The sequence below is a fragment of the Macaca nemestrina genome, chromosome 6 (assembly GCF_043159975.1).
Source record: "Macaca nemestrina isolate mMacNem1 chromosome 6, mMacNem.hap1, whole genome shotgun sequence".
Lineage (NCBI taxonomy): Eukaryota > Metazoa > Chordata > Mammalia > Primates > Cercopithecidae > Macaca > Macaca nemestrina.
In genome coordinates this window covers 129,632,954-129,777,132 of record NC_092130.1, presented here as the reverse complement: position 1 = coordinate 129,777,132, position 144,179 = coordinate 129,632,954, and positions in this window count along the sequence as shown.

Below are 144,179 nucleotides of genomic sequence, written 5' to 3'. Positions count from 1 at the left end.
TCTCACAGAGTTACATCTGTATTTCGTGGATTTCTTTGCTAGCCTTATTTCTGGGGAATCTGAGAACAGATATATCGGATCCCTTTGAAGACTATAGGGAGAAAGGAAATATCTTCCGATAACAAAGAGAAAGAAGCTTTCTGAGAAACTTCTTTGTATTCTGTGAAATCATCTCACAGAGTTACAGCTTTCCCCTCAAGAAGTCTTTCGCTAAAACAGTTCTTGTGGAATTGGCAAATTGATATTTGGAAGCCCTTAGAGGGCTCTGGTGAAAAAGGAAATATCCTCAGTTGAAATCTGGAAAGAAGCTTTCTGAGAAACTGCTCTGTGATGTGTGACTTCCACTCACAGAGTTACATCTGTATTTCGTGGATCTCTTTGCTAGCCTTATTTCTGTGGAGTCTGAGAACAGATATTTAGGATCCCTTTGAAGACAATAGGGACAAAGGAAATATCCTCCGATAACAAAGAGAAAGAAGCTTTCTGAGAAACTTCTTTGTGTTCTGTGAAATCATCTCACAGAGTTACAGCTTTCCCCTCCAGAAGCCTTTCGCTAAGACAGTTCTTGTGGAATTGGCAAAGTGATATTTGGAAGCCCATAGAGGGCTATGGTGAAAAAGGAAATATCCTCCGATGAAATCTGGAAAGAAGCTTTCTGAGAAACTGCTTAGTGTACTGTTAATTCATCTCACAGAGTTACATCTATATTTCGTGGATCTCTTTGCTAGCCTTATTTCTGTGGAATCTGAGAACAGATATTTCGGATCCCTTTGAAGACTATAGGGCCAAAGGAAATATCCTCCGATAACTAAGAGAAAGTAGCTTACTGAGAAACTTCTTTGTGTTCTGTGAAATCAACTCACATAGTTACAGCTTTCCCCTCAAGAATCCTTTCGCTAAGACAGTTCTTGTGGAATTGGCAAAGTGATATTTGGAAGCCCAAAGAAGGCTATGGTGAAAAAGGAAATATCCTCCGATGAAATCTGGAAAGAAGCTTTCTGAGAAACTGCTTAGTGTTCTGTTAATTCATCTCACAGAGTTACATCTGTATTTCGTAGATCTCTTGGCTAGCCTTATTTCTGTGGAATCTGAGAACAGATATTTCGGATCCCTTTGATGATTATAGGGCCAAAGGAAATATCCTGCGATAACTAAGAGAAAGAAGCTTTCTGAGAAACTTCTTTCTGTTCTGTGAAATCATCTCACAGAGTTACAGCTTTCCCCTCAGGAAGCCTTTCGCTAAGACAGTTCTTTTGGAGTTGGCAAAGTGATATTTGGAAGCCCATAGAGGGCTATGGTGAAAAAGGAAATATCCTCCGATGAAATCTGGAAAGAAGCTTTCTGAGAAAGTGCTTAGTGTTCTCTTAATTCATCTCATAGAGTTACATCTATATTTCTTGGATCTCTTTGCTAGCCTTATTTCTATGAAATCTGAGAACAGATATTTCAGATCCCTTTGAAGACTATAGGGCCAAAGGAAATATCCTCCGATAACTAAGAGAAAGAAGCTTTCTGAGAAACTTCTTTGTGTTCTGTGAAATCATCTCACAGAGTTACAGCTTTCCCCTCAAGAAGCCTTTCGCTAAGACAGTTCTTGTGGAATTGGCAAAGTGATATTTGGAAGCCCATAGAGGGCTATGGTGAAAAAGGAAATATCCTCCGATGAAATCGGGAAAGAAGTTTTATGAGAAACTGCTTAGTGTTCTGTTAATTCATCTCACAGAGTTACATCTGCATTTCGTAGATCTCTTTGCGAGCCTTATTTCTGTGGAATCTGAGAGCAGATATTTCGGATCCCTTTGAAGACTATAGGGCCAAAGGAAATATCCTCCGATAACTAAGAGAAAGAAGCTTTCTGAGAAACTTCTTTGTATTCTGTGAAATCATCTCACAGAGTTACAGCTTTCCCCTCAAGAAGCCTTTCGCTAAGACAGTTCTTGTGGAATTGGCAAAGTGATATTTGGAAGCCCATAGAGGGCTACGGTGAAAAAGGAAATATCCTCAGATGAAATCTGGAAAGAAGCTTTCTGAGAAACTGCTCTGTGATGTGTGACTTCCGCTCACAGAGTTACATCTGTATTTCGTGGATCTCTTTGCTGGCCTTATTTCTGTGGAATCTGAGAACAGATATTTAGTGTCCCTTTGAAGACTATAGGGACAAAGGAAATATCCTCCGATAACTAAGAGAAAGAAGCTTTCTGAGAAACTTCTTTGTATTCTGTGAAATAATCTCACAGAGTTACAGCTTTCCCCTCAAGAAGTCTTTCGCTAAAACAGTTCTTGTGGAATTGGCAAATTGATATTTGGAAGCCCATAGAGGACTCTGGTGAAAAAGGAAATATCCTCACATGAAATCTGGAAAGAAGCTTTCTGAGAAACTGCTCTTTGATGTGTGACTTCCACTCACAGAGTTACATCTGTATTTCGTGGATCTCTTTGCTAGGGTTATTTCTGTGGAATCTGAGAACAGATATTTAGGATCCCTTTGAAGACTATAGGGCCAAAGGAAATATCCTCCGATAACTAAGAGAAAGAAGCTTTCTGAGAAACTTCTTTGTGTTCTGTGAAATCATCTCCCAGAGTTACAGCTTTCCCCTCAATAAGCCTTTCGCTAAGACAGTTCTTGTGGAATTGGCAAAGTGATATTTGGAAGCCCATAGAGGGCTATGGTGAAAAAGGAAATATCCTCCGATGAAATCTGGAAAGAAGCTTTCTGAGAAACTGCTGAGTGTTCTGTTAATTCATCTCACAGAGTTACATCTATATTTCGTGGATCTCTTTGCTAGCCTTATTTCTGTGGAATCTGAGAACAGATATTTCGGATCCCTTTGAAGACTATAGGGCCAAAGGAAATATCCTCCGATAACAAAGAGAAAGAAGCTTTGTGAGAAACTTCTTTGTGTTCTATGAAATCATCTTACAGAGTTTCAGCTTTCCCTTCAAGAAGCCTTTCGCTAAGACAGTTCTTGTGGAATTGGAAAAGTGATATTTGGAAGCCCATAGAGGGCTATGGTGAAAAAGGAAATATCCTCAGATGAAATCTGGAAGGAAGCTTTCTGAGAAACTGCTCTGTGATGTGTGACTTCCACTCACAGAATTACATCTGTATTTCGTGGACCTCTTTGCTAGCCTTATTTCTGTGGAATCTGAGAACAGATATTTCGGATCCCTTAGAAGACTATAGGGCCAAAGGAAATATCCTCCGATAACTAAGAGAAAGAAGGTTTCTAAGAAATTCTTTGAGTTCTGTGAAATCATCTCACAGAGTTACAGCTTTCCCCTCAAGAAGCCTTTCGCTAAGACAGTTCTTGTGGAATTGGCAAAGTGATATTTGGAAGCCCATAGAGGGCTATGGTGAAAAAGGAAATATCCTCTGATGAAATCTAGAAAGAAGCTTTCTGAGAAACTGCTTAGTGTTCTGTTAATTCATCTCACAGAGTTACATCTGTATTTCGTGGATCTCTTTGCTATCCTTATTTCTGGGGAATCTGAGAACAGATATTTCGGATCCCTTTGAAGACTATAGGGAGAAAGGAAATATCTTCCGATAACAAAGAGAAAGAAGCTATCTGAGAAACTTCTTTGTATTCTGTGAAATCATCTCACAGAGTTACAGCTTTCCCCTCAAGAAGTCTTTCGCTAAAACAGTTCTTGTGGAATTGGCAAATTGATATTTGGAAGCCCATAGAGGGCTCTGGTGAAAAAGGAAATATCCTCAGTTGAAATCTGGAAAGAAGCTTTCTGAGAAACTGCTCTGTGATGTGTGACTTCCACTCACAGAGTTACATCTGTATTTCGTGGATCTCTTTGCTAGCCTTATTTCTGTGGAATCTGAGAACAGATATTTAGGATCCCTTTGAAGACAATAGGGACAAAGGAAATATCCTCCGATAACAAAGAGAAAGAAGCTTTCTGAGAAACTTCTTTGTGTTCTGTGAAATCATCTCACAGAGTTACAGCTTTCCCCTCAAGAAGCCTTTCACTAAGACAGTTCTTGTGGAATTGGCAAAGTGATATTTGGAAGCCCATAGAGGGCTATGGTGAAAAAGGAAATATCCTCCGATGAAATCTGGAAAGAAGCTTTCTGAGAAACTGCTTAGTGTTCTGTTAATTCATCTCACAGAGTTACATCTATATTTCGTGGATCTCTTTGCTAGCCTTATTTCTGTGGAATCTGAGAACAGATATTTCGGATCCCTTTGAAGACTATAGGGCCAAAGGAAATATCCTCCGATAACTAAGAGAAAGAAGCTTTCTGAGAAACTTCTTTGTGTTCTGTGAAATCAACTCACAGAGTTACAGCTTTCCCCTCAAGAAGCCTTTCGCTAAGACAGTTCTTGTGGAATTGGCAAAGTGATATTTGGAAGCCCAAAGAAGGCTATGGTGAAAAAGGAAATATCCTCAGATGAAATCTGGAAAGAAGCTTTCTGAGAAACTGCTTAGTGTTCTGTTAATTCATCTCACAGAGTTACATCTGTATTTCGTAGATCTCTTGGCTAGCCTTTTTTCTGTGGAATCTGAGAACAGATATTTCGGATCCCTTTGATGACTATAGGGCCAAAGGAAATATCCTCCGATAACAGAGAGAAAGAAGCTTTCTGAGAAACTTCTTTGGGTTATGTGAAATCATCTCACAGAGTTACAGCTTTCCCCTCAAGAAACCTTTCGCTAAGACAGTTCTTGTGGAATTGGCAAAGTGATATTTGGAACCCCTAGAGGGCTATGGTGCAAAAGGAAATATCCTCAGATGAAATCTGGAAAGAAGCTTTCTGAGAAACTGCTTAGTGTTCTGTTAATTCATCTCACAGAGTTACATCTGTATTTCGTGGATCTCTTGGCTAGCCTTATTTCTGTGGAATCTGAGAACAGATATTTTGGATCCCTTTGAAGACTATAGGGCCAAAGGAAATATCCTCCGATAACAAAGAGAAAGAAGCTTTGTGAGAAACTTCTTTGTGTTCTATGAAATCATCTCACAGAGTTACAGCTTTCCCTTCAAGAAGCCTTTCGCTAAGACAGTTCTTGTGGAATTGGCAAAGTGATATTTGGAAGCCCAAAGAAGGCTATGGTGAAAAAGGAAATATCCTCCGATGAAATCTGGAAAGAAGCTTTCTGAGAAACTGCTTAGTGTTCTGTTAATTCATCTCACAGAGTTACATCTGTATTTCGTAGATCTCTTGGCTAGCCTTATTTCTGTGGAATCTGAGAACAGATATTTCGGATCCCTTTGATGACTATAGGGCCAAAGGAAATATCCTCCGATAACTAAGAGAAAGAAGCTTTCTGAGAAACTTCTTTCTGTTCTGTGAAATCATCTCACAGAGTTACAGCTTTCCCCTCAGGAAGCCTTTCGCTAAGACAGTTCTTTTGGAGTTGGCAAAGTGATATTTGGAAGCCCATAGAGGGCTATGGTGAAAAAGGAAATATCCTCCGATGAAATCTGGAAAGAAGCTTTCTGAGAAAGTGCTTAGTGTTCTCTTAATTCATCTCATAGAGTTACATCTATATTTCTTGGATCTCTTTGCTAGCCTTATTTCTATGAAATCTGAGAACAGATATTTCAGATCCCTTTGAAGACTATAGGGCCAAAGGAAATATCCTCCGATAACTAAGAGAAAGAAGCTTTCTGAGAAACTTCTTTGTGTTCTGTGAAATCATCTCACAGAGTTACAGCTTTCCCCTCAAGAAGCCTTTCGCTAAGACAGTTCTTGTGGAATTGGCAAAGTGATATTTGGAAGCCCATAGAGGGCTATGGTGAAAAAGGAAATATCCTCCGATGAAATCGGGAAAGAAGTTTTATGAGAAACTGCTTAGTGTTCTGTTAATTCATCTCACAGAGTTACATCTGCATTTCGTAGATCTCTTTGCGAGCCTTATTTCTGTGGAATCTGAGAACAGATATTTAGTGTCCCTTTGAAGACTATAGGGACAAAGGAAATATCCTCCGATAACTAAGAGAAAGAAGCTTTCTGAGAAACTTCTTTGTATTCTGTGAAATAATCTCACAGAGTTACAGCTTTCCCCTCAAGAAGTCTTTCGCTAAAACAGTTCTTGTGGAATTGGCAAATTGATATTTGGAAGCCCATAGAGGGCTCTGGTGAAAAAGGAAATATCCTCACATGAAATCTGGAAAGAAGCTTTCTGAGAAACTGCTCTTTGATGTGTGACTTCCACTCACAGAGTTACATCTGTATTTCGTGGATCTCTTTGCTAGCGTTATTTCTGTGGAATCTGAGAACAGATATTTAGGATCCCTTTGAAGACTATAGGGCCAAAGGAAATATCCTCCGATAACTAAGAGAAAGAAGCTTTCTGAGAAACTTCTTTGTGTTCTGTGAAATCATCTCCCAGAGTTACAGCTTTCCCCTCAATAAGCCTTTCGCTAAGACAGTTCTTGTGGAATTGGCAAAGTGATATTTGGAAGCCCATAGAGGGCTATGGTGAAAAAGGAAATATCCTCCGATGAAATCTGGAAAGAAGCTTTCTGAGAAACTGCTGAGTGTTCTGTTAATTCATCTCACAGAGTTACATCTATATTTCGTGGATCTCTTTGCTAGCCTTATTTCTGTGGAATCTGAGAACAGATATTTCGGATCCCTTTGAAGACTATAGGGCCAAAGGAAATATCCTCCGATAACAAAGAGAAAGAAGCTTTGTGAGAAACTTCTTTGTGTTCTATGAAATCATCTTACAGAGTTTCAGCTTTCCCTTCAAGAAGCCTTTCGCTAAGACAGTTCTTGTGGAATTGGAAAAGTGATATTTGGAAGCCCATAGAGGGCTATGGTGAAAAAGGAAATATCCTCAGATGAAATCTGGAAGGAAGCTTTCTGAGAAACTGCTCTGTGATGTGTGACATCCACTCACAGAATTACATCTGTATTTCGTGGACCTCTTTGCTAGCCTTATTTCTGTGGAATCTGAGAACAGATATTTCGGATCCCTTAGAAGACTATAGGGCCAAAGGAAATATCCTCCGATAACTAAGAGAAAGAAGGTTTCTAAGAAATTCTTTGTGTTCTGTGAAATCATCTCACAGAGTTACAGCTTTCCCCTCAAGAAGCCTTTCGCTAAGACAGTTCTTGTGGAATTGGCAAAGTGATATTTGGAAGCCCATAGAGGGCTATGGTGAAAAAGGAAATATCCTCTGATGAAATCTAGAAAGAAGCTTTCTGAGAAACTGCTTAGTGTTCTGTTAATTCATCTCACAGAGTTACATCTGTATTTCGTGGATCTCTTTGCTATCCTTATTTCTGGGGAATCTGAGAACAGATATTTCGGATCCCTTTGAAGACTATAGGGAGAAAGGAAATATCTTCCGATAACAAAGAGAAAGAAGCTTTCTGAGAAACTTCTTTGTATTCTGTGAAATCATCTCACAGAGTTACAGCTTTCCCCTCAAGAAGTCTTTCGCTAAAACAGTTCTTGTGGAATTGGCAAATTGATATTTGGAAGCCCATAGAGGGCTCTGGTGAAAAAGGAAATATCCTCAGTTGAAATCTGGAAAGAAGCTTTCTGAGAAACTGCTCTGTGATGTGTGACTTCCACTCACAGAGTTACATCTGTATTTCGTGGATCTCTTTGCTAGCCTTATTTCTGTGGAATCTGAGAACAGATATTTAGGATCCCTTTGAAGACAATAGGGACAAAGGAAATATCCTCCGATAACAAAGAGAAAGAAGCTTTCTGAGAAACTTCTTTGTGTTCTGTGAAATCATCTCACAGAGTTACAGCTTTCCCCTCAAGAAGCCTTTCACTAAGACAGTTCTTGTGGAATTGGCAAAGTGATATTTGGAAGCCCATAGAGGGCTATGGTGAAAAAGGAAATATCCTCCGATGAAATCTGGAAAGAAGCTTTCTGAGAAACTGCTTAGTGTTCTGTTAATTCATCTCACAGAGTTACATCTATATTTCGTGGATCTCTTTGCTAGCCTTATTTCTGTGGAATCTGAGAACAGATATTTCGGATCCCTTTGAAGACTATAGGGCCAAAGGAAATATCCTCCGATAACTAAGAGAAAGAAGCTTTCTGAGAAACTTCTTTGTGTTCTGTGAAATCAACTCACAGAGTTACAGCTTTCCCCTCAAGAAGCCTTTCGCTAAGACAGTTCTTGTGGAATTGGCAAAGTGATATTTGGAAGCCCAAAGTAGGCTATGGTGAAAAAGGAAATATCCTCAGATGAAATCTGGAAAGAAGCTTTCTGAGAAACTGCTTAGTGTTCTGTTAATTCATCTCACAGAGTTACATCTGTATTTCGTAGATCTCTTGGCTAGCCTTTTTTCTGTGGAATCTGAGAACAGATATTTCGGAACCGTTTGAAGACTATAGGGCCACAGGAAATATCCTACGATAACAAAGAGAAAGAAGCTTTCTGAGAAACTTCATTGTGTTCTGTTAAATCATCTCACAGAGTTACAGGTTTCCCCTCAAGAAGCCCTTCGCTAAGACATTTCTTGTGGAATTGGCAAAGTGATATTTGGAAACCCTTTGAGGGTTATGGTGAAAAAGGAATATCCTCCGATGAAATCTGGAAAGAAGCTTTCTGAGAAACTGTTCTGTGATGTGTGACTTCGACTCACAGAGTTACATCTGTATTTCGTGGATCTCTTTGCTCGCCTTATTTCTGTGGAATCTGAGAACAGATATTTCGGATCCCTTTGAAGACTATAGGTCCAAAGGAAATATCCTCCGATAACTAAGAGAAAGAAGCTTTCTGAGAAACTTCTTTGTGTTCTGTGAAATCATCTCACAGAGTTACAGCTTTCCCCTCAAGAAGCCTTTCGCTAAGACAGTTCTTGTGGAATTGGCAAAGTGATATTTGGAAGCCCATAGAGGGCTATGGTGAAAAAGGAAATATCCTCCGATAAAATCTGGAAAGAAGGTTTCTGAGAAACTGCTCTGTGATGTGTGACTTCCACTCACAGAGTTACATCTGTATTTCGTGGATCTCTTTGCTAGCTTTATTTCTGTGGAATCTGAGAACAGATATTTAGGATCCCTTTGAAGACTCTAGGGCCAAAGGAAATATCTTCCGATAACAAAGAGAAAGAAGCTTTCTGAGAAACTTCTTTGTGTTCTATGAAATCATCTCACAGAGTTACAGCTTTCCCCTCAAGAAGCCTTTCGCTAAGACAGTTCTTTTGGAATTGGCAAAGTGATATTTGGAAGCCCATAGAGGGCTATGGTGAAAAAGGAAATATCCTCCGATGAAATCTGGAAAGAAGCTTTCTGAGAAACTGCTGAGTGTTCTGTTAATTCATCTCACAGAGTTACATCTATATTTCGTGGATCTCTTTGCTAGCCTTATTTCTGTGGAATCTGAGAACAGATATTTCGGATCCCTTTGAAGACTATAGGGCCAAAGGAAATATCCTCCGATAACAAAGAGAAAGAAGCTTTGTGAGAAACTTCTTTGTGTTCTATGAAATCATCTTACAGAGTTTCAGCTTTCCCTTCAAGAAGCCTTTCGCTAAGACAGTTCTTGTGGAATTGGAAAAGTGATATTTGGAAGCCCATAGAGGGCTATGGTGAAAAAGGAAATATCCTCAGATGAAATCTGGAAGGAAGCTTTCTGAGAAACTGCTCTGTGATGTGTGACTTCCACTCACAGAATTACATCTGTATTTCGTGGACCTCTTTGCTAGCCTTATTTCTGTGGAATCTGAGAACAGATATTTCGGATCCCTTAGAAGACTATAGGGCCAAAGGAAATATCCTCCGATAACTAAGAGAAAGAAGGTTTCTAAGAAATTCTTTGTGTTCTGTGAAATCATCTCACAGAGTTACAGCTTTCCCCTCAAGAAGCCTTTCGCTAAGACAGTTCTTGTGGAATTGGCAAAGTGATATTTGGAAGCCCATAGAGGGCTATGGTGAAAAAGGAAATATCCTCTGATGAAATCTAGAAAGAAGCTTTCTGAGAAACTGCTTAGTGTTCTGTTAATTCATCTCACAGAGTTACATCTGTATTTCGTGGATCTCTTTGCTATCCTTATTTCTGGGGAATCTGAGAACAGATATTTCGGATCCCTTTGAAGACTATAGGGAGAAAGATAATATCTTCCGATAACAAAGAGAAAGAAGCTTTCTGAGAAACTTCTTTGTATTCTGTGAAATCATCTCACAGAGTTACAGCTTTCCCCTCAAGAAGTCTTTCGCTAAAACAGTTCTTGTGGAATTGGCAAATTGATATTTGGAAGCCCATAGAGGGCTCTGGTGAAAAAGGAAATATCCTCAGTTGAAATCTGGAAAGAAGCTTTCTGAGAAACTGCTCTGTGATGTGTGACTTCCACTCACAGAGTTACATCTGTATTTCGTGGATCTCTTTGCTAGCCTTATTTCTGTGGAATCTGAGAACAGATATTTAGGATCCCTTTGAAGACAATAGGGACAAAGGAAATATCCTCCGATAACAAAGAGAAAGAAGCTTTCTGAGAAACTTCTTTGTGTTCTGTGAAATCATCTCACAGAGTTACAGCTTTCCCCTCAAGAAGCCTTTCACTAAGACAGTTCTTGTGGAATTGGCAAAGTGATATTTGGAAGCCCATAGAGGGCTATGGTGAAAAAGGAAATATCCTCCGATGAAATCTGGAAAGAAGCTTTCTGAGAAACTGCTTAGTGTTCTGTTAATTCATCTCACAGAGTTACATCTATATTTCGTGGATCTCTTTGCTAGCCTTATTTCTGTGGAATCTGAGAACAGATATTTCGGATCCCTTTGAAGACTATAGGGCCAAAGGAAATATCCTCCGATAACTAAGAGAAAGAAGCTTTCTGAGAAACTTCTTTGTGTTCTGTGAAATCAACTCACAGAGTTACAGCTTTCCCCTCAAGAAGCCTTTCGCTAAGACAGTTCTTGTGGAACTGGCAAAGTGATATTTGGAAGCCCAAAGAAGGCTATGGTGAAAAAGGAAATATCCTCAGATGAAATCTGGAAAGAAGCTTTCTGAGAAACTGCTTAGTGTTCTGTTAATTCATCTCACAGAGTTACATCTGTATTTCGTAGATCTCTTGGCTAGCCTTTTTTCTGTGGAATCTGAGAACAGATATTTCGGATCCCTTTGATGACTATAGGGCCAAAGGAAATATCCTCCGATAACAGAGAGAAAGAAGCTTTCTGAGAAACTTCTTTGGGTTATGTGAAATCATCTCACAGAGTTACAGCTTTCCCCTCAAGAAACCTTTCGCTAAGACAGTTCTTGTGGAATTGGCAAAGTGATATTTGGAACCCCTAGAGGGCTATGGTGCAAAAGGAAATATCCTCAGATGAAATCTGGAAAGAAGCTTTCTGAGAAACTGCTTAGTGTTCTGTTAATTCATCTCACAGAGTTACATCTGTATTTCGTGGATCTCTTGGCTAGCCTTATTTCTGTGGAATCTGAGAACAGATATTTCGGATCCCTTTGAAGACTATAGGGCCAAAGGAAATATCCTCCGATAACAAAGAGAAAGAAGCTTTGTGAGAAACTTCTTTGTGTTCTATGAAATCATCTCACAGAGTTACAGCTTTCCCTTCAAGAAGCCTTTCGCTAAGACAGTTCTTGTGGAATTGGCAAAGTGATATTTGGAAGCCCATAGAGGGCTATGGTGAAAAAGGAAATATCCTCAGATGAAATTTGGAAAGAAGCTTTCAGAGAAACTTCTTAGTGTTCTGTTAATTCATCTCACAGAGTTACATCTATATTTCGTGGATCTCTTTGCTAGCCTTTTTTCTATGGAATCTGAGAACAGATATTTCGGAACCGTTTGAAGACTATAGGGCCACAGGAAATATCCTCCGATAACAAAGAGAAAGAAGCTTTCTGAGAAACTTCATTGTGTTCTGTTAAATCATCTCACAGAGTTACAGGTTTCCCTTCAAGAAGCCCTTCGCTAAGACATTTCTTGTGGAATTGGCAAAGTGATATTTGGAAGCCCTTTGAGGGTTATGGTGAAAAAGGAATATCCTCCGATGAAATCTGGAAAGAAGCTTTCTGAGAAACTGTTCTGTGATGTGTGACTTCGACTCACAGAGTTACATCTGTATTTCGTGGATCTCTTTGCTCGCCTTATTTCTGTGGAATCTGAGAACAGATATTTCGGATCCCTTTGAAGACTATAGGTCCAAAGGAAATATCCTCCGATAACTAAGAGAAAGAAGCTTTCTGAGAAACTTCTTTGTGTTCTGTGAAATCATCTCACAGAGTTACAGCTTTCCCCTCAAGAAGCCTTTCGCTAAGACAGTTCTTGTGGAATTGGCAAAGTGATATTTGGAAGCCCATAGAGGGCTATGGTGAAAAAGGAAATATCCTCCGATAAAATCTGGAAAGAAGGTTTCTGAGAAACTGCTCTGTGATGTGTGACTTCCACTCACAGAGTTACATCTGTATTTCGTGGATCTCTTTGCTAGCTTTATTTCTGTGGAATCTGAGAACAGATATTTAGGATCCCTTTGAAGACTCTAGGGCCAAAGGAAATATCTTCCGATAACAAAGAGAAAGAAGCTTTCTGAGAAACTTCTTTGTGTTCTATGAAATCATCTCACAGAGTTACAGCTTTCCCCTCAAGAAGCCTTTCGCTAAGACAGTTCTTTTGGAATTGGCAAAGTGATATTAGGAAGCCCATAGAGGGCTATGGTGAAAAAGGAAATATCCTCAGATGAAATCTGGAAAGAAGCTTTCTGAGAAACTGCTCTGTGATGTGTGATTTCCACTCACAGAGTTACATCTGTATTTCGTGGATCTCGTTGCTAGCCTTATTTCTGTGGAATCTGAGAACAGATATTTAGGAACCCTTTGAAGACTATAGGGCCAAAGGAAATATCCTCCGATAATTAAGAGAAAGAAGCTTTCTGAGAAACTTCTTTCTGTTCTGTGAAAACATCTCACCGAGTTACAGCTTTCCCCTCAAGAAGCGTTTCGCTAAGACAGTTCTTCTGGAATTGGCAAAGTGATATTTGGAAGCCCATAAAGGGCTATGGTGAAAAAGGAAATATCCTCCGATGAAATCTGGAAAGAAGCTTTCTGAGAAACTGCTTAGTGTTCTGTTAATTCATCTCACAGAGTTACATCTATATTTCGTGGATCTCTTTGATAGACTTATTTCTGTGGAATCTGAGAACAGATATTTCGGATCCCTTTTAAGACTATAGGGCCAAAGGAAATATCCTCCGATAAGAAAGAGAAAGAAGCTTTCTGAGAAACTTCTTTGTGTTCTGTGAAATCATCTCACAGAGTTACAGCTTTCCCCTCAAGAAGTCTTTCGCTAAGACAGTTCTTGTGGAATTGGCAAAGTGATATTTGGAAGCCCATAGAGGGCTCTGGTGAAAAAGGAAATATCCTCAGATGAAATCTGGAAAGAAGCTTTCTGAGAAACTGTTCTGTGATGTGTGACTTCCACTCACAGAGTTACATCCGTATTTCGTGGATGTCTTTGCTAGCGTTATTTCTGTGGAATCTGAGAACAGATATTTAGGATCCCTTTGAAGACTATAGGGCCAAAGGAAATATCCTCCGATAACTAAGAGAAAGAAGCTTTCTCAGAAACTTCTTTGTGTTCTGTGAAATCATCTCACAGAGTTACAGCTTCCCCTCAAGAAGCCTTTCGCTAAGACAGTTCTTTTGGAATTGGCAAAGTGATATTTGGAAGCCCATTGAGGGCTATGGTAAAAAAGGAAATATCCTCACATGAAATCTGGAAAGAATCTTTCTGAAAAACTGCTTAGTGTTCTGTTAATTCATCTCACAGAGTTACATCTATATTTCCTGGATCTCTTTGGTAGCCTTATTTCTTTTGGATCTGAGAACAGATATTTAGGATCCCTTTGAAGACTATAGGGCCAAAGGAAATATCCTCCGATAACAAAGAGAAAGAAGCTTTCTGAGAAACTTCTTTGTGTTCTGTGAAATCATCTCACAGAGATACAGCTTTCCCTTCAAGAAGCCTTTCGCTAAGACAGTTCTTGTGGAATTGGCAAAATGATATTTGGAAGCCCATAGAGGGCTACGGTGAAAAAGGAAATATCCTCAGATGAAATCTGGAAAGAAGCTTTCTGAGAATCTTCTTAGTGTTCTGTTAATTCATCTCACAGAGTTACATCTGTATTTCGTGGATCTCTTGGCTAGCCTTATTTCTGGGGAATCTGAGAACAGATATTTCGGATCCCTTTGAAGACTATAGGGCCAAAGGAAATATCCTCCGATAACAAAGAGAAAGAAGCTTTGTGAAAAACTTCTTTGTGTTCTATGAAATCATCTCACAGGGTTACAGCTTTCCCCTCAAGAAGCCTTTCGCTAAGACAGTTCTTGTGGAATTGGCAAAGTGATATTTGGAAGCCCATAGAGGGCTACGGTGAAAAAGGAAATATCCTCCGATGAAATCTGGAAAGAAGCTTTCTGAGAAACTGCTTAGTGTTCTGTTAATTCATCTCACAGAGTTACATCTGTATTTCGTGGATCTCTTTGATAGCCTTATTTCTGTGGAATATGAGAACAGATATTTCGGATCCCTTTGAAGACTATAGGGCCAAAGGAAATATCTTCCGATAACAAAGAGAAAGAAGCTTTCTGAGAAACTTCTTTGTGTTCTGTGAAATCATCTCACAGAGTTTCAGCTTTCCCCTCAAGAAACCTTTCGCTAAGACAGTTCTTGTGGAATTGTCAAAGTGATATTTGGAAGCCCATAGAGGGCTCTGGTGAAAAAGGAAATATCCTCAGATGAAATCTGGAAAGAAGCTTTCTGAGAAACTGCTCTGTGATGTGTGACTTCCACTCACAGAGTTACATCTGTATTTCGTGGAACTCTTTGCTAGCCTTATTTCTGTGGAATCTAAGAACAGATATTTCGGATCCCTTTGAAGACTAAAGGGCCAAAGGAAATATCCTCCGATAACTAAGAGAAAGAAGCTTTCTGAGAAACTTCTTTCTGTTCTGTGAAATCATCTCACAGAGTTACAGCTTTCCCCTCAGGAAGCCTTTCCCTAAGACAGTTCTTTTGGAGTTGGTAAAGTGATATTTGGAAGCCCATAGAGGGCTATTGTGAAAAAGGAAATATCCTCCGATGAAATCTGGAAAGAAGCTTTCTGAGAAACTGCTTAGTGTTCTCTTAATTCATCTCATAGAGTTACATCTATATTTCTTGGATCTCTTTGCTAGCCTTATTTCTATGAAATCTGAGAACAGATATTTCAGATCCCTTTGAAGACTATAGGGCCAAAGGAAATATCCTCCGATAACTAAGAGAAAGAAGCTTTCTGAGAAACTTCTTTGTGTTCTGTGAAATCATCTCACAGAGTTACAGCTTTCCCCTCAAGAAGCCTTTCGCTAAGACAGTTCTTGTGGAATTGGCAAAGTGATATTTTGAAGCCCATAGAGGGCTATGGTGAAAAAGGAAATATCCTCAGATGAAATCTGGAAGGAAGCTTTCTGAGAAACTGCTCTGTGATGTGTGACTTCCACTCACAGAGTTACATCTATATTTCGTGGATCTCTCTGCTAGCCTTATTTCTGTGGAATCTGAGAACAAATATTTCGGATCCCTTTGAAGACTATAGGGCCAAAGGAAATATCCTCCGATAACAAAGAGAAAGAAGATTTCTGAGAAACTTCTTTGGGTTATGTGAAATCATCTCACAGAGTTACAGCTTTCCCCTCAAGAAACCTTTCGCTAAGACAGTTCTTGTGGAATTGGCAAAGTGATATTTGGAAGCCCATAGAGGGCTATGGTGAAAAAGGAAATATCCTCAGATGAAATCTGGAAAGAAGCTTTCTGAGAAACTGCTTAGTGTTCTGTTAATTCGTCTCACAGAGTTACATCTGTATTTCGTGGATCTCTTGGGTGGCCTTATTTCTGTGGAATCTGAGAACAGATATTTCGGATCCCTTTGAAGACTATAGGGCCAAAGGAAATATCCTCCGATAACAAAGAGAAAGAAGCTTTGTGAGAAACTTCTTTGTGTTCTATGAAATCATCTCACAGTGTTACAGCTTTCCCTTCAAGAAGCCTTTCGCTAAGACAGTTCTTGTGGAATTGGCAAAGTGATATTTGGAAGCCCATAGAGGGCTATGGTGAAAAAGGAAATATCCTCAGATGAAATTTGGAAAGAAGCTTTCTGAGAAACTTCTTAGTGTTCTGTTAATTCATCTCACAGAGTTACATCTATATTTCGTGGATCTCTTTGCTAGCCTTTTTTCTATGGAATCTGAGAACAGATATTTCGGAACCGTTTGAAGACTATAGGGCCACAGGAAATATCCTCCGATAACAAAGAGAAAGAAGCTTTCTGAGAAACTTCATTGTGTTCTGTTAAATCATCTCACAGAGTTACAGGTTTCCCCTCAAGAAGCCTTTCGCTAAGACATTTCTTGTGGAATTGGCAAAGTGATATTTGGAAGCCCTTTGAGGGTTATGGTGAAAAAGGAATATCCTCCGATGAAATCTGGAAAGAAGCTTTCTGAGAAACTGTTCTGTGATGTGTGACTTCCACTCACAGAGTTACATCTGTATTTCGTGGATCTCTTTGCTCGCCATATATCTGTGGAATCTGAGAACAGATATTTCGGATCCCTTTGAAGACTATAGGTCCAAAGGAAATATCCTCCGATAACTAAGAGAAAGAAGCTTTCTGAGAAACTTCTTTGTGTTCTGTGAAATCATCTCACAGAGTTACAGCTTTCCCCTCAAGAAGCCTTTCGCTAAGACAGTTCTTGTGGAATTGGCAAAGTGATATTTGGAAGCCCATAGAGGGCTATGGTGAAAAAGGAAATATCCTCCGATAAAATCTGGAAAGAAGGTTTCTGAGAAACTGCTCTGTGATGTGTGACTTCCACTCACAGAGTTACATCTGTATTTCGTGGATCTCTTTGCTAGCTTTATTTCTGTGGAATCTGAGAACAGATATTTAGGATCCCTTTGAAGACTCTAAGGCCAAAGGAAATATCTTCCGATAACAAAGAGAAAGAAGCTTTCTGAGAAACTTCTTTGTGTTCTATGAAATCATCTCACAGAGTTACAGCTTTCCCCTCAAGAAGCCTTTCGCTAAGACAGTTCTTTTGGAATTGGCAAAGTGATATTTGGAAGCCCATAGAGGGCTATGGTGAAAAAGGAAATATCCTCAGATGAAATCTGGAAAGAAGCTTTCTGAGAAACTGCTCTGTGATGTGTGATTTCCACTCACAGAGTTACATCTGTATTTCGTGGATCTCGTTGCTAGCGTTATTTCTGTGGAATCTGAGAACAGATATTTAGGATCCCTTTGAAGACTATAGGGCCAAAGGAAATATCCTCCGATAATTAAGAGAAAGAAGCTTTCTGAGAAACTTCTTTCTGTTCTGTGAAAACATCTCACCGAGTTACAGCTTTCCCCTCAAGAAGCCTTTCGCTAAGACAGTTCTTCTGGAATTGGCAAAGTGATATTTGGAAGCCCATAAAGGGCTATGGTGAAAAAGGAAATATCCGCCGATGAAATCTGGAAAGAAGCTTTCTGAGAAACTGCTTAGTGTTCTGTTAATTCACCTCACAGAGTTACATCTATATTTCGTGGATCTCTTTGCTAGCCTTATTTCTGTGGAATCTGAGAACAGATATTTCGGATCCCTTTTAAGACTATAGGGCCAAAGGAAATATCCTCCGATAAGAAAGAGAAAGAAGCTTTCTGAGAAACTTCTTTGTGTTCTGTGAAATCATCTCACAGAGTTACAGCTTTTCCCTCAAGAAGCCTTTCGCTAAGACAGTTCTTGTGGAATTGGCAAAGTGATATTTGGAAGCCCATAGAGGGCTCTGGTGAAAAAGGAAATATCCTCAGATGAAATCTGGAAAGAAGCTTTCTGAGAAACTGTTCTGTGATGTGTGACTTCCACTCACAGAGTTACATCCGTATTTCGTGGATCTCTTTGCTAGCCTTATTTCTGTGGAATCTGAGAACAGATATTTAGGATCCCTTTGAAGACTATAGGGCCAAAGGAAATATCCTCCGATAACTAAGAGAAAGAAGCTTTCTGAGAAATTTCTTTGTGTTCTGTGAAATTATCTCACAGAGTTACAGCTTCCCCTCAAGAAGCCTTTCGCTAAGACAGTTCTTGTGGAATTGGCAAAGTGATATTTGGAAGCCCATTGAGGGCTATGGTAAAAAAGGAAATATCCTCCGATGAAATCTGGAAAGAAGCTTTCTGAGAAACTGCTTAGTGTTCTGTTAATTCATCTCACAGAGTTACATCTATATTTCGTGGATCTCTTTGCTAGCCTTATTTCTGTTGGATCTGAGAACAGATATTTAGGATCCCTTTGAAGACTATAGGGCCAAAGGAAATATCCTCCGATAACAAAGAGAAAGAAGGTTTCTGAGAAACTTCTTTGTGTTCTGTGAAATCATCTCCAGAGTTACAGGTTTGCCCTCAAGAAGCCTTTCGCTAAGACAGTTCTTGTGGAATTTGCAAAGTGATACTTGGAAGCCCATAGTGGGCTATGGTGAAAAAGGAAATATCCTCAGATGAAATCTGGAAAGAAGCTTTCTGAGAAACTGCTTAGTGTTCTGTTAATTCATCTCACAGAGTTATATCTGTATTTCGTGGATCTCTTGGCTAGCCTTATTTCTGTGGAATCTGAGAACAGATATTTCGGATCCCTTTGAAGACTCTAGGGCCAAAGGAAATATCCTCCGATAATAAAGAGAAAGAAGCTTTCTGAGAAACTTCTTTGTGTTCTGTGAAATCACCTCAGAGAGTTACAGCTTTCCCCTCAAGAAGCCTTTCGCTAAGACAGTTCTTGTGGAATTGGCAAAGTGATACTTGGAAGCCCATAGAGGGCTGTGGTGAAAAAGGAAATATCCTCACATGAAATCTGGAAAGAAGCTTTCTGAAAAACTGCTTAGTGTTCTGTTAATTCATCTCACAGAGTTACATCTATATTTCGTGGATCTCTTTGCTAGCCTTATTTCTTTTGGATCTGAGAACAGATATTTAGGATCCCTTTGAAGACTATAGGGCCAAAGGAAATATTCTCCGATAACAAAGAGAAAGAAGCTTTCTGAGAAACTTCTTTCTGTTCTGTGAAAACATCTCACCGAGTTACAGCTTTCCCCTCAAGAAGCCTTTCGCTAAGACAGTTCTTGTGGAATTGGCAAAGTGATATTTGGAAGCCCATAAAGGGCTATGGTGAAAAAGGAAATATCCGCCGATGAAATCTGGAAAGAAGCTTTCTGAGAAACTGCTTAGTGTTCTGTTAATTCATCTCACAGAGTTACATCTATATTTCGTGGATCTCTTTGCTAGCCTTATTTCTGTGGAATCTGAGAACAGATATTTCGGATCCCTTTTAAGACTATAGGGCCAAAGGAAATATACTCCGATAAGAAAGAGAAAGAAGCTTTCTGAGAAACTTCTTTGTGTTCTGTGAAATCATCTCACAGAGTTACAGCTTTTCCCTCAAGAAGCCTTTCGCTAAGACAGTTCTTGTGGAATTGGCAAAGTGATATTTGGAAGCCCATAGAGGGCTCTGGTGAAAAAGGAAATATCCTCAGATGAAATCTGGAAAGAAGCTTTCTGAGAAACTGTTCTGTGATGTGTGACTTCCACTCACAGAGTTACATCCGTATTTCGTGGATCTCTTTGCTAGCCTTATTTCTGTGGAATCTGAGAACAGATATTTAGGATCCCTTTGAAGACTATAGGGCCAAAGGAAATATCCTCCGATAACTAAGAGAAAGAAGCTTTCTGAGAAATTTCTTTGTGTTCTGTGAAATTATCTCACAGAGTTACAGCTTCCCCTCAAGAAGCCTTTCGCTAAGACAGTTCTTGTGGAATTGGCAAAGTGATATTTGGAAGCCCATTGAGGGCTATGGTAAAAAAGGAAATATCCTCCGATGAAATCTGGAAAGAAGCTTTCTGAGAAACTGCTTAGTGTTCTGTTAATTCATCTCACAGAGTTACATCTATATTTCGTGGATCTCTTTGCTAGCCTTATTTCTGTTGGATCTGAGAACAGATATTTAGGATCCCTTTGAAGACTATAGGGCCAAAGGAAATATCCTCCGATAACAAAGAGAAAGAAGGTTTCTGAGAAACTTCTTTGTGTTCTGTGAAATCATCTCCAGAGTTACAGGTTTGCCCTCAAGAAGCCTTTCGCTAAGACAGTTCTTGTGGAATTTGCAAAGTGATACTTGGAAGCCCATAGAGGGCTATGGTGAAAAAGGAAATATCCTCAGATGAAATCTGGAAAGAAGCTTTCTGAGAAACTGCTTAGTGTTCTGTTAATTCATCTCACAGAGTTATATCTGTATTTCGTGGATCTCTTGGCTAGCCTTATTTCTGTGGAATCTGAGAACAGATATTTCGGATCCCTTTGAAGACTCTAGGGCCAAAGGAAATATCCTCCGATATTAAAGAGAAAGAAGCTTTCTGAGAAACTTCTTTGTGTTCTGTGAAATCACCTCAGAGAGTTACAGCTTTCCCCTCAAGAAGCCTTTCGCTAAGACAGTTCTTCTGGAATTGGCAAAGTGATATTTGGAAGCCCATAGAGGGCTGTGGTGAAAAAGGAAATATCCTCACATGAAATCTGGAAAGAAGCTTTCTGAAAAACTGCTTAGTGTTCTGTTAATTCATCTCACAGAGTAACATCTATATTTCGTGGATCTCTTTGCTAGCCTTATTTCTTTTGGATCTGAGAACAGATATTTAGGATCCCTTTGAAGACTATAGGGCCAAAGGAAATATCCTCCGATAACAAAGAGAAAGAAGCTTTCTGAGAAACTTCTTTGTGTTCTGTGAAATCATCTCACAGAGTTACAGCTTTCCCCTCAAGAAGCCTTTCGCTAAGACAGTTCTTGTGGAATTTGCAAAATGATATTTGGAAGCCCATAGAGGGCTACGGTGAAAAAGGAAATATCCTCAGATGAAATCTGGAAAGAAGCTTTCTGAGAATCTTCTTAGTGTTCTGTTAATTCATCTCACAGAGTTACATCTATATTTCGTGGATCTCTTTGCTAGCCTTATTTCTTTTGGATCTGAGAACAGATATTTAGGATCCCTTTGAAGACTATAGGGCCAAAGGAAATATCCTCCGATAACAAAGAGAAAGAAGCTTTCTGAGAAACTTCTTTGTGTTCTGTGAAATCATCTCACAGAGTTACAGCTTTCCCCTCAAGAAGCCTTTCGCTAAGACAGTTCTTGTGGAATTGGCAAAGTGATATTTGGAAGCCCATAGAGGGCTATGGTGAAAAAGGAAATATCCTCCGATGAAATCTGGAAAGAAGCTTTCTGAGAAACTGCTTAGTGTTCTGTTAATTCATCTCACAGAGTTACATCTGTATTTCGTGGATCTCTTTGATAGCCTTATTTCTGTGGAATATGAGAACAGATATTTCGGATCCCTTTGAAGACTATAGGGCCAAAGGAAATATCTTCCGATAACAAAGAGAAAGAAGCTTTCTGAGAAACTTCTTTGTGTTCTGTGAAATCATCTCACAGAGTTTCAGCTTTCCCCTCAAGAAACCTTTCGCTAAGACAGTTCTTGTGGAATTGGCAAAGTGATATTTGGAAGCCCATAGAGGGCTCTGGTGAAAAAGGAAATATCCTCAGATGAAATCTGGAAAGAAGCTTTCTGAGAAACTGCTCTGTGATGTGTGACTTCCACTCACAGAGTTACATCTGTATTTCGTGGAACTCTTTGCTAGCCTTATTTCTGTGGAATCTAAGAACAGATATTTCGGATCCCTTTGAAGACTAAAGGGCCAAAGGAAATATCCTCCGATAACTAAGAGAAAGAAGCTTTCTGAGAAACTTCTTTGTGTTCTGTGAAATCATCTCACAGAGTTACAGCTTTCCCCTCAGGAAGCCTTTCGCTAAGACAGTTCTTTTGGAGTTGGCAAAGTGATATTTGGAAGCCCATAGAGGGCTATTGTGAAAAAGGAAATATCCTCCGATGAAATCTGGAAAGAAGCTTTCTGAGAAACTGCTTAGTGTTCTCTTAATTCATCTCATAGAGTTACATCTATATTTCTTGGATCTCTTTGCTAGCCTTATTTCTATGAAATCTGAGAACAGATATTTCAGATTCCTTTGAAGACTATAGGGCCAAAGGAAATATCCTCCGATAACTAAGAGAAAGAAGCTTTCTGAGAAACTTCTTTGTGTTCTGTGAAATCATCTCACAGAGTTACAGCTTTCCCCTCAAGAAGCCTTTCGCTAAGACAGTTCTTGTGGAATTGGCAAAGTGATATTTTGAAGCCCATAGAGGGCTATGGTGAAAAAGGAAATATCCTCCGATGAAATCGGGAAAGAAGTTTTATGAGAAACTGCTTAGTGTTCTGTTAATTCATCTCACAGAGTTACATCTGCATTTCGTAGATCTCTTGGCTAGCCTTATTTCTGTGGAATCTGAGAACAGATATTTCGGATCCCTTTGAAGACTATAGGGCCAAAGGAAATATCCTCCGATAACAAAGAGAAAGAAGCTTTGTGAGAAACTTCTTTGTGTTCTATGAAATCATCTCACAGAGTTACAGCTTTCCCTTCAAGAAGCCTTTCGCTAAGACAGTTCTTGTGGAATTGGCAAAGTGATATTTGGAAGCCCATAGAGGGCTATGGTGAAAAAGGAAATATCCTCAGATGAAATTTGGAAAGAAGCTTTCTGAGAAACTTCTTAGTGTTCTGTTAATTCATCTCACAGAGTTACATCTATATTTCGTGGATCTCTTTGCTAGCCTTTTTTCTATGGAATCTGAGAACAGATATTTCGGAACCGTTTGAAGACTATAGGGCCACAGGAAATATCCTCCGATAACAAAGAGAAAGAAGCTTTCTGAGAAATTTCATTGTGTTCTGTTAAATCATCTCACAGAGTTACAGGTTTCCCCTCAAGATGCCCTTCGCTAAGACATTTCTTGTGGAATTGGCAAAGTGATATTTGGAAGCCCTTTGAGGGTTATGGTGAAAAAGGAATTTCCTCCGATGAAATCTGGAAAGAAGCTTTCTGAGAAACTGTTCTGTGATGTGTGACTTCGACTCACAGAGTTACATCTGTATTTCGTGGATCTCTTTGCTCGCCTTATTTCTGTGGAATCTGAGAACAGATATTTCGGATCCCTTTGAAGACTATAGGTCCAAAGGAAATATCCTCCGATAACTAAGAGAAAGAAGCTTTCTGAGAAACTTCTTTGTGTTCTGTGAAATCATCTCACAGAGTTACAGCTTTCCCCTCAAGAAGCCTTTCGCTAAGACAGTTCTTGTGGAATTGGCAAAGTGATATTTGGAAGCCCATAGAGGGCTATGGTGAAAAAGGAAATATCCTCTGATGAAATCTAGAAAGAAGCTTTCTGAGAAACTGCTTAGTGTTCTGTTAATTCATCTCACAGAGTTACATCTGTATTTCGTGGATCTCTTTGCTATCCTTATTTCTGGGGAATCTGAGAACAGATATTTCGGATCCCTTTGAAGACTATAGGGAGAAAGATAATATCTTCCGATAACAAAGAGAAAGAAGCTTTCTGAGAAACTTCTTTGTATTCTGTGAAATCATCTCACAGAGTTACAGCTTTCCCCTCAAGAAGTCTTTCGCTAAAACAGTTCTTGTGGAATTGGCAAATTGATATTTGGAAGCCCATAGAGGGCTCTGGTGAAAAAGGAAATATCCTCAGTTGAAATCTGGAAAGAAGCTTTCTGAGAAACTGCTCTGTGATGTGTGACTTCCACTCACAGAGTTACATCTGTATTTCGTGGATCTCTTTGCTAGCCTTATTTCTGTGGAATCTGAGAACAGATATTTAGGATCCCTTTGAAGACAATAGGGACAAAGGAAATATCCTCCGATAACAAAGAGAAAGAAGCTTTCTGAGAAACTTCTTTGTGTTCTGTGAAATCATCTCACAGAGTTACAGCTTTCCCCTCAAGAAGCCTTTCACTAAGACAGTTCTTGTGGAATTGGCAAAGTGATATTTGGAAGCCCATAGAGGGCTATGGTGAAAAAGGAAATATCCTCCGATGAAATCTGGAAAGAAGCTTTCTGAGAAACTGCTTAGTGTTCTGTTAATTCATCTCACAGAGTTACATCTATATTTCGTGGATCTCTTTGCTAGCCTTATTTCTGTGGAATCTGAGAACAGATATTTCGGATCCCTTTGAAGACTATAGGGCCAAAGGAAATATCCTCCGATAACTAAGAGAAAGAAGCTTTCTGAGAAACTTCTTTGTGTTCTGTGAAATCAACTCACAGAGTTACAGCTTTCCCCTCAAGAAGCCTTTCGCTAAGACAGTTCTTGTGGAATTGGCAAAGTGATATTTGGAAGCCCAAAGAAGGCTATGGTGAAAAAGGAAATATCCTCAGATGAAATTTGGAAAGAAGCTTTCTGAGAAACTGCTTAGTGTTCTGTTAATTCATCTCACAGAGTTACATCTGTATTTCGTAGATCTCTTGGCTAGCCTTTTTTCTGTGGAATCTGAGAACAGATATTTCGGATCCCTTTGATGACTATAGGGCCAAAGGAAATATCCTCCGATAACAGAGAGAAAGAAGCTTTCTGAGAAACTTCTTTGGGTTATGTGAAATCATCTCACAGAGTTACAGCTTTCCCCTCAAGAAACCTTTCGCTAAGACAGTTCTTGTGGAATTGGCAAAGTGATATTTGGAACCCCTAGAGGGCTATGGTGCAAAAGGAAATATCCTCAGATGAAATCTGGAAAGAAGCTTTCTGAGAAACTGCTTAGTGTTCTGTTAATTCATCTCACAGAGTTACATCTGTATTTCGTGGATCTCTTGGCTAGCCTTATTTCTGTGGAATCTGAGAACAGATATTTCGGATCCCTTTGAAGACTATAGGGCCAAAGGAAATATCCTCCGATAACAAAGAGAAAGAAGCTTTGTGAGAAACTTCTTTGTGTTCTATGAAATCATCTCACAGAGTTACAGCTTTCCCTTCAAGAAGCCTTTCGCTAAGACAGTTCTTGTGGAATTGGCAAAGTGATATTTGGAAGCCCATAGAGGGCTATGGTGAAAAAGGAAATATCCTCAGATGAAATTTGGAAAGAAGCTTTCTGAGAAACTTCTTAGTGTTCTGTTAATTCATCTCACAGAGTTACATCTATATTTCGTGGATCTCTTTGCTAGCCTTTTTTCTATGGAATCTGAGAACAGATATTTCGGAACCGTTTGAAGACTATAGGGCCACAGGAAATATCCTCCGATAACAAAGAGAAAGAAGCTTTCTGAGAAACTTCATTGTGTTCTGTTAAATCATCTCACAGAGTTACAGGTTTCCCCTCAAGAAGCCCTTCGCTAAGACATTTCTTGTGGAATTGGCAAAGTGATATTTGGAAGCCCTTTGAGGGTTATGGTGAAAAAGGAATATCCTCCGATGAAATCTGGAAAGAAGCTTTCTGAGAAACTGTTCTGTGATGTGTGACTTCGACTCACAGAGTTACATCTGTATTTCGTGGATCTCTTTGCTCGCCTTATTTCTGTGGAATCTGAGAACAGATATTTCGGATCCCTTTGAAGACTATAGGTCCAAAGGAAATATCCTCCGATAACTAAGAGAAAGAAGCTTTCTGAGAAACTTCTTTGTGTTCTGTGAAATCATCTCACAGAGTTACAGCTTTCCCCTCAAGAAGCCTTTCGCTAAGACAGTTCTTGTGGAATTGGCAAAGTGATATTTGGAAGCCCATAGAGGGCTATGGTGAAAAAGGAAATATCCTCCGATAAAATCTGGAAAGAAAGTTTCTGAGAAACTGCTCTGTGATGTGTGACTTCCACTCACAGAGTTACATCTGTATTTCGTGGATCTCTTTGCTAGCTTTATTTCTGTGGAATCTGAGAACAGATATTTAGGATCCCTTTGAAGACTCTAGGGCCAAAGGAAATATCTTCCGATAACAAAGAGAAAGAAGCTTTCTGAGAAACTTCTTTGTGTTCTATGAAATCATCTCACAGAGTTACAGCTTTCCCCTCAAGAAGCCTTTCGCTAAGACAGTTCTTTTGGAATTGGCAAAGTGATATTAGGAAGCCCATAGAGTGCTATGGTGAAAAAGGAAATATCCTCAGATGAAATCTGGAAAGAAGCTTTCTGAGAAACTGCTCTGTGATGTGTGATTTCCACTCACAGAGTTACATCTGTATTTCGTGGATCTCGTTGCTAGCCTTATTTCTGTGGAATCTGAGAACAGATATTTAGGATCCCTTTGAAGACTATAGGGCCAAAGGAAATATCCTCCGATAATTAAGAGAAAGAAGCTTTCTGAGAAACTTCTTTCTGTTCTGTGAAAACATCTCACCGAGTTACAGCTTTCCCCTCAAGAAGCGTTTCGCTAAGACAGTTCTTCTGGAATTGGCAAAGTGATATTTGGAAGCCCATAAAGGGCTATGGTGAAAAAGGAAATATCCTCCGATGAAATCTGGAAAGAAGCTTTCTGAGAAACTGCTTAGTGTTCTGTTAATTCATCTCACAGAGTTACATCTATATTTCGTGGATCTCTTTGATAGACTTATTTCTGTGGAATCTGAGAACAGATATTTCGGATCCCTTTTAAGACTATAGGGCCAAAGGAAATATCCTCCGATAAGAAAGAGAAAGAAGCTTTCTGAGAAACTTCTTTGTGTTCTGTGAAATCATCTCACAGAGTTACAGCTTTCCCCTCAAGAAGTCTTTCGCTAAGACAGTTCTTGTGGAATTGGCAAAGTGATATTTGGAAGCCCATAGAGGGCTCTGGTGAAAAAGGAAATATCCTCAGATGAAATCTGGAAAGAAGCTTTCTGAGAAACTGTTCTGTGATGTGTGACTTCCACTCACAGAGTTACATCCGTATTTCGTGGATGTCTTTGCTAGCGTTATTTCTGTGGAATCTGAGAACAGATATTTAGGATCCCTTTGAAGACTATAGGGCCAAAGGAAATATCCTCCGATAACTAAGAGAAAGAAGCTTTCTCAGAAACTTCTTTGTGTTCTGTGAAATCATCTCACAGAGTTACAGCTTCCCCTCAAGAAGCCTTTCGCTAAGACAGTTCTTTTGGAATTGGCAAAGTGATATTTGGAAGCCCATTGAGGGCTATGGTAAAAAAGGAAATATCCTCCGATGAAATCTGGAAAGAAGCTTTCTGAGAAACTGCTTAGTGTTCTGTTAATTCATCTCACAGAGTTACATCTATATTTCGTGGATCTCTTTGCTAGCCTTATTTCTGTTGGATCTGAGAACAGATATTTAGGATCCCTTTGAAGACTATAGGGCCAAAGGAAATATCCTCCGATAACAAAGAGAAAGAAGGTTTCTGAGAAACTTCTTTGTGTTCTGTGAAATCATCTCCAGAGTTACAGGTTTGCCCTCAAGAAGCCTTTCGCTAAGACAGTTCTTGTGGAATTTGCAAAGTGATACTTCGAAGCCCATAGAGGGCTATGGTGAAAAAGGAAACATCCTCAGATGAAATCTGGAAAGAAGCTTTCTGAGAAACTGCTTAGTGTTCTGTTAATTCATCTCACAGAGTTATATCTGTATTTCGTGGATCTCTTGGCTAGCCTTATTTCTGTGGAATCTGAGAACAGATATTTCGGATCCCTTTGAAGACTCTAGGGCCAAAGGAAATATCCTCCGATAATAAAGAGAAAGAAGCTTTCTGGGAAACTTCTTTGTGTTCTGTGAAATCACCTCAGAGAGTTACAGCTTTCCCCTCAAGAAGCCTTTCGCTAAGACAGTTCTTGTGGAATTGGCAAAGTGATATTTGGAAGCCCATAGAGGGCTGTGGTGAAAAAGGAAATATCCTCACATGAAATCTGGAAAGAATCTTTCTGAAAAACTGCTTAGTGTTCTGTTAATTCATCTCACAGAGTTACATCTATATTTCCTGGATCTCTTTGGTAGCCTTATTTCTTTTGGATCTGAGAACAGATATTTAGGATCCCTTTGAAGACTATAGGGCCAAAGGAAATATCCTCCGATAACAAAGAGACAGAAGCTTTCTGAGAAACTTCTTTGTGTTCTGTGAAATCATCTCACAGAGTTACAGCTTTCCCTTCAAGAAGCCTTTCGCTAAGACAGTTCTTGTGGAATTGGCAAAATGATATTTGGAAGCCCATAGAGGGCTACGGTGAAAAAGGAAATATCCTCAGATGAAATCTGGAAAGAAGCTTTCTGAGAATCTTCTTAGTGTTCTGTTAATTCATCTCACAGAGTTACATCTGTATTTCGTGGATCTCTTGGCTAGCCTTATTTCTGGGGAATCTGAGAACAGATATTTCGGATCCCTTTGAAGACTATAGGGCCAAAGGAAATATCCTCCGATAACAAAGAGAAAGAAGCTTTGTGAAAAACTTCTTTGTGTTCTATGAAATCATCTCACAGGGTTACAGCTTTCCCCTCAAGAAGCCTTTCGCTAAGACAGTTCTTGTGGAATTGGCAAAGTGATATTTGGAAGCCCATAGAGGGCTACGGTGAAAAAGGAAATATCCTCCGATGAAATCTGGAAAGAAGCTTTCTGAGAAACTGCTTAGTGTTCTGTTAATTCATCTCACAGAGTTACATCTGTATTTCGTGGATCTCTTTGATAGCCTTATTTCTGTGGAATATGAGAACAGATATTTCGGATCCCTTTGAAGACTATAGGGCCAAAGGAAATATCTTCCGATAACAAAGAGAAAGAAGCTTTCTGAGAAACTTCTTTGTGTTCTGTGAAATCATCTCACAGAGTTTCAGCTTTCCCTTCAAGAAACCTTTCGCTAAGACAGTTCTTGTGGAATTGTCAAAGTGATATTTGGAAGCCCATAGAGGGCTCTGGTGAAAAAGGAAATATCCTCAGATGAAATCTGGAAAGAAGCTTTCTGAGAAACTGCTCTGTGATGTGTGACTTCCACTCACAGAGTTACATCTGTATTTCGTGGAACTCTTTGCTAGCCTTATTTCTGTGGAATCTAAGAACAGATATTTCGGATCCCTTTGAAGACTAAAGGGCCAAAGGAAATATCCTCCGATAACTAAGAGAAAGAAGCTTTCTGAGAAACTTCTTTCTGTTCTGTGAAATCATCTCACAGAGTTACAGCTTTCCCCTCAGGAAGCCTTTCGCTAAGACAGTTCTTTTGGAGTTGGCAAAGTGATATTTGGAAGCCCATAGAGGGCTATTGTGAAAAAGGAAATATCCTCCGATGAAATCTGGAAAGAAGCTTTCTGAGAAACTGCTTAGTGTTCTCTTAATTCATCTCATAGAGTTACATCTATATTTCTTGGATCTCTTTGCTAGCCTTATTTCTATGAAATCTGAGAACAGATATTTCAGATCCCTTTGAAGACTATAGGGCCAAAGGAAATATCCTCCGATAACTAAGAGAAAGAAGCTTTCTGAGAAACTTCTTTGTGTTCTGTGAAATCATCTCACAGAGTTACAGCTTTCCCCTCAAGAAGCCTTTCGCTAAGACAGTTCTTGTGGAATTGGCAAAGTGATATTTTGAAGCCCATAGAGGGCTATGGTGAAAAAGGAAATATCCTCAGATGAAATCTGGAAGGAAGCTTTCTGAGAAACTGCTCTGTGATGTGTGACTTCCACTCACAGAGTTACATCTATATTTCGTGGATCTCTCTGCTAGCCTTATTTCTGTGGAATCTGAGAACAAATATTTCGGATCCCTTTGAAGACTATAGGGCCAAAGGAAATATCCTCCGATAACAAAGAGAAAGAAGATTTCTGAGAAACTTCTTTGGGTTATGTGAAATCATCTCACAGAGTTACAGCTTTCCCCTCAAGAAACCTTTCGCTAAGACAGTTCTTGTGGAATTGGCAAAGTGATATTTGGAAGCCCATAGAGGGCTATGGTGAAAAAGGAAATATCCTCAGATGAAATCTGGAAAGAAGCTTTCTGAGAAACTGCTTAGTGTTCTGTTAATTCGTCTCACAGAGTTACATCTGTATTTCGTGGATCTCTTGGCTAGCCTTATTTCTGTGGAATCTGAGAACAGATATTTCGGATCCCTTTGAAGACTATAGGGCCAAAGGAAATATCCTCCGATAACAAAGAGAAAGAAGCTTTGTGAGAAACTTCTTTGTGTTCTATGAAATCATCTCACAGTGTTACAGCTTTCCCTTCAAGAAGCCTTTCGCTAAGACAGTTCTTGTGGAATTGGCAAAGTGATATTTGGAAGCCCATAGAGGGCTATGGTGAAAAAGGAAATATCCTCAGATGAAATTTGGAAAGAAGCTTTCTGAGAAACTTCTTAGTGTTCTGTTAATTCATCTCACAGAGTTACATCTATATTTCGTGGATCTCTTTGCTAGCCTTTTTTCTATGGAATCTGAGAACAGATATTTCGGAACCGTTTGAAGACTATAGGGCCACAGGAAATATCCTCCGATAACAAAGAGAAAGAAGCTTTCTGAGAAACTTCATTGTGTTCTGTTAAATCATCTCACAGAGTTACAGGTTTCCCCTCAAGAAGCCTTTCGCTAAGACATTTCTTGTGGAATTGGCAAAGTGATATTTGGAAGCCCTTTGAGGGTTATGGTGAAAAAGGAATATCCTCCGATGAAATCTGGAAAGAAGCTTTCTGAGAAACTGTTCTGTGATGTGTGACTTCCACTCACAGAGATACATCTGTATTTCGTGGATCTCTTTGCTCGCCTTATATCTGTGGAATCTGAGAACAGATATTTCGGATCCCTTTGAAGACTATAGGTCCAAAGGAAATATCCTCCGATAACTAAGAGAAAGAAGCTTTCTGAGAAACTTCTTTGTGTTCTGTGAAATCATCTCACAGAGTTACAGCTTTCCCCTCAAGAAGCCTTTCGCTAAGACAGTTCTTGTGGAATTGGCAAAGTGATATTTGGAAGCCCATAGAGGGCTATGGTGAAAAAGGAAATATCCTCCGATAAAATCTGGAAAGAAGGTTTCTGAGAAACTGCTCTGTGATGTGTGACTTCCACTCACAGAGTTACATCTGTATTTCGTGGATCTCTTTGCTAGCTTTATTTCTGTGGAATCTGAGAACAGATATTTAGGATCCCTTTGAAGACTCTAAGGCCAAAGGAAATATCTTCCGATAACAAAGAGAAAGAAGCTTTCTGAGAAACTTCTTTGTGTTCTATGAAATCATCTCACAGAGTTACAGCTTTCCCCTCAAGAAGCCTTTCGCTAAGACAGTTCTTTTGGAATTGGCAAAGTGATATTTGGAAGCCCATAGAGGGCTCTGGTGAAAAAGGAAATATCCTCAGATGAAATCTGGAAAGAAGCTTTCTGAGAAACTGCTCTGTGATGTGTGATTTCCACTCACAGAGTTACATCTGTATTTCGTGGATCTCGTTGCTAGCGTTATTTCTGTGGAATCTGAGAACAGATATTTAGGATCCCTTTGAAGACTATAGGGCCAAAGGAAATATCCTCCGATAATTAAGAGAAAGAAGCTTTCTGAGAAACTTCTTTCTGTTCTGTGAAAACATCTCACCGAGTTACAGCTTTCCCCTCAAGAAGCCTTTCGCTAAGACAGTTCTTCTGGAATTGGCAAAGTGATATTTGGAAGCCCATAAAGGGCTATGGTGAAAAAGGAAATATCCGCCGATGAAATCTGGAAAGAAGCTTTCTGAGAAACTGCTTAGTGTTCTGTTAATTCACCTCACAGAGTTACATCTATATTTCGTGGATCTCTTTGCTAGCCTTATTTCTGTGGAATCTGAGAACAGATATTTCGGATCCCTTTTAAGACTATAGGGCCAAAGGAAATATCCTCCGATAAGAAAGAGAAAGAAGCTTTCTGAGAAACTTCTTTGTGTTCTGTGAAATCATCTCACAGAGTTACAGCTTTTCCCTCAAGAAGCCTTTCGCTAAGACAGTTCTTGTGGAATTGGCAAAGTGATATTTGGAAGCCCATAGAGGGCTCTGGTGAAAAAGGAAATATCCTCAGATGAAATCTGGAAAGAAGCTTTCTGAGAAACTGTTCTGTGATGTGTGACTTCCACTCACAGAGTTACATCCGTATTTCGTGGATCTCTTTGCTAGCCTTATTTCTGTGGAATCTGAGAACAGATATTTAGGATCCCTTTGAAGACTATAGGGCCAAAGGAAATATCCTCCGATAACTAAGAGAAAGAAGCTTTCTGAGAAATTTCTTTGTGTTCTGTGAAATTATCTCACAGAGTTACAGCTTCCCCTCAAGAAGCCTTTCGCTAAGACAGTTCTTGTGGAATTGGCAAAGTGATATTTGGAAGCCCATTGAGGGCTATGGTAAAAAAGGAAATATCCTCCGATGAAATCTGGAAAGAAGCTTTCTGAGAAACTGCTTAGTGTTCTGTTAATTCATCTCACAGAGTTACATCTATATTTCGTGGATCTCTTTGCTAGCCTTATTTCTGTTGGATCTGAGAACAGATATTTAGGATCCCTTTGAAGACTATAGGGCCAAAGGAAATATCCTCCGATAACAAAGAGAAAGAAGGTTTCTGAGAAACTTCTTTGTGTTCTGTGAAATCATCTCCAGAGTTACAGGTTTGCCCTCAAGAAGCCTTTCGCTAAGACAGTTCTTGTGGAATTTGCAAAGTGATACTTGGAAGCCCATAGAGGGCTATGGTGAAAAAGGAAATATCCTCAGATGAAATCTGGAAAGAAGCTTTCTGAGAAACTGCTTAGTGTTCTGTTAATTCATCTCACAGAGTTATATCTGTATTTCGTGGATCTCTTGGCTAGCCTTATTTCTGTGGAATCTGAGAACAGATATTTCGGATCCCTTTGAAGACTCTAGGGCCAAAGGAAATATCCTCCGATAATAAAGAGAAAGAAGCTTTCTGAGAAACTTCTTTGTGTTCTGTGAAATCACCTCAGAGAGTTACAGCTTTCCCCTCAAGAAGCCTTTCGCTAAGACAGTTCTTGTGGAATTGGCAAAGTGATACTTGGAAGCCCATAGAGGGCTGTGGTGAAAAAGGAAATATCCTCACATGAAATCTGGAAAGAAGCTTTCTGAAAAACTGCTTAGTGTTCTGTTAATTCATCTCACAGAGTTACATCTATATTTCGTGGATCTCTTTGCTAGCCTTATTTCTTTTGGATCTGAGAACAGATATTTAGGATCCCTTTGAAGACTATAGGGCCAAAGGAAATATTCTCCGATAACAAAGAGAAAGAAGCTTTCTGGGAAACTTCTTTCTGTTCTGTGAAAACATCTCACCGAGTTACAGCTTTCCCCTCAAGAAGCCTTTCGCTAAGACAGTTCTTGTGGAATTGGCAAAGTGATATTTGGAAGCCCATAAAGGGCTATGGTGAAAAAGGAAATATCCGCCGATGAAATCTGGAAAGAAGCTTTCTGAGAAACTGCTTAGTGTTCTGTTAATTCATCTCACAGAGTTACATCTATATTTCGTGGATCTCTTTGCTAGCCTTATTTCTGTGGAATCTGAGAACAGATATTTCGGATCCCTTTTAAGACTATAGGGCCAAAGGAAATATACTCCGATAACAAAGAGAAAGAAGCTTTCTGAGAAACTTCTTTGTGTTCTGTGAAATCATCTCACAGAGTTACAGCTTTTCCCTCAAGAAGCCTTTCGCTAAGACAGTTCTTGTGGAATTGGCAAAGTGATATTTGGAAGCCCATAGAGGGCTCTGGTGAAAAAGGAAATATCCTCAGATGAAATCTGGAAAGAAGCTTTCTGAGAAACTGTTCTGTGATGTGTGACTTCCACTCACAGAGTTACATCCGTATTTCGTGGATCTCTTTGCTAGCCTTATTTCTGTGGAATCTGAGAACAGATATTTAGGATCCCTTTGAAGACTATAGGGCCAAAGGAAATATCCTCCGATAACTAAGAGAAAGAAGCTTTCTGAGAAATTTCTTTGTGTTCTGTGAAATTATCTCACAGAGTTACAGCTTCCCCTCAAGAAGCCTTTCGCTAAGACAGTTCTTGTGGAATTGGCAAAGTGATATTTGGAAGCCCATTGAGGGCTATGGTAAAAAAGGAAATATCCTCCGATGAAATCTGGAAAGAAGCTTTCTGAGAAACTGCTTAGTGTTCTGTTAATTCATCTCACAGAGTTACATCTATATTTCGTGGATCTCTTTGCTAGCCTTATTTCTGTTGGATCTGAGAACAGATATTTAGGATCCCTTTGAAGACTATAGGGCCAAAGGAAATATCCTCCGATAACAAAGAGAAAGAAGGTTTCTGAGAAACTTCTTTGTGTTCTGTGAAATCATCTCCAGAGTTACAGGTTTGCCCTCAAGAAGCCTTTCGCTAAGACAGTTCTTGTGGAATTTGCAAAGTGATACTTGGAAGCCCATAGAGGGCTATGGTGAAAAAGGAAATATCCTCAGATGAAATCTGGAAAGAAGCTTTCTGAGAAACTGCTTAGTGTTCTGTTAATTCATCTCACAGAGTTATATCTGTATTTCGTGGATCTCTTGGCTAGCCTTATTTCTGTGGAATCTGAGAACAGATATTTCGGATCCCTTTGAAGACTCTAGGGCCAAAGGAAATATCCTCCGATATTAAAGAGAAAGAAGCTTTCTGAGAAACTTCTTTGTGTTCTGTGAAATCACCTCAGAGAGTTACAGCTTTCCCCTCAAGAAGCCTTTCGCTAAGACAGTTCTTCTGGAATTGGCAAAGTGATATTTGGAAGCCCATAGAGGGCTGTGGTGAAAAAGGAAATATCCTCACATGAAATCTGGAAAGAAGCTTTCTGAAAAACTGCTTAGTGTTCTGTTAATTCATCTCACAGAGTAACATCTATATTTCGTGGATCTCTTTGCTAGCCTTATTTCTTTTGGATCTGAGAACAGATATTTAGGATCCCTTTGAAGACTATAGGGCCAAAGGAAATATCCTCCGATAACAAAGAGAAAGAAGCTTTCTGAGAAACTTCTTTGTGTTCTGTGAAATCATCTCACAGAGTTACAGCTTTCCCCTCAAGAAGCCTTTCGCTAAGACAGTTCTTGTGGAATTTGCAAAATGATATTTGGAAGCCCATAGAGGGCTACGGTGAAAAAGGAAATATCCTCAGATGAAATCTGGAAAGAAGCTTTCTGAGAATCTTCTTAGTGTTCTGTTAATTCATCTCACAGAGTTACATCTGTATTTCGTGGATCTCTTGGCTAGCCTTATTTCTGGGGAATCTGAGAACAGATATTTCGGATCCCTTTGAAGACTATAGGGCCAAAGGAAATATCCTCCGATAACAAAGAGAAAGAAGCTTTGTGAAAAACTTCTTTGTGTTCTATGAAATCAACTCACAGGGTTACAGCTTTCCCCTCAAGAAGCCTTTCGCTAAGACAGTTCTTGTGGAATTGGCAAAGTGATATTTGGAAGCCCATAGAGGGCTATGGTGAAAAAGGAAATATCCTCCGATGAAATCTGGAAAGAAGCTTTCTGAGAAACTGCTTAGTGTTCTGTTAATTCATCTCACAGAGTTACATCTGTATTTCGTGGATCTCTTTGATAGCCTTATTTCTGTGGAATATGAGAACAGATATTTCGGATCCCTTTGAAGACTATAGGGCCAAAGGAAATATCTTCCGATAACAAAGAGAAAGAAGCTTTCTGAGAAACTTCTTTGTGTTCTGTGAAATCATCTCACAGAGTTTCAGCTTTCCCCTCAAGAAACCTTTCGCTAAGACAGTTCTTGTGGAATTGGCAAAGTGATATTTGGAAGCCCATAGAGGGCTCTGGTGAAAAAGGAAATATCCTCAGATGAAATCTGGAAAGAAGCTTTCTGAGAAACTGCTCTGTGATGTGTGACTTCCACTCACAGAGTTACATCTGTATTTCGTGGAACTCTTTGCTAGCCTTATTTCTGTGGAATCTAAGAACAGATATTTCGGATCCCTTTGAAGACTAAAGGGCCAAAGGAAATATCCTCCGATAACTAAGAGAAAGAAGCTTTCTGAGAAACTTCTTTGTGTTCTGTGAAATCATCTCACAGAGTTACAGCTTTCCCCTCAGGAAGCCTTTCGCTAAGACAGTTCTTTTGGAGTTGGCAAAGTGATATTTGGAAGCCCATAGAGGGCTATTGTGAAAAAGGAAATATCCTCCGATGAAATCTGGAAAGAAGCTTTCTGAGAAACTGCTTAGTGTTCTCTTAATTCATCTCATAGAGTTACATCTATATTTCTTGGATCTCTTTGCTAGCCTTATTTCTATGAAATCTGAGAACAGATATTTCAGATCCCTTTGAAGACTATAGGGCCAAAGGAAATATCCTCCGATAACTAAGAGAAAGAAGCTTTCTGAGAAACTTCTTTGTGTTCTGTGAAATCATCTCACAGAGTTACAGCTTTCCCCTCAAGAAGCCTTTCGCTAAGACAGTTCTTGTGGAATTGGCAAAGTGATATTTTGAAGCCCATAGAGGGCTATGGTGAAAAAGGAAATATCCTCCGATGAAATCGGGAAAGAAGTTTTATGAGAAACTGCTTAGTGTTCTGTTAATTCATCTCACAGAGTTACATCTGCATTTCGTAGGTCTCTTTGCGAGCCTTATTTCTGTGGAATCTGAGAGCAGATATTTCGGATCCCTTTGAAGACTATAGGGCCAAAGGAAATATCCTCCGATAACTAAGAGAAAGAAGCTTTCTGAGAAACTTCTTTGTATTCTGTAAAATCATCTCACAGAGTTACAGCTTTCCCCTCAAGAAGCCTTTCGCTAAGACAGTTCTTGTGGAATTGGCAAATTGATATTTGGAAGCCCATAGAGGGCTACGGTGAAAAAGGAAATATCCTCAGATGAAATCTGGAAAGAAGCTTTCTGAGAAACTGCTCTGTGATGTGTGACTTCCGCTCACAGAGTTACATCTGTATTTCGTGGATCTCTTTGCTGGCCTTATTTCTGTGGAATCTGAGAACAGATATTTAGTGTCCCTTTGAAGACTATAGGGCCAAAGGAAATATCCTCCGATAACTAAGAGAAAGAAGCTTTCTGAGAAACTTCTTTGTATTCTGTGAAATAATCTCACAGAGTTACAGCTTTCCCCTCAAGAAGTCTTTCGCTAAAACAGTTCTTGTGGAATTGGCAAATTGATATTTGGAAGCCCATAGAGGGCTCTGGTGAAAAAGGAAATATCCTCCCATGAAATCTGGAAAGAAGCTTTCTGAGAAACTGCTCTTTGATGTGTGACTTCCACTCACAGAGTTACATCTGTATTTCGTGGATCTCTTTGCTAACGTTATTTCTGTGGAATCTGAGAACAGATATTTAGGATCCCTTTGAAGACTATAGGGCCAAAGGAAATATCCTCCGATAACTAAGAGAAAGAAGCTTTCTGAGAAACTTCTTTGTGTTCTGTGAAATCATCTCCCAGAGTTACAGCTTTCCCCTCAATAAGCCTTTCGCTAAGACAGTTCTTGTGGAATTGGCAAAGTGATATTTGGAAGCCCATAGAGGGCTATGGTGAAAAAGGAAATATCCTCCGATGAAATCTGGAAAGAAGCTTTCTGAGAAACTGCTTAGTGTTCTGTTAATTCATCTCACAGAGTTACATCTATATTTCGTGGATCTCTTTGCTAGCCTTATTTCTGTGGAATCTGAGAACAGATATTTCGGATCCCTTTGAAGACTATAGGGCCAAAGGAAATATCCTCCGATAACAAAGAGAAAGAAGCTTTGTGAGAAACTTCTTTGTGTTCTATGAAATCATCTTACAGAGTTTCAGCTTTCCCTTCAAGAAGCCTTTCGCTAAGACAGTTCTTGTGGAATTGGAAAAGTGATATTTGGAAGCCCATAGAGGGCTATGGTGAAAAAGGAAATATCCTCAGATGAAATCTGGAAGGAAGCTTTCTGAGAAACTGCTCTGTGATGTGTGACTTCCACTCACAGAATTACATCTGTATTTCGTGGACCTCTTTGCTAGCCTTATTTCTGTGGAATCTGAGAACAGATATTTCGGATCCCTTAGAAGACTATAGGGCCAAAGGAAATATCCTCCGATAACTAAGAGAAAGAAGGTTTCTAAGAAATTCTTTGTGTTCCGTGAAATCATCTCACAGAGTTACAGCTTTCCCCTCAAGAAGCCTTTCGCTAAGACAGTTCTTGTGGAATTGGCAAAGTGATATTTGGAAGCCCATAGAGGGCTATGGTGAAAAAGGAAATATCCTCTGATGAAATCTAGAAAGAAGCTTTCTGAGAAACTGCTTAGTGTTCTGTTAATTCATCTCACAGAGTTACATCTGTATTTCGTGAATCTCTTTGCTAGCCTTATTTCTGGGGAATCTGAGAACAGATATTTCGGATCCCTTTGAAGACTATAGGGAGAAAGGAAATATCTTCCGATAACAAAGAGAAAGAAGCTTTCTGAGAAACTTCTTTGTATTCTGTGAAAACATCTCACAGAGTTACAGCTTTCCCCTCAAGAAGTCTTTCGCTAAAACAGTTCTTGTGGAATTGGCAAATTGATATTTGGAAGCCCATAGAGGGCTCTGGTGAAAAAGGAAATATCCTCAGTTGAAATCTGGAAAGAAGCTTTCTGAGAAACTGCTCTGTGATGTGTGACTTCCACTCACAGAGTTACATCTGTATTTCGTGGATCTCTTTGCTAGCCTTATTTCTGTGGAATCTGAGAACAGATATTTAGGATCCCTTTGAAGACAATAGGGACAAAGGAAATATCCTCCGATAACAAAGAGAAAGAAGCTTTCTGAGAAACTTCTTTGTGTTCTGTGAAATCATCTCACAGAGTTACAGCTTTCCCCTCAAGAAGCCTTTCGCTAAGACAGTTCTTGTGGAATTGGCAAAGTGATATTTGGAAGCCCATAGAGGGCTATGGTGAAAAAGGAAATATCCTCCGATGAAATCTGGAAAGAAGCTTTCTGAGAAACTGCTTAGTGTTCTGTTATTTCATCTCACAGATTTACATCTATATTTCGTGGATCTCTTTGCTAGCCTTATTTCTGTGGAATCTGAGAACAGATATTTCGGATCCCTTTGAAGACTATAGGGCCAAAGGAAATATCCTCCGATAACTAAGAGAAAGAAGCTTTCTGAGAAACTTCTTTGTGTTCTGTGAAATCACCTCAGAGAGTTACAGCTTTCCCCTCAAGAAGCCTTTCGCTAAGACAGTTCTTCTGGAATTGGCAAAGTGATATTTGGAAGCCCATAGAGGGCTGTGGTGAAAAAGGAAATATCCTCACATGAAATCTGGAAAGAAGCTTTCTGAAAAACTGCTTAGTGTTCTGTTAATTCATCTCACAGAGTAACATCTATATTTCGTGGATCTCTTTGCTAGCCTTATTTCTTTTGGATCTGAGAACAGATATTTAGGATCCCTTTGAAGACTATAGGGCCAAAGGAAATATCCTCCGATAACAAAGAGAAAGAAGCTTTCTGAGAAACTTCTTTGTGTTCTGTGAAATCATCTCACAGAGTTACAGCTTTCCCCTCAAGAAGCCTTTCGCTAAGACAGTTCTTGTGGAATTTGCAAAATGATATTTGGAAGCCCATAGAGGGCTACGGTGAAAAAGGAAATATCCTCAGATGAAATCTGGAAAGAAGCTTTCTGAGAATCTTCTTAGTGTTCTGTTAATTCATCTCACAGAGTTACATCTGTATTTCGTGGATCTCTTGGCTAGCCTTATTTCTGGGGAATCTGAGAACAGATATTTCGGATCCCTTTGAAGACTATAGGGCCAAAGGAAATATCCTCCGATAACAAAGAGAAAGAAGCTTTGTGAAAAACTTCTTTGTGTTCTATGAAATCAACTCACAGGGTTACAGCTTTCCCCTCAAGAAGCCTTTCGCTAAGACAGTTCTTGTGGAATTGGCAAAGTGATATTTGGAAGCCCATAGAGGGCTATGGTGAAAAAGGAAATATCCTCCGATGAAATCTGGAAAGAAGCTTTCTGAGAAACTGCTTAGTGTTCTGTTAATTCATCTCACAGAGTTACATCTGTATTTCGTGGATCTCTTTGATAGCCTTATTTCTGTGGAATATGAGAACAGATATTTCGGATCCCTTTGAAGACTATAGGGCCAAAGGAAATATCTTCCGATAACAAAGAGAAAGAAGCTTTCTGAGAAACTTCTTTGTGTTCTGTGAAATCATCTCACAGAGTTTCAGCTTTCCCCTCAAGAAACCTTTCGCTAAGACAGTTCTTGTGGAATTGGCAAAGTGATATTTGGAAGCCCATAGAGGGCTCTGGTGAAAAAGGAAATATCCTCAGATGAAATCTGGAAAGAAGCTTTCTGAGAAACTGCTCTGTGATGTGTGACTTCCACTCACAGAGTTACATCTGTATTTCGTGGAACTCTTTGCTAGCCTTATTTCTGTGGAATCTAAGAACAGATATTTCGGATCCCTTTGAAGACTAAAGGGCCAAAGGAAATATCCTCCGATAACTAAGAGAAAGAAGCTTTCTGAGAAACTTCTTTGTGTTCTGTGAAATCATCTCACAGAGTTACAGCTTTCCCCTCAGGAAGCCTTTCGCTAAGACAGTTCTTTTGGAGTTGGCAAAGTGATATTTGGAAGCCCATAGAGGGCTATTGTGAAAAAGGAAATATCCTCCGATGAAATCTGGAAAGAAGCTTTCTGAGAAACTGCTTAGTGTTCTCTTAATTCATCTCATAGAGTTACATCTATATTTCTTGGATCTCTTTGCTAGCCTTATTTCTATGAAATCTGAGAACAGATATTTCAGATCCCTTTGAAGACTATAGGGCCAAAGGAAATATCCTCCGATAACTAAGAGAAAGAAGCTTTCTGAGAAACTTCTTTGTGTTCTGTGAAATCATCTCACAGAGTTACAGCTTTCCCCTCAAGAAGCCTTTCGCTAAGACAGTTCTTGTGGAATTGGCAAAGTGATATTTTGAAGCCCATAGAGGGCTATGGTGAAAAAGGAAATATCCTCCGATGAAATCGGGAAAGAAGTTTTATGAGAAACTGCTTAGTGTTCTGTTAATTCATCTCACAGAGTTACATCTGCATTTCGTAGGTCTCTTTGCGAGCCTTATTTCTGTGGAATCTGAGAGCAGATATTTCGGATCCCTTTGAAGACTATAGGGCCAAAGGAAATATCCTCCGATAACTAAGAGAAAGAAGCTTTCTGAGAAACTTCTTTGTATTCTGTAAAATCATCTCACAGAGTTACAGCTTTCCCCTCAAGAAGCCTTTCGCTAAGACAGTTCTTGTGGAATTGGCAAATTGATATTTGGAAGCCCATAGAGGGCTACGGTGAAAAAGGAAATATCCTCAGATGAAATCTGGAAAGAAGCTTTCTGAGAAACTGCTCTGTGATGTGTGACTTCCGCTCACAGAGTTACATCTGTATTTCGTGGATCTCTTTGCTGGCCTTATTTCTGTGGAATCTGAGAACAGATATTTAGTGTCCCTTTGAAGACTATAGGGCCAAAGGAAATATCCTCCGATAACTAAGAGAAAGAAGCTTTCTGAGAAACTTCTTTGTATTCTGTGAAATAATCTCACAGAGTTACAGCTTTCCCCTCAAGAAGTCTTTCGCTAAAACAGTTCTTGTGGAATTGGCAAATTGATATTTGGAAGCCCATAGAGGGCTCTGGTGAAAAAGGAAATATCCTCCCATGAAATCTGGAAAGAAGCTTTCTGAGAAACTGCTCTTTGATGTGTGACTTCCACTCACAGAGTTACATCTGTATTTCGTGGATCTCTTTGCTAACGTTATTTCTGTGGAATCTGAGAACAGATATTTAGGATCCCTTTGAAGACTATAGGGCCAAAGGAAATATCCTCCGATAACTAAGAGAAAGAAGCTTTCTGAGAAACTTCTTTGTGTTCTGTGAAATCATCTCCCAGAGTTACAGCTTTCCCCTCAATAAGCCTTTCGCTAAGACAGTTCTTGTGGAATTGGCAAAGTGATATTTGGAAGCCCATAGAGGGCTATGGTGAAAAAGGAAATATCCTCCGATGAAATCTGGAAAGAAGCTTTCTGAGAAACTGCTTAGTGTTCTGTTAATTCATCTCACAGAGTTACATCTATATTTCGTGGATCTCTTTGCTAGCCTTATTTCTGTGGAATCTGAGAACAGATATTTCGGATCCCTTTGAAGACTATAGGGCCAAAGGAAATATCCTCCGATAACAAAGAGAAAGAAGCTTTCTGAGAAACTTCTTTGTGTTCTATGAAATCATCTTACAGAGTTTCAGCTTTCCCTTCAAGAAGCCTTTCGCTAAGACAGTTCTTGTGGAATTGGAAAAGTGATATTTGGAAGCCCATAGAGGGCTATGGTGAAAAAGGAAATATCCTCAGATGAAATCTGGAAGGAAGCTTTCTGAGAAACTGCTCTGTGATGTGTGACTTCCACTCACAGAATTACATCTGTATTTCGTGGACCTCTTTGCTAGCCTTATTTCTGTGGAATCTGAGAACAGATATTTCGGATCCCTTAGAAGACTATAGGGCCAAAGGAAATATCCTCCGATAACTAAGAGAAAGAAGGTTTCTAAGAAATTCTTTGTGTTCCGTGAAATCATCTCACAGAGTTACAGCTTTCCCCTCAAGAAGCCTTTCGCTAAGACAGTTCTTGTGGAATTGGCAAAGTGATATTTGGAAGCCCATAGAGGGCTATGGTGAAAAAGGAAATATCCTCTGATGAAATCTAGAAAGAATCTTTCTGAGAAACTGCTTAGTGTTCTGTTAATTCATCTCACAGAGTTACATCTGTATTTCGTGAATCTCTTTGCTAGCCTTATTTCTGGGGAATCTGAGAACAGATATTTCGGATCCCTTTGAAGACTATAGGGAGAAAGGAAATATCTTCCGATAACAAAGAGAAAGAAGCTTTCTGAGAAACTTCTTTGTATTCTGTGAAAACATCTCACAGAGTTACAGCTTTCCCCTCAAGAAGTCTTTCGCTAAAACAGTTCTTGTGGAATTGGCAAATTGATATTTGGAAGCCCATAGAGGGCTCTGGTGAAAAAGGAAATATCCTCAGTTGAAATCTGGAAAGAAGCTTTCTGAGAAACTGCTCTGTGATGTGTGACTTCCACTCACAGAGTTACATCTGTATTTCGTGGATCTCTTTGCTAGCCTTATTTCTGTGGAATCTGAGAACAGATATTTAGGATCCCTTTGAAGACAATAGGGACAAAGGAAATATCCTCCGATAACAAAGAGAAAGAAGCTTTCTGAGAAACTTCTTTGTGTTCTGTGAAATCATCTCACAGAGTTACAGCTTTCCCCTCAAGAAGCCTTTCGCTAAGACAGTTCTTGTGGAATTGGCAAAGTGATATTTGGAAGCCCATAGAGGGCTATGGTGAAAAAGGAAATATCCTCCGATGAAATCTGGAAAGAAGCTTTCTGAGAAACTGCTTAGTGTTCTGTTATTTCATCTCACAGATTTACATCTATATTTCGTGGATCTCTTTGCTAGCCTTATTTCTGTGGAATCTGAGAACAGATATTTCGGATCCCTTTGAAGACTCTAGGGCCAAAGGAAATATCCTCCGATAACTAAGAGAAAGAAGCTTACTGAGAAACTTCTTTGTGTTCTGTGAAATCAACTCACAGAGTTACAGCTTTCCCCTCAAGAAGCCTTTCGCTAAGACAGTTCTTGTGGAATTGGCAAAGTGATATTTGGAAGCCCAAAGAAGGCTATGGTGAAAAAGGAAATATCCTCCGATGAAATCTGGAAAGAAGCTTTCTGAGAAACTGCTTAGTGTTCTGTTAATTCATCTCACAGAGTTACATCTGTATTTCGTAGATCTCTTGGCTAGCCTTATTTCTGTGGAATCTGAGAACAGATATTTCTGATCCCTTTGATGACTATAGGGCCAAAGGAAATATCCTCCGATAACTAAGAGAAAGAAGCTTTCTGAGAAACTTCTTTCTGTTCTGTGAAATCATCTAACAGAGTTACAGCTTTCCCCTCAGGAAGCCTTTCGCTAAGACAGTTCTTTTGGAGTTGGCAAAGTGATATTTGGAAGCCCGTAGAGGGCTATGGTGAAAAAGGAAATATCCTCCGATGAAATCTGGAAAGAAGCTTTCTGAGAAACTGCTTAGTGTTCTGTTAATTCATCTCACAGAGTTACATCTGTATTTCGTAGATCTCTTTGCGAGCCTTATTTCTGTGGAATCTGAGAGCAGATATTTCGGATCCCTTTGAAGACTATAGGGCCAAAGGAAATATCCTCCGATAACTAAGAGAAAGAAGCTTTCTGAGAAACTTCTTTGTATTCTGTGAAATCATCTCACAGAGTTACAGCTTTCCCCTCACGAAGCCTTTCGCTAAGACAGTTCTTGTGGAATTGGCAAAGTGATATTTGGAAGCCCATAGAGGGCTACGGTGAAAAAGGAAATATCCTCAGATGAAATCTGGAAAGAAGCTTTCTGAGAAACTGCTCTGTGATGTGTGACTTCCGCTCACAGAGTTACATCTGTATTTCGTGGATCTCTTTGCTGGCCTTATTTCTGTGGAATCTGAGAACAGATATTTAGTGTCCCTTTGAAGACTATAGGGCCAAAGGAAATATCTTCCGATAACTAAGAGAAAGAAGCTTTCTGAGAAACTTCTTTGTATTCTGTGAAATAATCTCACAGAGTTACGGCTTTCCCCTCAAGAAGTCTTTCGCTAAAACAGTTCTTGTGGAATTGGCAAATTGATATTTGGAAGCCCATAGAGGGCTCTGGTGAAAAAGGAAATATCCTCACATGAAATCTGGAAAGAAGCTTTCTGAGAAACTGCTCTTTGATGTGTGACTTCCACTCACAGAGTTACATCTGTATTTCGTGGATCTCTTTGCTAGCGTTATTTCTGTGGAATCTGAGAACAGATATTTAGGATCCCTTTGAAGACTATAGGGCCAAAGGAAATATCCTCCGATAACTAAGAGAAAGAAGCATTCTGAGAAACTTCTTTCTGTTCTGTGAAATCATCTCCCTGAGTTACAGCTTTCCCCTCAATAAGCCTTTCGCTAAGACAGTTCTTGTGCAATTGGCAAAGTGATATTTGGAAGCCCATAGAGGGCTATGGTGAAAAAGGAAATATCCTCCGATGAAATCTGGAAAGAAGCTTTCTGAGAACTGCTTAGTGTTCTGTTAATTCATCTCACAGAGTTACATCTATATTTCGTGGATCTCTTTGCTAGCCTTATTTCTGTGGGATCTGAGAACAGATATTTCGGATCCCTTTGAAGACTATAGGGCCAAAGGAAATATCCTCCGATAACAAAGAGAAAGAAGCTTTGTGAGAAACTTCTTTGTGTTCTATGAAATCATCTTACAGAGTTTCAGCTTTCCCTTCAAGAAGCCTTTCGCTAAGACAGTTCTTGTGGAATTGGAAAAGTGATATTTGGAAGCCCATAGAGGGCTATGGTGAAAAGGGAAATATCCTCAGATGAAATCTGGAAGGAAGCTTTCTGAGAAACTGCTCTGTGATGTGTGACTTCCACTCACAGAATTACATCTGTATTTCGTGGACCTCTTTGCTAGCCTTATTTCTGTGGAATCTGAGAACAGATATTTCGGATCCCTTAGAAGACTATAGGGCCAAAGGAAATATCCTCTGATAACTAAGAGAAAGAAGGTTTCTAAGAAATTCTTTGTGTTCTGTGAAATCATCTCACAGAGTTACAGCTTTCCCCTCAAGAAGCCTTTCGCTAAGACAGTTCTTGTGGAATTGGCAAAGTGATATTTGGAAGCCCATAGAGGGCTATGGTGAAAAAGGAAATATCCTCTGATGAAATCTAGAAAGAAGCTTTCTGAGAAACTGCTTAGTGTTCTGTTAATTCATCTCACAGAGTTACATCTGTATTTCGTGGATCTCTTTGCTAGCCTTATTTCTGGAGAATCTGAGAACAGATATTTCGGATCCCTTTGAAGACTATAGGGAGAAAGGAAATATCCTCCGATAACAAAGAGAAAGAAGCTTTCTGAGAAACTTCTTTGTATTCTGTGAAATCATCTCACAGAGTTACAGCTTTCCCCTCAAGAAGTCTTTCGCTAAAACAGTTCTTGTGGAATTGGCAAATTGATATTTGGAAGCCCATAGAGGGCTCTGGTGAAAAAGGAAATATCCTCAGTTGAAATCTGGAAAGAAGCTTTCTGAGAAACTGCTCTGTGATGTGTGACTTCCACTCACAGAGTTACATCTGTATTTCGTGGATCTCTTTGCTAGCCTTATTTCTGTGGAATCTGAGAACAGATATTTAGGATCCCTTTGAAGACTATAGGGACAAAGGAAACATCCTCCGATAACAAAGAGAAAGAAGCTTTCTGAGAAACTTCTTTGTGTTCTGTGAAATCATCTCACAGAGTTACAGCTTTCCCCTCAAGAAGCCTTTCGCTAAGACAGTTCTTGTGGAATTGGCAAAGTGATATTTGGAAGCCCATAGAGGGCTATGGTGAAAAAGGAAATATCCTCCGATGAAATCTGGAAAGAAGCTTTCTGAGAAACTGCTTAGTGTTCTGTTAATTCATCTCACAGAGTTACATCTATATTTCGTGGATCTCTTTGCTAGCCTTATTTCTGTGGAATCTGAGAACAGATATTTCGGATCCCTTTGAAGACTATAGGGCCAAAGGAAATATCCTGCGATAACTAAGAGAAAGAAGCTTTCTGAGAAACTTCTTTGTGTTCTGTGAAATCAACTCACAGAGTTACAGCTTTCCCATCAAGAAGCCTTTCGCTAAGACAGTTCTTGTGGAATTGGCAAAGTGATATTTGGAAGCCCAAAGAAGGCTATGGTGAAAAAGGAAATATCCTCAGATGAAATCTGGAAAGAAGCTTTCTGAGAAACTGCTTAGTGTTCTGTTAATTCATCTCACAGAGTTACATCTGTATTTCGTAGATCTCTTGGCTAGCCTTATTTCTGTGGAATCTGAGAACAGATATTTCGGATCCCTTTGATGACTATAGGGCCAAAGGAAATATCCTCCGATAACAGAGAGAAAGAAGCTTTCTGAGAAACTTCTTTGTGTTCTGTGAAATCATCTCACAGAGTTACAGCTTTCCCCTCAAGAAGCCTTTCGCTAAGACAGTTCTTGTGGAATTGGCAAAGTGATATTTGGAAGCCCATAGAGGGCTATGGTGAAAAAGGAAATATCCTCAGATGAAATTTGGAAAGAAGCTTTCTGAGAAACTTCTTAGTGTTCTGTTAATTCATCTCACAGAGTTACATCTATATTTCGTGGATCTCTTTGCTAGCCTTTTTTCTATGGAATCTGAGAACAGATATTTCGGAACCGTTTGAAGACTATAGGGCCACAGGAAATATCCTCCGATAACAAAGAGAAAGAAGCTTTCTGAGAAACTTCATTGTGTTCTGTTAAATCATCTCACAGAGTTACAGGTTTCCCCTCAAGAAGCCTTTCGCTAAGACATTTCTTGTGGAATTCGCAAAGTGATATTTGGAAGCCCTTTGAGGGTTATGGTGAAAAAGGAATATCCTCCGATGAAATCTGGAAAGAAGCTTTCTGAGAAACTGCTTAGTGTTCTGTTAATTCATCTCACAGAGTTACATCTATATTTCATTGGTCTCTTTGCTAGCCTTATTTCTGTGGAATCTGAGAACCGATATTTCGGGTCCCTTTGAAGACTATAGGGCCAAAGGATATATCCTCCAATAAGAAATAGAAAGAAGCTTTCTGAGAAACTTCTTTGTGTTCTGTGAAATCATCTCACAGAGTTACAGCTTTCCCCTCAAGAAGACTTTCGCTAAGACAGTTCTTGTGGAAATGGCAAAGTGATATTTGGAAGCCCATAGTGGGCTATGGTGAAAAAGGAAATATCCTCAGATGAAATCTGGAAAGAAGCTTTCTGAGAAACTGTTCTGTGATGTGTGACTTCCACTCACAGAGTTACATCTGTATTTCGTGGATCTCTTTGCTCGCCTTATTTCTGTGGAATCTGAGAACTGATATTTCGGATCCCTTTGAAGACTATAGGTCCAAAGGAAATATCCTCCGATAACTAAGAGAAAGAAGCTTTCTGAGAAACTTCTTTGTGTTCTGTGAAATCATCTCACAGAGTTACAGCTTTCCCCTCAAGAAGCCTTTCGCTAAGACAGTTCTTGTGGAATTGGCAAAGTGATATTTGGAAGCCCATAGAGGGCTATGGTGAAAAAGGAAATATCCTCCGATAAAATCTGGAAAGAAGGTTTCTGAGAAACTGCTCTGTGATGTGTGACTTCCACTCACAGAGTTACATCTGTATTTCGTGGATCTCTTTGCTAGCTTTATTTCTGTGGAATCTGAGAACAGATATTTAGGATCCCTTTGAAGACTCTAGGGCCAAAGGAAATATCTTCCGATAACAAAGAGAAAGAAGCTTTCTGAGAAACTTCTTTGTGTTCTATGAAATCATCTCACAGAGTTTCAGCTTTCCCCTCAAGAAGCCTTTCGCTAAGACAGTTCTTGTGGAATTGGCAAAGTGATATTTGGAAGCCCATAGCGGGCTATGGTGAAAAAGGAAATATCCTCAGATGAAATCTGGAAAGAAGCTTTCTGAGAAACTGCTCTGTGATGTGTGATTTCCACTCACAGAGTTACATCTGTATTTCGTGGATCTCGTTGCTAGCCTTATTTCTGTGGAATCTGAGAACAGATATTTAGGATCCCTTTGAAGACTATAGGGCCAAAGGAAATATCCTCCGATAATTAAGAGGAAGAAGCTTTCTGAGAAACTTCTTTCTGTTCTGTGAAAACATCTCACCGAGTTACAGCTTTCCCCTCAAGAAGCCTTTCGCTAAGACAGTTCTTCTGGAATTGGTAAAGTGATATTTGGAAGCCCATAAAGGTCTATGGTGAAAAAGGAAATATCCTCCGATGAAATCTGGAAAGAAGCTTTCTGAGAAACTGCTTAGTGTTCTGTTAATTCATCTCACAGAGTTACATCTATATTTCGTGGATCTCTTTGCTAGCCTTATTTCTGTGGAATCTGAGAACAGATATTTCGGATCCCTTTTAAGACTATAGGGCCAAAGGAAATATCCTCCGATAAGAAAGAGAAAGAAGTTTTCTGAGAAACTTCTTTGTGTTCTGTGAAATCATCTCACAGAGTTACAGCTTTCCCCTCAAGAAGCCTTTCGCTAAGACAGTTCTTGTGGAATTGGCAAAGTGATATTTGGAAGCCCATAGAGGGCTCTGGTGAAAAAGGAAATATCCTCAGATGAAATCTGGAAAGAAGCTTTCTGAGAAACTGTTCTGTGATGTGTGACTTCCACTCACAGAGTTACATCCGTATTTCGTGGATCTCTTTGCTAGCCTTATTTCTGTGGAATCTGAGAACAGATATTTAGGATCCCTTTGAAGACTATAGGGCCAAAGGAAATATCCTCCGATAACTAAGAGAAAGAAGCTTTCTGAGAAATTTCTTTGTGTTCTGTGAAATTATCTCACAGAGTTACAGCTTCCCCTCAAGAAGCCTTTCGCTAAGACAGTTCTTGTGTAATTGGCAAAGTGATATTTGGAAGCCCATTGAGGGCTATGGTAAAAAAGGAAATATCCTCCGATGAAATCTGGAAAGAAGCTTTCTGAGAAACTGCTTAGTGTTCTGTTAATTCATCTCACAGAGTTATATCTGTATTTCGTGGATCTCTTGGCTAGCCTTATTTCTGTGGAATCTGAGAACAGATATTTCGGATCCCTTTGAAGACTCTAGGGCCAAAGGAAATATCCTCCGATAATAAAGAGTAAGAAGCTTTCTGAGAAACTTCTTTGTGTTCTGTGAAATCACCTCAGAGAGTTACAGCTTTCCCCTCAAGAAGCCTTTCGCTAAGACAGTTCTTGTGGAATTGGCAAAGTGATATTTGGAAGCCCATAGAGGGCTGTGGTGAAAAAGGAAATATCCTCCCATGAAATCTGGAAAGAAGCTTTCTGAAAAACTGCTTAGTGTTCTGTTAATTCATCTCACAGAGTTACATCTATATTTCGTGGATCTCTTTGCTAGCCTTATTTCTTTTGGATCTGAGAACAGATATTTAGGATCCCTTTGAAGACTATAGGGCCAAAGGAAATATCCTCCGATAACAAAGAGAAAGAAGCTTTCTGAGAAACTTCTTTGTGTTCTGTGAAATCATCTCACAGAGTTACAGCTTTCCCCTCAAGAAGCCTTTCGCTAAGACAGTTCTTGTGGAATTGGGAAAATGATATTTGGAAGCCCATAGAGGGCTACGGTGAAAAAGGAAATATCCTCAGATGAAATCTGGAAAGAAGCTTTCTGAGAATCTTCTTAGTGTTCTGTTAATTCATCTCACAGAGTTACATCTGTATTTCGTGGATCTCTTGGCTAGCCTTATTTCTGCGGAATCTGAGAACAGATATTTCGGATCCCTTTGAAGACTATAGGGCCAAAGGAAATATCCTCCGATAACTAAGAGAAAGAAGCTTTGTGAAAAACTTCTTTGTGTTCTATGAAATCATCTCACAGGGTTACAGCTTTCCCCTCAAGAAGCCTTTCGCTAAGACAGTTCTTGTGGAATTGGCAAAGTGATATTTGGAAGCCCATAGAGGGCTATGGTGAAAAAGGAAATATCCTCCGATGAAATCTGGAAAGAAGCTTTCTGAGAAACTGCTTAGTGTTCTGTTAATTCATCTCACAGAGTTACATCTGTATTTCGTGGATCTCTTTGATAGCCTTATTTCTGTGGAATATGAGAACAGATATTTCGGATCCCTTTGAAGACAATAGGGACAAAGGAAATATCTTCCGATAACAAAGAGAAAGAAGCTTTCTGAGAAACTTCTTTGTGTTCTGTGAAATCATCTCACAGAGTTTCAGCTTTCCCCTCAAGAAGCCTTTCGCTAAGACAGTTCTTGTGGAATTGGCAAAGTGATATTTGGAAGCCCATAGAGGGCTAAGGTGAAAAAGGAAATATCCTCAGATGAAATCTCGAAAGAAGTTTTCTGAGAAACTGCTCTGTGATGTGTGACTTCCACTCACAGAGTTACATCTGTATTTCGTGGATCTCTTTGCTAACCTTATTTCTGTGGAATCTGAGAACAGATATTTAGGATCCCTTTGAAGACTATAGGGCCAAAGGAAATATCCTCCGATAACTAAGAGAAAGAAGCTTTCTGAGAAACTTCTTTGTGTTCTGTGAAATCGTCTCACAGAGTTTCAGCTGTCCCCTCAAGAAGTCTTTCGCTAAGACAGTTCTTGTGGAATTGGCAAAGTGATATTTGGAAGCCCATAGAGGGCTATGGTGCAAAAGGAAATATCCTCCGATGAAATCTGGAAAGAAGCTTTCTGAGAAACTGCTTAGTGTTCTGTTAATTCATCTCACAGAGTTACATCTGTATTTCGTGGATCTCTTTGCTAGCCTTATTTCTGGGTAATCTGAGAACAGATATTTCGGATCCCTTTGAAGACTATAGGGCCAAAGGAAATATGTTCCGATAACAAGAGAAAGAAGCTTTCTGAGAAACTTCTTTGTGTTCCGTGAAATCATCTCACAGAGTTACAGCTTTCCCCTCAAGAAGCCTTTCGCTAAGAAAGTTCTTGTGGATTTGGCAAAGTGATATTCGGAAGCCCATAGAGGGCTATGGTGAAAAAGGAAATATCCTCAGATGAAATCTGGAAAGAAGCTTTCTGAGAAACTGCTCTGTGATGTGTGATTTCCACTCACAGAGTTACATCTGTATTTCGTGGATCTCTTGGCTAGCCTTATTTCTGTGGAATCTGAGAACAGATATTTCGGATCCCTTTGAAGACTATAGGGCCAAAGGAAATATCCTCCGATAACAAAGAGAAAGAAGCTTTCTGAGAAACTTCTTTGTGTTCTGTGAAATCACCTCACAGAGTTACAGCTTTCCCCTCAAGAAGCCTTTCGCTAAGACAGTTCTTGTGGAATTGGCAAAGTGATATTTGGAAGCCCATAGAGGGCTGTGGTGAAAAAGGAAATATCCTCAGATGAAATCTGGAAAGAAGCTTTCTGAGAAACTGCTTAGTGTTCTGTTAATTCATCTCACAGAGTTACACCTATATTTCGTGGATCTCTTTGCTAGCCTTATTTCTGTGGAATCTGAGAACAGATATTTCGGATCCCTTTGAAGACTATAGGGCCAAAGGATATATCCTCCGATAAGAAAGAGAAAGAAACTTTCTGAGAAACTTCTTTGTGTTCTATGAAATCATCTCACAGATTTACAGCTTTCCCCTCAAGAAGCCTTTCACTAAGACAGTTGTTGTGGAATTAGCAAAGTGATATTTGGAAGCCCATAGAGGGCTAAGGTGAAAAAGGAAATATCCTCAGATGAAATCTCGAAAGAAGTTTTCTGAGAAACTGCTCTGTGATGTGTGACTTCCACTCACAGAGTTACATCTATATTTCGTAGATCTCTTTGCTAGCCTTATTTTTGTGGAATCTGAGAACAGATATTTAGGATCCCTTTGAAGACTATAGGGCCAAAGGAAATATCCTCCGATAACTAAGAGAAAGAAGCTTTCTGAGAAACTTCTTTGTGTTCTGTGAAATCATCTCACAGAGTTACAGCTTTCCCCTCAAGAAGCCTTTCGCTAAGACAGTTCTTGTGGAATTGGCAAAATGATATTTGGAAGCCCATAGAGGTCTATGGTGAAAAAGGAAATATCCTCCGATGAAATCTGGAAAGAAGCTTTCTGAGAAACTGCTTAGTGTTCTGTTAATTCGTCTCACAGAGTTACATCTATATTTCGTGGATCTCTTTGCTAGCCTTATTTCTGTGGAATCTGAGAACAGATATTTCGGATCCCTATGAAGACTATAGGGCCAAAGGAAATATCCTCCGATAACAAAGAGAAAGTAGCTTTCTGAGAAACTTCTTTGTGTTCTGTGAAATCATCTCACAGAGTTACAGCTTTCCCCTCAAGAAGCCTTTCGCTAAGACAGTTCTTGTGGAATTGGCAAAGTGATATTTGGAAGCCCATAGAGGGCTATGGTGAAAAAGGAAATATCCTCAGATGAAATCCGGAAAGAAGCTTTCTGAGAAACTGTTCTGTGATGTGTGCTTCCACTCACAGAGTTACATCTGTATTTCGTGGATTTCTTTGCTAGCCTTATTTCTGTGGAATCTGAGAACAGATATTTCGGATCCCTTTGAAGACTATAGGGCCAAAGGAAATATCCCCCGATAACTAAGAGAAAGAAGCTTTCTGAGAAACTTCTTTGTGTTCTGTGAAATCATCTCACAGAGTTACAGCTTTCCCCTCAAGAAGACTTTCGCTAAGACAGTTCTTGTGGAATTGGCAAAGTGATATTTGGAAGCCCATAGAGGGCTATGGTGAAAAAGGAAATATCCTCAGATGAAATCTGGAAAGAAGCTTTCTGAGAAACTGCTTAGTGTTCTGTTCATTCATCTCACAGAGTTACATCTATATTTCGTCGATCTCTTTGCTAGCCTTATTTCTCTGGAATCTGAGAACAGATATTTAGGATCCCTTTGAAGACTATAGGGCCAAAGGAAATATCCTCTGATAACTAAGAGAAAGAAGCTTTCTGAGAAACTTCTTTGTGTTCTGTGAAATCATCTCACAGAGTTACAGCTTTCCCCTCAAGTAGCCTTTCGCTAAGACAGTTCTTGTGGAATTGGCAAAGTGATATTTGGAAGCCCATAGAGGGCTATGGTGAAAAAGGAAATATCTTCAGATGAAATCTGGAAAGAAGCTTTCTGAGAAACTGTTCTGTGATGTGTGACTTCCCCTCACAGAGTTACATCCGTATTTCGTGGATCTCCTTGCTAGCCTTATTTCTGTGGAATCTGAGAACAGATATTTAGGATCCCTTTGAAGACTATAGAGCCAAAGGAAATATCCTCCGATAACTAAGAGAAAGAAGGTTTCTAAGAAATTCTTTGTGTTCTGTGAAATCATCTCATAGAGTTACAGCTTCCCCTCAAGAAGCCTTTCGCTAAGACAGTTCTTGTGGAATTGGCAAAGTGATATTTGGAAGCCCATAGAGGGGTATGGTGAAAAAGGAAATATCCTCCGATGAAATCTGGAAAGAAGCTTTCTGAGAAACTGCTTAGTGTTCTGTTAATTCATCTCACAGAGTTACATCTATATTTCGTGGATCTCTTTGCTAGCATTATTTCTGTGGAGTATGAGAGCAGATATTTCGGATCCCTTTGAAGACTATGGGGCCAAAGGAAATATCCTCCGATACAAAGAGAAAGAAGGTTTCTGAGAAACTTCTTTGTGTTCTGTGAAATCATCTCCAGAGTTACAGCTTTGCCCTCAAGAAGCCTTTCGCTAAGACAGTTCTTGTGGAATTTGCAAAGTGATATTTGGAAGCCCATAGAGGGCTATGGTGAAAAAGGAAATATCCTCAGATGAAATCTGGAAGGAAGCTTTCTGAGAAATTGCTTAGTGTTCTGTTAATTCATTTCACAGAGTTACATCTGTATTTCGTGGATCTCTTTGCTAGCCTTATTTCTGGGGAATCTGAGAGCAGATATTTCGGATCCCTTTGAAGACTATAGGGCCAAAGGAAACATGTTCCGATAACAAAGAGAAAGAAGCTTTCTGAGAAACTTCTTTGTGTTCTGTGAAATCATCTCACAGAGTTACAGCTTTCCCCTCAAGAAGCCTTTCGCTAAGACAGTTCTTGTGGAATTGGCAAAATGATATTTGGAAGCCCATAGAGGTCTATGGTGAGAAAGGAAATATCCTCCGATGAAATCTGGAAAGAAGCTTTCTGAGAAACTGCTTAGTGTTCTGTTAATTCGTCTCACAGAGTTACATCTATATTTCGTGGATCTCTTTGCTAGCCTTATTTCTGTGGAATCTGAGAACAGATATTTCGGATCCCTATGAAGACTATAGGGCCAAAGGAAATATCCTCCGATAACAAAGAGAAAGTAGCTTTCTGAGAAACTTCTTTGTGTTCTGTGAAATCATCTCACAGAGTTACAGCTTTCCCCTCAAGAAGCCTTTCGCTAAGACAGTTCTTGTGGAATTGGCAAAGTGATATTTGGAAGCCCATAGAGGGCTATGGTGAAAAAGGAAATATCCTCAGATGAAATCCGGAAAGAAGCTTTCTGAGAAACTGTTCTGTGATGTGTGCTTCCACTCACAGAGTTACATCTGTATTTCGTGGATCTCTTTGCTAGCCTTATTTCTGTGGAATCTGAGAACAGATATTTCGGATCCCTTTGAAGACTATAGGGCCAAAGGAAATATCCCCCGATAACTAAGAGAAAGAAGCTTTCTGAGAAACTTCTTTGTGTTCTGTGAAATCATCTCACAGAGTTACAGCTTTCCCCTCAAGAAGACTTACGCTAAGACAGTTCTTGTGGAATTGGCAAAGTGATATTTGGAAGCCCATAGATGGCTATGGTGAAAAAGGAAATATCCTCAGATGAAATCTGGAAAGAAGCTTTCTGAGAAACTGCTTAGTGTTCTGTTAATTCATCTCACAGAGTTACATCTATATTTCGTCGATCTCTTTGCTAGCCTTATTTCTCTGGAATCTGAGAACAGATATTTAGGATGCCTTTGAAGACTATAGGGCCAAAGGAAATATCCTCTGATAACTAAGAGAAAGAAGCTTTCTGAGAAACTTCTTTGTGTTCTGTGAAATCATCTCACAGAGTTACAGCTTTCCCCTCAAGTAGCCTTTCGCTAAGACAGTTCTTGTGGAATTGGCAAAGTGATATTTGGAAGCCCATAGAGGGCTCTGGTGAAAAAGGAAATATCTTCAGATGAAATCTGGAAAGAAGCTTTCTGAGAAACTGTTCTGTGATGTGTGACTTCCACTCACAGAGTTACATCCGTATTTCGTGGATCTCTTTGCTAGCCTTATTTCTGTGGAATCTGAGAACAGATATTTAGGATCCCTTTGAAGACTATAGAGCCAAAGGAAATATCCTCCGATAACTAAGAGAAAGAAGGTTTCTAAGAAATTCTTTGTGTTCTGTGAAATCATCTCATAGAGTTACAGCTTCCCCTCAAGAAGACTTTCGCTAAGACAGTTCTTGTGGAATTGGCAAAGTGATATTTGGAAGCCCATAGAGGGGTATGGTGAAAAAGGAAATATCCTCCGATGAAATCTGGAAAGAAGCTTTCTGAGAAACTGCTTAGTGTTCTGTTAATTCATCTCACAGAGTTACATCTATATTTCGTGGATCTCTTTGCTAGCATTATTTCTGTGGAGTATGAGAGCAGATATTTCGGATCCCTTTGAAGACTATGGGGCCAAAGGAAATATCCTCCGATACAAAGAGAAAGAAGGTTTCTGAGAAACTTCTTTGTGTTCTGTGAAATCATCTCCAGAGTTACAGCTTTGCCCTCAAGAAGCCTTTCGCTAAGACAGTTCTTGTGGAATTTGCAAAGTGATATTTGGAAGCCCATAGAGGGCTATGGTGAAAAAGGAAATATCCTCAGATGAAATCTGGAAGGAAGCTTTCTGAGAAATTGCTTAGTGTTCTGTTAATTCATTTCACAGAGTTACATCTGTATTTCGTGGATCTCTTTGCTAGCCTTATTTCTGGGGAATCTGAGAGCAGATATTTCGGATCCCTTTGAAGACTATAGGGCCAAAGGAAACATGTTCCGATAACAAAGAGAAAGAAGCTTTCTGAGAAACTTCTTTGTGTTTTGTGAAATCATTTCACAGAGTTACAGCTGTCCCCTCAAGAAGCCTTTCGCTAAGACAGTTCTTGTGGATTTGGCAAAGTGATATTTGGAAGCCCATAGAGGGCTGTGGTGAAAAAGGAAATATCCTCAGATGAAATCTGGAAAGAAGCTTTCTGAAAAACTGCTTAGTGTTCTGTTAATTCATCTAACAGAATTACATCTATATTTCGTGGATCTCTTTGCTAGCCTTAGTTCTGTTGGATCTGAGAACAGATATTTAGGATCCCTTTGAAGACTATAGGGCCAAAGGAAATATCCTCCGATAACAAAGAGAAAGAAGCTTTCTGAGAAACTGCTTAGTGTTCTGTTAATTCATCTCACAGAGTTACATCTGTATTTCGTGGATCTCTTGGCTAGCCTTATTTCTGTGGAATCTGAGAAGAGATATTTAGGATCCCTTTGAAGACTATAGGGCCAAAGGAAATATCCTCCGATAACTAAGAGAAAGAAGCTTTCTGAGAAACTTCTTTGTGTTCTGTGAAATCATCTCACAGAGTTACAGCTTTCCCCTCAAGAAGCCTTTCGCTAAGACAGTTCTTGTGGATTTGGCAAAGGGATATTAGGAAGCCCATAGAGGGCTATGGTGAAAAAGGAAATATCCTCAGATGAAATCTGGAAAGAAGCTTTCTGAGAAACTGTTCTGTGATGTGTGACTTCCACTCACAGAGTTACATCTATATTTCGTGGATCTCTTTGCTAGCCTTATTTCTGTGGAATCTGAGAACAGATATTTCGGATCCCTTTGAAGACTATAGGGCCAAAGGAAATATCCTCCGATAACAAAGAGAAAGAAGATTTCTGAGAAACTTCTTTGTGTTCTGTGAAATCATCTCACAGAGTTACAGCTTCCCCTCAAGAAGCCTTTCGCTAAGACAGTTCTTGTGGAATTGGCAAAGTGATATTTGGAAGCCCATAGAGGGCTATGGTGAAAAAGGAAATATCCTCCGATGAAATCTGGAAAGAAGCTTTCTGAGAAACTGCTTAGTGTTCTGTTGGTTCATCTCACAGAGTTACATCTGTATTTCCAGGATCTCTTTGCTAGCCTTATTTCTGTGGAATCTGAGAACAGATATTTCGGATCCCTTTTAAGACTATAGGGCCAAAGGATGTATCCTCCGATAAGAAAGAGAAAGAAACTTTCTGAGAAACTTCTTCGTGTTCTATGAAATCATCTCACAGAGTTACAGCTTTCCCCTCCAGAAGCCTTTCACTATGACAGTTGTTGTGGAAATAGCAAAGTGATATTTGGAAGCCCACAGACGGCTAAGGTGAAAAAGGAAATATCCTCAGATGAAATCTCGAAAGAAGTTTTCTGAGAAACTTCTCTGTGATGTGTGACTTCCACTCAAAGAGTTACATTAGTATTTCGTGGATCTCTTTGCTAGCCTTATTTCTGTGGAATCTGAGAACAGATATTTAGGATCCCTTTGAAGACTATAGGGCCAAAGGAAATATCCTCGGATAACTAAGAGAAAGAAGCTTTCTGAGAAACTTCTTTGTGTTCTGTGAAATCATCTCACAGAGTTACAGCTTTCCCCTCAAGAAGTCTTTCGCTAAGACAGTTCTTGTGGAATTGGCAAAGTGATATTTGGAAGCCCATAGAGGGCTATGGTGAAAAAGGAAATATCCTCCGATGAAATCTGGAAAGAAGCTTTCTGAGAAACTGCTTAGTGTAATCTTAATTCATCTCACAGAGTTACATCTATATTTCGTGGATCTCTTTGCTAGCCTTATTTCTGTGGAATCTGAGAACAGATATTTCGGATCCCTTTGAAGACGATAGGGCCAAAGGAAATATCCTCCGATAATAAAGAGAAAGAAGCTTTCTGAGAAACTTCTTTGTGTTCTGTGAAATCATCTCACAGAGTTACAGCTTTCCCCTCAAGAAGCCTTTCGCTAAGACCGTTCTTGTGGAATTGGGAAAGTGATATTTGGAAGCCCATAGAGGGCTATGGTGAAAAAGGAAATATCCTCCGATGAAATCTGGAAAGAAGCTTTCTGAGAAACTGCTTAGTGTTCTGTTAATTCATCTCACAGAGTTACATCTATATTTCGTGGATCTCTTTGCTAGCATTATTTCTGTGGAATCTGAGAACAGATATTTCGGATCCCTCTGAAGACTATAGGGGAAAAGGAAATATCCTCCGATAACAAAGAGAAAGAAGCTTTCTGAGAAACTTCTTTGTGTTCTGTGAAATCATCTCACAGAGTTACAGCTTTCCCCTGAAGAAGCCTTTCGCTAAGACAGTTCTTGTGGAATTGGCAAAGTGATATTTGGAAGCCCATAGAGGGCTATGGTGAAAAAAGAAATATCCTCCGATCAAATCTGGAAAGAAGCTTTCTGAGAAACTGCTTAGTGTTCTGTTAATTCATCTCACAGAGTTACATCTGTATTTCGTGGATCTCTTGGCTAGCCTTATTTCTGTGGAATCTGAGAAGAGATATTTAGGATCCCTTTGAAGACTATGGGGCCAAAGGAAATATCCTCCGATAACTAAGAGAAAGAAGCTTTCTGAGAAACTTCTTTGTGTTCTGTGAAATCATCTCACAGAGTTACAGCTTTCCCCTCAAGAAGCCTTTCGCTAAGACAGTTCTTGTGGATTTGGCAAAGTGATATTAGGAAGCCCATAGAGGGCTATGGTGAAAAAGGAAATATCCTCAGATGAAATCTGGAAAGAAGCTTTCTGAGAAACTGTTCTGTGATGTGTGACTTCCACTCACAGAGTTACATCTATATTTCGTGGATCTCTTGCTAGCCTTATTTCTGTGGAATCTGAGAACAGATATTTCGGATCCCTTTGAAGACTATAGGGCCAAAGGAAATATCCTCCGATAACAAAGAGAAAGAAGATTTCTGAGAAACTTCTTTGTGTTCTGTGAAATCATCTCACAGAGTTACAGCTTCCCCTCAAGAAGCCTTTCGCTAAGACAGTTCTTGTGGAATTGGCAAAGTGATATTTGGAAGCCCATAGAGGGCTATGGTGAAAAAGGAAATATCCTCCGATGAAATCTGGAAAGAAGCTTTCTGAGAAACTGCTTAGTGTTCTGTTGGTTCATCTCACAGAGTTACATCTGTATTTCCAGGATCTCTTTGCTAGCCTTATTTCTGTGGAATCTGAGAACAGATATTTCGGATCCCTTTTAAGACTATAGGGCCAAAGGATGTATCCTCCGATAAGAAAGAGAAAGAAACTTTCTGAGAAACTTCTTCGTGTTCTATGAAATCATCTCACAGAGTTACAGCTTTCCCCTCAAGAAGCCTTTCACTATGACAGTTGTTGTGGAATTAGCAAAGTGATATTTGGAAGCCCATAGACGGCTAAGGTGAAAAAGGAAATATCCTCAGATGAAATCTCGAAAGAAGTTTTCTGAGAAACTTCTCTGTGATGTGTGACTTCCACTCAAAGAGTTACATTTGTATTTCGTGGATCTCTTTGCTAGCCTTATTTCTGTGGAATCTGAGAACAGATATTTAGGATCCCTTTGAAGACTATAGGGCCAAAGGAAATATCCTCGGATAACTAAGAGAAAGAAGCTTTCTGAGAAACTTCTTTGTGTTCTGTGAAATCATCTCACAGAGTTACAGCTTTCCCCTCAAGAAGTCTTTCGCTAAGACAGTTCTTGTGGAATTGGCAAAGTGATATTTGGAAGCCCATAGAGGGCTATGGTGAAAAAGGAAATATCCTCCGATGAAATCTGGAAAGAAGCTTTCTGAGAAACTGCTTAGTGTAATCTTAATTCATCTCACAGAGTTACATCTATATTTCGTGGATCTCTTTGCTAGCCTTATTTCTGTGGAATCTGAGAACAGATATTTCGGATCCCTTTGAAGACGATAGGGCCAAAGGAAATATCCTCCGATAATAAAGAGAAAGAAGCTTTCTGAGAAACTTCTTTGTGTTCTGTGAAATCATCTCACAGAGTTACAGCTTTCCCCTCAAGAAGCCTTTCGCTAAGACCGTTCTTGTGGAATTGGGAAAGTGATATTTGGAAGCCCATAGAGGGCTATGGTGAAAAAGGAAATATCCTCCGATGAAATCTGGAAAGAAGCTTTCTGAGAAACTGCTTAGTGTTCTGTTAATTCATCTCACAGAGTTACATCTATATTTCGTGGATCTCTTTGCTAGCATTATTTCTGTGGAATCTGAGAACAGATATTTCGGATCCCTCTGAAGACTATAGGGGAAAAGGAAATATCCTCCGATAACAAAGAGAAAGAAGCTTTCTGAGAAACTTCTTTGTGTTCTGTGAAATCATCTCACAGAGTTACAGCTTTCCCCTGAAGAAGCCTTTCGCTAAGACAGTTCTTGTGGAATTGACAAAGTGATATTTGGAAGCCCATAGAGGGCTATGGTGAAAAAGGAAATATCCTCCGATGAAAGCTGGAAAGAAGCATTCTGAGAAACTGCTTAGTGTTCTGTTAATTCATCTCACAGAGTTACATCTATATTTCGTGGATCTCTTTGCTAGACTTATTTCTGTGGAATCTGAGAACAGATATTTCGGATCCCTTTGAAGACTATAGGGCCAAAGGAAATATCCTCCGATAACAAAGAGAAAGAAGCTTTCTGAGAAACTTCTTTGTGTTCTGTGAAATCATCTCACAGAGTTACAGCTTTCCCCTCAAGAAGCCTTTCGCTAAGACAGTTCTTGTGGAATTGGCAAAGTGATACTTGGAAGCCCATAGAGGGCTATGGTGAAAAAAGAAATATCCTCCGATCAAATCTGGAAAGAAGCTTTCTGAGAAACTGCTTAGTGTTCTGTTAATTCATCTCACAGAGTTACATCTGTATTTCGTGGATCTCTTTGCTAGCCTTATTTCTGGGGAATCTGAGAACAGATATTTCGGATCCCTTTGAAGACTATAGGGCCAAAGGAAATATCTTCCGATAACAAAGAGAAAGAAGCTTTCTGAGAAACTTCTTTGTTTTCTGTGAAATCATCTCACAGAGTTACAGCTTTCCCCTCAAGAAGCCGTTCGCTAAGACAGTTCTTGTGGAATTGGCAAAGTGATATTTGGAAGCCCATCGAGGGCTATGGTGAAAAAGGAAATATCCACAGATGAAATCTGGAAAGAAGCTTTCTGAGAAACTGCTGTGTGATGTGTGACTTCCACTCACAGAGTTACATCAGTATTTCGTGGATCTCTTTGCTAGCCTTATTTCTGTGGAATCTGAGAACAGATATTTAGGATCCCTTAGAAGACTATAGGGCCAAAGGAAATATCCTCCGATAACTAAGAGAAAGAAGGTTTCTAAGAAATTCTTTGTGTTCTGTGAAATCATCTTACAGAGTTACAGCTTTCCCCTCAAGAAGCCTTTCGCTAAGACAGTTCTTGTGGAACTGGCAAAGTGATATTTGGAACCCCTTAGACGGCTATGGAGAACAAGGAAATATCCTCAGATGAAATCTGGAAAGAAGCTTTCTGAGAAACTGCTTAGTGTTCTGTTAATTCATCTCACAGAGTTACATCTATATTTCGTGGATCTCTTTGCGAGCCTTATTTCTGTGGAATCTGAGAGCAGATATTTCGGATCCCTTTGAAGATTATAGGGCCAAAGGAAATATCCTCCGATAACAAAGAGAAAGAAGGTTTCTTAGAAACTTCTTTGTGTTCTGTGAAATCATCTCCAGAGTTACAGCTTTGCCCTCAAGAAGCCTTTCGCTAAGACAGTTCTTGTGGAATTTGCAAAGTGATATTTGGAAGCCCATAGAGGTCTATGGTGAAAAAGGAAATATCCTCAGATGAAATCTGGAAAGAAGCTTTCTGAGAAACTGCTTAGTGTTCTGTTAATTCATTTCACAGAGTTACATCTGTATTTCGTGGATCTCTTTGCTAGCTTTATTTCTGGGGAATCTGAGAACAGATATTTCGGATCCCTTTGAAGACTATAGGGCCAAAGGAAATATGTTCCGATAACAAAGAGAAAGAAGCTTTCTGAGAAACTTCTTTGTGTTCAGTGAAATCATCTCACAGAGTTACAGCTTTCCCCTCAAGAAGCCTTTCGCTAAGACAGTTCTTGTGGATTTGGCAAAGTGATACTAGGAAGCCCATAGAGGGCTATGGTGAAAAAGGAAATATCCTCAGATGAAATCTGGAAAGAAGCTTTCTGAGAAACTGCTCTGTGATGTGTGATTTCCATTCACAGAGTTACATCTGTATTTCGTGGATGTCTTGGCTAGCCTTATTTCTGTGGAATCTGAGAACAGATCTTTCGGATCCCTTTGAAGACTATAGGGCCAAAGGAAATATCCTCCGATAACAAAGAGAAAGAAGCTTTCTGAGAAACTTCTTTGTGTTCTGTGAAATCACCTCACAGAGTTACAGCTTTCCTCTCAAGAAGCCATTCGCTAAGACAGTTCTTGTGGAATTGGCAAAGTGATATTTGGTAGCCCATAGAGGGCTGGGGTGAAAAAGGAAATATCCTGAGATGAAATCTGGAATGAAGCTTTCTGAAAAACTGCTTAGTGTTCTGTTAATTCATCTCACAGAGTTACATCTATATTTCGTAGATCTCTTTGCTAGCCTTATTTCTGTTGTATCTGAGAACAGATATTTATGATCCCTTTGAAGACTATAGGGCCAAAGGAAATATCCTCCGATAACAAAGAGAAAGAAGCTTTCTGAGAAACTTCTTTGTGTTCTGTGAAATCATCCCACAGAGTTACAGCTTTCCCCTCAAGAAGCCTTTCGCTAAGACAGTTCTTGTGGAATTGGCAAAGTGATATTTGGAAGCCCATAGAGGGCTATGGTGAAAAAGGAAATATCCTCAGATGAAATCTGGAAAGAAGCTTTCTGAGAAACTGCTTAGTGTTCTGTTAATTCATCTCACAGAGTTACATCTGTATTTCGTGGATCTCTTTGATAACCTTATTTCTGTGGAATATGAGAACAGATATTTCGGATCCCTTTGAAGACTATAGGGCCAAAGGAAATATCTTCCGATAACAAAGAGAAAGAAGCTTTCTGAGAAACTTCTTTGTGTTCTGTGAAATCACCTCACAGAGTTTCAGCTTTCCCCTCAAGAAGCCTTTCGCTAAGACAGTTCTTGTGGAATTGGCAAAGTGATATTTGGAAGCCCATAGAGGGCTCTGGTGAAAAAGGAAATATCCTCAGATGAAATCTGGAAAGAAGCTTTCTGAGAAACTGTTCTGTGATGTGTGATTTCCACTCACAGAGTTACATCTATATTTCGTGGATCTCTTTGCTAGCCCTTTTTCAGTGGAATCTGAGAACCGATATTTCGGATCCCTTTGAAGACTATAGGGCCAAAGGAAATATCCTCCGATAACTAAGAGAAAGAAGCTTTCTGAGAAACTTCTTAGTGTTCTGTGAAATCATCTCACAGAGTTACAGCTTCCCCTCAAGAAGCCTTTCGCTAAGACAGTTCTTGTGGAATTGGCAAAGTGATATTTGGAAGCCCATAGAGGGCTATGGTGAAAAAGGAAATATCCTCCGATGGAAGCTGGAAAGAAGCTTTCTGACAAACTGCTTAGTGTTCTGTTAATTCATCTCACAGAGTTACATCTATATGTGGTGGATCTCTTTGGTAGCATTATTTCTGTGGAATCTGAGAGCAGATATTTCGGATCCCTTTGAAGACTATAGGGCCAAAGGAAATATCCTCCGATAACAAAGAGAAAGAAGGTTTCTGAGAAACTTCTTTGTGTTCTGTGAAATCATCTCACAGAGTTACAGCTTTGCCCTCAAGAAGCCTTTCGCTAAGACAGTTCTTGTGGAATTGGCAAAGTGATATTTGGAAGCCCATAGAGGGCTCTGGGGATAAAGGAAATATCCTCAGATGAAATCTGGAAAGAAGCTTTCTGAGAAACTGCTTAGTGTTCTGTTAATTCATCTCACAGAGTTACATCTGTATTTCGAGGAACTCTTTGGTAGCCTTATTTCTGTGGAATCTGAGAACAGATATTTCGGATCCCTTTGAAGTCTAAAGGGCCAAAGGATATATCCTCCGATAAGAAAGAGAAAGAAACTTTCTGAGAAACTTCTTCGTGTTCTATGAAATCATCTCACAGAGTTACAGCTTTCCCCTCAAGAAGCCTTTCACTAAGACAGTTGTTGTGGAATTAGCAAAGTGATATTTGGAAGCCCATAGAGGGCTAAGGTGAAAAAGGAAATATCCTCCGATGAAATCTGGAAAGAAGCTTTCTGAGAAACTGCTTAGTGTTGTGTTAATTCATCTCACAGAGTTACATATGTATTTCGTGGATCTCTTGGCTAGCCTTATTTCTGTGGAATCTGAGAACAGATATTTAGGATCCCTTTGAAGACTATAGGGCCAAAGGAAATATCCTCCGATAACTAAGAGAAAGAAGCTTTCTGAGAAACTTCTTTGTGTTCTGTGAAATCATCTCACAGAGTTACAGCTCTCCCCTCAAGAAGCCTTTCGCTAAGACAGTTCTTGTGGAATTCGCAAATGATATTTGGAAGCCCATAGAGGTCTATGGTGAAAAAGGAAATATCCTCCGATGAAATCTGGAAAGAAGCTTTCTAAGAAACTGCTTAGTGTTCTGTTAATTCATCTCACAGGGTTACATCTATATTTCGTGGATCTCTTTGCTAGCCTTATTTCTGTGGAATCTGAGAACAGATATTTCGGATCCCTATGAAGACTATAGGGCCAAAGGAAATATCCTCCGATAACAAAGAGAAAGAAGCTTTCTGAGAAACTTCTTTGTGTTCTGTGAAATCATCTCACAGAGTTACAGCTTTCCCCTCAAGAAGCCTTTCGCTAAGACAGTTCTTGTGGAATTGGCAAAGTGATTTTTGGAAGCCCATAGAGGGCTATGGTGAAAAAGGAAATATCCTCAGATGAAATCCGGAGAGAAGCTTTCTGAAAAACTGTTCTGTGATGTGTGACTTCCACTCACAGAGTTACATCTGTATTTCGTGGATCTCTTTGCTAGCCTTATTTCTGTGGAATCTGAGAACAGATATTTCGGATCAATTGAAGACTATAGGGCCAAAGGAAATATCCTCCGATAACTAAGAGAAAGAATTTTCTGAGAAACTTCTTTGTGTTCTGTGAAATCATCTCACAGAGTTACAGCTTTCCCCTCAAGAAGCCTTTCGCTCAGACAGTTCTTGTGGAATTGGCAAAGTGATATTTGGAAGCCCATAGAGGGCTATGGTGAAAAAGGAAATATCCTCAGATGAAATCTGGAAAGAAGCTTTCTGAGAAACTGCTTAGTGTTCTCTTAATTCATCTCACAGAGTTGCATCTATATTTCGTGGATCTCTTTGCTAGCCTTATTTCTGTGGAATCTGAGAACAGATAATTCGGATCCCTTTGAAGACTATAGGGCAAAAGGAAATATCCTCCGTTAAATAAGAGAAAGAAGCTTTCTGGGAAACTTCTTTGTGTTCTGTGAAATCATCTCACAGAGTTACAGCTTTCCCCTCAAGAAGCCTTTCGCTAAGACCGTTCTTGTGGAATTGTCAATGTGATATTTGGAAGCCCATTGAGGGCTATGGTGAAAAAGGAATTATCCTCCGAGAAATCTGGAAAGAAGCTTTCTGAGAAACTGCTTAGTGTTCTGTTAATTCATCTCACAGAGTTACATCTATATTTCGTGGAACTCTTTGCTAGCCTTATTTCTGTGGAATCTGAGAACAGATAATTCGGATCCCTTTGAAGACTATAGGGCCAAAGGAAATATCTTCCGATAACAAAGAGAAAGAAGCTTTCTGAGAAACTTGTTTGTTTTCTGTGAAATCATCTCACAGAGTTACAGCTTTCCCCTCAAGAAGCCGTTCGCTAAGACAGTTCTTGTGGAATTGGCAAAGTGATATTTGGAAGCCCATCGAGGGCTATGGTGAAAAAGGAAATATCCACAGATGAAATCTGGAAAGAAGCTTTCTGAGAAACTGCTGTGTGATGTGTGACTTCCACTCACAGAGTTACATCGGTATTTCGTGGATCTCTTTGCTAGCCTTATTTCTGTGGAATCTGAGAAGAGATATTTAGGATCCCTTAGAAGACTATAGGGCCAAAGGAAATATCCTCCGATAACTAAGAGAAAGAAGGTTTCTAAGAAATTCTTTGTGTTCTGTGAAATCATCTTACAGAGTTACAGCTTTCCCCTCAAGAAGCCTTTCGGTAAGACAGTTCTTGTGGAACTGGCAAAGTGATATTTGGAAGCCCATAGAGGGCTATGGAGAAAAAGGAAATATCCTCAGATGAAATCTGGAAAGAAGCTTTCTGAGAAACTGCTTAGTGTTCTGTTAATTCATCTCACAGAGTTACTTCTATATTTCGTGGATCTCTTTGCTAGCCTTATTTCTGGGGAATCTGAGAACAGATATTTCGGATCCCTTTGAAGACTATAGGGCCAAAGGAAATATCTTCCGATAACAAAGAGAAAGAAGCTTTCTGAGAAACTTCTTTGTATTCTGTGAAATCATCTCACAGAGTTACAGCTTTCCCCTCAAGAAGCCTTTCGCTAAAACAGTTCTTGTGGAATTAGCAAATTGATATTTGGAAGCCCATACAGGGCTCTGGGGATAAAGGAAATATCCTCAGATGAAATCTGGAAAGAAGCTTTCTGAGAAACTGCTCTGTGATGTGTGACTTCCACTCACAGAGTTACATCTGTATTTCGTGTATCTCTTTGATAGCGTTATTTCTGTGGAATCTGAGAACAGATATTTCGGATCCCTTTGAAGACTATAGGGCCAAAGGAAATACCCTCCGATAACTAAGAGAAAGAAGCTTTCTGAGAAACTTCTTTGTGTTCTGTGAAATCATCTCACAGAGTTACAGCTTTCCCCTCAAGAAGCCTTTCGCTAAGACAGTTCTTGTGGAATTGGCAAAGTGATATTTGGAAGCCCTTAGAGGGCTATGGAGAAAAAGGAAATATCCTCAGATGAAATCTGGAAAGAAGCTTTCTGAGAAACTCCTTAGTGTTCTGTTAATTCATCTCACAGAGTTACATCTGCATTTCGTGGATCTCTTTACTAGCCTTCTTTCTGGGGAATCTGAGAACAGATATTTCGGATCCCTTTGAAGACTATAGGGCCAAAGAAAATATCCTCCGATAACAAAGAGAAAGAAGCTTTCTGAGAAACTTCTTTGTGTTCTGTGAAATCATCTCACAGAGTTACAGCTTTCCCCTCAAGAAGCCTTTCGCTAAGACAGTTCTTGTGGATCTGGCAAAGTGATATTTGGAAGCCCATAGAGGGCTATGGTGAAAAAGGAAATATCCTCAGATGAAATCTGGAAAGAAGCTTTCTGAGAAACTGCTTAGTGTTCTCTTAATTCATCTCACAGAGTTGCATCTATATTTCGTGGATCTCTTTGCTAGCCTTATTTCTGTGGAATCTGAGAACAGATAATTCGGATCCCTTTGAAGACTATAGGGCAAAAGGAAATATCCTCCGTTAAATAAGAGAAAGAAGCTTTCTGGGAAACTTCTTTGTGTTCTGTGAAATCATCTCACAGAGTTACAGCTTTCCCCTCAAGAAGCCTTTCGCTAAGACCGTTCTTGTGGAATTGGCAATGTGATATTTGGAAGCCCATTGAGGGCTATGGTGAAAAAGGAATTATCCTCCGAGAAATCTGGAAAGAAGCTTTCTGAGAAACTGCTTAGTGTTCTGTTAATTCATCTCACAGAGTTACATCTATATTTCGTGGAACTCTTTGCTAGCCTTATTTCTGTGGAATCTGAGAACAGATAATTCGGATCCCTTTGAAGACTATAGGGCCAAAGGAAATATCTTCCGATAACAAAGAGAAAGAAGCTTTCTGAGAAACTTGTTTGTTTTCTGTGAAATCATCTCACAGAGTTACAGCTTTCCCCTCAAGAAGCCGTTCGCTAAGACAGTTCTTGTGGAATTGGCAAAGTGATATTTGGAAGCCCATCGAGGGCTATGGTGAAAAAGGAAATATCCACAGATGAAATCTGGAAAGAAGCTTTCTGAGAAACTGCTGTGTGATGTGTGACTTCCACTCACAGAGTTACATCGGTATTTCGTGGATCTCTTTGCTAGCCTTATTTCTGTGGAATCTGAGAAGAGATATTTAGGATCCCTTAGAAGACTATAGGGCCAAAGGAAATATCCTCCGATAACTAAGAGAAAGAAGGTTTCTAAGAAATTCTTTGTGTTCTGTGAAATCATCTTACAGAGTTACAGCTTTCCCCTCAAGAAGCCTTTCGGTAAGACAGTTCTTGTGGAACTGGCAAAGTGATATTTGGAAGCCCTTAGAGGGCTATGGAGAAAAAGGAAATATCCTCAGATGAAATCTGGAAAGAAGCTTTCTGAGAAACTCCTTAGTGTTCTGTTAATTCATCTCACAGAGTTACATCTGCATTTCGTGGATCTCTTTACTAGCCTTCTTTCTGGGGAATCTGAGAACAGATATTTCGGATCCCTTTGAAGACTATAGGGCCAAAGAAAATATCCTCCGATAACAAAGAGAAAGAAGCTTTCTGAGAAACTTCTTTGTATTCTGTGAAATCATCTCACAGAGTTAAAGCTTTCCCCTCAAGAAGCCTTTCGCTAAAACAGTTCTTGTGGAATTGGCACATTGATATTTGGAAGCCCACAGAGGGCTCTGGTGAAAAAGGAAATATCCTCAGATGAAATCTGGAAAGAAGCTTTCTGAGAAACTGCTCTGTGATGTGTGACTTCCACTCACAGAGTTACATCTGTATTTCGTGGATCTCTTTGCCAGCCTTTTTTCTGTGGAATCTGAGAACAGATATTTCGGATCCGTTTGAAGACTATAGGGCCAAAGGAAGTATCCTCCGATAACTAAGAGAAAGAAGCTTTCTGAGAAACTTCTTTGTGTTCTGTGAAATCATCTCACAGAGTTACAGTTTTCCCCTCAAGAAGCCTTTCGCTCAGACAGTTCTTGTGGAATTGGCAAAGTGATATTTGGAAGCCCATAGTGGGCTATTTTGAAAAAGGAAATATCCTCCGATGAAATCTGGAAAGAAGCTTTCTGAGAAACTGCTTAGTGTTGTGTTAATTCATCTCACAGAGTTACATATGTATTTCGTGGATCTCTTGGCTAGCCTTATTTCTGTGGAATCTGAGAACAGATATTTCGGATCCCTTTGAAGAATATATGGCCAAAGGAAATATCCTCCGATAACAAAGAGAAAGAAGCTTTGTGATAAACTTCTTTGTTTTCTATGAAATCATCTCACAGAGTTACAGCTTTCCCTTCAAGAAGCCTTTCGCTAAGACAGTTCTTGTGGAATTGGCAAAGTGATATTTGGAAGCCCTTAGAGGGCTATGGTGAAAAAGGAAATATCCTCAGATGAAATCTGGAAAGAAGTTTTCTGAGAAACTGCTTAGTGTTCTGTTAATTCATCTCACAGAGTTACATCTGTATTTCGTGGATCTCTTGGCTAGCCTTATTTCTGTGGAATCTGAGAAGAGATATTTAGGATCCCTTTGAAGACTATAGGGCCAAAGGAAATATCCTCCGATAACTAAGAGAAAGAAGCTTTCTGAGAAACTTCTTTGTGTTCTGTGAAATCATCTCACAGAGTTACAGCTTTCCCCTCAAGAAGCCTTTCGCTAAGACAGTTCTTGTGGAATTGGCAAAGTGATATTTGGAAGCCCATAGAGGGCTATGGTGAAAAAGGAAATATCCTCAGATGAAATCTGGAAAGAAGCTTTCTGAGAAACTGCTTAGTGTTCTGTTAATTCATCTCACAGAGTTACATCTGTATTTCGTGGATCTGTTTGCTAGCCTTATTTCTGGGGAATCTGAGAACAGATATTTCGGATCCCTTTGAAGACTATAGGGACAAAGGAAATACCTTCCGATAACAAAGAGAAAGAAGCTTTCTGGAAACTTGTTTGTATTCTGTGAAATCATCTCACAGAGTTACAGCTTTTCCCTCAAGAAGTCTTTCGCTAAAACAGTTCTTGTGGAATTGGCAAATTGATAGTTGGAAGCCAATAGAGGGCTCTGGTGAAAAAGGAAATATCCTAGGATGAAATCTGGAAAGAAGCTTTCTGAGAAACTGCTCTGTGATGTGTGACTTCCACTCACAGAATTACATCTGTATTTCGTGGATCTCTTTGCTAGCGTTATTTCTGTGGAATCTGAGAACAGATATTTAGGATCCCTTTGAAGACTATAGGGCCAAAGGAAATATCCTCCGATAACTAAGAGAAAGAATCTTTCTGAGAAACTTCTTTGTGTTCTGTGATATCATCTCACAGAGTTACAGCTTTCCCCTCAAGAAGCCTTTCGCTAAGACAGTTCTTGTGGAATTGGCAAAGTGATATTTGGAAGCCCATAGAGGGCTGGGGTGAAAAAGGAAATATCCTCAGATGAAATCTGGAAAGAAGCTTTCTGAGACACTGCTTAGTGTTCTGTTAATTCATCTCACAGAGTTACATCTATATTTCGTGGATCTCTTTGCTAGCCTTATTTCTGTGGAATCTGAGAACAGATATTTCGGATCCCTTTGAAGACTATAGGGCCAAAGGAAATATCCTCCGATAACTAAGAGAAAGAATCTTGCTGAGAAACTTCTTTGTGTTCTGTGAAATCATCTCACAGAGTTACAGCTTTCCCCTCAAGAAGCCTTTCGCTAAGACAGTTCTTGTGGAATTGGCAAAGTGATATTTGGAAGCCCGTAGAGGGCTATGGTGAAAAAGGAAATATCCTCAGATGAAATCTGGAAAGAAGCTTTCTGAGAAACTGCTCTGTGATGTGTGACTTCCACTCACAGAGTTACATCTGTATTTCGTGGATCTCTTGGCTAGCCTTATTTCTGTGGAATCTGAGAACAGATATTTCGGATCCCTTAGAAGACTATAGGGCCAAAGGAAATATCATACGATAACTATGAGAAAGAAGGTTTCTAAGAAATTCTTTGTGTTCTGTGAAATCATCTCACAGAGTTACAGCTTTCCCCTCAAGAAGCCTTTCGCTAAGACAGTTCTTGTGGAATTGGCAAAGTGATATTTGGAAGCCCATAGAGGTCTATGGTGAAAAAGGAAATATCCACCGATGAAATCTGGAAAGAAGCTTTCTGAGAAACTGCTTAGTGTTCTGTTAATTGATCTCACAGAGTTACATCTGTATTTCGTGGATCTCTTTGCTAGCCTTTTTTCTGGGGAATCTGAGAACAGATATTTCGGATCCCTTTGAAGACTATAGGACCAAAGGAAATATCTTCCGATAACAAAGAGAAGGAAGCTTTCTGAGAAACTTCTTTGTATTCTGTGAAATCATCTCACAGAGTTACAGCTTTCCCCTCAAGAAGTCTTTCGCTAAAACAGTTCTTGTGGAATTGGGAAATTGATATTTGGAAGCCCATAGAGGTCTCTGGTGAAAAAGGAAATATCCTCTGATGAAATCTGGAAAGAAGATTTCTGAGAAACTGCTCTGTGATGTGTGACTTCCACTCACAGAGTTACATCTGTATTTCGTGGATGTCTTTGCTAGCGTTATTTCTGTGGAATCTGAGAACAGATATTTAGGATCCCTTTGAAGACTATAGGGCCAAAGGAAATATCCTCCGATAACTAAGAGAAAGAAGCTTTCTGAGAAACATCTTTGTGTTCTGTGAAATCATCTCACAGAGTTACAGGTTTCCCCTCAAGAAGCCTTTCGCTAAGACAGTTCTTGTGGAATTGGCAAAGTGATATTTGGAAGCCCATAGAGGGCTATGGTGAAAAAGGAAATATCCTCAGATGAAATCTGGAAAGAAGCTTTCTGAGAAACTGCTTAGTGTTCTGTTAATTCATTTCACAGAGTTACATCTGTATTTCGTGGATCTCTTTGCTAGCCTTATTTCTGGGGAATCTGAGAACAGATATTTCGGATCCCTTTGAAGACTATAGGGCCAAAGGAAATATGTTCCGATAACAAAGAGTAAGAAGCTTTCTGAGAAACTTCTTTGTGTTCTGTGAAATCATCTCACAGAGTTACAGCTTTCCCCTCAAGAAGCCTTTCGCTAAGACAGTTCTTGTGGAATTGGCAAAGTGATATTAGGAAGCCCATAGAGGGCTATGGTGAAAAAGGAAATATCGTCAGATGAAATCTGGAAAGAAGCTTTCTGAGAAACTGCTCTGTGATGTGTGATTTCCATTCACAGAGTTACATCTGTATTTCGTGGATCTCTTGGCTAGCCTTATTTCTGTGGAATCTGAGAACAGATATTTCGGATCCCTTTGAAGACTCTAGGGCCAAAGGAAATATCCTCCGATAACAAAGAGAACGAAGCTTTCTGAGAAACTTCTTTGTGTTCTGTGAAATCACCTCACACAGTTACAGCTTTCCCCTCAAGAAGCCTTTCGCTAAGACAGTTCTTGTGGAATTGGCAAAGTGATATTTGGAAGCCCATAGAGGGCTGGGGTGAAAAAGGATATATCCTCAGATGAAATCTGGAAAGAAGCTTTCTGAAAAATTGCTTAGTGTTCTGTTAATTCATCTCACAGAGTTACATCTATATTTCGAGGATCTCCTTGCTAGCCTTTTTTCTGTTGGATCTGAGAACAGATATTTAGGATCCCTTTGAAGACTATAGGGCCAAAGGAAATATCCTCCGATAACAAAGAGAAAGAAGCTTTCTGAGAAACTTCTTTGTGTTCTGTGAAATCATCTCACAGAGTTACAGCTTTCCCCTCAAGAATCCTTTCGCTAAGACAGTTCTTGTGGAATTGGCAAAGTGATATTTGGAAGCCCATAGAGGGCTATGGTGAAAAAGGAAATATCCTCAGATGAAATCTGGAAAGAAGCTTTCTGAGAAACTGCTTATTGTTCTGTTAATTCATCTCACAGAGTTACATCTGTATTTCGTGGATCTCTTTGATAGCCTTATTTCTGTGGAATATGAGAACAGATATTTCGGATCCCTTTGAAGACTATAGGGCCAAAGGAAATATCTTCCGATAACAAAGAGAAAGAAGCTTTCTGAGAAACTTCTTTGTGTTCTGTGAAATCATCTCACAGAGTTTCAGCTTTCCCCTCAAGAAGCCTTTCGCTAAGACAGTTCTTGTGGAATTGGCAAAGTGATATTTGGAAGCCCATAGAGGGCTCTGGTGAAAAAGGAAATATCCTCAGATGAAATCTGGAAAGAAGCTTTCTGAGAAACTGTTCTGTGATGTGTGACTTCCACTCACAGAGTTACATCTATATTTCGTGGATCTCTTTGCTAGCCTTATTTCTGTGGAATCTGAGAACAGATATTTCGGATCCCTTTGAAGACTATAGGGCCAAAGGAAATATCCTCCGATAACTAAGAGAAAGAAGCTTTCTGAGAAACTTCTTTGTGTTCTGTGAAATCATCTCACAGAGTTACAGCTTCCCCTCAAGAAGCTTTTTGCTAAGACAGTTCTTCTGGAATTGGCAAAGTGATATTTGGAAGCCCATAGAGGGCTATGGTGAAAAAGGAAATATACTCCGATGAAATCTGGAAAGAAGCTTTCTGAGAAACTGCTCTGTGATGTGTGACTTCCACTCACAGAGTTACATCTGTATTTCGTGGATCTCTTGGCTAGCCTTATTTCTGTGGAATCTGAGAACAGATATTTCGGATCCCTTAGAAGACTATAGGGCCAAAGGAAATATCATACGATAACTATGAGAAAGAAGGTTTCTAAGAAATTCTTTGTGTTCTGTGAAATCATCTCACAGAGTTACAGCTTTCCCCTCAAGAAGCCTTTCGCTAAGACAGTTCTTGTGGAATTGGCAAAGTGATATTTGGAAGCCCATAGAGGTCTATGGTGAAAAAGGAAATATCCACCGATGAAATCTGGAAAGAAGCTTTCTGAGAAACTGCTTAGTGTTCTGTTAATTCATCTCACAGAGTTACATCTGTATTTCGTGGATCTCTTTGCTAGCCTTTTTTCTGGGGAATCTGAGAACAGATATTTCGGATCCCTTTGAAGACTATAGGACCAAAGGAAATATCTTCGGATAACAAAGAGAAGGAAACTTTCTGAGAAACTTCTTTGTATTCTGTGAAATCATCTCACAGAGTTACAGCTTTCCCCTCAAGAAGTCTTTCGCTAAAACAGTTCTTGTGGAATTGGGAAATTGATATTTGGAAGCCCATAGAGGTCTCTGGTGAAAAAGGAAATATCCTCAGATGAAATCTGGAAAGAAGATTTCTGAGAAACTGCTCTGTGATGTGTGACTTCCACTCACAGAGTTACATCTGTATTTCGTGGATGTCTTTGCTAGCGTTATTTCTGTGGAATCTGAGAACAGATATTTAGGATCCCTTTGAAGACTATAGGGCCAAAGGAAATATCCTCCGATAACTAAGAGAAAGAAGCTTTCTGAGAAACATCTTTGTGTTCTGTGAAATCATCTCACAGAGTTACAGGTTTCCCCTCAAGAAGCCTTTCGCTAAGACAGTTCTTGTGGAATTGGCAAAGTGATATTTGGAAGCCCATAGAGGGCTATGGTGAAAAAGGAAATATCCTCAGATGAAATCTGGAAAGAAGCTTTCTGAGAAACTGCTTAGTGTTCTGTTAATTCATTTCACAGAGTTACATCTGTATTTCGTGGATCTCTTTGCTAGCCTTATTTCTGGGGAATCTGAGAACAGATATTTCGGATCCCTTTGAAGACTATAGGGCCAAAGGAAATATGTTCCGATAACAAAGAGTAAGAAGCTTTCTGAGAAACTTCTTTGTGTTCTGTGAAATCATCTCACAGAGTTACAGCTTTCCCCTCAAGAAGCCTTTCGCTAAGACAGTTCTTGTGGAATTGGCAAAGTGATATTAGGAAGCCCATAGAGGGCTATGGTGAAAAAGGAAATATCGTCAGATGAAATCTGGAAAGAAGCTTTCTGAGAAACTGCTCTGTGATGTGTGATTTCCATTCACAGAGTTACATCTGTATTTCGTGGATCTCTTGGCTAGCCTTATTTCTGTGGAATCTGAGAACAGATATTTCGGATCCCTTTGAAGACTCTAGGGCCAAAGGAAATATCCTCCGATAACAAAGAGAACGAAGCTTTCTGAGAAACTTCTTTGTGTTCTGTGAAATCACCTCACACAGTTACAGCTTTCCCCTCAAGAAGCCTTTCGCTAAGACAGTTCTTGTGGAATTGGCAAAGTGATATTTGGAAGCCCATAGAGGGCTGGGGTGAAAAAGGATATATCCTCAGATGAAATCTGGAAAGAAGCTTTCTGAAAAATTGCTTAGTGTTCTGTTAATTCATCTCACAGAGTTACATCTATATTTCGAGGATCTCTTTGCTAGCCTTTTTTCTGTTGGATCTGAGAACAGATATTTAGGATCCCTTTGAAGACTATAGGGCCAAAGGAAATATCCTCCGATAACAAAGAGAAAGAAGCTTTCTGAGAAACTTCTTTGTGTTCTGTGAAATCATCTCACAGAGTTACAGCTTTCCCCTCAAGAAGCCTTTCGCTAAGACAGTTCTTGTGGAATTGGCAAAGTGATATTTGGAAGCCCATAGAGGGCTATGTTGAAAAAGGAAATATCCTCCGATGAAATCTGGAAAGAAGCTTTCTGAGAAACTGCTTATTGTTCTGTTAATTCATCTCACAGAGTTACATCTGTATTTCGTGGATCTCTTTGATAGCCTTATTTCTGTGGAATATGAGAACAGATATTTCGGATCCCTTTGAAGACTATAGGGCCAAAGGAAATATCTTCCGATAACAAAGAGAAAGAAGCTTTCTGAGAAACTTCTTTGTGTTCTGTGAAATCATCTCACAGAGTTTCAGCTTTCCCCTCAAGAAGCCTTTCGCTAAGACAGTTCTTGTGGAATTGGCAAAGTGATATTTGGAAGCCCATAGAGGGCTCTGGTGAAAAAGGAAATATCCTCAGATGAAATCTGGAAAGAAGCTTTCTGAGAAACTGTTCTGTGATGTGTGACTTCCACTCACAGAGTTACATCTATATTTCGTGGATCTCTTTGCTAGCCTTATTTCTGTGGAATCTGAGAACAGATATTTCGGATCCCTTTGAAGACTATAGGGCCAAAGGAAATATCCTCCGATAACTAAGAGAAAGAAGCTTTCTGAGAAACTTCTTTGTGTTCTGTGAAATCATCTCACAGAGTTACAGCTTCCCCTCAAGAAGCTTTTCGCTAAGACAGTTCTTCTGGAATTGGCAAAGTGATATTTGGAAGCCCATAGAGGGCTATGGTGAAAAAGGAAATATACTCCGATGAAATCTGGAAAGAAGCTTTCTGAGAAACTGCTTAGTGTTCTGTTAATTCATCTCACAGGGTTACATCTATATTTCGTGGATCTCTTTGCTAGCATTATTTCTGTGGAATCTGAGAACAAATATTTCGGATCCCTTTGAAGACTATAGGCCCAAAGGAAATAGACTCCGATAACTAAGAGAAAGAAGCTTTCTGGGAAACTTCTTTGTGTTCTGTGAAATCATCTCACAGAGTTACAGCTTTCCCCTCAAGAAGCCTTTCGCTAAGACAGTTCTTGTGGAATTGGCAAAGTGATATTTGGAAGCCCATAGAGGGCTATGGTGAAAAAGGAAATATCCTCCGATGAAATCTGGAAAGAAGCTTTCTGAGAAACTGCTTAGTGTTCTGTTAATTCATCTCACAGAGTTACATCTATATTTCTTGGATCTCTTTGCTAGCCTTATTTCTGTGGAATCTGAGAACAGGTATTTCGGATCCCTATGAAGACTATAGGGCCAAAGGAAATATCCTCCGATAATAAAGAGAATGAAGCTTTCTGAGAAACTTCTTTGTGTTCTGTGAAATCATCTCACAGAGTTACAGCTTTCCCCTCAAGAAGCCTTTCGCTAAGACAGTTCTTGTGGAATTGACATAGTGATATTTGGAAGCCCATAGAGGGCTATGGTGAAAAAGGAAATATCCTCCGATGAAATCTGGAAAGAAGCTTTCTGAGAAACTGCTTAGTGTTCTGTTAATTCATCTCACAGAGTTACATCTATATTTCGTGGATCTCTTTGCTAGCCTTATTTCTGTGGAATCTGAGAACAGATATTTCGGATCCCTTTGAAGACTATAGGGGCAAAGGAAATATCCTCCGATAACAAAGAGAAAGAAGCTTTCTGAGAAACTTCTTTGTGTTCTGTGAAATCATCTCACAGAGTTACAGCTTTCCCCTCAAGAAGCCTTTCGCTAAGACAGTTCTTGTGGAATTGGCAAAGTGATATTTGGAAGCCCATAGAGGGCTATGGTGAAAAAGGAAATATCCTCAGATGAAATCCGGAGAGAAGCTTTCTGAGAAATTGTTCTGTGATGTGTGACTTCCACTCACAGAGTTACATCTGTATTTCGTGGATCTCTTTGCTAGCCTTATTTCTGTGGAATCTGAGAACAGATATTTCGGATCCCTTTGAAGACTATAGGGCCAAAGGAAATATCCTCCGATAACTAAGAGAAAGAAGCTTTCTGAGAAACTTCTTTGTGTTCTGTGAAATCATCTCACAGAGTTACAGCTTTCCCCTCAAGAAGCCTTTCGCTAGACAGTTCTTGTGGAACTGGCAAAGTGATATTTGGAAGCCCATAGAGGGCTATGGTGAAAAAGGAAATATCCTCAGATGAAATCTGGAAAGAAGCTTCTGAGAAACTGCTTAGTGTTCTGTTAATTCATCTCACAGAGTTACATCTATATTTCGTGGATCTCTTTGCTAGCCTTATTTCTGTGGAATCTGAGAACAGATAATTCGGATCCCTTTGAAGACTATAGGGCCAAAGGAAATATCCTCCGATAACTAAGAGAAAGAAGCTTTCTGAGAAACTTCTTTGTGTTCTGTGAAATCATCTCACAGAGTTACAGCTTTCCCCTCAAGAAGCCTTTCGCTAAGACAGTTCTTGTGGAATTGGCAAAGTGATATTTGGAAGCCCATAGAGGGCTATGGTGAAAAAGGAAATATCCTCCGATGAAATCTGGAAAGAAGCTTTCTGAGAAACTGCTTAGTGGTCTGTTAATTCATCTCACAGAGTTACATCTATATTTCGTGGATCTCTTTGCTAGCCTTATTTCTGTGGAATCTGAGAACAGATATTTCGGATCCCTTTGAAGACGATAGGGCCAAAGGAAATATCCTCCGATAATAAAGAGAATGAAGCTTTCTGAGAAACTTCTTTGTGTTCTGTGAAATCATCTCACAGAGTTACAGCTTTCCCCTCAAGAAGCCTTTCGCTAAGACAGTTCTTGTGGAATTGACAAAGTGATATTTGGAAGCCCATAGAGGGCTATGGTGAAAAAGGAAATATCCTCCGATGAAATCTGGAAAGAAGCTTTCTGAGAAACTGCTTAGTGTTCTGTTAATTCATCTCACAGAGTTACATCTATATTTCGTGGATCTCTTTGCTAGCCTTATTTCTGTGGAATCTGAGAACAGATATTTCGGATCCCTTTGAAGACTCTAGGGGCAAAGGAAATATCCTCCGATAACAAAGAGAAAGAAGCTTTCTGAGAAACTTCTTTGTGTTCTGTGAAATCATCTCACAGAGTTACAGCTTTCCCCTCAAGAAGCCTTTCGCTAAGACAGTTCTTGTGGAATTGGCAAAGTGATATTAGGAAGCCCATAGAGGGCTATGGTGAAAAAGGAAATATCGTCAGATGAAATCTGGAAAGAAGCTTTCTGAGAAACTGCTCTGTGATGTGTGATTTCCATTCACAGAGTTACATCTGTATTTCGTGGATCTCTTGGCTAGCCTTATTTCTGTGGAATCTGAGAACAGATATTTCGGATCCCTTTGAAGACTCTAGGGCCAAAGGAAATATCCTCCGATAACAAAGAGAACGAAGCTTTCTGAGAAACTTCTTTGTGTTCTGTGAAATCACCTCACACAGTTACAGCTTTCCCCTCAAGAAGCCTTTCGCTAAGACAGTTCTTGTGGAATTGGCAAAGTGATATTTGGAAGCCCATAGAGGGCTGGGGTGAAAAAGGATATATCCTCAGATGAAATCTGGAAAGAAGCTTTCTGAAAAATTGCTTAGTGTTCTGTTAATTCATCTCACAGAGTTACATCTATATTTCGAGGATCTCTTTGCTAGCCTTTTTTCTGTTGGATCTGAGAACAGATATTTAGGATCCCTTTGAAGACTATAGGGCCAAAGGAAATATCCTCCGATAACAAAGAGAAAGAAGCTTTCTGAGAAACTTCTTTGTGTTCTGTGAAATCATCTCACAGAGTTACAGCTTTCCCCTCAAGAATCCTTTCGCTAAGACAGTTCTTGTGGAATTGGCAAAGTGATATTTGGAAGCCCATAGAGGGCTATGGTGAAAAAGGAAATATCCTCAGATGAAATCTGGAAAGAAGCTTTCTGAGAAACTGCTTAGTGTTCTGTTAATTCATCTCACAGAGTTACATCTATATTTCGTGGATCTCTTTGCTAGCCTTATTTCTGTGGAATCTGAGAACAGATATTTCGGATCCCTTTGAAGACTCTAGGGGCAAAGGAAATATCCTCCGATAACAAAGAGAAAGAAGCTTTCTGAGAAACTTCTTTGTGTTCTGTGAAATCATCTCACAGAGTTTCAGCTTTCCCCTCAAGAAGCCTTTCGCTAAGACAGTTCTTGTGGAATTGGCAAAGTGATATTTGGAAGCCCATAGAGGGCTCTGGTGAAAAAGGAAATATCCTCAGATGAAATCTGGAAAGAAGCTTTCTGAGAAACTGTTCTGTGATGTGTGACTTCCACTCACAGAGTTACATCTATATTTCGTGGATCTCTTTGCTAGCCTTATTTCTGTGGAATCTGAGAACAGATATTTCGGATCCCTTTGAAGACTATAGGGCCAAAGGAAATATCCTCCGATAACTAAGAGAAAGAAGCTTTCTGAGAAACTTCTTTGTGTTCTGTGAAATCATCTCACAGAGTTACAGCTTCCCCTCAAGAAGCTTTTCGCTAAGACAGTTCTTCTGGAATTGGCAAAGTGATATTTGGAAGCCCATAGAGGGCTATGGTGAAAAAGGAAATATACTCCGATGAAATCTGGAAAGAAGCTTTCTGAGAAACTGCTTAGTGTTCTGTTAATTCATCTCACAGAGTTACATCTATATTTCGTGGATCTCTTTGCTAGCATTATTTCTGTGGAATCTGAGAACAAATATTTCGGATCCCTTTGAAGACTATAGGCCCAAAGGAAATACACTCCGATAACTAAGAGAAAGAAGCTTTCTGGGAAACTTCTTTGTGTTCTGTGAAATCATCTCACAGAGTTACAGCTTTCCCCTCAAGAAGCCTTTCGCTAAGACAGTTCTTGTGGAATTGGCAAAGTGATATTTGGAAGCCCATAGAGGGCTATGGTGAAAAAGGAAATATCCTCCGATGAAATCTGGAAAGAAGCTTTCTGAGAAACTGCTTAGTGTTCTGTTAATTCATCTCACAGAGTTACATCTATATTTCGTGGATCTCTTTGCTAGCCTTATTTCTGTGGAATCTGAGAACAGGTATTTCGGATCCCTATGAAGACTATAGGGCCAAAGGAAATATCCTCCGATAATAAAGAGAATGAAGCTTTCTGAGAAACTTCTTTGTGTTCTGTGAAATCATCTCACAGAGTTACAGCTTTCCCCTCAAGAAGCCTTTCGCTAAGACAGTTCTTGTGGAATTGACATAGTGATATTTGGAAGCCCATAGAGGGCTATGGTGAAAAAGGAAATATCCTCCGATGAAATCTGGAAAGAAGCTTTCTGAGAAACTGCTTAGTGTTCTGTTAATTCATCTCACAGAGTTACATCTATATTTCGTGGATCTCTTTGCTAGCCTTATTTCTGTGGAATCTGAGAACAGATATTTCGGATCCCTTTGAAGACTATAGGGGCAAAGGAAATATCCTCCGATAACAAAGAGAAAGAAGCTTTCTGAGAAACTTCTTTGTGTTCTGTGAAATCATCTCACAGAGTTACAGCTTTCCCCTCAAGAAGCCTTTCGCTAAGACAGTTCTTGTGGAATTGGCAAAGTGATATTTGGAAGCCCATAGAGGGCTATGGTGAAAAAGGAAATATCCTCAGATGAAATCCGGAGAGAAGCTTTCTGAGAAATTGTTCTGTGATGTGTGACTTCCACTCACAGAGTTACATCTGTATTTCGTGGATCTCTTTGCTAGCCTTATTTCTGTGGAATCTGAGAACAGATATTTCGGATCCCTTTGAAGACTATAGGGCCAAAGGAAATATCCTCCGATAACTAAGAGAAAGAAGCTTTCTGAGAAACTTCTTTGTGTTCTGTGAAATCATCTCACAGAGTTACAGCTTTCCCCTCAAGAAGCCTTTCGCTAGACAGTTCTTGTGGAACTGGCAAAGTGATATTTGGAAGCCCATAGAGGGCTACGGTGAAAAAGGAAATATCCTCAGATGAAATCTGGAAAGAAGCTTCTGAGAAACTGCTTAGTGTTCTGTTAATTCATCTCACAGAGTTACATCTATATTTCGTGGATCTCTTTGCTAGCCTTATTTCTGTGGAATCTGAGAACAGATAATTCGGATCCCTTTGAAGACTATAGGGCCAAAGGAAATATCCTCCGATAACTAAGAGAAAGAAGCTTTCTGAGAAACTTCTTTGTGTTCTGTGAAATCATCTCACAGAGTTACAGCTTTCCCCTCAAGAAGCCTTTCGCTAAGACAGTTCTTGTGGAATTGGCAAAGTGATATTTGGAAGCCCATAGAGGGCTATGGTGAAAAAGGAAATATCCTCCGATGAAATCTGGAAAGAAGCTTTCTGAGAAACTGCTTAGTGGTCTGTTAATTCATCTCACAGAGTTACATCTATATTTCGTGGATCTCTTTGCTAGCCTTATTTCTGTGGAATCTGAGAACAGATATTTCGTCTCCCTTTGAAGACGATAGGGCCAAAGGAAATATTCTCCGATAATAAAGAGAATGAAGCTTTCTGAGAAACTTCTTTGTGTTCTGTGAAATCATCTCACAGAGTTACAGCTTTCCCCTCAAGAAGCCTTTCGCTAAGACAGTTCTTGTGAAATTGACAAAGTGATATTTGGAAGCCCATAGAGGGCTATGGTGAAAAAGGAAATATCCTCCGATGAAATCTGGAAAGAAGCTTTCTGAGAAACTGCTTAGTGTTCTGTTAATTCATCTCACAGAGTTACATCTATATTTCGTGGATCTCTTTGCTAGCCTTATTTCTGTGGAATCTGAGAACAGATATTTCGGATCCCTTTGAAGACTCTAGGGGCAAAGGAAATATCCTCCGATAACAAAGAGAAAGAAGCTTTCTGAGAAACTTCTTTGTGTTCTCTGAAATCATCTCACAGAGTTGCAGCTTTCCCCTCAAGAAGCCTTTCGCTAAGACAGTTCTTGTGGAATTGGCAAAGTGATATTTGGAAGCCCATAGAGGGCTATGGTGAAAAAGGAAATATCCACAGATGAAATCTGGAAAGAAGCTTTCTGAGAAACTGCTGTGTGATGTGTGACTTCCACTCACAGAGTTACATCGGTATTTCGTGGATCTCTTTGCTAGCCTTATTTCTGTGGAATCTGAGAACAGATATTTAGGATCCCTTAGAAGACTATAGGGCCAAAGGAAATATCCTCCGATAACTAAGAGAAAGAATGTTTCTAAGAAATTCTTTGTGTTCTGTGAAATCATCTTACAGAGTTACAGCTTTCCCCTCTAGAAGCCTTTCGCTAAGACAGTTCTTGTGGAACTGGCAAAGTGATATTTGGAAGCCCATAGAGGGCTAAGGTGAAAAAGGAAATATCCTCAGATGAAATCTCGAAAGAAATTTTCTGAGAAACGGCTCTGTGATGTGTGACTTCCACTCACAGAGTTACATCTGTATTTCGTGGATCTCTTTGCTAGCCTTATTTCTGTGGAATCTGAGAACAGATATTTCGGATCCCTTTGAAGACTATAGGGCCAAAGGAAATATCCTCCGATAACTAAGAGAAAGAAGCTTTCTGAGAAACTTCTTTGTGTTCTGTGAAATCATCTCACAAAGTTACAGCTCTCCTCTCAAGAAGCCTTTCGCTAAGACAGTTCTTGGGGAATTGGCAAAGTGATATTTGGAAGCCCTTAGAGGTCTATGGTGAAGAAGGAAATATCCTCCGATGAAATCTGGAAAGAAGCTTTCTAAGAAACTGCTTAGTGTTCTGTTAATTCATCTCAAAGAGTTACATCTATATTTCGTGGATCTCTTTGCTAGCCTTATTTCTGTGGAATCTGAGAACAGATATTTCGGATCCCTATGAAGACTATAGGGCCAAAGGAAATATCCTCCGATAACAAAGAGAAAGAAGCTTTCTGAGAAAATTCTTTGTGTTCTGTGAAATCATCTCACAGAGTTACAGCTTTCCCCTCAAGAAGCCTTTCGCTAAGACAGTTCTTGTGGAATTGGCAAAGTGATATTTGGAAGCCCATAGAGGGCTATGGTGAAAAAGGAAATATCCTCAGATGAAATCTGGAAAGAAGCTTTCTGAGAAACTGTTCTGTGATGTGTGACTTCCACTCACAGAGTTACATCTGTATTTCGTGGATCTCTTTACTAGCCTTCTTTCTGGGGAATCTGAGAACAGATATTTCGGATCCCTTTGAAGACTATAGGGCCAAAGAAAATATCTTCCGATAACAAAGAGAAAGAAGCTTTCTGAGAAACTTCTTTGTATTCTGTGAAATCATCTCACAGAGTTACAGCTTTCCCCTCAAGAAGCCTTTCGCTAAAACAGTTCTTGTGGAATTGGCACATTGATATTTGGAAGCCCATAGAGGGCTCTGGTGAAAAAGGAAATATCCTCAGATGAAATCTGGAAAGAAGCTTTCTGAGAAACTGCTTAGTGTTCTGTTAATTCATCTCACAGAGTTACATCTGTATTTCGTGGATCTGTTTGCTAGCCTTATTTCTGGGGAATCTGAGAACAGATATTTCGGATCCCTTTGAAGATTATAGGGCCAAAGGAAATATGTTCCGATAACAAAGAGTAAGAAGCTTTCTGAGAAACTTCTTTGTGTTCTGTGAAATCATCTCACAGAGTTACAGCTTTCCCCTCAAGAAGCCTTTCGCTAAGACAGTTCTTGTGGAATTGGCAAAGTGATATTAGGAAGCCCATAGAGGGCTATGGTGAAAAAGGAAATATCCTCAGATGAAATCTGGAAAGAAGCTTTCTGAGAAACTGCTCTGTGATGTGTGATTTCCATTCACAGAGTTACATCTGTATTTCGTGGATCTCTTGGCTAGCCTTATTTCTGTGGAATCTGAGAACAGATATTTCGGATCCCTTTGAAGAATCTAGGGCCAAAGGAAATATCCTCCGATAACAAAGAGAACGAAGCTTTCTGAGAAACTTCTTTGTGTTCTGTGAAATCACCTCACACAGTTACAGCTTTCCCCTCAAGAAGCCTTTCGCTAAGACAGTTCTTGTGGAATTGGCAAAGTGATATTTGGAAGCCCATAGAGGGCTGGGGTGAAAAAGGAAATATCCTCAGATGAAATCTGGAAAGAAGCTTTCTGAAAAATTGCTTAGTGTTCTGTTAATTCATCTCACAGAGTTACATCTATATTTCGTGGATCTCTTTGCTAGCCTTATTTCTGTGGAATCTGAGAACAGATATTTCGGATCCCTTTGAAGACTATAGGGCCAAAGGAAATATCCTCCGATAACAAAGAGAAAGAAGCTTTCTGAGAAACTTCTTTGTGTTCTGTGAAATCATCTCACAGAGTTACAGCTTTCCCCTCAAGAAGCCTTTCGCTAAGACAGTTCTTGTGGAATTGGCAAAGTGATATTTGGAAGCCCATAGAGGGCTCTGGTGAAAAAGGAAATATCCTCCGATGAAATCTGGAAAGAAGCTTTCTGAGAAACTGCTTAGTGTTCTGTTAATTCATCTCACAGAGTTACATCTGTATTTCGTGGATCTCTTTGATAGCCTTATTTCTGTGGAATATGAGAACAGATATTTCGGATCCCTTTGAAGACTTTGGGGCAAAGGAAATATTTTCCGATAACAAAGAGAAAGAAGCTTTCTGAGAAACTTCTTTGTGTTCTGTGAAATCATCTCACAGAGTTTCAGCTTTCCCCTCAAGAAGCCTTTCGCTAAGACAGTTCTTGTGGAATTGGCAAAGTGATATTTGGAAGCCCATAGAGGGCTCTGGTGAAAAAGGAAATATCCTCAGATGAAATCTGGAAAGAAGCTTTCTGAGAAACTGTTCTGTGATGTGTGACTTCAACTCACAGAGTTACATCTATATTTCGTGGATCTCTTTGCTAGCCTTATTTCTGTGGAATCTGAGAACAGATATTTCGGATCCCTTTGAAGACTATAGGGCCAAAGGAAATATCCTCCGATAACTAAGAGAAAGAAGCTTTCTGAGAAACTTCTTTGTGTTCTGTGAAATCATCTCACAGAGTTACAGCTTCCCCTCAAGAAGCTTTTCGCTAAGACAGTTCTTGTGGAATTGGCAAAGTGATATTTGGAAGCCCATAGAGGGCTATGGTGAAAAAGGAAATATCCTCCGTTGAAATCTGGAAAGAAGCTTTCTGAGAAACTGCTTAGTGTTGTGTTAATTCATCTCACAGAGTTACATATGTATTTCGTGGATCTCTTTGCTAGCCTTATTTCTGTGGAATCTGAGAGCAGATATTTCGGATCCCTTTGAAGAATATATGGCCAAAGGAAATATCCTCCGATAACAAAGAGAAAGAAGCTTTGTGATAAACTTCTTTGTGTTCTATGAAATCATCTCACAGAGTTACAGCTTTCCCTTCAAGAAGCCTTTCGCTAAGACAGTTCTTGTGGAATTGGCAAAGTGATATTTGGAAGCCCTTAGAGGGCTATGGTGAAAAAGGAAATATTCTCCGATGAAATCTGGAAAGAAGCTTTCTGAGAAACTGCTTAGTGTTCTGTTAATTCATCTCACAGAGTTACATCTGTATTTCGTGGATCTCTTGGCTAGCCTTATTTCTGTGGTATCTGAGAAGAGATATTTAGGATCCCTTTGAAGACTATAGGGCCAAAGGAAATATCCTCCGATAACTAAGAGAAAGAAGCTTTCTGAGAAAATTCTTTGTGTTCTGTGAAATCATCTCACAGAGTTACAGCTTTCCCCTCAAGAAGCCTTTCGCTAAGACAGTTCTTGTGGAATTGGCAAAGTGATATTTGGAAGCCCATAGAGGGCTATGGTGAAAAAGGAAATATCCTCAGATGAAATCTGGAAAGAAGCTTTCTGAGAAACTGCTTAGTGTTCTGTTAATTCATCTCACAGAGTTACATCTGTATTTCGTGGATCTGTTTGCTAGCCTTATTTCTGGGGAAACTGAGAACAGATATTTCGAATCCCTTTGAAGACTATAGGGACAAAGGAAATATCTTAAGATAACAAAGAGAAAGAAGCTTTCTGGAAACTTCTTTGTATTCTGTGAAATCATCTCACAGAGTTACAGCTTTTCCCTCAAGAAGTCTTTCGCTAAAACAGTTCTTGTGGAATTGGCAAATTGATAGTTGGAAGCCCATAGAGGGCTCTGGTGAAAAAGGAAATATCCTCAGATGAAATCTGGAAAGAAGCTTTCTGAGAAACTGCTCTGTGATGTGTGACTTCCACTAACAGAATTACATCTGTATTTCGTGGATCTCTTTGCTAGCGTTATTTCTGTGGAATCTGAGAACAGATATTTAGGATCCCTTTGAAGACTATAGGGCCAAAGGAAATATCCTCCGATAACTAAGAGAAAGAAGCTTGCTGAGAAACTTCTTTGTGTTCTGTGATATCATCTCACAGAGTTACAGCTTTCCCCTCAAGAAGCCTTTCGCTAAGACAGTTCTTGTGGAATTGGCAAAGTGATATTTGGAAGCCCATAGAGGGCTGTGGTGAAAAAGGAAATATCCTCCGATGAAATCTGGAAAGAAGCTTTCTGAGAAACTGCTTAGTGTTCTGTTAATTCATCTCACAGAGTTACATCTATATTTCGTGGATCTCTTTGCTAGCCTTATTTCTGTGGAATCTGAGAACAGATATTTCGGATCCCTTTGAAGACTATAGGGCCAAAGGAAATATCCTCCGATAACTAAGAGAAAGAAGCTTGCTGAGAAACTTCTTTGTGTTCTTTGAAATCATCTCACAGAGTTACAGCTTTCCCCTCAAGAAGCCTTTCGCTAAGACAGTTCTTGTGGAATTGGCAAAGTGATATTTGGAAGCCCATAGAGGGCTATGGTGAAAAAGGAAATATCCTCAGATGAAATCTGGAAAGAAGCTTTCTGAGAAACTGCTTAGTGTTCTGTTAATTCATTTCACAGAGTTACATCTGTATTCGTGGATCTCTTTGCTAGCCTTATTTCTGGGGAATCTGAGAACAGATATTTCGGATCCCTTTGAAGACTATAGGGCCAAAGGAAATATGTTCCGATAACAAAGAGTAAGAAGCTTTCTGAGAAACTTCTTTGTGTTCTGTGAAATCATCTCACAGAGTTACAGCTTTCCCCTCAAGAAGCCTTTCGCTAAGACAGTTCTTGTGGAATTGGCAAAGTGATATTAGGAAGCCCATAGAGGGCTATGGTGAAAAAGGAAATATCCTCAGATGAAATCTGGAAAGAAGCTTTCTGAGAAACTGCTCTGTGATGTGTGATTTCCATTCACAGAGTTACATCTGTATTTCGTGGATCTCTTGGCTAGCCTTATTTCTGTGGAATCTGAGAACAGATATTTCGGATCCCTTTGAAGACTCTAGGGCCAAAGGAAATATCCTCCGATAAAAAGAGAACGAAGCTTTCTGAGAAACTTCTTTGTGTTCTGTGAAATCACCTCACACAGTTACAGCTTTCCCCTCAAGAAGCCTTTCGCTAAGACAGTTCTTGTGGAATTGGCAAAGTGATATTTGGAAGCCCATAGAGGGCTGGGGTGAAAAAGGAAATATCCTCAGATGAAATCTGGAAAGAAGATTTCTGAAAAATTGCTTAGTGTTCTGTTAATTCATCTCACAGTGTTACATCTATATTTCGAGGATCTCTTTGCTCGCCTTTTTTCTGTTGGATCTGAGAACAGATATTTAGGATCCCTTTGAAGACTATAGGGCCAAAGGAAATATCCTCCGATAACAAAGAGAAAGAAGCTTTCTGAGAAACTTCTTTGTGTTCTGTGAAATCATCTCACAGAGTTACAGCTTTCCCCTCAAGAAGCCTTTCGCTAAGACAGTTCTTGTGGAATTGGCAAAGTGATATTTGGAAGCCCATAGAGGGCTCTGGTGAAAAAGGAAATATCCTCCGATGAAATCTGGAAAGAAGCTTTCTGAGAAACTGCTTAGTGTTCTGTTAATTCATCTCACAGAGTTACATCTGCATTTCGTGGATCTCTTTGATAGCCTTATTTCTGTGGAATATGAGAACAGATATTTCGGATCCCTTTGAAGACTATAGGGCCAAAGGAAATATATTCCGATAACAAAGAGAAAGAAGCTTTCTGAGAAACTTCTTTGTGTTCTGTGAAATCATCTCACAGAGTTTCAGCTTTCCCCTCAAGAAGCCTTTCGCTAAGACAGTTCTTGTGGAATTGGCAAAGTGATATTTGGAAGCCCATAGAGGGCTCTGGTGAAAAAGGAAATATCCTCAGATGAAATCTGGAAAGAAGCTTTCTGAGAAACTGTTCTGTGATGTGTGACTTCCACTCACAGAGTTACATCTATATTTCGTGGTTCTCTTTGCTAGCCTTATTTCTGTGGAATCTGAGAACAGATATTTCGGATCCCTTTGAAGACTATAGGGCCAAAGGAAATATCCTCCGATAACTAAGAGAAAGAAGCTTTCTGAGAAACTTCTTTGTGTTCTGTGAAATCATCTCACAGAGTTACAGCTTCCCCTCAAGAAGCTTTTCGCTAAGACAGTTCTTGTGGAATTGGCAAAGTGATATTTGGAAGCCCATAGAGGGCTATGGTGAAAAAGGAAATATCCTCCGATGAAATCTGGAAAGAAGTTTCTGAGAAACTGCTTAGTGTTCTGTTAATTCATCTCACAGAGTTACATCTGTATTTCGGGGATCTCTTTGCTAGCATTATTTCTGTGGAATATGAGAGCAGATATTTCGGATCCCTTTGAAGACTATAGGCCCAAAGGAAATATACTCCGATATCTAAGAGAAAGAAGCTTTCTGGGAAACTTCTTTGTGTTCTGTGAAATCATCTCACAGAGTTACAGCTTTCCCCTCAAGAAGCCTTTCGCTAAGACAGTTCTTGTGGAATTGGCAAAGTGATATTTGGAAGCCCATAGAGGGCTATGGTGAAAAAGGAAATATCCTCCGATGAAATCTGGAAAGAAGCTTTCTGAGAAACTGCTTAGTGTTCTGTAAATTCATCTCACAGAGTTACATCTGTATTTCGAGGATCTCTTTGGTAGCCTTATTTCTGTGGAATCTGAGAACAGATATTTCGGATCCCTATGAAGACTATAGGGCCAAAGGAAATATCCTCCGATAATAAAGAGAATGAAGCTTTCTGAGAAACTTCTTTGTGTTCTGTGAAATCATCTCACAGAGTTACAGCTTTCCCCTCAAGAAGCCTTTCGCTAAGACAGTTCTTGTGGAATTGGCAAAGTGATATTTGGAAGCCCATAGAGGGCTATGGTGAAAAAGGAAATATCCTCCGATGAAATCTGGAAAGAAGCTTTCTGAGAAACTGCTTAGTGTTCTGTTAATTCATCTCACAGATTTACATCTATATTTCGTGGATCTCTTTGCTAGCCTTATTTCTGTGGAATCTGAGAACAGATATTTCAGATCCCTTTGAAGACTATAGGGGCAAAGGAAATATCCTCCGATAACAAAGAGAAAGAAGCTTTCTGAGAAACTTCTTTGTGTTCTGTGAAATCATCTCACAGAGTTACAGCTTTCCCCTCAAGAAGCCTTTCGCTAAGACAGTTCTTGTGGAATTGGCAAAGTGATATTTGGAAGCCCATAGAGGGCTATGGTGAAAAAGGAAATATCCTCAGATGAAATCCGGAGAGAAGCTTTCTGAGAAATTGTTCTGTGATGTGTGACTTACACTCACAGAGTTACATCTGTATTTCGTGGATCTCTTTGCTAGCCTGATTTCTGTGGAATCTGAGAACAGATATTTCGGATCCCTTTGAAGACTATAGGGCCAAAGGAAATATCCTCCGATAACTAACAGAAAGAAGCTTTCTGAGAAACTTCTTTGTGTTCTGTGAAATCATCTCACAGAGTTACAGCTTTCCCCTCAAGAAGCCTTTCGCTAAGACAGTTCTTGTGGAACTGGCAAAGTGATATTTGGAAGCCCATAGAGGGCTATGGTGAAAAAGGAAATATCCTCAGATGAAATCTGGAAAGAAGCTTTCTGAGAAACTGCTTAGTGTTCTGTTAATTCATCTCACAGAGTTACATCTATATTTCGTGGATCTCTTTGCTAGCCTTATTTCTGTGGAATCTGAGAACAGATATTTCGGATCCCTTTGAAGACTATAGGGCCAAAGGATATATCCTCCGATAAGAAAGAGAAAGAAATTTTCTGAGAAACTTCTTCGTGTTCTATGAAATCATCTCACAGAGTTACAGCTTTCCCCTCAAGAAGCCTTTCACTAAGACTGTTGTTGTGGAATTAGCAAAGTGATATTTGGAAGCCCATAGAGGGCTAAGGTGAAAAAGGAAATATCCTCAGATGAAATCTCGAAAGAAATTTTCTGAGAAACTGCTCTGTGATGTGTGACTTCCACTCACAGAGTTACATCTGTATTTCGTGGATCTCTTTGCTAGCCTTATTTCTGTGGAATCTGAGAACAGATATTTCGGATCCCTTTGAAGACTATAGGGCCAAAGGAAATATCCTCTGATAACTAAGAGAAAGAAGCTTTCTGAGAAACTTCTTTGTGTTCTGTGAAATCATCTCACAGAGTTACAGCTCTCCTCTCAAGAAGCCTTTCGCTAAGACAGTTCTTGTGGAATTGTCAAAGTGATATTTGGAAGCCCATAGAGGGCTCTGGTGAAAAAGGAAATATCCTCAGATGAAATCTGGAAAGAAGCTTTCTGAGAAACTGTTCTGTGATGTGTGACTTCCACTCACAGAGTTACATCTATATTTCGTGGATCTCTTTGCTAGCTTTATTTCTGTGGAATCTGAGAACAGATATTTAGGATCCCTTTGAAGACTATAGGGCCAAAGGAAATATCCTCCGATAACTAAGAGAAAGAAGCTTTCTGAGAAACTTCTTTGTGTTCTGTGAAATCATCTCACAGAGTTACAGCTTCCCCTCAAGAAGCTTTTCGCTAAGACAGTTCTTGTGGAATTGGCAAAGTGATATTTGGAAGCCCATAGAGGGCTATGGTGAAAAAGGAAATATCCTCCGATGAAATCTGGAAAGAAGTTTCTGAGAAACTGCTTAGTGTTCTGTTAATTCATCTCACAGAGTTACATCTGTATTTCGTGGATCTCTTTGCTAGCATTATTTCTGTGGAATATGAGAGCAGATATTTCGGATCCCTTTGAAGACTATAGGCCCAAAGGAAATATCCTCCGATATCTAAGAGAAAGAAGCTTTCTGGGAAACTTCTTTGTGTTCTGTGAAATCATCTCACAGAGTTACAGCTTTCCCCTCAAGAAGCCTTTCGCTAAGACAGTTCTTGTGGAATTGGCAAAGTGATATTTGGAAGCCCATAGAGGGCTATGGTGAAAAAGGAAATATCCTCCGATGAAATCTGGAAAGAAGCTTTCTGAGAAACTGCTTAGTGTTCTGTTAATTCATCTCACAGAGTTACATCTGTATTTCGAGGATCTCTTTGGTAGCCTTATTTCTGTGGAATCTGATAACAGATATTTTGGATCCCTTTGAAGACTATAGGGCCAAAGGATATATCCTCCGATAAGAAAGAGAAAGAAACGTTCTGAGAAATTTCTTCGTGTTCTATGAAATCATCTCACAGAGTTACAGCTTTCCCCTCAAGAAGCATTTCACTAAGACAGTTGTTGTGGAATTAGCAAAGTGATATTTGGAAGCCCATAGAGGGCTAAGGTGAAAAAGGAAATATCCTCAGATGAAATCTCGAAAGAAGTTTTCTGAGAAACTTCTCTGTGATGTGTGACTTCCACTCACAGAGTTACATTTGTATTTCGTGGATCTCTTTGCTAGCCTTATTTCTGTGGAATCTGAGAACAGATATTTAGGATCCCTTTGAAGACTATAGGGCCAAAGGAAATATCCTCCGATAACTAAGAGAAAGAAGCTTTCTGAGAAACTTCTTTGTGTTCTGTGAAATCATCTCACAGAGTTACAGCTCTCCCCTCAAGAAGCCTTTCGCTAAGACAGTCCTTGTGGAATTGGCAAAGTGATATTTGGAAGCCCATAGAGGTCTATTGTGAAAAAGGAAATATGCTCCGATGAAATTTGGAAAGAAGCTTTCTAAGAAACTGCTTAGTGTTCTGTTAATTCATCTCACAGAGTTACATCTATATTTCGTGGATCTCTTTGCTAGCCTTATTTCTGTGGAATCTGAGAACAGATATTTCGGATCCCTATGAAGACTATAGGGCCAAAGGAAATATCCTCCGATAATAAAGAGAATGAAGCTTTCTGAGAAACTTCTTTGTGTTCTGTGAAATCATCTCACAGAGTTACAGCTTTCCCCTCAAGAAGCCTTTCGCTAAGACAGTTCTTGTGGAATTGACAAAGTGATATTTGGAAGCCCATAGAGGGCTATGGTGAAAAAGGAAATATCCTCCGATGAAATCTGGAAAGAAGCTTTCTGAGAAACTGCTTAGTGTTCTGTTAATTCATTTCACAGATTTACATCTATATTTCGTGGATCTCTTTGCTAGCCTTATTTCTGTGGAATCTGAGAACAGATATTTCAGATCCCTTTGAAGACTATAGGGGCAAAGGAAATATCCTCCGATAACAAAGAGAAAGAAGCTTTCTGAGAAACTTCTTTGTGTTCTGTGAAATCATCTCACAGAGTTACAGCTTTCCCCTCAAGAAGCCTTTCGCTAAGACAGTTCTTGTGGAACTGGCAAAGTGATATTTGGAAGCCCATAGAGGGCTATGGTGAAAAAGGAAATATCCTCAGATGAAATCCGGAGAGAAGCTTTCTGAGAAATTGTTCTGTGATGTGTGACTTCCACTCACAGAGTTACATCTGTATTTCGTGGATCTCTTTGCTAGCCTTATTTCTGTGGAATCTGAGAACAGATATTTCGGATCCCTTTGAAGACTATAGGGTCAAAGGAAATATCCTCCGATAACTAACAGAAAGAAGCTTTCTGAGAAACTTCTTTGTGTTCTGTGAAATCATCTCACAGAGTTACAGCTTTCCCCTCAAGAAGCCTTTCGCTAAGACAGTTCTTGTGGAACTGGCAAAGTGATATTTGGAAGCCCATGGAGGGCTATGGTGAAAAAGGAAATATCCTCAGATGAAATCTGGAAAGAAGCTTTCTCAGAAACTGCTTAGTGTTCTGTTAATTCATCTCACAGAGTTACATCTATATTTCGTGGATCTCTTTGCTAGCCTTATTTCTGTGGAATCTGAGAACAGACATTTCGGATCCCTTTGAAGACTATAGGGCCAAAGGATATATCCTCCGATAAGAAAGAGAAAGAAATTTTCTGAGAAACTTCTTCGTGTTCTATGAAATCATCTCACAGAGTTACAGCTTTCCCCTCAAGAAGCCTTTCACTAAGACTGTTGTTGTGGAATTAGCAAAGTGATATTTGGAAGCCCATAGAGGGCTAAGGTGAAAAAGGAAATATCCTCAGATGAAATCTCGAAAGAAATTTTCTGAGAAACTGCTCTGTGATGTGTGACTTCCACTCACAGAGTTACATCTGTATTTCGTGGATCTCTTTGCTAGCCTTATTTCTGTGGAATCTGAGAACAGATATTTAGGATCCCTTTGAAGACTATAGGGCCAAAGGAAATATCCTCTGATAACTAAGAGAAAGAAGCTTTCTGAGAAACTTCTTTGTGTTCTGTGAAATCATCTCACAGAGTTACAGCTCTCCTCTCAAGAAGCCTTTCGCTAAGACAGTTCTTGTGGAATTGGCAAAGTGATATTTGGAAGCCCATAGAGGTCTATGGTGAAGAAGGAAATATCTTCCGATGAAATCTGGAAAGAAGCTTTCTAAGAAACTGCTTAGTGTTCTGTTAATTCATCTCACAGAGTTACATCTATATTTCGTGGATCTCTTTGCTAGCCTTATTTCTGTGGAATCTGAGAACAGATATTTCGGATCCCTATGGAGACTATAGGGCCAAAGGAAATATCCTCCGATAACAAAGAGAAAGAAGCTTTCGGAGAAACTTCTTTGTGTTCTGTGAAATCATCTCACAGAGTTACAGCTTTCCCCTCAAGAAGCCTTTCGCTAAGACAGTTCTTGTGGAATTGGCAAAGTGATATTTGGAACCCCTAGAGGGCTATGGTGAAAAAGGAAATATCCTCAGATGAAATCCGGAGAGAAGCTTTCTGAGAAACTGTTCTGTGATGTGTGACTTCCACTCACAGAGTTACATCTGTATTTCGTGGATCTCTTTGCTAGCCTTATTTCTGTGGAATCTGAGAACAGATATTTCGGATCCCTTTGAAGACTATAGGGCCAAAGGAAATATCCTCCGATAACTAAGAGAAAGAAGCTTTCTGAGAAACTTCTTTGTGTTCTGTGAAATCATCTCACAGAGTTACAGCTTTCCCCTCAAGAAGCCTTTCGCTAAGACAGTTCTTGTGGAATTGGCAAAGTGATATTTGGAAGCCCATAGAGGGCTATGGTGAAAAAGGAAATATCCTCCGATGAAATCTGGAAAGAAGCTTTCTGAGAAACTGCTTAGTGTTCTGTTAATTCATCTCACAGAGTTACATCTGTATTTCGAGGATCTCTTTGGTAGCATTATTTCTGTGGAATCTGAGAACAGATATTTCGGATCCCTTTGAAGACTATAGGGCCAAAGGATATATCCTCCGATAAGAAAGAGAAAGAAACGTTCTGAGAAATTTCTTCGTGTTCTATGAAATCATCTCACAGAGTTACAGCTTTCCCCTCAAGAAGCATTTCACTAAGACAGTTGTTGTGGAATTAGCAAAGTGATATTTGGAAGCCCATAGAGGGCTAAGGTGAAAAAGGAAATATCCTCAGATGAAATCTCGAAAGAAGTTTTCTGAGAAACTTCTCTGTGATGTGTGACTTCCACTCACAGAGTTACATTTGTATTTCGTGGTTCTCTTTGCTAGCCTTATTTCTGTGGAATCTGAGAACAGATATTTAGGATCCCTTTGAAGACTATAGGGCCAAAGGAAATATCCTCCGATAACTAAGAGAAAGAAGCTTTCTGAGAAACTTCTTTGTGTTCTGTGAAATCATCTCACAGAGTTACAGCTCTCCCCTCAAGAAGCCTTTCGCTAAGACAGTTCTTGTGGAATTGGCAAAGTGATATTTGGAAGCCCATAGAGGTCTATGGTGAAAAAGGAAATATGCTCCGATGAAATTTGGAAAGAAGCTTTCTAAGAAACTGCTTAGTGTTCTGTTAATTCATCTCACAGAGTTACATCTATATTTCGTGGATCTCTTTGCTAGCCTTATTTCTGTGGAATCTGAGAACAGATATTTCGGATCCCTATGAAGACTATAGGGCCAAAGGAAATATCCTCCGATAATAAAGAGAATGAAGCTTTCTGAGAAACTTCTTTGTGTTCTGTGAAATCATCTCACAGAGTTACAGCTTTCCCCTCAAGAAGCCTTTCGCTAAGACAGTTCTTGTGGAATTGACAAAGTGATATTTGGAAGCCCATAGAGGGCTATGGTGAAAAAGGAAATATCCTCCGATGAAATCTGGAAAGAAGCTTTCTGAGAAACTGCTTAGTGTTCTGTTAATTCATCTCACAGATTTACATCTATATTTCGTGGATCTCTTTGCTAGCCTTATTTCTGTGGAATCTGAGAACAGATATTTCAGATCCCTTTGAAGTCTATAGTGGCAAAGGAAATATCCTCCGATAACAAAGAGAAAGAAGCTTTCTGAGAAACTTCTTTGTGTTCTGCGAAATCATCTCACAGAGTTACAGCTTTCCCCTCAAGAAGCCTTTCGCTAAGACAGTTCTTGTGGAATTGGCAAAGTGATATTTGGAAGCCCATAGAGGGCTATGGTGAAAAAGGAAATATCCTCAGATGAAATCCGGAGAGAAGCTTTCTGAGAAATTGTTCTGTGATGTGTGACTTACACTCACAGAGTTACATCTGTATTTCGTGGATCTCTTTGTTAGCCTGATTTCTGTGGAATCTGAGAACAGATATTTCGGATCCCTTTGAAGACTATAGGGCCAAAGGAAATATCCTCCGATAACTAACAGAAAGAAGCTTTCTGAGAAACTTCTTTGTGTTCTGTGAAATCATCTCACAGAGTTACAGCTTTCCCCTCAAGAAGCCTTTCGCTAAGACAGTTCTTGTGGAACTGGCAAAGTGATATTTGGAAGCCCATAGAGGGCTATGGTGAAAAAGGAAATATCCTCAGATGAAATCTGGAAAGAAGCTTTCTGAGAAACTGCTTAGTGTTCTGTTAATTCATCTCACAGAGTTACATCTATATTTCGTGGATCTCTTTGCTAGCCTTATTTCTGTGGAATCTGAGAACAGATATTTCGGATCCCTTTGAAGACTATAGGGCCAAAGGATATATCCTCCGATAAGAAAGAGAAAGAAATTTTCTGAGAAACTTCTTCGTGTTCTATGAAATCATCTCACAGAGTTACAGCTTTCCCCTCAAGAAGCCTTTCACTAAGACTGTTGTTGTGGAATTAGCAAAGTGATATTTGGAAGCCCATAGAGGGCTAAGGTGAAAAAGGAAATATCCTCAGATGAAATCTCGAAAGAAATTTTCTGAGAAACTGCTCTGTGATGTGTGACTTCCACTCACAGAGTTACATCTGCATTTCGTGGATCTCTTTGCTAGCCTTATTTCTGTGGAATCTGAGAACAGATATTTAGGATCCCTTTGAAGACTATAGGGCCAAAGGAAATATCCTCTGATAACTAAGAGAAAGAAGCTTTCTGAGAAACTTCTTTGTGTTCTGTGAAATCATCTCACAGAGTTACAGCTCTCCTCTCAAGAAGCCTTTCGCTAAGACAGTTCTTGTGGAATTGGCAAAGTGATATTTGGAAGCCCATAGAGGTCTATGGTGAAGAAGGAAATATCTTCCGATGAAATCTGGAAAGAAGCTTTCTAAGAAACGGCTTAGTGTTCTGTTAATTCATCTCACAGAGTTACATCTATATTTCGTGGATCTCTTTGCTAGCCTTATTTCTGTGGAATCTGAGAACAGATATTTCGGATCCCTATGGAGACTATAGGGCCAAAGGAAATATCCTCCGATAACTAAGGGAAAGAAGCTTTCTGAGAAACTTCTTTGTGTTCTGTGAAATCATCTCACAGAGTTACAGCTTTCCCCTCAAGAAGCCTTACGCTAAGACAGTTCTTGTGGAATTGGCAAAGTGATATTTGGAAGCCCATAGAGGGCTATGGTGAAAAAGGAAATATCCTCAGATGAAATCTGGAAAGAAGCTTTCTGAGAAACTGCTTAGTGTTCTGTTAATTCATCTCACAGAGTTACATCTGTATTTCGTGGATCTCTTGGCTAGCCTTATTTCTGTGGAATCTGAGAACAGATATTTCGGATCCCTTTGAAAACTATAGGGCTAAAGGAAATATCCTCCGATAACAAACAGAAAGAAGCTTTCTGAGAAACTTCTTTGTGTTCTGTGAAATCATCTCACAGAGTTACAGCTTTCCCCTCAAGAAGCCTTTCGCTAAGATAGTTCTTTTGGAATTGGCAAAGTGATATTTGGAAGCCCATAGAGATCTATGGTGAAAAAGGAAATATCCTCAGATGAAATCTGGAAAGAAGCTTTCTGAGAAACTGCTTAGTGTTCTGTTAATTCATCGCACAGAGTTACACCTCTATTTCGTGGATCTCTTTGCTAGCCTTATTTCTGGGGAATCTGAGAACAGATATTTCGGATCCCTTTGAAGACTATAGGGCCAAAGGAAATATCTTCCGATAACAAAGAGAAAGAAGCTTTGTGAGAAACTTCTTTGTGTTCTGTGAAATCATCTCACAGAGTTACAGCTTTAACCTCAAGAAGCCTTTCGCTAAGACAGTTCTTGTGGAATTAGCAAAGTGATATTTGGAAGCCCATAGAGGGCTCTGGTGAAAAAGGAAATATCCTCAGATGAAATCTGGAAAGAAGCTTTCTGAGAAACTGCTCTGTGATGTGTGAATTCCGCTCACAGAGGTACATCTGTATTTCGTGGATCTCTTTGCTAGCCTTATTTCTGTAGAATCTGAGAACAGATATTTAGAATCCGTTTGAAGACTATAGGGCCAAAGGTAATATCGTCCGATAACTAAGAGAAAGAAGCTTTCTGAGAAACTACTTTGTGTTCTGTGAAATCATCTCACAAAGTTACAGCTTTCCCCTCAAGAAGCCTTTCGCTAAGACAGTTCTTGTGGAATTGGCAAAGTGATATTTGGAGGCCCAAAAAGGGCAATGGTGAAAAAGGAAATATCCTCAGATGAAATCTGGAAAGAAGCTTTCTGAGAAACTGCTTAGTGTTCTGTTAATTCATCTCACAGAGTTACATGTGTATTTCGTGGATCTCTTTGCTAGCCTTATTTCTGTGGAAACTGAGAACAGATATTTCGGATCCCTTTGAATTCTATAGGGCCAAAGGAAATATCCTCTGATAACTAAGAGAAACAAGCTTTCTGAGAAACTTCTTTGTGTTCTGTGAAATCATCTCACAGAGTTACAGCTTTCCCCTCAAGAAGCCTTTCGCTAAGACAGTTCTTGTGGAACTGGCAAAGTGATATTTGGTAGCCCATAGAGGGCTCTGGTGAAAAAGGAAATATCCTCCGATGAAATCTGGAAAGAAGTGTTCTGAGAAACTGCTCTGTGATGTGTGACTTCCACTCACAGAGTTACATCTGTATTTCGTGGATCTCTTTGCTAGCCTTATTTCTGTGGAATCTGAGAACAGATATTTCGGATCCCTTTGAAGACTATAGGGCCAAAGGAAATATCCTCCGATAACAAAGAGAAAGAAGCTTTGTGAGAAACTTCTTTGTGTTCTATGAAATCATCTCACAGAGTTACAGCTTTCCCCTAAAGAAGCCTTTCGCTAAGACAGTTCTTGTGGAATTGGCAAAGTGATATTTGGATGCCCATAGAGGGCTATGCTGAAAAAGGAAATATCCTCAGATGAAATCTGGAAAGAAGCTTTCTGAGAAACTGCTTAGTGTTCTGTTAATTCATCTCACAGAGTTACATCTATATTTCGTGGATCTCTTTGCTAGCCTTATTGCTGTGGAATCTGAGAACAGATATTTCGGATCCCTTTGAAGACGATAGGGCCAAAGGATATATCCTCCGATAATAAAGAGAAAGAAGCTTTCTGAGAAACTTCTTTGTGTTCTGTGAAATCATCTCACAGAGTTACAGCTTTCCCCTCAAGAAGCCTTTCGCGTAGACAGTTCTTGTGGAATTGACAAAGTGATATTTGGAAGCCCATAGAGGGCTATGGTGAAAAAGGAAATATCCTCAGATGAAATCTGGAAAGAAGCTTTCTGTGAAACTGCTTACTGTTCTGTTATTTCATCTCACAGAGTTACATCTATATTTCTTGGATCTCTTTGCTAGCCTTATTTCTGTGGAATCTGAGAACAGATATTTAGGATCCCTTTGAAGACTATAGGGCCAAAGGAAATATCCTCCGATAACTAAGAGAAAGAAGCTTTCTGAGAAACTTCTTTGTGTTCTGTGAAATCATCTCACAGAGTTACAGCTTTCCCCTCAAGAAGCCTTTCGCTAATTCCTTTCTTGTGGAATTGGCAATGTGATATTTGGAAGCCCATAGAGGGCTATGGTGAAAAAGGAAATATCCTCCGAGAAATCTGGAAAGAAGCTTTCTGAGAAACTGCTTAGTGTTCTGTTAATTCATCTCACAGAGTTACATCTATATTTCGTGGATCTCTTTGCTAGCCTTATTTCTGTGGAATCTGAGAACAGATATTTCGGATCCCTTTGAAGACTATAGGGCCAAAGGAAATATCCTCCGATAACAAAGAGAAAGAAGCTTTCTGAGAAACTTCTTTGTGTTCTGTGAAATCATCTCACAGAGTTACAGCTTTCCCCTTAAGAAGCCTTTCGCTACGACAGTTCTTGTGGAATTGGCAAAGTGATATTTGGAAGCCCATAGAGGGCTATGGTGAAAAAGGAAATATCCTCCGATGAAAGCTGGAAAGAAGCTTTCTGAGAAACTGCTTAGTGTTCTGTTAATTCATCTCACAGAGTTACATCTATATTTCGTGGATCCCTTTGCTAGCCTTATTTCTGTGGAAACTGAGAACAGATATTTCGGATCCCTTTGAAGACTCTAGGGCCAAAGGAAATATCCTCCGATAACAAAGAGAAAGAAGCTTTCTGAGAAACTTCTTTGTGTTCTGTGAAATCATCTCACAGAGTTACAGCTTTCCCCTCAAGAAGCCTTTCGCTAAGACACTTCTTGTGGAATTGGCAAAGTGATACTTGGAAGCCCATAGAGGGCTATGGTGAAAAAGGAAATATCCTCCGATCAAATCTGGAAAGAAGCTTTCTGAGAAACTGCTAAGTGTTCTGTTAATTCATCTCACAGAGTTACATCTGTATTTCGTGGATCTCTTTGCTAGCCTTATTTCTGGGGAATCTGAGAACAGATATTTCGGATCCCTTTGAAGACTATAGGGCCAAAGGAAATATCTTCCGATAACAAAGAGAAAGAAGCTTTCTGAGAAACTTCTTTGTTTTCTGTGAAATCATCTCACAGAGTTACAGCTTTCCCCTCAAGAAGCCTTTCGCTAAGACAGTTCTTGTGGAATTGGCAAAGTGATATTTGGAAGACCATCGAGGGCTATGGTGAAAAAGGAAATATCCACAGATGAAATCTGGAAAGAAGCTTTCTGAGAAACTGCTGTGTGATGTGTGACTTCCACTCACAGAGTTACATCGGTAATTCGTGGATCTCTTTGCTAGCCTTGTTTCTGTGGAATCTGAGAACAGATATTTAGGATCCCTTAGAAGACTATAGGGCCAAAGGAAATACCCTCCGATAACTAAGAGAAAGAAGGTTTCTAAGAAATTCTTTGTGTTCTGTGAAATCATCTTACAGAGTTACAGCTTTCCCCTCAAGAAGCCTTTCGCTAAGACAGTTCTTGTGGAACTGGCAAAGTGATATTTGGAAGCCCATAGAGGGCTATGGAGAAAAAGGAAATATCCTCAGATGAAATCTGGAAAGAAGCTTTCTGAGAAACTGCTTAGTGTTCTGTGAATTCATCTCACAGAGTTACTTCTATATTTCGTGGATCTCTTTGCTAGCCTTATTTCTGGGGAATCTGAGAACAGATATTTCGGATCCCTTTGAAGACTATAGGGCCAAGGGAAATATCTTCCGATAACAAAGAGAAAGAAGCTTTCTGAGAAACTTCTTTGTATTCTGTGAAATCATCTCACAGAGTTACAGCTTTCCCCTCAAGAAGCCTTTCGCTAAAACAGTTCTTGTGGAATTAGCAAATTGATATTTGAAAGCCCATAGAGGGCTCTGGGGATAAAGGAAATATCCTCAGATGAAATATGGAATGAAGCTTTCTGAGAAACTGCTCTGTGATGTGTGACTTCCACTCACAGAGTTACATCTGTATTTCGTGGATCTCTTTGCTAGCGTTATTTCTGTGGAATCTGAGAACAGATATTTCGGATCCCTTTGAAGACCATAGGGCCAAAGGAAATATCCTCCGATAACAAAGAGAAAGAAGCTTTGTGAGAAACTTCTTTGTGTTCTATGAAATCATCTCACAGAGTTACAGCTTTCCCCTAAAGAAGCCTTTCGCTAAGACAGTTCTTGTGGAATTGGCAAAGTGATATTTGGATGCCCATAGAGGGCTATGCTGAAAAAGGAAATATCCTCCGATGAAATCTGGAAAGAAGCTTTCTGAGAAACTGCTTACTGTTCTGTTAATTCATCTCACAGAGTTACATCTATATTTCGTGGATCTCTTTGCTAGCCTTATTGCTGTGGAATCTGAGAACAGATATTTCGGATCCCTTTGAAGACGATAGGGCCAAAGGATATATCCTCCGATAATAAAGAGAAAGAAGCTTTCTGAGAAACTTCTTTGTGTTCTGTGAAATCATCTCACAGAGTTACAGCTTTCCCCTCAAGAAGCCTTTCGCGTAGACAGTTCTTGTGGAATTGACAAAGTGATATTTGGAAGCCCATAGAGGGCTATGGTGAAAAAGGAAATATCCTCAGATGAAATCTGGAAAGAAGCTTTCTGTGAAACTGCTTACTGTTCTGTTATTTCATCTCACAGAGTTACATCTATATTTCTTGGATCTCTTTGCTAGCCTTATTTCTGTGGAATCTGAGAACAGATATTTAGGATCCCTTTGAAGACTATAGGGCCAAAGGAAATATCCTCCGATAACTAAGAGAAAGAAGCTTTCTGAGAAACTTCTTTGTGTTCTGTGAAATCATCTCACAGAGTTACAGCTTTCCCCTCAAGAAGCCTTTCGCTAATTCCTTTCTTGTGGAATTGGCAATGTGATATTTGGAAGCCCATAGAGGGCTATGGTGAAAAAGGAAATATCCTCCGAGAAATCTGGAAAGAAGCTTTCTGAGAAACTGCTTAGTGTTCTGTTAATTCATCTCACAGAGTTACATCTATATTTCGTGGATCTCTTTGCTAGCCTTATTTCTGTGGAATCTGAGAACAGATATTTCGGATCCCTTTGAAGACTATAGGGCCAAAGGAAATATCCTCCGATAACAAAGAGAAAGAAGCTTTCTGAGAAACTTCTTTGTGTTCTGTGAAATCATCTCACAGAGTTACAGCTTTCCCCTTAAGAAGCCTTTCGCTACGACAGTTCTTGTGGAATTGGCAAAGTGATATTTGGAAGCCCATAGAGGGCTATGGTGAAAAAGGAAATATCCTCCGATGAAAGCTGGAAAGAAGCTTTCTGAGAAACTGCTTAGTGTTCTGTTAATTCATCTCACAGAGTGACATCTATATTTCGTGGATCCCTTTGCTAGCCTTATTTCTGTGGAAACTGAGAACAGATATTTCGGATCCCTTTGAAGACTATAGGGCCAAAGGAAATATCCTCCGATAACAAAGAGAAAGAAGCTTTCTGAGAAACTTCTTTGTGTTCTGTGAAATCATCTCACAGAGTTACAGCTTTCCCCTCAAGAAGCCTTTCGCTAAGACAGTTCTTGTGGAATTGGCAAAGTGATACTTGGAAGCCCATAGAGGGCTATGGTGAAAAAGGAAATATCCTCCGATCAAATCTGGAAAGAAGCTTTCTGAGAAACTGCTAAGTGTTCTGTTAATTCATCTCACAGAGTTACATCTGTATTTCGTGGATCTCTTTGCTAGCCTTATTTCTGGGGAATCTGAGAACAGATATTTCGGATCCCTTTGAAGACTATAGGGCCAAAGGAAATATCTTCCGATAACAAAGAGAAAGAAGCTTTCTGAGAAACTTCTTTGTTTTCTGTGAAATCATCTCACAGAGTTACAGCTTTCCCCTCAAGAAGCCTTTCGCTAAGACAGTTCTTGTGGAATTGGCAAAGTGATATTTGGAAGACCATCGAGGGCTATGGTGAAAAAGGAAATATCCACAGATGAAATCTGGAAAGAGGCTTTCTGAGAAACTGCTGTGTGATGTGTGACTTCCACTCACAGAGTTACATCGGTAATTCGTGGATCTCTTTGCTAGCCTTGTTTCTGTGGAATCTGAGAACAGATATTTAGGATCCCTTAGAAGACTATAGGGCCAAAGGAAATACCCTCCGATAACTAAGAGAAAGAAGGTTTCTAAGAAATTCTTTGTGTTCTGTGAAATCATCTTACAGAGTTACAGCTTTCCCCTCAAGAAGCCTTTCGCTAAGACAGTTCTTGTGGAACTGGCAAAGTGATATTTGGAAGCCCATAGAGGGCTATGGAGAAAAAGGAAATATCCTCAGATGAAATCTGGAAAGAAGCTTTCTGAGAAACTGCTTAGTGTTCTGTGAATTCATCTCACAGAGTTACTTCTATATTTCGTGGATCTCTTTGCTAGCCTTATTTCTGGGGAATCTGAGAACAGATATTTCGGATCCCTTTGAAGACTATAGGGCCAAGGGAAATATCTTCCGATAACAAAGAGAAAGAAGCTTTCTGAGAAACTTCTTTGTATTCTGTGAAATCATCTCACAGAGTTACAGCTTTCCCCTCAAGAAGCCTTTCGCTAAAACAGTTCTTGTGGAATTAGCAAATTGATATTTGAAAGCCCATAGAGGGCTCTGGGGATAAAGGAAATATCCTCAGATGAAATATGGAATGAAGCTTTCTGAGAAACTGCTCTGTGATGTGTGACTTCCACTCACAGAGTTACATCTGTATTTCGTGGATCTCTTTGCTAGCGTTATTTCTGTGGAATCTGAGAACAGATATTTCGGATCCCTTTGAAGACTATAGGGCCAAAGGAAATATCCTCCGATAACTAAGAGAAAGAAGCTTTCTGAAAAAATTCTTTGTGTTCTGTGAAATCATCTCACAGAGTTACAGCTTTCCCCTCAAGAAGCCTTTCGCTAAGACAGTTCTTGTGGAATTGGCAAAGTGATATTTGGAAGCCCATAGAGGGCTTTGGAGAAAAAGGAAATATCCTCAGATGAAATCTGGAAAGAAGCTTTCTGAGAAACTGCTTAGTGTTCTGTTAATTCATCTCACAGAGTTACATCTGCATTTCGTGGATCTCTTTACTAGCCTTCTTTCTGGGGAATCTGAGAACAGATATTTCGGATCCCTTTGAAGACTATAGGGCCAAAGAAAATATCTTCCGATAACAAAGAGAAAGAAGCTTTCTGAGAAACTTCTTTGTATTCTGTGAAATCATCTCACAGAGTTACAGCTATCCCCTCAAGAAGCCTATCGCTAAAACAGTTCTTGTGGAATTGGCACATTGATATTTGGAAGCCCATAGAGGGCTCTGGTGAAAAAGGAAATATCCTCCGATGAAATCTGGAAAGAAGTTTTCTGAGAAACTTCTCTGTGATGTGTGACTTCCACTCACAGAGTTACATCTGCATTTCGTGGATCTCTTTCCTAGCCTTCTTTCTGGGGAATCTGAGAACAGATATTTCGGATCCCTTTGAAGACTATAGGGCCAAAGGAAATATCCTCCGATAACAAAGAGAAAGAAGCTTTGTGAGAAACTTCTTTGTGTTCTATGAAATCATCTCACAGAGTTACAGCTTTCCCCTCAAGAAGCCTTTCGCTAAGACAGTTCTTGTGGAATTGGCAAAGTGATATTTGGAAGCCCATAGAGGGCTATGGTGAAAAAGGAAATATCCTCAGATGAAATCTGGAAAGAAGCTTTCTGAGAAACTGCTTAGTGTTCTGTTAATTCATCTCACAGAGTTACATCTATATTTCGTGGATCTCTTTGCTAGCCTTATTGCTGTGGAATCTGAGAACAGATATTTCGGATCCCTTTGAAGACGATAGGGCCAAAGGATATATCCTCCGATAATAAAGAGAAAGAAGCTTTCTGCGAAACTTCTTTGTGTTCTGTGAAATCATCTCACAGAGTTACAGCTTTCCCCTCAAGAAGCCTTTCGCGTAGACAGTTCTTGTGGAATTGACAAAGTGATATTTGGAAGCCCATAGAGGGCTATGGTGAAAAAGGAAATATCCTCAGATGAAATCTGGAAAGAAGCTTTCTGTGAAACTGCTTACTGTTCTGTTATTTCATCTCACAGAGTTACATCTATATTTCTTGGATCTCTTTGCTAGCCTTATTTCTGTGGAATCTGAGAACAGATATTTAGGATCCCTTTGAAGACTATAGGGCCAAAGGAAATATCCTCCGATAACTAAGAGAAAGAAGCTTTCTGAGAAACTTCTTTGTGTTCTGTGAAATCATCTCACAGAGTTACAGCTTTCCCCTCAAGAAGCCTTTCGCTAAGACCTTTCTTGTGGAATTGGCAATGTGATATTTGGAAGCCCATAGAGGGCTATGGTGAAAAAGGAAATATCCTCCGAGAAATCTGGAAAGAAGCTTTCTGAGAAACTGCTTAGTGTTCTGTTAATTCATCTCACAGAGTTACATCTATATTTCGTGGATCTCTTTGCTAGCCTTATTTCTGTGGAATCTGAGAACAGATATTTCGGATCCCTTTGAAGACTATAGGGCCAAAGGAAATATCCTCCGATAACAAAGAGAAAGAAGCTTTCTGAGAAACTTCTTTGTGTTCTGTGAAATCATCTCACAGAGTTACAGCTTTCCCCTTAAGAAGCCTTTCGCTACGACAGTTCTTGTGGAATTGGCAAAGTGATATTTGGAAGCCCATAGAGGGCTATGGTGAAAAAGGAAATATCCTCCGATGAAAGCTGGAAAGAAGCTTTCTGAGAAACTGCTTAGTGTTCTGTTAATTCATCTCACAGAGTTACATCTATATTTCGTGGATCCCTTTGCTAGCCTTATTTCTGTGGAAACTGAGAACAGATATTTCGGATCCCTTTGAAGACTATAGGGCCAAAGGAAATATCCTCCGATAACAAAGAGAAAGAAGCTTTCTGAGAAACTTCTTTGTGTTCTGTGAAATCATCTCACAGAGTTACAGCTTTCCCCTCAAGAAGCCTTTCGCTAAGACAGTTCTAGTGGAATTGGCAAAGTGATACTTGGAAGCCCATAGAGGGCTATGGTGAAAAAGGAAATATCCTCCGATCAAATCTGGAAAGAAGCTTTCTGAGAAACTGCTAAGTGTTCTGTTAATTCATCTCACAGAGTTACATCTGTATTTCGTGGATCTCTTTGCTAGCCTTATTTCTGGGGAATCTGAGAACAGATATTTCGGATCCCTTTGAAGACTATAGGGCCAAAGGAAATATCTTCCGATAACAAAGAGAAAGAAACTTTGTGAGAAACTTCTTTGTTTTCTGTGAAATCATCTCACAGAGTTACAGCTTTCCCCTCAAGAAGCCTTTCGCTAAGACAGTTCTTGTGGAATTGGCAAAGTGATATTTGGAAGACCATCGAGGGCTATGGTGAAAAAGGAAATATCCACAGATGAAATCTGGAAAGAAGCTTTCTGAGAAACTGCTGTGTGATGTGTGACTTCCACTCACAGAGTTACATCGGTAATTCGTGGATCTCTTTGCTAGCCTTGTTTCTGTGGAATCTGAGAACAGATATTTAGGATCCCTTAGAAGACTATAGGGCCAAAGGAAATATCCTCCGATAACTAAGAGAAAGAAGGTTTCTAAGAAATTCTTTGTGTTCTGTGAAATCATCTTACAGAGTTACAGCTTTCCCCTCAAGAAGCCTTTCGCTAAGACAGTTCTTGTGGAACTGGCAAAGTGATATTTGGAAGCCCATAGAGGGCTATGGAGAAAAAGGAAATATCCTCAGATGAAATCTGGAAAGAAGCTTTCTGAGAAACTGCTTAGTGTTCTGTGAATTCATCTCACAGAGTTACTTCTATATTTCGTGGATCTCTTTGCTAGCCTTATTTCTGGGGAATCTGAGAACAGATATTTCGGATCCCTTTGAAGACTATAGGGACAAAGGAAATATCTTCCGATAACAAAGAGAAAGAAGCTTTCTGAGAAACTTCTTTGTATTCTGTGAAATCATCTCACAGAGTTACAGCTTTCCCCTCAAGAAGCCTTTCGCTAAAACAGTTCTTGTGGAATTAGCAAATTGATATTTGAAAGCCCATAGAGGGCTCTGGGGATAAAGGAAATATCCTCAGATGAAATATGGAAAGAAGCTTTCTGAGAAACTGCTCTGTGATGTGTGACTTCCACTCACAGAGTTACATCTGTATTTCGTGGATCTCTTTGCTAGCGTTATTTCTGTGGAATCTGAGAACAGATATTTCGGATCCCTTTGAAGACTATAGGGCCAATGGAAATATCCTCCGATAACTAACAGAAAGAAGCTTTCTGAAAAACTTCTTTGTGTTCTGTGAAATCATCTCACAGAGTTACAGCTTTCCCCTCAAGAAGCCTTTCGCTAAGACAGTTCTTGTGGAATTGGCAAAGTGATATTTGGAAGCCCATAGAGGGCTATGGAGAAAAAGGAAATATCCTCAGATGAAATCTGGAAAGAAGCTTTCTGAGAAACTGCTTAGTGTTCTGTTAATTCATCTCACAGAGTTACATCTGCATTTCGTGGATCTCTTTACTAGCCTTCTTTCTGGGGAATCTGAGAACAGATATTTCGGATCCCTTTGAAGACTATAGGGCCAAAGAAAATATCTTCCGATAACAAAGAGAAAGAAGCTTTCTGAGAAACTTCTTTGTATTCTGTGAAATCATCTCACAGAGTTACAGCTTTCCCCTCAAGAAGCCTATCGCTAAAACAGTTCTTGTGGAATTGGCACATTGATATTTGGAAGCCCATAGAGGGCTCTGGTGAAAAAGGAAATATCCTCCGATGAAATCTGGAAAGAAGTTTTCTGAGAAACTTCTCTGTGATGTGTGACTTCCACTCACAGAGGTACAACTGTATTTCGTGGATCTCTTGGCTAGCCTTATTACTGTGGAATCTGAGAACAGGTATTTCGGATCCCTTTGAAGACTATAGGGCCAAAGGAAATACCCTCCGATAACAAAGAGAAAGAAGCTTTGGGTGGAAACTTGTTTGTGTTCTATGAAATCATCTCACAGAGTTACATCTTTCCCTTCAAGAAGCCTTTCGCTAAGACAGTTCTTGTGGAATTGGCAAAGTGGTATTTGGAAGCCCATAGAGGGCAATGGTGAAAAAGGAAATATCCTCAGATGAAATCTGGAAAGAAGCTTTCTGAGAAACTGCTCTTTGATGTGTGACTTCCACTCACAGAGTTACATCTGTATTTCGTGGATCTCTTTGCTAGCCTTATTTCTGTGGAATCTGAGAACAGATATTTCGGATCCCTTTGAAGACTATAGGGCCAAAGGAAATATCCTCCGATAACTAAGAGAAAGAAGCTTTCTGAGAAACTTCTTTGTGTTCTGTGAAATCATCTCACAGAGTTACAGCTTTCCCCTCAAGAAGCCTTTCGCTAAGAAAGTTCTTGTGGAATTGGCAAAGTGATATTTTGAAGCCCATAGAGGGCTATGGTGAAAAAGGAAATATCCTCCGATGAAATCTGGAAAGAAGCTTTCTGAGAAACTGCTTCGTGTTCTGTTAATTCATCTCACAGAGTTACACCTATATTTCGTGGATCTCTTTGCTAGCCTTATTTCTGTGGAATCTGAGAACAGATATTTCGGATCCCTTTGAAGACTATAGGGCCAAAGGAAATATCCTCCGATAACAAAGAGAAAGAAGCCTTCTGAGAAACTTCTTTGTGTTCTGTGAAATCATCTCACAGAGTTCAGCTTTCCCCTCAAGAATCCTTTCGCTAAGACAGTTCTTTTGGAATTGGCAAAGTGATGTTTGGAAGCCCATAGAGGGCTATGGTGAAAAAGGAAATATCCTCAGATGAAATCTGGAAAGAAGCTTTCTGAGAAACTGCTCTGTGATGTGTGACTTCCACTCACAGAGTTACATCTGTATTTCGTGGATCTCTTTGCTAGCCTTATTTCTGTGGAATCTGAGAACAGATATTTCGGATCCCTTAGAAGACTATAGGGCCAAAGGAAATATCCTCCGATAACTAAGAGAAAGAAGGTTTCTAACAAATTCTTTGTGTTCTGTGAAATCATCTCACAGAGTTACAGCTTTCCCCTCAGGAAACCTTTCGCTAAGACAGTTCTTGTGGATTTGGCAAAGTGATATTTGGAAGCCCATAGAGGGCTATGGTGAAAAAGGAAATATCCTCCGATGTAATCTGGAAAGAAGCTTTCTGAGAAACTGCTTAGTGTTCTGTTAATTCATCTCACAGAGTTACATCTATATTTCGTGGATTTCTTTGCTAGCCTTATTTCTGTGGAATCTGAGAGCAGATATTTCGGATCCCTTTGAAGACCATAGGGCCAAAGGAAATATCCTCCGATAACAAAGAGAAAGAAGCTTTCTGAGAAACTTCTTTGTGTTCTGTGAAATCATCTCACAGAGTTACAGCTTTCCCCTCAAGAAGCCTTTCGCTAAGACAGTTCTTGTGGAATTGGCAAAGTGATATTTGGAAGCCCATAGAGGGCTATGGTGAAAAAGGAAATATCCTCCGATGAAAGCTGGAAGGAAGCTTTTTCAGAAACTGCTTAGTGTTCTGTTAATTCATCTCACAGAGTTACATCTATATTTCGTGGATCTCTTTGCTAGCCTTATTTCTGTGGAATCTGAGAACAGATATTTAGGATCCCTTTGAAGACTATAGGGCGAAAGGAAATATCCTCCGATAACTAAGAGAAAGAAGCTTTCTGAGAAACTTCTTTGTGTTCTGTGAAATCATCTCACAGAGTTACAGCTTTCCCCTCAAGAAGCCTTTCGCTAAGACAGTTCTTGTGGAATTGGCAAAGTGATACTTGGAAGCCCATAGAGGGTTATGGTGAAAAAGGAAATATCCTCAGATGAAATCTGGAAAGAAGCTTTCTGAGAAACTGCTTAGTGTTCTGTTAATTCATCTCACAGAGTTACATCTGTATTTCGTGGATCTCTTTTCTAGCCTTATTTCTGGGGAATCTGAGAACAGATATTTCGGATCCCTTTGAAGACTATAGGGCCAACGGAAATATCTTCCGATAACAAAGAGAATGAAGCTTTCTGAGAAACTTCTTTGTATTCTGTGAAATCATCTCACAGAGTTACAGCTTTCCCCTCTAGAAGCCTTTCACAAAAACAGTTCTTGTGGAATTGGCACATTGATACTTGGAAGCCCATAGAGGGCTCTGGTGAAAAAGGAAATATCCTCAGATGAAATCTGGAAAGAAGCTTTCTGAGAAACTACTCTGTGATGTGTGACTTCCACTCACAGAGTTACATCTGTATTTCGTGGATCTCTTTGCTAGCGTTATTTCTGTGGAATCTGAGAACAGATATTTAGGATCCCTTTGAAGACTATAGGGCCAAAGGAAATATCCTCCGATAACTAAGAGAAAGAAGCTTTCTGAGAAACTTCTTTGTGTTCTGTGAAATCATCTCACAGAGTTACAGCTTTCCCCTCAGGAAGCCCTTCGCTAAGACAGTTCTTTTGGAGTTGGCAAAGTGATATTTGGAAGCCCATAGAGGGCTATGGTGAAAAAGGAAATATCCTCCGATGAAATCTGGAAAGAAGCTTTCTGAGAAACTGCTTAGTGTTCTGTTAATTCATCTCAAAGAGTTACATCTATTTTTCGTGGATCTCTTTGCGAGCCTTATTTCTGTGGAATCTGAGAACAGATATTTCGGATCCCTTTGAAGACTATAGGACCAAAGGAAATATCCTCCGATAACTAAGAGAAAGAAGCTTTCTGAGAAACTTCTTTGTGTTCTGTGAAATCATCTCACAGAGTTACAGCTTTCCCCTCAAGAAGCCTTTCGCTAAGACAGTTCTTGTGGAATTGGCAAAGTGATATTTGGAAGCCCATAGAGGGCTTTGGAGAAAAAGGAAATATCCTCAGATGAAATCTGGAAAGAAGCTTTCTGAGAAACTGCTTAGTGTTCTGTTAATTCATCTCACAGAGTTACATCTGCATTTCGTGGATCTCTTTACTAGCCTTCTTTCTGGGGAATCTGAGAACAGATATTTCGGATCCCTTTGAAGACTATAGGGCCAAAGAAAATATCTTCCGATAACAAAGAGAAAGAAGCTTTCTGAGAAACTTCTTTGTATTCTGTGAAATCATCTCACAGAGTTACAGCTTTCCCCTCAAGAAGCCTATCGCTAAAACAGTTCTTGTGGAATTGGCACATTGATATTTGGAAGCCCATAGAGGGCTCTGGTGAAAAAGGAAATATCCTCCGATGAAATCTGGAAAGAAGTTTTCTGAGAAACTTCTCTGTGATGTGTGACTTCCACTCACAGAGTTACATCTGCATTTCGTGGATCTCTTTCCTAGCCTTCTTTCTGGGGAATCTGAGAACAGATATTTCGGATCCCTTTGAAGACTATAGGGCCAAAGGAAATATCCTCCGATAACAAAGAGAAAGAAGCTTTGTGAGAAACTTCTTTGTGTTCTATGAAATCATCTCACAGAGTTACAGCTTTCCCCTCAAGAAGCCTTTCGCTAAGACAGTTCTTGTGGAATTGGCAAAGTGATATTTGGAAGCCCATAGAGGGCTATGGTGAAAAAGGAAATATCCTCAGATGAAATCTGGAAAGAAGCTTTCTGAGAAACTGCTTAGTGTTCTGTTAATTCATCTCACAGAGTTACATCTATATTTCGTGGATCTCTTTGCTAGCCTTATTGCTGTGGAATCTGAGAACAGATATTTCGGATCCCTTTGAAGACGATAGGGCCAAAGGATATATCCTCCGATAATAAAGAGAAAGAAGGTTTCTAAGAAATTCTTTGTGTTCTGTGAAATCATCTTACAGAGTTACAGCTTTCCCCTCAAGAAGCCTTTCGCTAAGACAGTTCTTGTGGAACTGGCAAAGTGATATTTGGAAGCCCATAGAGGGCTATGGAGAAAAAGGAAATATCCTCAGATGAAATCTGGAAAGAAGCTTTCTGAGAAACTGCTTAGTGTTCTGTGAATTCATCTCACAGAGTTACTTCTATATTTCGTGGATCTCTTTGCAAGCCTTATTTCTGGGGAATCTGAGAACAGATATTTCGGATCCCTTTGAAGACTATAGGGCCAAAGGAAATATCTTCCGATAACAAAGAGAAAGAAGCTTTCTGAGAAACTTCTTTGTATTCTGTGAAATCATCTCACAGAGTTACAGCTTTCCCCTCAAGAAGCCTTTCGCTAAAACAGTTCTTGTGGAATTAGCAAATTGATATTTGAAAGCCCATAGAGGGCTCTGGGGATAAAGGAAATATCCTCAGATGAAATATGGAAAGAAGCTTTCTGAGAAACTGCTCTGTGATGTGTGACTTCCACTCACAGAGTTACATCTGTATTTCGTGGATCTCTTTGGTAGCGTTATTTCTGTGGAATCTGAGAACAGATATTTCGGATCCCTTTGAAGACTATAGGGCCAAAGGAAATATCCTCCGATAACTAAGAGAAAGAAGCTTTCTGAAAAACTTCTTTGTGTTCTGTGAAATCATCTCACAGAGTTACAGCTTTCCCCTCAAGAAGCCTTTCGCTAAGACAGTTCTTGTGGAATTGGCAAAGTGATATTTGGAAGCCCATAGAGGGCTATGGAGAAAAAGGAAATATCCTCAGATGAAATCTGGAAAGAAGCTTTCTGAGAAACTGCTTAGTGTTCTGTTAATTCATCTCACAGAGTTACATCTGCATTTCGTGGATCTCTTTACTAGCCTTCTTTCTGGGGAATCTGAGAACAGATATTTCGGATCCCTTTGAAGACTATAGGGCCAAAGAAAATATCTTCCGATAACAAAGAGAAAGAAGCTTTCTGAGAAACTTCTTTGTATTCTGTGAAATCATCTCACAGAGTTACAGCTTTCCCCTCAAGAAGCCTATCGCTAAAACAGTTCTTGTGGAATTGGCACATTGATATTTGGAAGCCCATAGAGGGCTCTGGTGAAAAAGGAAATATCCTCCGATGAAATCTGGAAAGAAGTTTTCTGAGAAACTTCTCTGTGATGTGTGACTTCCACTCACAGAGGTACAACTGTATTTCGTGGATCTCTTGGCTAGCCTTATTACTGTGGAATCTGAGAACAGGTATTTCGGATCCCTTTGAAGACTATAGGGCCAAAGGAAATACATTCCGATAACAAAGAGAAAGAAGCTTTGGGTGGAAACTTCTTTGTGTTCTATGAAATCATCTCACAGAGTTACATCTTTCCCTTCAAGAAGCCTTTCGCTAAGACAGTTCTTGTGGAATTGGCAAAGTGGTATTTGGAAGCCCATAGAGGGCAATGGTGAAAAAGGAAATATCCTCAGATGAAATCTGGAAAGAAGCTTTCTGAGAAACTGCTCTTTGATGTGTGACTTCCACTCACAGAGTTACATCTGTATTTCGTGGATCTCTTTGCTAGCCTTATTTCTGTGGAATCTGAGAACAGATATTTCGGATCCCTTTGAAGACTATAGGGCCAAAGGAAATATCCTCCGATAACTAAGAGAAAGAAGCTTTCTGAGAAACTTCTTTGTGTTCTGTGAAATCATCTCACAGAGTTACAGCTTTCCCCTCAAGAAGCCTTTCGCTAAGAAAGTTCTTGTGGAATTGGCAAAGTGATATTTTGAAGCCCATAGAGGGCTATGGTGAAAAAGGAAATATCCTCCGATGAAATCTGGAAAGAAGCTTTCTGAGAAACTGCTTCGTGTTCTGTTAATTCATCTCACAGAGTTACATCTATATTTCGTGGATCTCTTTGCTAGCCTTATTTCTGTGGAATCTGAGAACAGATATTTCGGATCCCTTTGAAGACTATAGGGCCAAAGGAAATATCCTCCGATAACAAAGAGAAAGAAGCCTTCTGAGAAACTTCTTTGTGTTCTGTGAAATCATCTCACAGAGTTCAGCTTTCCCCTCAAGAATCCTTTCGCTAAGACAGTTCTTTTGGAATTGGCAAAGTGATGTTTGGAAGCCCATAGAGGGCTATGGTGAAAAAGGAAATATCCTCAGATGAAATCTGGAAAGAAGCTTTCTGAGAAACTGCTCTGTGATGTGTGACTTCCACTCACAGAGTTACATCTGTATTTCGTGGATCTCTTTGCTAGCCTTATTTCTGTGGAATCTGAGAACAGATATTTCGGATCCCTTAGAAGACTATAGGGCCAAAGGAAATATCCTCCGATAACTAAGAGAAAGAAGGTTTCTAAGAAATTCTTTGTGTTCTGTGAAATCATCTCACAGAGTTACAGCTTTCCCCTCAGGAAACCTTTCGCTAAGACAGTTCTTGTGGATTTGGCAAAGTGATATTTGGAAGCCCATAGAGGGCTATGGTGAAAAAGGAAATATCCTCCGATGAAATCTGGAAAGAAGCTTTCTGAGAAACTGCTTAGTGTTCTGTTAATTCATCTCACAGAGTTACATCTATATTTCGTGGATTTCTTTGCTAGCCTTATTTCTGTGGAATCTGAGAGCAGATATTTCGGATCCCTTTGAAGACCACAGGGCCAAAGGAAATATCCTCCGATAACAAAGAGAAAGAAGCTTTCTGAGAAACTTCTTTGTGTTCTGTGAAATCATCTCACAGAGTTACAGCTTTCCCCTCAAGAAGCCTTTCGCTAAGACAGTTCTTGTGGAATTGGCAAAGTGATATTTGGAAGCCCATAGAGGGCTATGGAGAAAAAGGAAATATCCTCAGATGAAATCTGGAAAGAAGCTTTCTGAGAAACTGCTTAGTGTTCTGTTAATTCATCTCACAGAGTTACATCTGCATTTCGTGGATCTCTTTACTAGCCTTCTTTCTGGGGAATCTGAGAACAGATATTTCGGATCCCTTTGAAGACTATAGGGCCAAAGAAAATATCTTCCGATAACAAAGAGAAAGAAGCTTTCTGAGAAACTTCTTTGTATTCTGTGAAATCATCTCACAGAGTTACAGCTTTCCCCTCAAGAAGCCTATCGCTAAAACAGTTCTTGTGGAATTGGCACATTGATATTTGGAAGCCCATAGAGGGCTCTGGTGAAAAAGGAAATATCCTCCGATGAAATCTGGAAAGAAGTTTTCTGAGAAACTTCTCTGTGATGTGTGACTTCCACTCACAGAGGTACAACTGTATTTCGTGGATCTCTTGGCTAGCCTTATTACTGTGGAATCTGAGAACAGGTATTTCGGATCCCTTTGAAGACTATAGGGCCAAAGGAAATACCCTCCGATAACAAAGAGAAAGAAGCTTTGGGTGGAAACTTCTTTGTGTTCTATGAAATCATCTCACAGAGTTACATCTTTCCCTTCAAGAAGCCTTTCGCTAAGACAGTTCTTGTGGAATTGGCAAAGTGGTATTTGGAAGCCCATAGAGGGCAATGGTGAAAAAGGAAATATCCTCAGATGAAATCTGGAAAGAAGCTTTCTGAGAAACTGCTCTTTGATGTGTGACTTCCACTCACAGAGTTACATCTGTATTTCGTGGATCTCTTTGCTAGCCTTATTTCTGTGGAATCTGAGAACAGATATTTCGGATCCCTTTGAAGACTATAGGGCCAAAGGAAATATCCTCCGATAACTAAGAGAAAGAAGCTTTCTGAGAAACTTCTTTGTGTTCTGTGAAATCATCTCACAGAGTTACAGCTTTCCCCTCAAGAAGCCTTTCGCTAAGAAAGTTCTTGTGGAATTGGCAAAGTGATATTTTGAAGCCCATAGAGGGCTATGGTGAAAAAGGAAATATCCTCCGATGAAATCTGGAAAGAAGCTTTCTGAGAAACTGCTTCGTGTTCTGTTAATTCATCTCACAGAGTTACATCTATATTTCGTGGATCTCTTTGCTAGCCTTATTTCTGTGGAATCTGAGAACAGATATTTCGGATCCCTTTGAAGACTATAGGGCCAAAGGAAATATCCTCCGATAACAAAGAGAAAGAAGCCTTCTGAGAAACTTCTTTGTGTTCTGTGAAATCATCTCACAGAGTTCAGCTTTCCCCTCAAGAATCCTTTCGCTAAGACAGTTCTTTTGGAATTGGCAAAGTGATGTTTGGAAGCCCATAGAGGGCTATGGTGAAAAAGGAAATATCCTCAGATGAAATCTGGAAAGAAGCTTTCTGAGAAACTGCTCTGTGATGTGTGACTTCCACTCACAGAGTTACATCTGTATTTCGTGGATCTCTTTGCTAGCCTTATTTCTGTGGAATCTGAGAACAGATATTTCGGATCCCTTAGAAGACTATAGGGCCAAAGGAAATATCCTCCGATAACTAAGAGAAAGAAGGTTTCTAAGAAATTCTTTGTGTTCTGTGAAATCATCTCACAGAGTTACAGCTTTCCCCTCAGGAAACCTTTCGCTAAGACAGTTCTTGTGGAATTGGCAAAGTGATATTTGGAAGCCCATAGAGGGCTTTGGAGAAAAAGGAAATATCCTCAGATGAAATCTGGAAAGAAGCCTTCTGAGAAACTGCTTAGTGTTCTGTTAATTCATCTCACAGAGTTACATCTGCATTTCGTGGATCTCTTTACTAGCCTTCTTTCTGGGGAATCTGAGAACAGATATTTCGGATCCCTTTGAAGACTATAGGGCCAAAGAAAATATCTTCCGATAACAAAGAGAAAGAAGCTTTCTGAGAAACTTCTTTGTATTCTGTGAAATCATCTCACAGAGTTACAGCTTTCCCCTCAAGAAGCCTATCGCTAAAACAGTTCTGGTGGAATTGGCACATTGATATTTGGAAGCCCATAGAGGGCTCTGGTGAAAAAGGAAATATCCTCCGATGAAATCTGGAAAGAAGTTTTCTGAGAAACTTCTCTGTGATGTGTGACTTCCACTCACAGAGGTACAACTGTATTTCGTGGATCTCTTGGCTAGCCTTATTACTGTGGAATCTGAGAACAGGTATTTCGGATCCCTTTGAAGACTATAGGGCCAAAGGAAATACCCTCCGATAACAAAGAGAAAGAAGCTTTGAGTGGAAACTTCTTTGTGTTCTATGAAATCATCTCACAGAGTTACATCTTTCCCTTCAAGAAGCCTTTCGCTAAGACAGTTCTTGTGGAATTGGCAAAGTGGTATTTGGAAGCCCATAGAGGGCAATGGTGAAAAAGGAAATATCCTCAGATGAAATCTGGAAAGAAGCTTTCTGAGAAACTGCTCTTTGATGTGTGACTTCCACTCACAGAGTTACATCTGTATTTCGTGGATCTCTTTGCTAGCCTTATTTCTGTGGAATCTGAGAACAGATATTTCGGATCCCTTTGAAGACTATAGGGCCAAAGGAAATATCCTCCGATAACTAAGAGAAAGAAGCTTTCTTAGAAACTTCTTTGTGTTCTGTGAAATCATCTCACAGAGTTACAGCTTTCCCCTCAAGAAGCCTTTCGCTAAGAAAGTTCTTGTGGAATTGGCAAAGTGATATTTTGAAGCCCATAGAGGGCTATGGTGAAAAAGGAAATATCCTCCGATGAAATCTGGAAAGAAGCTTTCTGAGAAACTGCTTCGTGTTCTGTTAATTCATCTCACAGAGTTACATCTATATTTCGTGGATCTCTTTGCTAGCCTTATTTCTGTGGAATCTGAGAACAGATATTTAGGATCCCTTTGAAGACTATAGGGCGAAAGGAAATATCCTCCGATAACTAAGAGAAAGAAGCTTTCTGAGAAACTTCTTTGTGTTCTGTGAAATCATCTCACAGAGTTACAGCTTTCCCCTCAAGAAGCCTTTCGCTAAGACAGTTCTTGTGGAATTGGCAAAGTGATACTTGGAAGCCCATAGAGGGTTATGGTGAAAAAGGAAATATCCTCAGATGAAATCTGGAAAGAAGCTTTCTGAGAAACTGCTTAGTGTTCTGTTAATTCATCTCACAGAGTTACATCTGTATTTCGTGGATCTCTTTGCTAGCCTTATTTCTGGGGAATCTGAGAACAGATATTTCGGATCCCTTTGAAGACTATAGGGCCAACGGAAATATCTTCCGATAACAAAGAGAATGAAGCTTTCTGAGAAACTTCTTTGTATTCTGTGAAATCATCTCACAGAGTTACAGCTTTCCCCTCAAGAAGCCTTTCACAAAAACAGTTCTTGTGGAATTGGCACATTGATACTTGGAAGCCCATAGAGGGCTCTGGTGAAAAAGGAAATATCCTCAGATGAAATCTGGAAAGAAGCTTTCTGAGAAACTACTCTGTGATGTGTGACTTCCACTCACAGAGTTACATCTGTATTTCGTGGATCTCTTTGCTAGCGTTATTTCTGTGGAATGTGAGAACAGATATTTAGGATCCCTTTGAAGACTATAGGGCCAAAGGAAATATCCTCCGATAACTAAGAGAAAGAAGCTTTCTGAGAAACTTCTTTGTGTTCTGTGAAATCATCTCACAGAGTTACAGCTTTCCCCTCAGGAAGCCCTTCGCTAAGACAGTTCTTTTGGAGTTGGCAAAGTGATATTTGGAAGCCCATAGAGGGCTATGGTGAAAAAGGAAATATGCTCCGATGAAATCTGGAAAGAAGCTTTCTGAGAAACTGCTTAGTGTTCTGTTAATTCATCTCAAAGAGTTACATCTATTTTTCGTGGATCTCTTTGCGAGCCTTATTTGTGTGGAATCTGAGAACAGATATTTCGGATCCCTTTGAAGACTATAGGACCAAAGGAAATATCCTCCGATAACTAAGAGAAAGAAGCTTTCTGAGAAACTTCTTTGTGTTCTTGAAATCATCTCACAGAGTTAAAGCTTTCCCCTCAAGAAGCCTTTCACTAAGACAGTTCTTGTAGAACTGGCAAAGTGATATTTGGAAGCCCATAGAGGGCTATGGTGAAAAAGGAAATATCCTCCGATGAAATCTGGAAAGAAGTTTTCTGAGAAACTTCTCTGTGATGTGTGACTTCCACTCACAGAGTTACATCTGTATTTCGTGGATCTCTTTGCTAGCCTTATTTCTGTGGAATCTGAGAACAGATATTTCGGATCCCTTTGAAGACTATAGGGCCAAAGGAAATATCCTCCGATAACAAAGAGAAAGAAGCTTTGTGAGAAACTTCTTTGTGTTCTATGAAATCATCTCACAGAGTTACAGCTTTCCCCTCAAGAAGCCTTTCGCTAAGACAGTTCTTGTGGAATTGGCAAAGTGATATTTGGAAGCCCATAGAGGGCTATGGTGAAAAAGGAAATATCCTCCCATGAAATCTGGAAAGAAGCTTTCTGAGAAACTGCTTAGTGTTCTGTTAATTCATCTCACAGAGTTACATCTGTATTTCGTGGATCTCTTTGCTAGCCTTATTTCTGGGGAATCTGATAAGAGATATTTCGGATCCCTTTGAAGACTATAGGACCAAAGGAAATATCTTCCGATAACAAAGAGAAGGAAGCTTTCTGAGAAACTTCTTTGTATTCTGTGAAATCATCTCACAGAGTTACTGCTTTCCCCTCAAGAAGTCTTTCACTAAAACATTTCTTGTGGAATTGGCAAATTGATATTTGGAAGCCCATAGAGGGCTCTGGTGAAAAAGGAAATATCCTCAGATGAAATCTGGAAAGAAGCTTTCTGAGAAACTGCTTAGTGTTCTGTTAATTCATCTCACAGAGTTACATCTGTATTTCGTGGATCTCTTGGCTAGCCTTATTTCTGTGGAATCTGAGAACAGATATTTCGGATCCCTTTGAAGACTATAGGGCTAAAGGAAATATCCTCCGATAACAAACAGAAAGAAGCTTTCTGAGAAACTTCTTTGTGTTCTGTGAAATCATCTCACAGAGTTACAGCTTTCCCCTCAAGAAGCCTTTCGCTAAGATAGTTCTTTTGGAATTGGCAAAGTGATATTTGGAAGCCCATAGAGATCTATGGTGAAAAAGGAAATATCCTCAGATGAAATCTGGAAAGAAGCTTTCTGAGAAACTGCTTAGTGTTCTGTTAATTCATCTCACAGAGTTACACCTCTATTTCGTGGATCTCTTTGCTAGCCTTATTTCTGGGGAATCTGAGAACAGATATTTCGGATCCCTTTGAAGACTATAGGGCCAAAGGAAATATCTTCCGATAACAAAGAGAAAGAAACTTTGTGAGAAACTTCTTTGTGTTCTGTGAAATCATCTCACAGAGTTACAGCTTTAACCTCAAGAAGCCTTTCGCTAAGACAGTTCTTGTGAAATTAGCAAAGTGATATTTGGAAGCCCATAGAGGGCTCTGGTGAAAAAGGAAATATCCTCAGATGAAATCTGGAAAGAAGCTTTCTGAGAAACTGCTCTGTGATGTGTGACTTCCGCTCACAGAGGTACATCTGTATTTCGTGGATCTCTTTGCTAGCCTTATTTCTGTGGAATCTGAGAACAGATATTTAGGATCCGTTTGAAGACTATAGGGCCAAAGGTAATAAGGTCCGACAACTAAGAGAAAGAAGCTTTCTGAGAAACTACTTTGTGTTCTGTGAAATCATCTCACAAAGTTACAGCTTTCCCCTCAAGAAGCCTTTCGCTAAGACAGTTCTTGTGGAATTGGCAAAGTGATATTTGGAAGCCTAAAAAGGGCAATGGTGAAAAAGGAAATATCCTCAGATGAAATCTGGAAAGAAGCTTTCTGAGAAACTGCTTAGTGTTCTGTTAATTCATCTCACAGAGTTACACCTCTATTTCGTGGATCTCCTTGCTAGCCTTATTTCTGGGGAATCTGAGAACAGATATTTCGGATCCCTTTGAAGACTATTGGACCAAAGGAAATATCTTCCGATAACAAAGAGAAGGACGCTTTCTGAGAAACTTCTTTGTATTCTGTGAAATCATCTCACAGAGTTACAGCTTTCCCCTCAAGAAGTCTTTCGCTAACACATTTCTTGTGGAATTGGCAAATTGATATTTGGAAGCCCATAGAGGGCTCTGGTGAAAAAGGAAATATCCTCAGATGAAATCGGGAAAGAAGATTTCTGAGAAACTGCTCTGTGATGTGTGACTTCCACTCACAGTGTTACATCTGTATTTCGTGGATCTCTTTGCTAGCGTTATTTCTGTGGAATCTGAGAACAGATAGTTAGGATCCCTTTGAAGACTATAGGGCCAAAGGAAATATCCTCCGATAACTAAGAGAAAGAAGCTTTCTGAGAAACTTCTTTGTGTTCTGTGAAATCATCTCACAGAGTTACAGCTTTCCCCTCAAGAAGCCTTTCGCTAACACAGTTCTTGTGGAATTGGCAAAGTGATATTTGGAAGCCCATAGAGGGCTATGGTGAAAAAGGAAATATCCTCAGATGAAATCTGGAAAGAAGCTTTCTGAGAAACTGCTTAGTGTTCTGTTAATTCATCTCACAGAGTTACATCTCTATTTCTTGGATCTCTTTGCTAGCCTTATTTCTGTGGAATCTGAGAACAGATGTTTCGGATCCCTTTGAAGACTATAGGGCCAAAGGAAATATCCTCCGATAACAAAGAGAAAGAAGCTTTCTGAGAAACTTCTTTGTGTTCTGTGAAATCATCTCACAGAGTTACAGCTTTCCCCTCAAGAAGCCTTTCGCTAAGACAGTTCTTTTGGAATTGGCAAAGTGATATTTGGAAGCCCATAGAGATCTATGGTGAAAAAGGAAATATCCTCAGATGAAATCTGGAAAGAAGCTTTCTGAGAAACTGCTTAGTGTTCTGTTAATTCATCTCACAGAGTTACACCTCTATTTCGTGGATCTCTTTGCTAGCCTTAGTTCTGTTGGATCTGAGAACAGATATTTAGGATCCCTTTGAAGACTATAGGGCCAAAGGAAATATCTTCCGATAACAAAGAGAAAGAAGCTTTCTGAGAAACTTCTTAGTGTTCTGTGAAATCATCTCACAGAGTTACAGCTTTAACCTCAAGAAGCCTTTCGCTAAGACAGTTCTTGTGGAATTAGCAAAGTGATATTTGGAAGCCCATAGAGGGCTATGGTGAAAAAGGAAATATACTCAGATGAAATCTGGAAAGAAGCTTTCTGAGAAACTGTTCTGTGATGTGTGACTTCCGCTCACAGAGGTACATCTGTATTTCGTTTATCTCTTTGCTAGCCTTATTTCTGTGAAATCTGAGAACAGATATTTAGGATCCGTTTGAAGACTATAGGGCCAAAGGTAATATCGTCCGATAACTAAGAGGAAGAAGCTTTCTGAGAAACTTCTTTGTGTTCTGTGAAATCATCTCACAGAGTTACAGCTTTCCCCTCAAGAAGCCTTTCGCTAAGACAGTTCTTGTGGAATTGGCAAAGTGATATTTGGAAGCCCAAAAAGGGCTATGGTGAAAAAGGAAATATCCTCAGATGAAATCTGGAAAGAAGCTTTCTGAGAAACTGCTTAGTGTTCCGTTAATTCATCTCACAGAGTTACATCTGTATTTCGTGGATCTCTTTGCTAGCCTTATTTCTGTGGAATCTGAGAACAGATATTTAGGATCCCTTTGAAGACTATAGGGCCAAAGGAAATATCCTCCGATAACTAAGAGAAAGAAGCTTTCTGAGAAACTTCTTTGTGTTCTGTGAAATCATCTCACAGAGTTACAGCTTTCCCCTCAAGAAGCCTTTCCCTAAGACAGTTCTTGTAGAACTGGCAAAGTGATATTTGGAAGCCCATAGAGGGCTCTGGTGAAAAAAGAAATATCCTCCGATGAAATCTGGAAAGAAGTTTTCTGAGAAACTTCTCTGTGAAGTGTGACTTCCACTCACAGAGTTACATCTGTATTTCGTGGATCTCTTGGCTAGCCTTATTTCTGTGGAATCTGAGAACAGATATTTCGGATCCCTTTAAAGACTATAGGGCCAAAGGAAATATCCTCCGATAACAAAGAGAAAGAAGCTTTGTGAGAAACTTCTTTGTGTTCTATGAAATCATCTCACAGAGTTACAGCTTTCCCCTCAAGAAGCCTTTCGCTAAGACAGTTCTTGTGGAATTGGCAAAGTGATATTTGGAAGCCCATAGAGGGCTATGGTGAAAAAGGAAATATCCTGTGATGAAATCTGGAAAGAAGCTTTCTGAGAAACTGCTTAGTGTTCTGTTAATTCATCTCACAGAGTTACATCTGTATTTCGTGGATCTCTTTGCTAGCCTTATTTCTGTGGAATCTGAGAACAGATATTTCGGATCCCTTTGAAGACTATAGGACCAAAGGAAATATCTTCCGATAACAAAGAGAAGGAAGCTTTCTGAGAAACTTCTTTGTATTCTGTGAAATCATCTCACAGAGTTACTGCTTTCCCCTCAAGAAGTCTTTCACTAAAACATTTCTTGTGGAATTGGCAAATTGATATTTGGAAGCCCATAGAGGGCTGTGGTGAAAAAGGAAATATCCTCAGATGAAATCTGGAAAGAAGATTTCTGAGAAACTGCTCTGTGATGTGTGACTTCCACTCACAGAGTTACATCTGTATTCCGTGGATCTCTTTGCTAGCGTTATTTCTGTGGAATCTGAGAACAGATATTTAGGATCCCTTTGAAGACTATAGGGCCAAAGGAAATATCCTCCGATAACTAAGAGAAAGAAGCTTTCTGAGAAACTTCTTTGTGTTTTGTGAAATCATCTCACAGAGTTACAGCTTTCCCCTCAAGAAGCCTTTCGCTAAGACAGTTCTTGTGGAATTGGCAAAGTGATATTTGGAAGCTCATAGAGGGCTATGGTGAAAAAGGAAATATCCTCCGATGAAATCTGGAAAGAAGCTTTCTGAGAAACTGCTTAGTGTTCTGTTAATTCATCTCACAGAGTTACATCTGTATTTCGTGGATCTCTTTGCTAGCCTTATTTCTGTGGAATCTGAGAAGAGATATTTCGGATCCCTTTGAAGACTATAGGGCCAAAGGAAATATTTTCCGATAACAAAGAGAAAGAAGCTGTCTGAGAAACTTCTTTGTGTTCTGTGAAATCATCTCACAGAGTTACAGCTTTCCCCTCAAGAAGCCTTTCGCTAAGACAGTTCTTGTGGAATTGGCAAAGTGATATTTGGAAGCCCACAGAGGACTATGTTGAAAAAGGAAATATCCTCCGATAAAATCTGGAAAGAAGCTTTCTGAGAAACTGCTCTGTGATGTGTGACTTCCACTCACAGAGTTACATGTGTATTTCGTGGGTCTCTTTGCTAGCCTTATTTCTGTGGAATCTGAGAACAGACATTTCGGATCCCTTTGAAGACTATAGGGCCAAAGGAAATATCTTCCGATAACAAAGAGAAAGAAGCTTTCTGAGAAACTTCTTTGTGTTCTGTGAAATCATCTCACAGAGTTACAGCTTTCCCCTCAAGAAGCCTTTCGCTAAGACAGTTCTTGTGGAATTGGCAAAGTGATATTTGGAAGCCCATAGAGGGCTATGGTGAAAAAGGAAATATCCTCAGATGAAATCTGGAAAGAAGCTTTCTGAGAAACTGCTCTGTGATGTGTGACTTCCACTCACAGATTTACATCTGTATTTCGTGGATCTCTTTGCTAGCCTTATTTCTGTGGAATCTGAGAACAGATATTTAGGATCCCTTTGAAGACTATAGGGCCAAAGGAAATATCCTCCGATAACTAAGAGAAAGAAGCTTTCTGAGAAACTTCTTTGTGTTCTGTGAAATCATCTCACAGAGTTACAGCTTTCCCCTCAAGAAGCCTTTCGCTAAGACAGTTCTTGTGGAATTGGCAAAGTGATATTTGGAAGCCCATAGAGGGCTATGGTGAAAAAGGAAATATCCTCCCATGAAATCTGGAAAGAAGCTTTCTGAAAAACTGCTTAGTGTTCTGTTAATTCATCTCACAGGGTTACATCTATATTTCGTGTATGTCTTTGCTAGCCTTATTTCTGTGGAATCTGAGAACAGATATTTCGGATCCCTTTGAAGACTATAGGGCCAAAGGAAATATCCTCCGATAACAAAGAGAAAGAAGCTTTCTGAGAAACTTCTTTGTGTTCTGTGAAGTCATCTCACAGAGTTACAGCTTTCCCCTGAAGAAGCCTTTCGCTAAGAGAGTTCTTGTGGAATTGGCAAAGTGATATTTGGAAGCCCATAGAGGGCTATGGTGAAAAAGTAAATATCCTCCGATGAAATCTGGAAAGAAGCTTTCTGAGAAACTGCTTAGTGTTCTGTTAATTTATCTCGCAGAGTTACATCTGTATTTCGTGGATCTCTTTGCTAGCCTTATTTCTGTGGAATCTGAGAACAGATATTTCGGATCCCTTTGAAGACTATAGGGCCAAAGGAAATATCCTCCGATAACTAAGAGAAAGAAGCTTGCTGAGAAACTTCTTTGTGTTCTGGGAAATCATCTCACAGAGTTACAGCTTTCCCCTCAAGAAGACTTTCGCTAAGACAGTTCTTGTGGAATTGGCAAAGTGATATTTGGAAGCCCATAGAGGGCTATGGTGAAAAAGGAAATATCCTCCGATGAAACCTGGAAAGAAGCTTTCTGAGAAACTGCTCTGTGATGTGTGACTTCCACTCACAGAGTTACATCTGTATTTCGTGGATCTCTTTGCTAGCCTTATTTCTGTGGAATCTGAGAACAGATATTTAGGATCCCTTTGAAGAATATAGGGCCAAAGGAAATATCCTCCGATAACTAAGAGAAAGAAGCTTTCTGAGAAACTTCTTTCTGTTCTGTGAAATCATCTCACAGAGTTACAGCTTTCCCCTCAAGAAGCCTTTCGCTAAGACAGTTCTTGTGGAATTGGCAAAGTGATATTTGGAAGCCCATAGAGGGCTATGGTGAAAAAGGAAATATCCTCCGATGAAATCTGGAAAGAAGCTTTCTGAGGAACTGCTTAGTGTTCTGTTAATTCATCTCACAGAGTTACATCTGTATTTCGTGGATCTCTTTGCTAGCCTTATTTCTGTGGAATCTGGGAACAGATATTTCGGATCCATTTGAAGACTATAGGGCCAAAGGAAATATCCTCCGATAACCAAGAGAAAGAAGCTTTCTGAGAAACTTCTTTGTGTTCTGTGAAATCATCTCACAGAGTTACAGCTTTCCCCTCAAGAAGCCTTTGGCTAAGACAGTTCTTGTGGAATTGGCAAAGTGATATTTGGAAGCCCAAAGAGGGCTATGGTAAAAAAGGAAATATCCTCAGATGAAATCTGGAAAGAAGCTTTCTGAGAAACTCTTCTGTGATGTGTGACTTCCACTCACAGAGTTACATCTGTATTTCGTGGATGACTTTGCTAGCCTTATTTCTGTGGAATCTGAGAACAGATATTTCGGATCCCTTTGAAGACTATAGGGCCAAAGGAAATATCTTCCGATAAGAAAGAGAAAGAAGCTTTCTGAGAAACTTCTTTGTGTTCTATGAAATCATCTCACAGAGTTACAGCTTTCCCCTCAAGAAGCCTTTCGGTAAGACAGTTCTTGTGGAATTGGCAAAGTGATATTTGGAAGCCCATAGAGGGCTATGGTGAAAAAGGAAATATCCTCAGATGAAATCTGGAAAGAAGCTTTCTGAGAAACTGCTCTGTGATGTGGGACTTCCACTCACAGAGTTACATCTGTATTTCGTGGATCTCTTTGCTAGCCTTATTTCTGTGGAATCTGAGAACAGATATTCAGGATCCCTTTGAAGACTATAGGGCCAAAGGAAATATCCTCCGATAACTAAGAGAAAGTAGCTTTCTGAGAAACATCTTTCTGTTCTGTGAAAACATCTCACAGAGATACAGCTTTCCCCTCAAGAAGCCTTTCGCTAAGACAGTTCTTGTGGAATTGGCAAAGTGATATTTGGAAGCCCATAGAGGGCTATGGTGAAAAAGGAAATATCCTCCGATGAAATCTGGAAAGAAGCTTTCTGAGAAACAGCTTAGTGTTCTGTTGATTCATCTCAAAGAGTTACAACTATATTTCGTGGATCTCTTTGCTAGCCTTATTTCTGTGGAATCTGAGGTCAGATATTTGGGATCCCTTTAAGACTATAGGGCCAAAGGAAATATCCTCCGATAACAAAGAGAAAGAAGCTTCCTGAGAAACTTCTTTGTGTTCTGTGAAATCATCTCACAGAGTTACAGCTTTCCCCTCAAGAAGCCTTTCGCTAAGACAGTTCTTGTGGAATTGGCAAAGTGGTATTTGGAAGCCCATAGAGGGCTATGGTGAAAAAGGAAATATCCTCAGATGAAATCTGGAAAGAAGCTTTCTGAGAAACTGCTCTGTGATGTGTGACTTCCACTCACAGAGTTACATCTGTATTTCGTGGATCTCTTTGCTAGCCTTATTTCTGTGGAATCTGAGAACAGATATTTCGGATCCCTTAGAAGACTATAGGGCCAAAGGAAATATCCTCCGATAACTAAGAGAAAGAAGGTTTCTAAGAAATTCTTTGTGTTCTGTGAAATCATCTCACAGAGTTACAGCTTTCCCCTCAAGAAGCCTTTCGCTAAGACAGTTCTTGTGGAATTGGCAAAGTGATATTTGGAAGCCCATAGAGGGCTATGGTGAAAAAGGAAACATCCTCCGATGAAATCTGGAAAGAAGCTTTCTGAGAAACTGCTTAGTGTTCTGTTAATTCATCTCACAGAGTTACATCTATATTTCGTGGATTTCTTTGCTAGCCTTATTTCTGTGGAATCTGAGAGCAGATATTTCGGATCCCTTTGAAGACCATAGGGCCAAAGGAAATATCCTCCGATAACAAAGAGAAAGAAGCTTTCTGAGAAACTTCTTTGTGTTCTGTGAAATCATCTCACAGAGTTACAGCTTTCCCCTCAAGAAGCCTTTCGCTAAGACAGTTCTTGTGGAATTGGCAAAGTGATATTTGGAAGCCCATAGAGGGCTATGGTGAAAAAGGAAATATCCTCCGATGAAAGCTGGAAGGAAGCTTTTACAGAAACTGCTTAGTGTTCTGTTAATTCATCTCACAGAGTTACATCTGTATTTCGTGGATCTCTTTGCTAGCCTTATTTCTGGGGAATCTGAGAACAGATATTTCGGATCCCTTTGAAGACTATAGGGCCAACGGAAATATCTTCCGATAACAAAGAGAAAGAAGCTTTCTGAGAAACTTCTTTGTATTCTGTGAAATCATCTCACAGAGTTACAGCTTTCCCCTCAAGAAGCCTTTCACAAAAACAGTTCTTGTGGAATTGGCACATTGATACTTGGAAGCCCATAGAGGGCTCTGGTGAAAAAGCAAATATCCTCAGATGAAATCTGGAAAGAAGCTTTCTGAGAAACTACTCTGTGATGTGTGACTTCCACTCACAGAGTTACATCTGTATTTCGTGGATCTCTTTGCTAGCGTTATTTCTGTGGAATCTGAGAACAGATATTTAGGATCCCTTTGAAGACTATAGGGCCAAAGGAAATATCCTCCGATAACTAAGAGAAAGAAGCTTTCTGAGAAACTTCTTTGTGTTCTGTGAAATCATCTCACAGAGTTACAGCTTTCCCCTCAGGATGCCTTTCGCTAAGACAGTTCTTTTGGAGTTGGCAAAGTGATATTTGGAAGCCCATAGAGGGCTATGGTGAAAAAGGAAATATCCTCCGATGAAATCTGGAAAGAAGCTTTCTGAGAAACTGCTTAGTGTTCTGTTAATTCATCTCAAAGAGTTACATCTATTTTTCGTGGATCTCTTTGCGAGCCTTATTTCTGTGGAATCTGAGAACAGATATTTCGGATCCCTTTGAAGACTATAGGGCCAAAGGAAATATCCTCCGATAACTAAGAGAAAGAAGCTTTCTGAGAAACTTCTTTGTGTTCTATGAAATCATCTCACAGAGTTCAGCTTTCCCCTCAAGAAGCCTATCGCTAAGACAGTTCTTTTGGAATTGGCAAAGTGATATTTGGAAGCCCATAGAGGGCTATGGTGAAAAAGGAAATATCCTCAGATGAAATCTGGAAAGAAGCTTTCTGAGAAACTGCTCTGTGATGTGTGACTTCCACTCAGAGAGTTACATCTGTATTTCGTGGATCTCTTTGCTAGCTTTATTTCTGTGGAATCTGAGAACAGATATTTCGGTTCCCTTTGAAGACTATAGGGCCAAAGGAAATATCCTCCGATAACTAAGAGAAAGAAGGTTTCTAAGAAATTCTTTGTGTTCTGTGAAATCATCTCACAGAGATACAGCTTTCCCCTCAAGAAGTCTTTCCCTAAGACAGTTCTTGTGGAATTGGAAAAGTGATATTTGGAAGCCCATAGAGGGCTATGGTGAAAAAGGAAATATCCTCCGATGAAATCTGGAAAGAAGCTTTCTGAGAAACTGCTTAGTGTTCTGTTAATTCATCTCACAGAGTTACATCTGTATTTCGTGGATGTCTTTGCTAGCCTTATTTCTGGGGAATCTGAGAACCGATATTTGGGATCCCTTTGAAGACTATAGGGACAAAGGAAATATCTTCCGATAACAAAGAGAAAGAAGCTTTCTGAGAAACTTCTTTGTATTCTGTGAAATCATCTCACAGAGTTACAGCTTTCCCCTCAAGAAGTCTTTCGCTAAAACAGTTTTTGTGGAATTGGCAAAGTGATATTTGGAAGCCCCTAGAGGGCTCTGGTGAAAAAGGAAATATCCTCAGATGAAATCTGGAAAGAAGCTTTCTGAGAAACTGCTCTTTGATGTGTGACTTCCACTCACAGAGTTACATCTGTATTTCGTGGATCTCTTTGCTAGCGTTATTTCTGTGGTATCTGACAACAGATATTTAGGATCCCTTTGAAGACTATAGGGCCAAAGGAAATATCCTCCGATAACAAAGAGAAAGAAGCTTTCTGAGAAACTTCTTTGTGTTCTGTGAAATCATCTCACAGAGTTACAGCTTTCCCCTTAAGAAGCCTTTCGCTAAGACAGTTCTTGTGGAATTGGCAAAGTGATATTTGGAAGCCCATAGAGGGCTATGGTGAAAAAGGAAATATCCTCCGATGAAATCTGGAAAGAAGCTTTCTGAGAAACTGCTTAGTGTTCTGTTAATTCATCTCACAGAGTTACATCTGTATTTCGTGGATCTCTTGGCTAGCCTTATTTCTGTGGAATCTGAGATCAGATATTTCGGATCCCTTTGAAGACTCCAGGGCCAAAGGAAATATCCTCCGATCACAAAGAGAAAGAAGCTTTCTGAGAAACTTCTTTGTGTTCTGTGAAATCATCTCACAGAGTTACAGCTTTCCACTCAAGAAGACTTTCGCTAAGACAGTTCTTGTGGAATTGGCAAAGTGATACTTGGAAGCCCTTACAGGGCTATGGTGAAAAAGGAAATATCCTCCGATGAAATCTGGAAAGAAGTTTTCTGAGAAACTGCTCTGTGATGTGTGACTTCCACTCAAAGTGTTACATCTGTATTTCGTGGATCTCTTTGCTAGCCTTATTTCTCTGGAATCTGAGGACAGATATTTCGGATCCCTTAGAAGACTATAGGGCCAAAGGAAATATCCTCCGATAACTAAGAGAAAGAAGCTTTCTGAGAAACTTCTTTGTGTTCTATGAAATCATCTCACAGAGTTACAGCTTTCCCCTCAAGAAGCCTTTCGCTAAGACAGTTCTTGTGGAATTGGCAAAGTGATATTTGGAAGCCCATAGAGGGCTATGGTGAAAAAGGAAATATCCTCCGATGAAATTTGGAAAGAAGCTTTCTGAGAAACTGCTTAGTGTTCTGTTAATTCATCTCACAGAGTTACATCTATATTTCGTGGATCTCTTTGCTAGCCTTATTTCTGTGGAATCTGAGAAGAGATATTTCGGATCCCTTTGAAGACAATAGGGCCAAAGGAAATATCCTCCGATAACAAAGAGAAAGAAGCTTTCTGAGAAACTTCTTTGTGTTCTGTGAAATCATCTCACAGAGTTACAGCTTTCCCCTCAAGAAGCCTTTCGCTAAGACAGTTCTTGTGGAATTGGCAAAGTGATATTTGGAAGCCCATAGAGGGCTATGGTGAAAAAGGAAATATCCTCCGATGAAATCTGGAAAGAAGCTTTCTGAGAAACTGCTTAGTGTTCTGTTAATTCATCTCACAGAGTTACATCTATATTTCGTGGATCTCTTTGCTAGCCTTATTACTGCGGAAACTGAGAACAGATATTTCGGATCCCTTTGAAGACTATAGGGCCAAAGGAAATATCCTCCGATAAGAAAGAGAAAGAAGCTTTCTGAGAAACTTCTTTGTGTTCTGTGAAATCATCTCACAGAGATACAGCTTTCCCCTCAAGAAGCCTTTCTCTAAGACAGTTCTTGTGGAATTAGCAATGTGATATTTGGAAGCCCATAGAGGGCTATGGTGAAAAAGGAAATATCCTCTGACGAAATCTGGAAAGAAGCTTTCTGAGAAACTGCTTAGTGTTCTGTTAATTCATCTCAAAGAGTTACATCTATATTTCGTGGATCTCTTTGCTAGCCTTCTTCCTGTGGAATCTGAGAACAGATATTTCGGATCCCTTTGAAGACTATAGGGCCAAAGGAAATATCCTCCGATAACTAAGAGAAAGAAGCTTTCTGAGAAACTTCTTTGTGTTCTGTGAAATCATCTCACAGAGTTACAGCTTTCGCCTCAGGAAGCCTTTCGCTAAGACAGTTCTTTTGGAGTTGGCAAAGTGATATTTGGAAGCCCATAGAGGGCTATGGTGAAAAAGGAAATATCCTCAGATGAAATCTGGAAAGAAGCTTTCTGAGAAACTGCTTAGTGTTCTGTTAATTCATCTCATAGAGTTACATCTATTTTTCGTGGATCTCTTTGCGAGCCTTATTTCTGTGGAATCTGAGAACAGATATTTCGGATCCCTTTGAAGACTATAGGGCCAAAGGAAATATCCTCCGATACCTAAGAGAAAGAAGGTTTCTAAGAAATTCTTTGTGTTCTGTGAAATCATCTCACAGAGATACAGCTTTCCCCTCAAGAAGTCTTTCCCTAAGACAGTTCTTGTGGAATTGGAAAAGTGATATTTGGAAGCCCATAGAGGGCTATGGTGAAAAAGGAAATATCCTCAGATGAAATCTGGAAAGAAGCTTTCTGAGAAACTGCTTAGTGTTCTGTTAATTCATCTCACAGAGTTACATCTGTATTTCGTGGATGTCTTTGCTAGCCTTATTTCTGGGGAATCTGAGAACCGATATTTGGGATCCCTTTGAAGACTATAGGGACAAAGGAAATATCTTCCGATAACAAAGAGAAAGAAGCTTTCTGAGAAACTTCTTTGTATTCTGTGAAATCATCTCACAGAGTTACAGCTTTCCCCTCAAGAAGTCTTTCGCTAAAACAGTTTTTGTGGAATTGGCAAATTGATATTTGGAAGCCCCTAGAGGGCTCTGGTGAAAAAGGAAATATCCTCAGATGAAATCTGGAAAGAAGCTTTCTGAGAAACTGCTCTTTGATGTGTGACTTCCACTCACAGAGTTACATCTGTATTTCGTGGATCTCTTTGCTAGCGTTATTTCTGTGGTATCTGACAACAGATATTTAGGATCCCTTTGAAGACTATAGGGCCAAAGGAAATATCCTCCGATAACAAAGAGAAAGAAGCTTTCTGAGAAACTTCTTTGTGTTCTGTGAAATCATCTCACAGAGTTACAGCTTTCCCCTTAAGAAGCCTTTCGCTAAGACAGTTCTTGTGGAATTGGCAAAGTGATATTTGGAAGCCCATAGAGGGCTATGGTGAAAAAGGAAATATCCTCCGATGAAATCTGGAAAGAAGCTTTCTGAGAAACTGCTTAGTGTTCTGTTAATTCATCTCACAGAGTTACATCTGTATTTCGTGGATCTCTTGGCTAGCCTTATTTCTGTGGAATCTGAGAACAGATATTTCGGATCCCTTTGAAGACTCCAGGGCCAAAGGAAATATCCTCCGATCACAAAGAGAAAGAAGCTTTCTGAGAAACTTCTTTGTGTTCTGTGAAATCATCTCACAGAGTTACAGCTTTCCACTCAAGAAGACTTTCGCTAAGACAGTTCTTGTGGAATTGGCAAAGTGATACTTGGAAGCCCTTACAGGGCTATGGTGAAAAAGGAAATATCCTCCGATGAAATCTGGAAAGAAGTTTTCTGAGAAACTGCTCTGTGATGTGTGACTTCCACTCAAAGTGTTACATCTGTATTTCGTGGATCTCTTTGCTAGCCTTATTTCTCTGGAATCTGAGGACAGATATTTCGGATCCCTTAGAAGACTATAGGGCCAAAGGAAATATCCTCCGATAACTAAGAGAAAGAAGCTTTCTGAGAAACTTCTTTGTGTTCTATGAAATCATCTCACAGAGTTACAGCTTTCCCCTCAAGAAGCCTTTCGCTAAGACAGTTCTTGTGGAATTGGCAAAGTGATATTTGGAAGCCCATAGAGGGCTATGGTGAAAAAGGAAATATCCTCCGATGAAATTTGGAAAGAAGCTTTCTGAGAAACTGCTTAGTGTTCTGTTAATTCATCTCACAGAGTTACATCTATATTTCGTGGATCTCTTTGCTAGCCTTATTTCTGTGGAATCTGAGAAGAGATATTTCGGATCCCTTTGAAGACAATAGGGCCAAAGGAAATATCCTCCGATAACAAAGAGAAAGAAGCTTTCTGAGAAACTTCTTTGTGTTCTGTGAAATCATCTCACAGAGTTACAGCTTTCCCCTCAAGAAGCCTTTCGCTAAGACAGTTCTTGTGGAATTGGCAAAGTGATATTTGGAAGCCCATAGAGGGCTATGGTGAAAAAGGAAATATCCTCCGATGAAATCTGGAAAGAAGCTTTCTGAGAAACTGCTTAGTGTTCTGTTAATTCATCTCACAGAGTTACATCTATATTTCGTGGATCTCTTTGCTAGCCTTATTACTGCGGAAACTGAGAACAGATATTTCGGATCCCTTTGAAGACTATAGGGCCAAAGGAAATATCCTCCGATAAGAAAGAGAAAGAAGCTTTCTGAGAAACTTCTTTGTGTTCTGTGAAATCATCTCACAGAGATACAGCTTTCCCCTCAAGAAGCCTTTCTCTAAGACAGTTCTTGTGGAATTAGCAATGTGATATTTGGAAGCCCATAGAGGGCTATGGTGAAAAAGGAAATATCCTCTGACGAAATCTGGAAAGAAGCTTTCTGAGAAACTGCTTAGTGTTCTGTTAATTCATCTCAAAGAGTTACATCTATATTTCGTGGATCTCTTTGCTAGCCTTCTTCCTGTGGAATCTGAGAACAGATATTTCGGATCCCTTTGAAGACTATAGGGCCAAAGGAAATATCCTCCGATAACTAAGAGAAAGAAGCTTTCTGAGAAACTTCTTTGTGTTCTGTGAAATCATCTCACAGAGTTACAGCTTTCGCCTCAGGAAGCCTTTCGCTAAGACAGTTCTTTTGGAGTTGGCAAAGTGATATTTGGAAGCCCATAGAGGGCTATGGTGAAAAAGGAAATATCCTCAGATGAAATCTGGAAAGAAGCTTTCTGAGAAACTGCTTAGTGTTCTGTTAATTCATCTCATAGAGTTACATCTATTTTTCGTGGATCTCTTTGCGAGCCTTATTTCTGTGGAATCTGAGAACAGATATTTCGGATCCCTTTGAAGACTATAGGGCCAAAGGAAATATCCTCCGATACCTAAGAGAAAGAAGGTTTCTAAGAAATTCTTTGTGTTCTGTGAAATCATCTCACAGAGATACAGCTTTCCCCTCAAGAAGTCTTTCCCTAAGACAGTTCTTGTGGAATTGGAAAAGTGATATTTGGAAGCCCATAGAGGGCTATGGTGAAAAAGGAAATATCCTCAGATGAAATCTGGAAAGAAGCTTTCTGAGAAACTGCTTAGTGTTCTGTTAATTCATCTCACAGAGTTACATCTGTATTTCGTGGATGTCTTTGCTAGCCTTATTTCTGGGGAATCTGAGAACCGATATTTGGGATCCCTTTGAAGACTATAGGGACAAAGGAAATATCTTCCGATAACAAAGAGAAAGAAGCTTTCTGAGAAACTTCTTTGTATTCTGTGAAATCATCTCACAGAGTTACAGCTTTCCCCTCAAGAAGTCTTTCGCTAAAACAGTTTTTGTGGAATTGGCAAATTGATATTTGGAAGCCCCTAGAGGGCTCTGGTGAAAAAGGAAATATCCTCAGATGAAATCTGGAAAGAAGCTTTCTGAGAAACTGCTCTTTGATGTGTGACTTCCACTCACAGAGTTACATCTGTATTTCGTGGATCTCTTTGCTAGCGTTATTTCTGTGGTATCTGACAACAGATATTTAGGATCCCTTTGAAGACTATAGGGCCAAAGGAAATATCCTCCGATAACAAAGAGAAAGAAGCTTTCTGAGAAACTTCTTTGTGTTCTGTGAAATCATCTCACAGAGTTACAGCTTTCCCCTTAAGAAGCCTTTCGCTAAGACAGTTCTTGTGGAATTGGCAAAGTGATATTTGGAAGCCCATAGAGGGCTATGGTGAAAAAGGAAATATCCTCCGATGAAATCTGGAAAGAAGCTTTCTGAGAAACTGCTTAGTGTTCTGTTAATTCATCTCACAGAGTTACATCTGTATTTCGTGGATCTCTTGGCTAGCCTTATTTCTGTGGAATCTGAGAACAGATATTTCGGATCCCTTTGAAGACTCCAGGGCCAAAGGAAATATCCTCCGATCACAAAGAGAAAGAAGCTTTCTGAGAAACTTCTTTGTGTTCTGTGAAATCATCTCACAGAGTTACAGCTTTCCACTCAAGAAGACTTTCGCTAAGACAGTTCTTGTGGAATTGGCAAAGTGATACTTGGAAGCCCTTACAGGGCTATGGTGAAAAAGGAAATATCCTCCGATGAAATCTGGAAAGAAGTTTTCTGAGAAACTGCTCTGTGATGTGTGACTTCCACTCAAAGTGTTACATCTGTATTTCGGGGATCTCTTTGCTAGCCTTATTTCTCTGGAATCTGAGGACAGATATTTCGGATCCCTTAGAAGACTATAGGGCCAAAGGAAATATCCTCCGATAACTAAGAGAAAGAAGCTTTCTGAGAAACTTCTTTGTGTTCTATGAAATCATCTCACAGAGTTACAGCTTTCCCCTCAAGAAGCCTTTCGCTAAGACAGTTCTTGTGGAATTGGCAAAGTGATATTTGGAAGCCCATAGAGGGCTATGGTGAAAAAGGAAATATCCTCCGATGAAATTTGGAAAGAAGCTTTCTGAGAAACTGCTTAGTGTTCTGTTAATTCATCTCACAGAGTTACATCTATATTTCGTGGATCCCTTTGCTAGCCTTATTTCTGTGGAATCTGAGAAGAGATATTTCGGATCCCTTTGAAGACAATAGGGCCAAAGGAAATATCCTCCGATAACAAAGAGAAAGAAGCTTTCTGAGAAACTTCTTTGTGTTCTGTGAAATCATCTCACAGAGTTACAGCTTTCCCCTCAAGAAGCCTTTCGCTAAGACAGTTCTTGTGGAATTGACAAAGTGATATTTGGAAGCCCATAGAGGGCTATGGTGAAAAAGGAAATATCCTCCGATGAAATCTGGAAAGAAGCTTTCTGAGAAACTGCTTAGTGTTCTGTTAATTCATCTCACAGAGATACATCTATATTTCGTGGATCTCTTTGCTAGCCTTATTACTGCGGAAACTGAGAACAGATATTTCGGATCCCTTTGAAGACTATAGGGCCAAAGGAAATATCCTCCGATAAGAAAGAGAAAGAAGCTTTCTGAGAAACTTCTTTGTGTTCTGTGAAATCATCTCACAGAGATACAGCTTTCCCCTCAAGAAGCCTTTCTCTAAGACAGTTCTTGTGGAATTAGCAAAGTGATATTTGGAAGCCCATAGAGGGCTATGGTGAAAAAGGAAATATCCTCTGACGAAATCTGGAAAGAAGCTTTCTGAGAAACTGCTTAGTGTTCTGTTAATTCATCTCAAAGAGTTACATCTATATTTCGTGGATCTCTTTGCTAGCCTTCTTTCTGTGGAATCTGAGAACAGATATTTCGGATCCCTTTGAAGACTATAGGGCCAAAGGAAATATCCTCCGATAACTAAGAGAAAGAAGCTTTCTGAGAAACTTCTTTGTGTTCTGTGAAATCATCTCACAGAGTTACAGCTTTCGCCTCAGGAAGCCTTTCGCTAAGACAGTTCTTTTGGAGTTGGCAAAGTGATATTTGGAAGCCCATAGAGGGCTATGGTGAAAAAGGAAATATCCTCAGATGAAATCTGGAAAGAAGCTTTCTGAGAAACTGCTTAGTGTTCTGTAAATTCATCTCATAGAGTTACATCTATATTTCTTGGATCTCTTTGCTAGCCTTATTTCTGTGATCTGAGAACAGATATTTCGGATCCCTTTGAGGACTATAGGGCCAAAGGAAATATGCTCCGATAACTAAGAGAAAGAAGATTTCTGAGAAACTTCTTTGTGTTTTGTGAAATCATCTCACAGAGTCACAGCTTTCCCCTCAAGAAGCCTTTCGCTAAGACAGTTCTTGTGGAATTGGCAAAGGGATATTTGGAAGCCCATAGAGGGCTATGGTGAAAAAGGAAATATCCTCAGATGAAATCTGGAAAGAAGGTTTCTGAGAAACTGCTTAGTGTTCTGTTAATTCATCTCACAGAGTTACATCTGTATTTCGTAGATCTCTTTGCGAGCCTTATTTCTGTGGAATGTGAGAACAGATATTTCGGATCCCTTTGAAGACTATAGGGTCAAAGGAAATATCCTCCGATCACAAAGACAAAGAAGCTTTCTGAGAAACTTCTTTGTGTTCTGTGAAATCATCTCACAGAGTTACAGCTTTCCCCTCAAGAAGCCTTTCGCTAAGACAGTTCTTGTGGAATTGGCAAAGTGGTATTTGGAAGCCCATAGAGGGCTATGGTGAAAAAGGAAATATCTTCAGATGAAATCTGGAAAGAAGCTTTCTGAGAAACTGCTCTGTGATGTGTGACTTCCACTCACAGAGTTACATCTGTATTTCGTGGATCTCTTTGCTAGCCTTATTTCTGTGGAATCTGAGAACAGATATTTCGGATCCCTTTGAAGACTATAGGGCCAAAGGAAATATCCTCCGATAACTAAGAGAAAGAAGCTTTCTGAGAAACTTCTTTGTGTTCTGTGAAATCATCTCACAGAGTAACAGCTTTCCCCTCAAGAAGCCTTTCGCTAAGAAAGTTCTTGTGGAATTGGCAAAGTGATATTTTGAAGCCCATAGAGGGCTATGGTGAAAAAGGAAATATCCTCCGATGAAATCTGGAAAGAAGCTTTCTGAGAAACTGCTTCGTGTTCTGTTAATTCATCTCACAGAGTTACATCTATATTTCGTGGATCTCTTTGCTAGCCTTATTTCTGTGGAATCTGAGAACAGATATTTCGGATCCCTTTGAAGACTATAGGGCCAAAGGAAATATCCTCCGATAACAAAGAGAAAGAAGCCTTCTGAGAAACTTCTTTGTGTTCTGTGAAATCATCTCACAGAGTTCAGCTTTCCCCTCAAGAATCCATTCGCTAAGACAGTTCTTTTGCAATTGGCAAAGTGATGTTTGGAAGCCCATAGAGGGCTATGGTGAAAAAGGAAATATCCTCAGATGAAATCTGGAAAGAAGCTTTCTGAGAAACTGCTCTGTGATGTGTGACTTCCACTCACAGAGTTACATCTGTATTTCGTGGATCTCTTTGCTAGCCTTATTTCTGTGGAATCTGAGAACAGATATTTCGGATCCCTTAGAAGACTATAGGGCCAAAGGAAATATCCTCCGATAACTAAGAGAAAGAAGATTTCTAAGAAATTCTTTGTGTTCTGTGAAATCATCTCACAGAGTTACAGCTTTCCCCTCAAGAAGCCTTTCGCTAAGACAGTTCTTGTGGAATTGGCAAAGTGATATTTGGAAGCCCATAGAGGGCTATGGTGAAAAAGGAAACATCCTCCGATGAAATCTGGAAAGAAGCTTTCTGAGAAACTGCTTAGTGTTCTGTTAATTCATCTCACAGAGTTACATCTATATTTCGTGGATTTCTTTGCTAGCCTTATTTCTGTGGAATCTGAGAGCAGATATTTCGGATCCCTTTGAAGACCATAGGGCCAAAGGAAATATCCTCCGATAACAAAGAGAAAGAAGCTTTCTGAGAAACTTCTTTGTGTTCTGTGAAATCATCTCACAGAGTTACAGCTTTCCCCTCAAGAAGCCTTTCGCTAAGACAGTTCTTGTGGAATTGGCAAAGTGATATTTGGAAGCCCATAGAGGGCTATGGTGAAAAAGGAAATATCCTCCGATGAAAGCTGGAAGGAAGCTTTTTCAGAAACTGCTTAGTGTTCTGTTAATTCATCTCACAGAGTTACATCTGTATTTCGTGGATCTCTTTGCTAGCCTTATTTCTGGGGAATCTGAGAACAGATATTTCGGATCCCTTTGAAGACTATAGGGCCAACGGAAATATCTTCCGATAACAAAGAGAAAGAAGCTTTCTGAGAAACTTCTTTGTATTCTGTGAAATCATCTCACAGAGTTACAGCTTTCCCCTCAAGAAGCCTTTCACAAAAACAGTTCTTGTGGAATTGGCACATTGATACTTGGAAGCCCATAGAGGGCTCTGGTGAAAAAGCAAATATCCTCAGATGAAATCTGGAAAGAAGCTTTCTGAGAAACTACTCTGTGATGTGTGACTTCCACTCACAGAGTTACATCTGTATTTCGTGGATCTCTTTGCTAGCGTTATTTCTGTGGAATCTGAGAACAGATATTTAGGATCCCTTTGAAGACTATAGGGCCAAAGGAAATATCCTCCGATAACTAAGAGAAAGAAGCTTTCTGAGAAACTTCTTTGTGTTCTGTGAAATCATCTCACAGAGTTACAGCTTTCCCCTCAGGATGCCTTTCGCTAAGACAGTTCTTTTGGAGTTGGCAAAGTGATATTTGGAAGCCCATAGAGGGCTATGGTGAAAAAGGAAATATCCTCCGATGAAATCTGGAAAGAAGCTTTCTGAGAAACTGCTTAGTGTTCTGTTAATTCATCTCAAAGAGTTACATCTCTTTTTCGTGGATCTCTTTGCGAGCCTTATTTCTGTGGAATCTGAGAACAGATATTTCGGATCCCTTTGAAGACTATAGGGCCAAAGGAAATATCCTCCGATAACTAAGAGAAAGAAGCTTTCTGAGAAACTTCTTTGTGTTCTATGAAATCATCTCACAGAGTTCAGCTTTCCCCTCAAGAAGCCTATCGCTAAGACAGTTCTTTTGGAATTGGCAAAGTGATATTTGGAAGCCCATAGAGGGCTATGGTGAAAAAGGAAATATCCTCAGATGAAATCTGGAAAGAAGCTTTCTGAGAAACTGCTCTGTGATGTGTGACTTCCACTCAGAGAGTTACATCTGTATTTCGTGGATCTCTTTGCTAGCTTTATTTCTGTGGAATCTGAGAACAGATATTTCGGTTCCCTTTGAAGACTATAGGGCCAAAGGAAATATCCTCCGATAACTAAGAGAAAGAAGGTTTCTAAGAAATTCTTTGTGTTCTGTGAAATCATCTCACAGAGATACAGCTTTCCCCTCAAGAAGTCTTTCCCTAAGACAGTTCTTGTGGAATTGGAAAAGTGATATTTGGAAGCCCATAGAGGGCTATGGTGAAAAAGGAAATATCCTCCGATGAAATCTGGAAAGAAGCTTTCTGAGAAACTGCTTAGTGTTCTGTTAATTCATCTCACAGAGTTACATCTGTATTTCGTGGATGTCTTTGCTAGCCTTATTTCTGGGGAATCTGAGAACCGATATTTGGGATCCCTTTGAAGACTATAGGGACAAAGGAAATATCTTCCGATAACAAAGAGAAAGAAGCTTTCTGAGAAACTTCTTTGTATTCTGTGAAATCATCTCACAGAGTTACAGCTTTCCCCTCAAGAAGTCTTTCGCTAAAACAGTTTTTGTGGAATTGGCAAATTGATATTTGGAAGCCCCTAGAGGGCTCTGGTGAAAAAGGAAATATCCTCAGATGAAATCTGGAAAGAAGCTTTCTGAGAAACTGCTCTTTGATGTGTGACTTCCACTCACAGAGTTACATCTGTATTTCGTGGATCTCTTTGCTAGCGTTATTTCTGTGGTATCTGACAACAGATATTTAGGATCCCTTTGAAGACTATAGGGCCAAAGGAAATATCCTCCGATAACAAAGAGAAAGAAGCTTTCTGAGAAACTTCTTTGTGTTCTGTGAAATCATCTCACAGAGTTACAGCTTTCCCCTTAAGAAGCCTTTCGCTAAGACAGTTCTTGTGGAATTGGCAAAGTGATATTTGGAAGCCCATAGAGGGCTATGGTGAAAAAGGAAATATCCTCCGATGAAATCTGGAAAGAAGCTTTCTGAGAAACTGCTTAGTGTTCTGTTAATTCATCTCACAGAGTTACATCTGTATTTCGTGGATCTCTTGGCTAGCCTTATTTCTGTGGAATCTGAGAACAGATATTTCGGATCCCTTTGAAGACTCCAGGGCCAAAGGAAATATCCTCCGATCACAAAGAGAAAGAAGCTTTCTGAGAAACTTCTTTGTGTTCTGTGAAATCATCTCACAGAGTTACAGCTTTCCACTCAAGAAGACTTTCGCTAAGACAGTTCTTGTGGAATTGGCAAAGTGATACTTGGAAGCCCTTACAGGGCTATGGTGAAAAAGGAAATATCCTCCGATGAAATCTGGAAAGAAGTTTTCTGAGAAACTGCTCTGTGATGTGTGACTTCCACTCAAAATGTTACATCTGTATTTCGTGGATCTCTTTGCTAGCCTTATTTCTCTGGAATCTGAGAACAGATATTTCGGATCCCTTAGAAGACTATAGGGCCAAAGGAAATATCCTCCGATAACTAAGAGAAAGAAGCTTTCTGAGAAACTTCTTTGTGTTCTATGAAATCATCTCACAGAGTTACAGCTTTCCCCTCAAGAAGCCTTTCGCTAAGACAGTTCTTGTGGAATTGGCAAAGTGATATTTGGAAGCCCATAGAGGGCTATGGTGAAAAAGGAAATATCCTCCGATGAAATTTGGAAAGAAGCTTTCTGAGAAACTGCTTAGTGTTCTGTTAATTCATCTCACAGAGTTACATCTATATTTCGTGGATCTCTTTGCTAGCCTTATTTCTGTGGAATCTGAGAAGAGATATTTCGGATCCCTTTGAAGACAATAGGGCCAAAGGAAATATCCTCCGATAACAAAGAGAAAGAAGCTTTCTGAGAAACTTCTTTGTGTTCTGTGAAATCATCTCACAGAGTTACAGCTTTCCCCTCAAGAAGCCTTTCGCTAAGACAGTTCTTGTGGAATTGGCAAAGTGGTATTTGGAAGCCCATAGAGGGCTATGGTGAAAAAGGAAATATCTTCAGATGAAATCTGGAAAGAAGCTTTCTGAGAAACTGCTCTGTGATGTGTGACTTCCACTCACAGAGTTACATCTGTATTTCGTGGATCTCTTTGATAGCCTTATTTCTGTGGAATCTGAGAACAGATATTTCGGATCCCTTTGAAGACTATAGGGCCAAAGGAAATATCCTCCGATAACTAAGAGAAAGAAGCTTTCTGAGAAACTTCTTTGTGTTCTGTGAAATCATCTCACAGAGTAACAGCTTTCCCCTCAAGAAGCCTTTCGCTAAGAAAGTTCTTGTGGAATTGGCAAAGTGATATTTTGAAGCCCATAGAGGGCTATGGTGAAAAAGGAAATATCCTCCGATGAAATCTGGAAAGAAGCTTTCTGAGAAACTGCTTCGTGTTCTGTTAATTCATCTCACAGAGTTACATCTATATTTCGTGGATCTCTTTGCTAGCCTTATTTCTGTGGAATCTGAGAACAGATATTTCGGATCCCTTTGAAGACTATAGGGCCAAAGGAAATATCCTCCGATAACAAAGAGAAAGAAGCCTTCTGAGAAACTTCTTTGTGTTCTGTGAAATCATCTCACAGAGTTCAGCTTTCCCCTCAAGAATCCATTCGCTAAGACAGTTCTTTTGCAATTGGCAAAGTGATGTTTGGAAGCCCATAGAGGGCTATGGTGAAAAAGGAAATATCCTCAGATGAAATCTGGAAAGAAGCTTTCTGAGAAACTGCTCTGTGATGTGTGACTTCCACTCACAGAGTTACATCTGTATTTCGTGGATCTCTTTGCTAGCCTTATTTCTGTGGAATCTGAGAACAGATATTTCGGATCCCTTAGAAGACTATAGGGCCAAAGGAAATATCCTCCGATAACTAAGAGAAAGAAGATTTCTAAGAAATTCTTTGTGTTCTGTGAAATCATCTCACAGAGTTACAGCTTTCCCCTCAAGAAGCCTTTCGCTAAGACAGTTCTTGTGGAATTGGCAAAGTGATATTTGGAAGCCCATAGAGGGCTATGGTGAAAAAGGAAACATCCTCCGATGAAATCTGGAAAGAAGCTTTCTGAGAAACTGCTTAGTGTTCTGTTAATTCATCTCACAGAGTTACATCTATATTTCGTGGATTTCTTTGCTAGCCTT